Consider the following 121,896-nt stretch of genomic DNA (forward strand, 5'->3'; position numbering starts at 1 on the left):
GCGCCACTCTACATTCGCTATGAATTAATTGTAGATAATGCCAGTGTGGACTTTGTATGCTTAAATAATTTGTTTGATAATATCTTTAGCCATTTTGTTCCTTCTGATCTTGTTCAGAAAAGTGGGCTGCTGGATGATATCGCTGGGGTTTTCATGGTTAAGAAAGATGCTGTGTTCCCTTTGCTGATGTTACATACAGCTATGGGATAACCAACCTTCCTGTATCAGTGAGTCCAAACTTGTATGAGAGGTAGATAGGAAGGGAATGGTGTTTTATGAGCACAGTTCCCAGGTTTTAAGTGTGACATTCAGAACTTCATGTAATTCTAATCCCTCTGGACATAGTAAAAAAAAAAATAATTCTGTATATCTTCAGATGAAAATGCTTTCTGAACATGATCACAAAGTGACCACACTTAAATTGAGAACATTTCACTAATCTGTGGATGTGCTACCCTCTTACAAATCCTGTTTGATCTCCCAGAACTCAATAGGATTAACTGACTCTCATACTTTTCCAAACACTGAATCTGGAGTAGCTGCTGGCATATAGCAGGCACCACCACGTATGTGTGTGTCTGTCTTAGGATCTAGTCTTGCCATAGCATGACACTACTAGATGCTGGGGAAAACTCTATCTGTGAGTGCGGCACTGCCAGTTCAAAGACTTGAGCCGTTTTGTAATTTGACACTAATAGACTTCAGGCCCACCATTTTTCTTAGTTATTTACTACTTTTGTTCATGTATCTTTAAATTTTAGGACAACTTTCCCTTCAGTTACTGAAGTTTTTGAGTAAGCAGGATGCTTTGAGCTTCTTCAGGTCATTTAAAAATATGTCATGCATGTGACAGTGAAATTTGTTAAAGGTACTTCTGGATTTACTTCAAGTGAATTATATAAATGTGTGATGCATTGTGATTGTAATATGGTCGTTAAAAATACTTTCACTTTATAATTCACAAAGCGGTGGTTTTAAACCTGACTTCTGTCTCTGAACTTCTTTGCAAGTGGTCCACAAAACATAATTAAGAAGAACTGGCCTGTTGTGAATAGCCTTATGTCAGGTATGTAGAAGACCTAGCACTACTATTAAGAATTGAGTCTGCGAATTGGAAAAGGTTGAGAACTGCTGCCTTTGACACAAGGGGCATTTCATATTTCTGTATGTAGTACTATATATGAAAGTAGCGTGCATCTGAAATACACTGGACTGCCCTGAAAGAACAGTTCCCAAATGAGTTGGAAGGAAACTTTAACAACAAATAGTTTTGAGGCATGTTTCATAAACTTTTGAGCCTATCTTTATTTCCCCCTCCTTTTTTTTTTTTCTTCTCTTTTTTCTTTTGCATTCTTTTCACAATGTCCTATTAAACCTCTTCAGGCTTTCCTGTGGCAAACATGTTTTTGTTGTTAGGTAACGTCATTCAGGGTGTGCTGGCAGGTTGGCTAGTATTGCCAGGAACCCAGAAATGGGAGTTCAAAATTTTCGACACAGTTAAGAAACCAAGGTGTTGCATTTCTATTGGAGATCTTAGGGGTAGTTTAAGACACATGCGTTGCATGCTATGGGGCTGAACTTTGGAAATACTGAAATCTGAAATACTGACACAGCCAGGTTCAAAGAGGGAAAGAGTCACGATCCATTCCTGCCTGTCTGGGATTCCTGAATCTGAGAAGCAAACAGACGTTTTTTAAAATGTGTGATTGTAAAATTTTGAAAGAATATATAGCTTTCAAACATTATTAGAGATTTTAGGTAAATGGGTTCTTTGACAGCCTTTAATCTTGAAGGCGTCTGGCTTTTAGATGTTTCTTACATCAGGTTGCATAGGTGTTTCAAAAACTTGAAAAGCTTAAGGTTTCGAGATCTGAAAAACCTTGAAGCTAAGCAGTGTTTAGCTGAATTCTGTATGCATGTACGTTAGCTTTGGATATTTCTTCTGATATCTTCTCAGTAGTAGATACCATAATGTCTTGGCAGTAGGTAGTTCTAGTCCACATGTCCACCCTGTGGCGTGGACTTGGGTACTTTGAAAATTAGTTCCTGGCTGTATGGGAATAGATGGAAGAAAATGTTTTGTTTTGGAAGCTGAGAAATTAGCAGAACTCTTTGCAGGTGTTTAATCTAGCAGAGGGTCTTTATTGGATGAAGCTGCAGCTGTTTGAAATTGCAGTGCTTCTGACAGCTCTGCCCATCTGTGGGAAGCTACCTCCCTTGGGGCAGAGCCGTAGCAGAACCATGCAAAGGCACATGCACAGGGGTGTATGTGGGGGAACGCAGGTTCAAGTCACGGTTCCAGTCATCTGTAGCATATATTCTGTCTTGGTCTTGCACACAGGGGTTTGATGCAGCTGAGTTTGAGAGACACAGAATGTTATTTTTTACTCTTTGGAAAATGTGGTAATTAGTGGAAAGTGGGCTCACAAATTAAAAAAACAAGTGTGCCCCGTCTTTCTAAACACATGCTAATTACTCAGAAGTACACAATTTGGCTGCCAGAAGAATGTTTTTCAGGACATGATTCCAGATGGTTCTTTCAAAACCATATAAATATAACTATTTTGTAACTGGTAACAGAGACGACTGTAAAATAAACTGAAAATCTGAAACTTGTGTAATAAAATGTTTAGAACACACACCAGTGCAATTTAGGCTGAAAAACATTTGGATTCAACAAAGAAAGTATGCTTCTCGTGTATCTGTACACACAGATTCCGTACCTTTGCACCCCACCGATTGAGCCAAGCTGTGCTTCTCCACATGCGTGACAAACTGGGATGCAGAGCGGGTTAACCTGGAGGGAGCCCTCTGCTTGTGCTCTGGGGCTCCCTCGTGCAGGGCTGCTGTTGCCATCAGTCCAGCTCAGTGTGGTGTGTTTCTGATCTTGCAAGGCAGGACTCTACTTCTCTACACATACAATGTTTAGACATTACATAAGTTACAGTCCCTTAGGTGCTTTTCAGATGATGCGATTTTTTTCTGCTCCAAGAAGATTCCCGTGACTGACTGGAGTCTGTTGATAGCAGTGGGGCTTGGCCTGTGGGTGAAATCTCCCTGAGAGTCAGGATGTGAGATCTGTGATGTGACACAGGAGCACCAGCTGGAGGGCCTGTTGTTAGCCAGAACTGGACAGTACAGAATTCTGTGCTTTGGTTCTTGGGCGTTAAAACACAGCGACTTTAGGTTCGTAGAATAGGCTTGGTTGTGAACCCTTGAGAGGTCCACTGCCATCCTGCAAAGGCAGGATTATCTTCATGTGAACTCTGCTGACAGGATTTAATCTGTAATTTCCCAGAGACGATTGTGCTGACTTCAGTTTTCTATAGGTTTTCTGAATCTCAGCTTACCTTTTGCTACAGTTTCAGTTACTGGGTTTTCTGCTCTTAGCAGACAAGGCCAAGCTGAAGTTCTTAAAGCTACTTTCTGAGAGTTTTTCTAAATGTGATGGTATCTGTCTCGTTCAGCTCTGGACCACTGAGGCCTTGCCAGCTCCCATTTGCTTGGGCTGCTGGATTATTACTACTCCTGGAAAAAAATTAAAAAATAAAAAAAAATAATAATAAAAAAAACAGTCCTAAAGCCTTACAACTTAAATGGTCTGTTGTCTGTCTGTATGTGGAGAGTCCATTTTGCAAAGATGGAGCAATGGCTGTACATTTAACAAAGTCACTTGAAGGTGGCAGGGGAAACACCTTTGCGCTCTGGTGTGACTCCTGATAATATACTGGCACAGTTTTCATGTGAAAAGCTTAGGTAGCTGCTTTGCACCAGTTGTAACTAGTCCGTGTCGTCATGCATCAGTTTCAGGTTTTCAGAAAGGAGCAGGGCAGATTAGGAGAGGGTAGCACACAAAATTCTCGCCTTGGACAGCTTTATGATTCTTGTGACTGGTTTCCATAGCAGGAAAATACGCAGCTTTGGTTAAACCTGTTACATGTGACTTTGTTGTTGTGCTTTAAAATGGTTCCTGTATTTCACATCTGTGTTGTGCAGAGAAAAATCTGCCGTTGCCAGGTACCAAGTGGGTGTTGCGCTGGTTTGCCCGGATAGGAACTGCTCCTGGAGCCAAACTGCAGCTGGCAGCTCTCCTGCCTTGTCGTGTGTGCTGGCACCATCGCTGGCTGCCCGATGAGCTGATTCACCATGCCAAAGCGGGCTGCGCTGCTGTCAGCCCTGCTGGTATCTCAGCATGATCGAGGGTATAAAATGAGATTGCTGTCTGGGTGCAGCTGGTAGTTGGGAGTTTGTGTATTATTAGTCCTGAATCTGAAGGGAATTCGTGTTTGGAGCTGAAGATCCCAGCATGTGCTGGGATTCCTTTTGTCCAAAACCACATGCCATTGGGAAAACTAATTGAGCAGTGATTTTTCTGCCAGATCTAACAGTGATCCCACAGATGTTTTTCCATGGAGGGTTGTGCAAGTGTGGGGGCTTGTGGGCCATGGGTACTCATCCACTAGCAAAAGAAGCCTGATCATCACAGTGTTGATTAAATTATCACCTCTTGTCAGCAATTCCTGTTGGCAATTTTTCTTTCTATTTCTGAACTTCCACCAAGCCTTTAAAACAAGAACAGTGGTTCACAGTTGCCATTTGGAGTAAGGTGGTGACAAGGAAGGATGTAAGTTTTTATAGGAGTGATGTCTCTGGGGAATGTTTGTAGTAAAAACCTGAAAATATCCCCCCAGCAAATCTCAGGAACTGCTTTCTGAAGTGGAGGAATAGGCCACGTGAATTCCTTTTCTGTGCTGATTTGGACAACCTGTTGTGTTATATCTTCTCTTCGAATGGCCTCAGGAGGTTGCCATGCACCTCTGTAGGCCTTCCTCCTGCCAGGCTGCTTTATGTTCTTCACTGCTGCATTCTCCTACTTGGCTTTGTCTCTTCTGACTTCTCTAAGGAAGTCAATACTGTTGTCTCCTTATTTCTGCTTGCCATAAATTCTGAATATAAGTATGTATTCATCAATGGTTTAAATCTCTCTTTTTTTTTTTTCCTGTCACGCTTGTTTCTGCTTTCAAGAGCAGCTAAAAGCATTATTTCCCTCTAACCTTCCACTTAGCTCTCCGTTGTAGGCCACTAAGGCTCTGAATCTCTCTGTCTGCGTCTGTGCTTTTAACTGATAATAGCTAATCACAGCCGTTTTGCAAAACAGCCTACAATATATTTTCTTTCCCTTGCTCTTCTGCTGGCCTGCTCTGTTCCCTTTCATTTTGATTTATAGCTCTGCACGTGGGTATGTTAATGGAAAAACCTTGAAGGGACGGATTGTGTATGCACAGACAGCCACTTCAGAAAGGATATGCATTTAGCTGCTTGGATTTCCATGTATGTACTGCATTATGGCTTAGAGGAGCAAGCGGGGCGTGCATTTAATTTAGTAAATATCTCTCCTAACCTGTCACAGTGCTGCTTGTTTTCTCTAGAGCGTATGCTCTGATGGGAGCTGTTGATTCAGCAAAAATAATGATAGCCAGTAGAGCTGATCAAATGCTCCAGAAATAGTTTATCCCACAAATTATTCAGTGACTGTTGCAGATTCTTATCACGTAATATGTTTGACCACTTGGTGGTTGGTGTGCTCCCATGCCAGGGCTTGCAGCAGGGGACTTTGTGTCCTGCTTTGCTCACGGCAGGTGGGCTGGTGCACGGTACAAAGGTTCCTGAGCACCTGCAGGGTGCTATGGGTGGAGTGGTGAGGCAGGTAAGAGTCTGGAGGCTCTGTTAAAGGCTTGAAGTTCTCTTAAAACAATTCCAAGTTGGAACCTTTCAGTTAGTGAAGCCACAGAGACCTGTTGAGAGCCGCTAACGATTCACATTAAAGATGTTACCGCTGATTTTTTGCCCACGGGTTGGGCAGTACCGCAGTTGTGCCAGCAGAAGAGATCGTTGTGGGCATGCACTGGGAGGTGAGTTCAGCTAACCTGTCTGGCTTTGCCTGGAGCTGGACTTGCACAGTATGTGGCTGCAGGAGTGGTGACCTCCAGCAGAAGCCTGCAGGTCCCATGGGGGTGTGGGGAGTGGGAGTCTGGCTGTGCTGTGGTGTGTGCTTGCACAGAGCTTTGCCAGCAACATGGCAGTTTAAGAAGTTCATGTACACCCCAGTAATTCATTCCTGCCTCCCTGCCACCACAGCTGTAAAAGTCAGGAAATTTAGGTTCAAAAGAGTGTGATTTAGGGTTTTTTTGTTTTTAAGTGTGAGTATTCTCAGGCCTCTGGGTGAGGAAAAACCTGTCTCATGTTTTCTGTAGAATTGTTTGCTGTCTGAAGTGACACAAATATTACCTCAACCAAAACAAACTTATTTTGGTGAAACACACACTGGATTTTAAAAGGGTTCCCAGTTACATAGGCCGCTGGCAGCTTGATGCATTTTATACCCTTTGCAGGTGCCTCCATCTGAAAGAACTGGGTTCACAGTGAGGTCAGCACTGGAGCTGCTCTAGGCCTCATGTAACCCCATTACCATGATCAAATGCTTAACTTACTGGTGCTGTGGAAAAGCCAGCTGTCTGGAGCACCTGCGGTTTGGACAGACCTTTCCCCTTCCAGGGAATGATCCATAAGGAGCTGTGCTGGGAGGACATGGATGTTTTCTGTACTGCTGCAGGTCCTTCTCATACAGAGTATCAGGCTTGTGGGGTTTGCTTTTTTTTTTTTTCTCTTCCCCAGGGACAGGTACTTTATTCATAGAATGCTTCTGGTTAATTATATGAGTATAAATCTTATGTGATACTGATACAGGAATTATTTGTCAAATGCTGAGGGCACTGTGTAAAACTGGGCACTTAAGAGACCTTTTCTTCCACCTGTGGTTGTCACTGTCACCTGCCTGGTTTGAAATGGTCTCTTGGGAGCAGTGCTTTTCCTTTCCTGATGCTGAAGTCAGCTTGCTGGGGATACACATCACAATACCTCCTGATGCTGGTGGGTGGTTTGGGCATTGATCTGGGTAGAGGTAGGCAGTAACAGGGATGGGCATGTGGCAAGTGGCAGGGAACACCCAAGACACAGGGAAATCAGTTGAATTGCTAATGAAATACTTGGCTTATGCCTCGTCTAGTAGTTGTCTGCTCAGCAATGCTTCTACCACATGAACGTCTATCATGAAAATCCCCATTTCCCTTTTAGAAATGAAGGAAGATCAGGCCTGCAGGTCTGTCCAGGATAATGACTTGCTGGTGTGTGGTCAATTTGCATTGCAAATGTGGTTTCCTCAGAAGCTGTGGGCAGGCTGTGATCTCCACACCTGTTCCTGGCTGCTGTGCACCACCCTGTCCCTCAAGTGCCTCTGAGCAGCACAGCTCTCCCTAGCTGCGTCTTCATTCCTTAGCCAGGCCTCCCTAGTAGGGATGGAGAGTGGTCCCCTCAGACCGATGGAAAAGGGCTGTGGTAAGCAGAGTGAAGTTGTGGTCCTAGTAGTGCCCCAGAATGGTATCCTTGATGAGCAGAGCTTTAGGAGGTTCCATTGACATGATTGCCTCCCATAAAGCGGCTCTTTTACATAGTGACCTATTTTATGGGGAAGAAGAGGGGAGAGGAGCTTTCCTTGAAGGGATCCAGAACATGGCGGCAGTCTGAAGGCTCTGCTCTGCGGGCCAGCTTGGGAGGCCTCGCTGGGGACTTGTTCAGCTGGGAGCCTGTGGGGCAGCCTGGGCCTCAGCCCAGTCAGTGCTGCTGACACCTTCACGGTTCTTCTGTGGGAAGCTGTGGGGTGAAGGACAGGGCTGGTGTGGGTGTAGTTTTCGTGATGCAGGTGCTTTGGTGGCAGTGTTCGTTTACAGGTTCCTCACTCCACCCTTGGCTGCTTGCTGTGGTTTCTAGAATTGGGTGAACCTCTTCTTGTGGTGGCACAACTGCTTTGCACTGAACAGGTCTACATTTAAAGCAAAAACAAAACTCATCCTTATATTTCTTGCTTTATTACCTTTTAAATTATTATTTTTTTAAGACCTAGGTCTATTCTTCAGTTAGTGAAGCCAAATAGAAATTTCTGTCACTGACAGCCAAAGAGGCAGTGTGGTGTTGTGTAAGAAAGGAACCACTTCTGCTCAAGTGTGGATAGCTCCACCTTGTTGCAGAATCATTTTCTTGGTGACTGATCATCCCTAGGTTAGGTGGAAGTCACAGTGAGAGTTTATGTGGCAGTTTGTGCTACTCATGCCATCTTGTGCACTGAGAAGTGAGCAACTTGTTTGGAGAAAGAGGGATTTGAAAGTTGCAAGCCAAGAGCTAAATGTCTCCTAATAGTACCTCAGTGCCTGTAGCCATGGCCACGTGGCTGTTGGCAGTTGATGGGGTGGGATTCGGCCTGTTCTTCATACTTGGGCCTGTGTGCACAGAGCATGTGTGAATTGGAGTCTATGAGAATACTTCACTCTAATGAAATGTAACTTAAGGTGTAGCTCAGTGCCATGTTTTCTTTAGCAACAAAACCTTTTCACAAAAGCAAAGCCAATTGACAAAACTATTCTTGTTCTAATGGCCTGGTCTTTCCCTCACACCACTTTGCTGACAGACCCACCTGTGGGCCTACAGTGTAAATGGGATTATTGAAATAATCAGAGGCGTTTTTTGTTGTTGTTGTTTTTTAATGTCCTCTTAAAAGGAGGATAACTTGTTCTTGAACTATATCATCCCTCAGCATCTTAGTGTTGAAAAGCATTAGAGATCATTACTGGCCTTGCAAGTGTGTTTGAGGAATCTGTCTCCACCCTGAAACCAGGAAGAGGAGAGGACAGGAGGAGAGGCAGTATATTTTTGGCAAAGGTTCCATCATGTATTTACATATTCTGCTGAGACAAATTGCCTGCAATGGCCAAATCCAAGCAATACAGTTCTATTTTTTTTTCCTGCAGCCTTGTTATAGCTATGAAGTACTGAACAGGGAAGCAGATCTGAGACTGTTTAAATATTGCTTTATTTGGCAGCTTATCAAGATCCTTCTTGATCTTTCCTTCTTCCAGCAAAGCAATGCTTAAATATTTGTGGCAAGTGTTCAAGTTAATTGTTAGGGTTGATTTGTTGTTAATAGCTGAGGAGATCATGCTTTACCACCTCAGCATCCTCAGGGCAGTGGTACTAATGGTGTTGGTCCTACTATAGTTGGGAAAACTGCTGCACAGGCCGGCTGTGATAGCAGTCTTTCCTTGAAGCTGAGGAACGGCAGGTAACAACCTTAACGGAGCATCACAGTTTTTGATCAGGGCTGGAGCTGAAGCCTTGCCTCATCAGGTAGATGCATTGGAGCTGTTGTTGAACTTTTCGTATTTGCAATGCAGTATTATCCTGCTGTGCAGTGCTAGTTCTCCCTTTCTGAACACAGCACCATGCATGGAGCTAGGGCAGTAATCACAGAAGCAATTCTCATCCAGCTCTGTTGTTTTCCACAGCCTAAATGTGCAGAATGCTAGTGCGGCTCTGTCAGTCCCAAAGATCTGCCCGAAATCAAACGCTTGGAACAAAGCATCTGATGCATTAAATGGATCGGCATACTGCCAAGAATCGATGTGCAGTGGTCGGTTAAAATAGAGTCCCTCCCTGAGGCTGTTTGAGGAGGGACAGTTCCAGGAAAAGTGGTGCTAGAAACCTGGGCTGTGTTCCCACAAACCTCAGTGCTGCACAGGTGTTACAAGCAAGGTGGTGAGGATACTGGTAAGCAGGATCTGGCATCTGTTGGGAAACAGTGCCTGAGAAAAGACCTGTTTGCAAGCCACGGGTTTATCAGACAAGGTGTGAAGCACATAGGTACACCTCATTGTATATATCTAAACTCATAGCTCATGATCCAGAAGGTTATGTTCTTATCCTCAGTTGCAATTTACTTCCAAGATGTTACTTTGATCAGGATTTTATTTTTCTTTTTTAATAGCCAAACATCTTTCTCTCATGATAATGTACTATATCTGTACCGGGCAGAAAGGAATGATGTGAATTTGGGCAGTGCCAGGCATTTCATTGTCACAGCCGAGGGTCTTCATGGCATGAAAATAAGGTGAAATCTGGTACGTTCTCCACCATCAACTTCAGCAGAAAGTGCAGCACCTATCAAGAACTGTGAGTCCTGACATTCATTCTGCAAAAAGCAATGACACTAAAATGACATACCGAATAGGTTAGTCATTGGTAATTTAACTCAGCAATAGCAAGGGGAAACTAGCTTGAAAACGAGAAGGTCATGTTGAGTTGCTTCTCTAGTTTCCCAAGCTAAGATTCACTCTGTGTCCCTGAAAGACCTAGGTAAAGCTAAAATTAAGTCACTCAGATAAATATTTATAGTAGATATGTTCGAATATAATTCTCAAGGGGTCCACTTGCTCTCTCTGTGCTCTGAAATGTACTAAAGGGGAAATAATAGCACTATAAATACAGTCTTGTTTAGCTAGGTCATTACCTTAGAGCTGTTTATCATAGTTCTCTAGGAACTAGAGTTGCAACAATGAAAATACTATCAGGGAACTGAAAAACCCATACAGGGTGATCACTTTGGAAATGATACTTTGATACTTTGGTTGTGATACTTGAGTTACGTAATGGTCCATCATTACAGCAGCAATCAGGTTTAAAGCCCTTGTATGTGCAAGTCATGACAGTAACTAGTGCAGCATTCATACAGGCCGATCAGACTGTTTTGGTGCAGATTTCTTTGGACAAACCTTGGCAATAAGCTCTTTTTTTTGTTGTCATTTTGCTTGTATGTTTTCACTGTATTTATTTTTCCCTACATTGGAAAATAGAACAGTGCACAAGAATTTGAGGATTCAGACAAAAATAACATAATTTTGTTATTTTTCAACTCTTGGATTTCCATGACAATTTATTTACACATCTTCCAAAGTATTTAATATATTGGACACTGTACAAACAGACAAAAATGCCACTTTTTGTAGAAAATTATTTTATTTGGTTTTGCTCTTGCCCTTGTAGGAACAAAACTTAGTGACTTATGACTCTGTTTTCCCTGTAACTGGCTGTTCCAATTTCAATAATAAAGTACATGGAGTTTGCAAGAGTTGAAAATTGTTTATACAGAAAGTAAAAGGATCAAAGTCATAAATCTATGATCCCCAGTTTCTGTGGGAAAACTTGAAGGTTAATGTGCTGCTCCTTTGACCAAGCAGTTCTTGGGATGTGAAAGCCTTACCAGGAATTTTGAGTTTTGCATTTGGTGTGAACATTTCCCAAGGAAGTCAGGAATAGGGGATGCATCCTGCTCTGGGCTGTGCGAGCCTTTCTGTTTGCGTGTTGGGAAACTCTGTGTCCAAAGCAGTCAGGAGGGAGTTGTGCAAAAGGATTCTTGTATTATTTTCCGATAGCGAAGCCAGCATTCACGCAGGGACTCTTTATCCATCCTCTTCCCTGTCTGGTAATTTGAGCCCGTGTTATCTCATTAATGTCACTTACTCCATACTGGTTAGACCACAGCAACCTTGCCTGTTGAATTCTTCTTTTTAGGTAGCTCTGAAATTAAGTTTCTGTACCACAGCAGCCAGTGTAGCAGTTTTGAATGAGCAAGTCTTGTTTGTCCTTCCCATGACACCAATACAGACAAAAACCTAGCCAGCTAGTCCACGCATAGTGTTTTACTCTGCAGACAGTACATGGAGTGTATTTAGGGTTGTGACTATATTTAGCATGTTTTTCTGAAACACCTGACAGCCAAAAGGTCCAGACTATGGGGCCTTTGGCTTCTGAGCATCAACAGCAAGTTGAAGCTGTGCCACTGAAATTTTCTTCTGTGTAATCAGTCTTTGGTCTGCGTAAACAGCAAGGAATTGCTTCTGTTTGGATTTGTCATTGTCCTGCTGCTGCTTTTCAGCTGTTACTTTTCTGTGACAACAGGAGCTCGGAATAACAAAAGCTTTCCTTTGCTGCAAACAATGTAGTAACACTGATGTGGAAGACACAAGTGGACAAAGTATGCTGTGAATGGTGTCCTGGCCTGTGATTCCTGGGGTCTTCAACCAGGTGTTGCAGCGTATCTGAATATGCATAAACCAGTGACTCGCAGCCACATGGAGAAGTACCCTGTAGCAGTGACAAATCTACTTGCTTTGACCCAGCAAAAGAGATCTTGCACTACATTTTTTCTGAGTTTTTCTTCTTGTTTCTTTCCCAAGTGTCCAGTATCTTTTGTCTCTTGGGCTGTTACCTGGTTGCAATGGGTTGACTGGCCATAGTATGCAACTACAGACACCTACAGGATTTGTCCATGGCATGCTTACTGGCACAGGATCCAGGGCCTGACTCAACAAGGTTGTTGTTGTTGTTGTTGTTGTCCTCAGAGTCTTGAGTGCTTCTTTCTATGTTCTTCATTCGAGGAACTAGCCAGGACAAGGAAGAGCAGAAAGTGTTTCAGTACAGAGAGCACTGAACTGTGTGAACACAAACCCAGCCTCTATGAGAAATGTGCTTAGAGTAACTTCACAGTCCCAGCACACACAAAGTCATTTCTCTATGGTAAAACGTATTTGGCACAAGCATCATGCAGTTTCATCATTTGTCTTCACACCTGAGTTCCTACACTCTTTTTTTTTCCTTTCACCTTTGTTTCAGATCATTCTCTTGTGGTTACGTACTGCTGTGCTGAATGGGAGGCTGTGGTCACTGCCTCCCCAAACACCTGCCGAGCTCTGGAAATTTTATCACAGAACAGTCAGCGTCGTGTGGTGGGACTGGATTATACTCAAAGTTCTCTTAATTTCTCTATTTTTTCCAGGTGGATAGTTTGAAAATAACCTTGCTTAAACACACCTCCCACAGAAGTCTTTAAGAGTCTGGCAGATGCTAGAGATTAAATAAATTGTTTCCTAATAGTTTCTATCAGCATCTGAAACACAAGAACAAAAACAAACAAACAAAAAAAACCACCAAGCCCAACAACAAAAAGCACTACTGTTCTTCGCTGAGATTTCAGCTTTGTGCCTGAAGACTCCATTTATCTGATCATGTGCAATAAGACTGACTTTCATGCGATTTCCTTCTAATGTCAAGCCATAAAACAGCCTGGAGTCTGATACCAGCAGACCTTACCCAGCACTGTCTGCAGCAAATAGTGATTTCTTGCAAATAATTAAATCCCTGGGGAGCATCAATAGCTGGCTGCCTAACAGTGCATTTAGATAAGAAGGAGGAACTGTAGGTGATGCAGGAGAATTGCTTTGAAGAATATGCTGTCTCTCTAAAGCATTTTCTACTGAGGGCAGATGTCTATCAAATCTGCCTCTCACCAATTAAATCTAGGGCTGAAATTGCTGCTACTGTAGAGCTTCAAGAGGTCCAGCGGTCCAGCCCTTCGTGAGCACACCAGCTTGTTGCCCCAGTCTTCCTCTGGACTTGTGCAGGCCGAGGCTGTGATCAGGCACGTCCCAAAGTACCACAGACCTGGCATGCTCTTTGTGCTCCTGGCTGCCTTTGTTAACTGCGTGTGCAAGGGCAAGAGCTGGCGTCAAAGCTTTCTTAGCAGGTGCAACCCGTTCCCGTTCCCATCCCCACGTGCTGAAAGCCCCCTGGCACGGTGCTTAACAATCTCTTCTGAGACACACGCTCATGCTTGCCCCTCACACGGGGAGCAGAAGCTTACTGCATGGACCTTGAGACCGCAGTAGGAGCTGGGGGTGCTTCTCCCTTCTTTCTGTACACCAACCTGTTCCGTCTCAGAGGAGCTAAACACTTCCAGCTTCTGCCACAGTTAATGGGAGCTGTGATAAGAGCTTAGCAATCATGGAAATCAAGACTTCAATTGTACTCCTGAGAAAGAAGGGAGATGTCTTATCCTGTTACAAACCTTTAAAAGCCTTGGTAGTGCAGTGGAAGTGGTATGTAATAGCAGGAATTCATTTGTTAATAAATTTTCCCTTGCTTGTCCCATCACTAATTCAGCGCAATTCCAGTGCTGTAAGGTGGCCAGTGTTCAATGTTTCAGTTTTTGGGTCTTAAAAAGAGCTTCCTAGCTCATTTCAGTAAAGATGTGATAACAGATGTACCTGTTTATAAGCTTGACTTAGCAGCTTGTTTCCTTTTGGAGTATATGCGATACATAAAGAATAGCAGCTGAGATATTTTTAGGGTAGTGAGTTCAAAGAAAATATATAGGAAAGAGGGCTTGACTGTATAAAACACCAATAAGCAACAGTTTTGCACTGGCAGGGAGAAGAAGAATGTTTTAATGGATTTCCCAGGTTACTGAGGAAATCCCAAACAGCACCTTGCTGTTCTTTATATCTGGAAGGCAGAGGGCTCTGCTGTTCTTCAGCCTCACCTGGCTCCCGGTGGCAGGGCTGGTGCTGGCAGCTGCTGCAGTCTGCTGTGCCGTGGCAGTGTCCAGAACCTGTCCCGCTGACCACGGCCCTGTCCAGTGCTCAGCACCACTTCATCAGCCTCAGACTCTGATGCTGTCAAGAGCAAACAGCTGCACCAGGTAACCTCAGGCTCGCTGGGGCAGCAGGGGACATGTCCACATCTTGGACGCTTCAGTTCTTGGCCCAGCATCCTAGTACAAATCTCTCTTTGGTGGCAGTTGACTGCACACAACTGGGAATGGAGCTGAGGGAGATGCAGACCCAGGAATAGCGTTTTCTGTGGGAGGGACCAGAAGGATATTTAAAGAGTAATGCTGCTCTGCAGTGCTGCAGCCAGGTCTGCTAGAGCTCATCTATCAGAGCCCAGGTCAGGTTGCTCTCTCACAGCTTGCTGCTGCACTTTCTGTTCTTGAATTTTCCTGTAATGTGCTTCTCCTGCCTATTTTTGGTTTCTTCATAGCCTCTGCCACAATACTACTGCAGCCTGACTGTTCGCCACAGGGGGTCTCCTCACCTAAACAGCGCTGCCTTTGGAGGCGTTATGGAAGTTGTCTGCGGTGCTTTATCTGCAGTGTGAACAACGGCTGGCCTTTCTGCTCTGTTTCTCGGTGCATGATTGACCAGAAGTGGCTTATAATTAGGCTGTAAGACAAGACAAGGCATGTGTTCCTGGATAACTGAAACGTGATTCAGGTGCTGGTGGCTGAGGCAAAAGGACAAAGGGACTCACTCCAGTGTAACCATCACCTGCCCTGATGCTCATTGCCAGAGCAGGCACTGTTATAATAATATAGGCAGTAGTATAATAATAATGCTCAGAGCCGAGTACTTTGCACGTTCCATCTTCAAAGCAAACATTAACTAACTCATTGGCATGACCTCCCACTGGGGGAGGCAAGATCAGGGAGAGAGTTTTAAAAGCAGACTGGGTCCTCAGGGGAGAATTAAGAGGTAAGATAGGTAATGTTTTATTACACCCCCGTTTTAGCACAGTGTAAGTGCCCAAAATGAAGCATGTGAGTTGGATAAATTCATTCCTTGCACATGACCAAGGCAGGGACGATAGGGCCACCATTCCAGAAGGTCCAGCTGTCCCCTGGATGCCACGCTATTTCCCAGCTCTGCAATGCCGCTTTCATGGGCTGTTACTGCAGAGGTGTTTATATGCATCCAGGCGATGTTTTATGGTATGCATCTAGAAAAATCACAACATAAACATGCCTGTTCACAAAATGAGACTTCTACCTGGCAGTTTACAAGGATTTTGTAGCTTTTCTGACTTAGTAAATCTCACTACTTTCCCTAATGAGAAATACCTCAAGTCTCCTGAGGGTAGGACTAGTGTTCTTGGTAGAGAATATTCAGTTTTTTATGGTTAAGTCTTTTGGAAGAAAAGAGATGGTGCTGTACCTGAGTAACTCACTGCATCTCACCTGCTTTTTAGACTCTCCTGAAAATCAGAAGTTAAAAGTGTACTCAGAAATTTCAGAAGTGATGTTTCAGGGCTCTTTTTGTTAGCTTGTTCTAAGTCTTGCTCTTAGAAACTAGGGTGGGTTAGGAGGTTGGCTGTGTTTTCACTTGTTGGCCAGAGCTACGTGTGGAGGGATGTCTCCAAAAAGTCTCTCTATAGGGTAGTACCCTTATAGGGAGGAAATATGCTATTATCCTGATGCTAGGGAAGTTTTGCAGAAGTCACCTCTGGTTAGAGAAAAGGAAAGGTAGTGAGGAGAGGTGTACGAGGGAGCTGGTGTTGCGCAGCTCTCAGGGGGTTTTGGTGCTGCTAAGTTGCTGTTTCTGCACTATTATTACTGAGTATGTGTCGTTAAGCATCGAAGAGATGGCTCCTACAGACAAATCAAATTGAATTACATGAAGGCCCCTATCATGTCCGACACTTAGCTAGCCCTTTGTCCTAGGGTCTTTATGGAGGGGGATGGCAGCAGCCTCCCACGTCCCCTGTGGTCAGAACTGTGGTTAGAAGGAAATGCCAGGAAGATTTGTCCATGCTGTCATAGAAAGTCTGGAGCCTGTAATCCTGGAGTAGATCCAAAACCTCCTGTGTTTTGTGCACAAGTCCATCCTCGGAAAGGCTTGCTGTTTCCTGATGCTCCTGGAAAAATGTCCCCTGCATGATATAACCAGAAGTCATTAACTTTCGCTAGGCTTTATCCAGACGTCAATTTACTACCAGTACTCATGAGTGAGCACTGGGAACGGATGAGGCGGTTGATGTGCCAAATTCTTCCACGGGGCTTTTCAAGCCAGAGTTGGAATGGCATTCCCTGCTTAGGCAACATTATTGAGGGAAGAGCGGAAGAGCGGGAAGACAGAATGCAGCAGTCTGGCTCGGCTTTCTTTCATTTGCATGTATTTTCTGGACAAATTTTCCTACTCTGACTCAACATTAGTAAATGTTGAGTTTTGTCTCCCAGTATGTAATTGTTCTCTGCTGATAGAGGAGGAAGAAGGCTGTCGTCATATACAGTTGGTGAAATGGCCTCTGACATTTCTGTTAACTTGTTTAAACAAATAGTCTTGAAACCAGTTGAAGAGGGCAGTGCACAGAGGTTAACTCTGTGAGTGCTAGTAAGTAGTGTCTGGTGTTCTGCTTACTCAAGGAGGTGTAGATATACTTTCACAGAGCTTGAGCTCCAGGCAGCAGATGTTTTTTTTTATTGTTTAGTAAGATGTAACTCTGTCACAAGTAAGTTAATGTGGATGAATCGTCTGATAGTCTTGCTCTTTAGCTGAATGTAATGAAAATATTCTATTCGCCTATTCAGATTTTCCAGTATTTTTGTGAGTGTGGTATCACTTGTGAAATTGGTAAGGTTACCCCCCAATATTCTTTTCTGTTTAAGTGGGCTATGATACAGAGCTATTATGAGCAGACAAAAATTACCAAAGAAGCCTGTGGCAGTGTTCAATAGCAGTATGTTTGTGTCCTTTGTTACTGCAGGCATAGTCTGCTTATTCCCAACAAACTCATGGCATCCTCTGGTTAATCCCTTGGACTACATACATTTTAGTCTCATCTTAACGCATCTCAGAGGGTGAAAGAAGTGTCATCTGCAAAAAAAGCAGCTGAAAATCTGGAGGGATTTTATGAATTGTTTTCTGCCATGTTTGTTTCACGGACCCATTTCAGCTTATCTGAGAGATCTGCTGCTGCTTCTCCAGGACCACATACAGATGGGATATGAAATGTGCTCCATTTGAAGTCCTCTGTTTTCCAGGCTCCCAGAACAATGTGGTGAGTTTCCAAATGACTGGCAAAAGATTTCAAAGTGAAATAATGCCTAGGCTTGTTCTGTGCCTGACATCCAACCCACCGGTTCTCACTCCTGGCATCTCAGACGTTTTGTGAAATTCAGAGGCCTGTACTGTACCCTGTGTGTAACAGGTTTGCCGAGGGCTTTTGGAAAGTCCCTGACAAAGACCTTCCTTGGTGTACTGAGATACAGCAGTCTTTTAAGGATTGAGGTTAGCTAAATTGTGATAAGCTGCCGGAAAAGATTTTGGGGTTCTGTTGAGCTCAGGGGAAAACACTTTAATCCACAAATCATACCTCACTGAAGGAGTTTTTGTTCTGCCTAATTGGTCGAATGGCAGTTCATCTGTGTTTTCAGTTCTGTTCAGTGCTTAGGAAAAACACTGGCCTGTCTGAACCCCGGGAAAGATTGTGGAGAGGCTGACAATAGGAAAGACCTCCTTCCTTAGCAGGTGGAGCCACCAGAATCCTGTTTGTGAACCTTGGATGACAGTGGCTATGTGGCATGCTCACGAGGTCTTGGATGGGCTGTAGTCAGCCTGTGGGCCTTACAGAGCTCTCACATTTTTGCAAGCATTTAGTAATCCTCTGTGCCCACAGGATCAATTTACGTGAGGTGTTCAACAGTCAGTATGCTTTGCTCCTTTCGGAATCTGTCTCTTTGATTCCTTTCCAATGCCCATCTGCATAACTGGAGAATCTCTCCAAGAATCTCCTTGCTGTGTTACCATTATTTTTAGTGCTAAATTACACTTTCTTCTCTGCCAGTTTAGAAATCCTTCCCAGAATGCAGGCATCCTTGTTCTTGCGTTTTTTTTTTTTCCTTCATGCAAACATGACCAGCAAGCTTTTTAGCTGACAAGCTTAACTTGTGTGGCTTCAGATGACCTTGACATCAGAAGGAATTTCTTGTATTGCTGATGGTCTTGCATGGAAATGCTTTACGCAGTTAGTTATTCAGACATTTGAGATTAAAAGAAATCCTGATAGTGGAGCCTTCATAAACACGATTTGGATGAATTGACTTTTCTGTGGGACATTGCCGTGGTGGGAGCACAGAGCACACTGTATGCCTGGGCTGCTGTTTGTGATCCAGGCAAATGCAGCCAAGCAGCCACTAAGATGCCCCCCCCCCCATGCTCACACACCGCTTTTAATCTAACAGGAATACACAGCTTGCTTAAAGCCAGGTTAGCAATTAGTGTTGATTAGAGAAGATTTCCCACAAGTGCAAGAACTGTGGATCCTCGCGCTGGCCCTATGGCCAGGAGCAGCTCCTTGCAGTGCTCAGCAAAGCATGCCTGCAGGGACCTCCTCATCCTGCCCAGCGGTGCACCTGAGACAGCCCATCGATGAGCATGGGGCAGGAGCAGTGCTCGTGTGCCAGCCTCTGCCTGCAGCGTGTCGTGCAGACATGGAAGCTGATCGTGTTCAGCCACCTGAGCACACTTCTGAGGTCCAAACCTCAGCTGGTGTGAATAGGCTTCGGTTCCTCACACGTGGCTTTCTGTTCCTGGCGTGACCTCTGTGACGGGGAAGGCAGAGCCAGCCTCAGAAAGCTGGCTGACAGCTAACAATCCGCCCTGCGCACTGCTGGTGAATATCAACCTCTCTGAAGCAATGTGAGTCCCGTGGAGAATTAAATGCGGAAAAGCTGTCCGTCAGGAGCTGGTAAGGCTGCTCCTCACAGGTGACACGAGGAGATGCGCTCCTGTCAAGGCAGTTCTCGTGCCTGCTGGGGACAGGAGTTGTGGCGGTGTGCAGGAGCTCAAAAAGCCCCGGCTGCAGCTGGGACAGCTGGTGCGGCAGTGTAGCTGCAGGCTCCCTCGCAGCCCTCACAACAGGAGCAAGGCAGCAGAGCTTCGGGGACAGAGCGCCCGCTTCTAATTGAGAGGAACATGGTGTTGTAAATCCCAGTTTTGTGTCTCTTCAGGTGAAACTGCTCTGTAGAAAATTATTTTTTCTGAGGCTTGACCTGCAAACAGCTTTGCAGCAGTGTAGCTGAAACTTTTAAACAAATAGAGCACAAAATCCTCTCTGGACACTTATCTACTGGGAAGTGGTGTCCTGCTTGGCTGGGGCTGGGAGGGGCTCAGGCATGGGTCATGGACAAATGCCTCCTTCCAGCTCCTGCCGCCCCAACAGAGCCACCTGCTTTTACAGAGGCCTCCTCAGAGTCAGCCCTGGGGGTGCCCAGCCTCCTCTGGTAGGAATGGATTGGTTCGGGACCTGCTGCTTGTATGCTTAAACACACAGCCTCTGTACAGCTGGACTTGTAAAGTCTCCAGCAATTGGTTTCCTGTAAATATTGCTAGTCTAACTAACAAAGACCAATGCTTTACAAGCGTTTCACAGCCCCCTAATAATACCACAGCTCGAAGGGCAACAGCTTGGAGGCCTGTTCTGTGACAACAGGTTTTGAAATTTGTGCTTTAATATCTTGTTTCCGGTCACCGGAGTGAGGTTTCCCGCTTAGTGCTGTAGGAACAATCACGGCTTGTATTTGATCCGCGCTTCAAAGCGAGCATTGTGCTGCCACAATGAAAGGTCCTGTTTGTGCACAAGGGCCCGTCCAGGCCTGGCACCGGCGGGGACAATGCCGGCATTGACCTCCAGCCAGAGCGTGGTCACTGCTCGGCACAAGCCACATCTGCAGCATGGGGGTGAGGCTCTCCGACCAAACTGTGGAGGGTGGGTGACCCAGAAGGGGTAGGTGTTTGGTGAATGAGCTCAAATGTCACCCTTAATCTCAGAAAAGTTAGCAATTAACGTATGTGATCACTTCCTGATTTTTTCTGTTTTTTGTTGTTGTTTGTTTTCAAGGGAGTCAAATTCAGTTTGGTGCATGTCTTTTTTTCGTTGTCCTTGGGACTCAGCACATGTTTGGAGCTGCGCTCTTGCCACAGGAGTGGTCACTGGTTTCAGCAGAGGGCCTTGTGGAAGAGACCTCATGACTCTGTGTCTTGGTTTCCCTTTCTGTAGAAAATTAGCAATGCCTCCCTCACTGTTGCGCTGAATCGGTTTTGTAGATCATGACGTGCTTCGAGGTGGCAGTTTGTAAGGGCAGGCTGTCATTGTGGGATGCAGTCACGTGAAGCTCTTAAGAAAGGGAAGAAAAGGGAAATTAGTTAATCTCTGATTTCTCCATTGTGAAGGATCTTTTTGGATAGTATGTCAAATCAAGAAGTTTGCACTGAGATTAGAGCAGTCTTTGGTCCCAGACATTACTAAAGCTCCTTCTTTTACAGTTACAGCCCCATCTGAAGCTGTGCAAAATGCAGCAAGCTACTTCCAACGTGTCTGAGCAGGCACAAGATGAAAAAAAGACGAGTATTCTTGTAAGTCAGCAAATGTCAAGTCTGGCAGTTAGTATGCAGGCATACCTCTGCGCTGGTTAGTGCAGGTAGGCTACTACTCTATTTCATGTGGACAACATGGTGTTCATCACAGATGGCGAGAACTGGCCTCAGTAGCTACATGAATACATACACACTTCGTCCCTGGTAAAATCCCCTGTTGCTGCAGTAAATTTGTACTGTAACCCCAGCAGCTGTGCTTTATTGAGAGGTTTCTGCAGTGTAAGTGAGCTCTAGTGCATCGTGTCCTGTAAAAAATTGCTATTTTGAGATTGCTGCTCTCGTAGTTGTTGCCTTTGCATCCAGTTATGTTGGTGCTTGTGAATATTCTCTAGCCACCTGATTTGATCGCTCTGTTCTCTTCTGGTAGCTGTTTTTACTTTTTCTAATTTTAAGCATTTTTAAGCAGATACCTAAAATGAGTAGACATATTATTTGGAGGTAATTTTGAGAAGTAAGAGCACCAAATAAGGCAGTTTATGACTCTTGTCCTAGCCAGCCAAACGTTATTCTACTTAGTCTTCACAGCCATCGCTGGATCCAGCCCTGCACTCCCACCCGACTGCAGTTACTGTACAAACTCATTGTTCCCAGCTAATTGCTTTTGCCTGTAACAAAGTCGACTTTCTTTAAACTGCAACACAACGTGACACCTAGCATCACGTTGCCTTCTGCCTCATTCTTCTGTGGCATGTAGCAACCTGATACAGCTACGACCAAGATAAATGCACAAGGCTGCTAAGTCAGCGCAACTCCCCTGTGTTTTAACAGAGCATTGAACAGAAAAATGCTAATGTGATGTGATCTCGCCCCAACCTTCACTGTTTGGTTAACAAGACTGAGCTCAGTGCACCTGGTCTTCTTCCCTGCCTTCAGACAAGCTAAGCTGTATTGATCACTTTATAAAGAACTAGCACAGTGCCGTGTAGTAAGCTTTCTGTAGGGTTGGAAGCGCAGGAGAAAAAGCAGTCTAAATGGTTATCTCAGGAAGTCTTCGCCTTATTTTAAACTGGGCTGACCAAGTCCTTTTGCAGGCAGTTTGTTTTGGTTTTCTACCTTACTCCTTTAATTTGTCATTCCCAGGCTTTCTTGGTTTCTCCTCTGGTTCCCCATGGCAACAGCTGCTCAGTGGTGAGGCTGTCTTTGGACTTTCAAGTCTTAACATCTCCAAGTCATCCTTGAGCAACTTTTCCCTCTGGTTGCTTTCACTGCCCTCCTGGTCTCTTGCTTGACCGCAGCATGTCAGGATATAAATTAATGTCCCGTTGTCCGGCACTTTCCTTAGGCTCTGGCGATGGATATGCAATATGAAAGCAGCTGGAGGATTTAGAGAACCTCCCAGTGCAAGTCTTACCCCACCACAGCACTATGTCTCAACTCAGCAGTGCCCTGTCAGTGTTCAAGCCTGCTCTGGCATGTGCAGGTGAAATTAAAGCATTTTCATTGGAAGTCCTAGGTTGCTGTTTGTTGTTTTTTTTTGTGTGTGTGTGTTTTGTTTTGAAGGATTATAACACAGGATCATGACATGGTTGCAATATGATTTGTTCTTCTCCACAGCAGAATAACTGCTGCTGTAAGTCCCTGCAGGTTATTGTTTCCCTTGCAGGGAAAATAAATTGCAGGGAAAATAACTTGCAGATGGGCCCACAGTCTTTTGAGATCCATTTGCATCTCAGAGCTCATCAGCAGTTGGTATTTGTTCAAGTGAAAGAGGGAGTGCTTCTTCCTCACTCAGGTCCCTTTTGTGTGTCTGTATGCAAATTTCTCATAAAAGAAATTCTGGGGAGTCCCGGGCATGTGACTCATGGTGACTCACAACAAATTTTTCATTTTGGTAGTTTTCTTTTTAGGCTGGGGTTGTGGGTTTTTTCCTCTTTGTTTTTAAAAGCAGAAATAAATTTGTCCTATTTTCTGTGAAATGACAGCGTGTGTAGTAGTGCAAGTTTCTTCTTTTCGTAAGAAACTTGTTCCAGCTTCTTTGTAATAAGGATGAACTTGGATGTACAGAAGAATATTTCATCAGCTGGAATGAAATTGATTGGACAAGGTTCACAATATTCTCATAGTAAATATGAGTAACAAATAACCTTAACCTTGTGAACGAATTTGAAAGAGCAAGAAGAAACCTGTGTGTCTGCAGTGCTCCTGGCCACCCCGCAAACAGTCCTGGCTTGTCAGGTCTGGGCAGCACTTTTCTTTCCAGCCTCTCCAACATCACCTGAGTCCATGGCTTCAGCTCGCAAATGTACTGAGTCTGGTTTTACTGAGGTTTTCAGTCAACCACATACTACCTGCCCAGCTGGAAGTGTCTGATCTTAGGATGTGCTGAGCTGGGGTTTGGTGTTGCTGGTGCTCTCAAATACTGGGAGACTAATATTAGATTCCTCACTCTGTATTCTGGTATGTGCATATGCTACTACTAAGGATTTAATCTGTGTTGGATTCATTTTCAAGTGGTTCAAAATCTCCCATGAAAGTTGATTTGAAGACAAAAAAAAAAATTTTTAAAAAAAAGAGTTCTTTAGAGGGACAAGTAACTTGTTAATTTAAAGTATTTAGCAAGGAACCAAGATAGGAGGGTGCTAATCCTGTTTGATGTCAGTTTGTTGTGTCATTTTATGTAAATTGAATTTCTGAAATCTCTATTTCCTCCTGTTAAGACGGGAACATTACTACTGCTGTGGCTCCAGAGAAACATTGGCATTGTCCATTGTTGTGGTTTAACCCGGCCGGCAGCTAAACACCACACAGCCGTTCGCTCACCCTCCCCCCTCCCTCTCTGGGATGGGAGAGAGAAATGGGAAAGTGAAGCCTGTGGGTTGAGATAAAGACAGTTCATTAAGACAGGAGAATAATAATAATAATGATAATAGTACTATTAATAATAATGTGTATGAAACAAGTGATGCACAATGCAATTGCTCACCACCCGCTGACTGATGCCCAGCCTATCCCCGAGCAGCCAGCCCCCCACCCCGGCTAGCCACCCCTATATATTGTTCAGCATGACGTCAGATGGTATGGAATACCCCTTTGGCCAGTTTGGGTCAGCTGTCCTGGGTCTGTCCCCTCCCAGCTCCTGCTGCACCCCTAGCCTGCCCGCTGGCAGGACAGAGCGAGAAGCTGGAAAGTCCTTGGCTTAGTGTAAGCACTGTTCTGCAACAATTAAAACATCAGCATGTTATCAGCGCTCTTCTCATCCTAATCCAAAACATAGCACCCTACCAGCTACTAGGAGGGAAATTAACTCTATCCTAGCTGAAACCAGAACTGCCATTGAGAAGGTCATAGGAAAGTTTGTCCTGTATGACGCAGCAGTTGATCCCCTTACCTAACACACAACACCACACGAAAATCAGGGCAAGTCAGTGGAAAGGATTTGTTGGGTGTTGTTTATGCATGTATAGTGTATGCTTGAGGAAGAGAAAACCAGAAAAGTGGCAGAGAATGACCAAATCATTTAGGTTGGAAAAGACCTCTAAGATCATCTAGTCGAAGAGTTAACCTAGCACTGCCAAGTCTACCAAAATGAGCAGAAAAGTAATCACAGCTGTAGTAGAAGTTCAATGGGTTATTCTGGAGTGACCATCCCACTAAAGCTATTTCTGACTAACTAGTCATATTGATGTATTCCAGGTTGAGTGTTTTTTGTTTTTGTTTAGCTTCATGTGTTAGCAAATATATTTTTCCTCTAGAACAGCAGTCTCTTTACCATTAATCCAAAATAATGATTTGACTTTTATAGTATATAAAATTGTGTTATTCCATAATTTGAATCAAATTTCCCAAAGAAAAAGAATCTCTTGGGTTAATTGGTAACTCCCAGAAAAAAAATGTTGGAGCAAAGAAGCTGGCTGTTTCTATCAAGTTCCTTTTACACCTAAGGAAACAGGATTTTATATGTTCCTTACAAATAAATTTAAAAAGGGAATAAAGATGTAATTCTTTCTCACACGAATGAAACTGTGTGGGTTCCAACACGTGTTCAGCTCCAGGCAGAAAAGTGCTGTCCATCTAAGTGACATTGGTACAGAGCTAAACAGGCACGGAGGTTGAAGCACACGTATTTCTAAGTGTGACGGAAAGTCCTGGGAGGTCTTTGCTTCTTAACCTGTCCCTGATCTTCACTGGGCAGTGACTAGCAGGGGCTCCTGAGCTGTGGGATGGTGGCGGGAGGAGCCTGGGCTGGGTGCAGGGCTGCTGGGTGACCTGGAGCCCTCGTGGGAGGCAGCAAGAGGACTTAGAGGCTGGTGGCTTTGCCTTTGGGCCACGTTGGGCCTCAGCCCACGCTGTCCTGCAGGAGTGTGGAATTCTTATCAGTTTCACTCGTGCCCCATTTTAGTAGGCACTGTACTTAAACCTATTGTGCTTGGGAGTAAGCGTGGATGGAAGGGCTATCAAACAGAGGGAGACAGACACTTAGAGACAGTCCAAGGAAGAGGATGGTGGATTTCCATGTTTGTTCCGGCATAGCATGGTCAGGACCTGGAGTGATGCTTCATCATCTGCTGCTTATTAATGTAATTTCTAAACTTACTCTGCTCTCAGTTAATGGATCCCATTGGATTGATGAGCCCGGATTCCACAGAATAAAATTGTACATGTATTAATTGTATGAAAGACAACAAGCATGAAATAGGACAGTTCCATAAATAAGTTAATTGGAATAAGTCATTTGTAGTAATGTTCATCTCTGCTCAAATGCAAAAGACTTCTAAGAATTAGTAAGATCATTTTCAATAATAGTTGACAAATGGCGGAGTCTTCAGTCCCCAGCTTGAGCTATCACAGATTTTATAGATAATTATTCATGGATATGGTCTGCCAGAACAAAAAATGTTCCTATTGCACTCTGTTTGTTCTGGAAGTTATAATAATTCCAGATTGGTTATGTTATGGCTGTTGACAGCTGCAGAGGATCCTTTTTCTCTCTGTCCCTACAGGGATGATCTTTAGACAGCATTGAAAATCATCTACTGACAATGCTAATCTGTGTAACCTGAAACAAAGGAGAACACAAATACAAAGCAGGCAGGATCTCCTGCTTCTTGCGGAAATGCATTGTGAGGTTTGAAAATACCCTGAATCTTTTCTCTCCACTAAAATAAATAGATAAATAAATAATGGATGGCCAAATAACTGATTAAGAAGTTGTGTTCTCTAACAGTGGAAGTCTATGCCTTGGTGCGAAAACTCAAATCCTATCTAATTAGTTTGCTAGCTAGACCTGGTGGTGGCTTTTTTTTTTTATTCTGTTTATATGACATTTTTTAAATAGCCCTTGGGGAGCTGATCTACTTTGACTAGAGCTGTGTATTATCAACCAAACTGCCAACTCAACTTTGGTACTTGATCGTGGATGGTCAGGACTGAAGCTGGAATAAACTGGAGAGATTTTGTCTTCTCTCACTGCTGGTTCCCATGTGCTGAAGTGAATAACTCCTGTAAAGAGAATTATCTTGGGGCAAATACTACACTCAATAGCTACAGCTGGCATCATGTTCCCCTCAGCACAGCTTTGGCCACAGGACAAAGGGAGTTGCAGTGCATGATATCCTTGATCTCTGCAACACAAAGACTATGAATAATCTGAACTATGAATTCGTACCGCTTCCTCATTTGGAAGTGTGAGACATGAAATCAATTTGTAACTGCCTCTGCTGTGGAACTTATGTACGAAATGTGTCTCTTGCAGTATGCTTCATGAGCCTTACCTGGTGAAGAGTAGGGGAGCTGAAAGACAAGAGATGCAGCAACTGATGGCAAGCGCTGCAGTTGTATAAGGCTCTTGTTTCTTGCTGCTGCTTCTTCTGGAGGCATGTAGACTAAAATAGGAAGGACTATGACTTTTCTGTGGTTTGCACTGTAACTTTTCTATCTGATGCAAGAGGAGGCTATTTCAAGATGGGTATAAAAATGTTGGTGGGTGGGATCTGGGACAATGGCTAGCAGTGAAGGGGCTTCTTGTGCTTGGTGGGTGTGTGGGAGGACAGTGAAGTGGCATCAAATTTAAAGCTGCTTTTGATCCCTTATAATGATTTTTCATAATGTTAGACATTTAGTGGTTTTCTTTTTTTAAACTCTTTTTTTGGGCTTTGAAATATCATAGTGTTTTAGAGTCCAGCTGTGTAACTGGGTATATACAACAGTGATTTCTTCAGGAATTTCTTCAGATCTTTAGGGATGCCTCCTTGACAACATAATAATATATGAGAGTCCATCTTGGACGCAGACTGTGGTAATTAGCTTGTTTTGGTATAAAGTTGTTTTAAAAGTTCTTTGAAGCTATGCCAGCTGACAGGGCCCTTCAACTCCGCTAGGGCAATGCAAGATGTGGAGAACTGCAGGTTACTTTTATTGATGTTAGTCTTTAAAACTGTGTATGGCAAATGTTGCAGGCAGCAGAAATCCAGCTGGATTCTGTGGGTTTAAAGACTTTATCAAGAAGTGCTGTGTAAACACTGCCTTTTTGTCAAAATGTTCCAGATTAGTCCTCCTTCCAGACAGAAATATGGAGTGAATAAGCTAAGGAACAATGGTCTAAATAAAAGAAATGATAAAATTTACCTGTGTAGTCAATGTGATGTTGATTAAGTTTTACCTAAATCACAAATTGATAGGCTCTGTTTGTATTTTCTTTTGACTGTGCTACTGCTCCTGTGATGATCAAAAAAGCTGGATTATTTCCAAAAGCATACAGCTCTGAGAGGCTTGGAATGTTTACTTGAAGTTTATTTTTAAAGAATTCTAAAAGGGTGCTACTAAGAAGATACTTCACATAGGAAAAAATATACTTGGAAAAGGCAGTGAAGAGGCGATTGGGAGTCAAATACAGTAAAACAGTCCAGGAATAAGATTCTTGAATTATTGGATGCATTTGTCTATGTGCATGCTTCGGAGAATCTTTCAGACAGGACTTCAAGATGTAAGTTCCTTTCTTGTAGCAATGCAAGTCTTCTCTAACACTTCGGATATATTTCCTTTATTCATTATTTCTAACATATGGCTTTCATTACTATGCGTGCTTTCTCCTTGTAAGTAACACTTCATATGCATTCAAGATTATATCTTTAAATGAAAATACAACATCCCATGTTTGTTCTAAAGGACAAGCGGCTATAGCACAACATATTATTTACCTCTCTGGGACTGAGGCAACAAAGCTGTAGGAGAGCTTTGATGTTCAGAACTGACTACAGTTGAATGAAAGTAGTTTTTAAAACTGCTTCTTTCTTGTCTTTTATTATGTTTATCTTTATTTACATTATGTTTCCGTAGAAGAGTCTGACTTTTATAGTTGGTTTTAATCTCCTCAAAATGTTGTAGAAGCACCTACCATCTCTTTCTCACATTAGTGACTTTAAAAGCTGTGTTACTTTTTAGCATCTCTATCAGCCACTAGCTGAGCTGGTATGTAGATCTTCACCCAAATGCCACTAAGATTACGATGAGAGATTGCTGTAGCTGTTCTTCATTACATTTGACAACTTCACGAACCCAGGGAGCCTACAACTTGTATGGGATCAGCTCGTGGAGGAAAAAAACCTGCCAAGGCAGACAGTGTTCTCACAGACAGACAAAAGTGTTCTGAAGGGTCTTAAGACAATGCGTGGTTTTTGGTTGAAAGTAAAAAGCTGTAATTGTCCAATTCCATCTGTATTTAGCAGTACTGTTGGATTTCTGAGTGCTGCTAAACTTTCTCACAACTTTCACACTTGTCATTCTTCCCAGTATCTCATGATGGCTTGCAGTCTTGGCCCATTTCACTAATTTTGTCAAAACATTCCCACAAATGCAAAGAAAGCTATGAAATCATGTTATTCAATGTCTGCTGGGCATTTCTCAGTCAGACCCAATAACAGGAAACCACCCCAGCTCTAAAGGATGAGCTGTAGAAGGGTGGTGTTGTATAAAAAGAGGCTGAACCTAGCCAGAGCCCTGTGTCTGCCTCCCACCTTTGTTCTGGGGGAGTGCAAAGTGCCCAGTGGATGTCAAGGTGGATCACGCACATCCAAGCTGTTGAGATACTGGTTCCTCCCTACATCCCTTCTCTCCCCCTTCGGGAATGATACTTCAGTGCTCCACAAACAGCTTTACTGTAATTTATCTAACGCACACAGCCAGGAAGGGTGCCTGTTGCCTACGTGTTTCAGTAACTTGCAGGAACAGCAGCGTATAGCATTTGCTGGTCTCAGTGTTGCTGCTGCAGCTCCCTTAGTTGGATCCACATTCAGCATTACCAGAGGCGTCCTTTTATATGGAATATCACTGGCTAGGATGCAGCAATGAGGAGAAAGTGAGCTGTTTCTCTTGTGCTTGTTTATGGGAATACACTGTCAGTCCTTCCTGCCCACAGTGGTAGGGTGTGGAGTGGGGCCTGCCCGTGCCCCGCTGGTGAAGCAGTGCTGGCAGTGTACAGTCTTCTCTTGGCTTGAGACAATTTCAGAGCTAGTTATGGAGGGGAGTTTTAAGAGCAGGTCAGCAGTGTCTGGTATTGATATAAATCTATTTTTCTTGTGGTTCTAGCAAGTTGGGAAGTTGGACATTTTGGACATTTGTTTGGATTCCTGGATGTCTGGAAATGCAGGATATGCAAGTGCTTACCTGGGGTTCAGTGTTTCCTGGCAACTTTGGACTTCTTGTACCTTTCTTGTAGAGATAGGCTATGCATTGATGCTAAATCTGATGCATTTGGTATGTCAGGCATTGTGCACTGCTACAGTCTGTACAAGTGTATTCTCAAAAGGCGAGGTACATCCTAAACACACTGGGACTTTGAGGTAAACTATGCCTCAAGGAGACACTAAGAGTGAGCTGCAGGTGCCTTACTGTCTGTGCCAAAGAGTATTGGATACAGGCAGGGTGAAAATGGAGGCTTTGACTAGTTCCATGGATAGTGCTCTTCTGCTGTGTACCTTGGTGTGTAGCCCAATCCTGGCTTTGTGCACCATCTCCAAGGGAATGATGAAACCTGCTGCTGAATTTCTTGTAATTTCAGAAAGAGTATTACAGAGTCCTCATCCCATTCTCCTGATCTTTCCTTGGTGTCCTGTACCAGCAGCCATCAGAAAAAAGGTTAGGCTAGTTTGACAGTCTGATTCAGTCTGACCTGCTATGGCTGTGAGTGCTGTTAAGATCCTCGGCTTTCTTCCTGTGCTGGCAGTCCTCACTCGTTGGCATTGCCACACCTGACAGCTTGAAGGATTTGACTTTTTTCTTTAATGTGAACCTCATGCTGCAGAAGCTAAGGGGTGCAAGTGGCCCCACAAAGTAAATGGGGCTCATGAGGACTTCTGGGAGCAGCGAGCAGCAAGAGCAAGAGTTTGCCTTCATAGTAGCATAGCTCACCAGGGGAGAGATGATGCTTATTTTTGGTATTCAGGTCTCAACGTCTGCTGCTGTAGGAGGTATTCTGAAATTACAGTTTGGTGCCTTTGGGCTTTAGGGAAAAAAATGTGATGTTTTTCAATGCATTTCTCTTGACACCTTTTTGTTACGCTGCTGCTGCTGCTGCCTCCCATCAGGTAAAAGGCATCTGTTTGGTGCTGGGCATGTGCTGCAGTTCCTGCTCTCCCTGCCGTGCTGCTTCGGTGCAGGCTGTTCCTGCCCTGCTCCGCCACCTGGGTTCTGAACAGAGCTCCAGAGCTGTTTGCTGGCTCTTCACCCATTTCACAGTGGAAAATTCTTCCATGAGCGTTAGTTACAGGAAGCGAATTAACATCTCCTTTAAATGGTCTGGCCTTGTGGGGAGGAAGCAGGTCATTTTGTGAAGCACACTGTTTACTGGAAAGTGAATGGACTGTCTCCAAAATATATACTTAACCCAAAGGAAGAAAAATACCTGAGGTGTTTCAGTTTCTATGTCAATATTCAAATGTTATGTAGTTCATAGCTAGTAAAAATGTGCATTTTATCTGGGCTAAAAGTGTCCTACCCTGTACCAAGAAATTGGTAAAACCAAGTTTTAGATTTCTTTAAGTAAAAAAATAAAATAAAATCTGGGTGTGTATGGCTTGCCAAGTTTCATTTTACTGTAATGTTTTATAGCCTTGTTATAATCCCCTGTAAACAGTAGTTTATGCTTGGAGCGTGAAACAAATGTAGTGTCTCCCAGTGATACTGATAAATTTTATACTTGTTTTACTCAGTGATTATAATGCAGCAGCTACTTAAAGGCTGGAGCATGATCTTGTTCTTACGCAGGGCTGGTTTCATGATGTCTTCATTTATAATTACAGTTTCTGCCAGCGTCTCTTTGGTTTATCAGTCTTTTTGGTCAGACCTCAGACTGAAGGGAAAGTGCCTCATTCCTTAAGAAAGGAACAGTGAGTAAGAGTGTTTACATGGATTCAGTGCAAGATTAGCACTGTTTTGGCTTTAGATTATCTAGATCAGACGGTGTCCTGTAACATGACACTTTCATTCAAATTCAATACATTTTAATTTGGCAAAAACAAAATGCAGCCACACACAGTATTTAATGAGGAACTAAGGCCAATTTTTGCCATGGCATGGATACTACACAGTTGGTAGGGAAGGCAATGACGAGCAAACTTGCAGATGTGTGTGTTGTGTGGCTCTTGGCAGTTCTTTTAGGGAAGCTCTGCCTGGTCGTGGGTGCAGCAAGTAGTACAGAAAGGCTTAACATTCATTACATGGGTGCTTGTTGCTTCATACTGATTATGTATCTTCTTTTGATGTGTGAAATAAAACAGAAAAAAAGCAGCAAAAACCTCTAGGTACGGAGTCCAAACACCATGAAAGCAAGCGGGAATATTTGGACTTCTCTAAAGGTTAGTAGCTGGTGCAACACCCTAGGGATATCCATCCAACGTTTCATGGTCACCATTTCACGCTGTGTCAGAACACAGGATTCTGCATGTGTCTGTGCATCTGAATCAGCTCTGTACTCTCTGTCAGATTTGGCATAGTCAGTTATATGACTCTAATGTTTCCAACAAGTAGGTGTTTGCATAGCGGATACAAGCCTTCATTTTCAATCCAAAAACATTGATCAGTCTGCTCCAGAGGTCAAATCCTCAAACAGTTTGGTAATTCTAGCATCACCATCTTCATGTGATTCCAGTGCAACCTGGTTAGCAGTTTCAGGTCAGGACTTTTACTTGAAAGTACAGCCAGGGCTATGGCAAACTCCTCTGAACTGTTTTGTTAAGCAAACTCTCATATCTCTAGACTTTGCTTGACAATTGCAAAATGGTTAGCCAGTTAATATTTATCCTATTGTTACTAAAACTCACAATTCAGTATGTCTTACTTCAGAGAGCAGTAGATACGTCAGTAGTAATTACGAGCTGTTTCTTGAGTTACAGTCTCTGAAGCTAAATTAAAAGCAACTGTGGCTTGAGCTAAATGGCCAAAAGGCATATTTTCAAAGGCAGACAATCACTTAAAGATGCAGCTAAATTCAGTTCCTATCACCTATCTATTTGCATGGGAATTTCACTCCTAATTCACTATGGAACTTAGTGAGTCCCAGGGGATGTCTACCCACCTTAAACAAGTAAATAATGTCTGGGGAAAGTCCTACTTGAAATCTCCCAGCTGATAACTGTTTCAGTCTAGTATCACCTGTGGACGATGTGCATAGTGGCGCAAACCAGTTCCTGTGTGGAGACTGCAACACTCTCCCCATGAGCATGCAAACAGACAAACAAAATCCAAACAGTGGATTCCAGAGAAAAACAACTGTAGAGCTGTTCCACCAGCTGTAGGTTTTACTGTGTTTAGAGATTTTTTTTGGTGCTCTGAGTTAAGATGCCTCAAAGGGCAAGATTTGTGTCAAGCTGTCTGCAAAAAAAGTGAAAGGAAGCCCAGGCCACAATGCAAAGAAGGGAAAGATGGTTTTAATTTGTCTGCCCTGGCTCTGGATCATAATGCAAGAGAAGACCCGCAGCTGGTGTCTGCCTACTTTCAATTCACAGAATCACAGAATCATCTAGGTTGGAAGAGACCTCCAAGACCACTGAGTCCAACCTCTGACCTAACACTAACAAGTCCTCCACTAAACCATATCACTAAGCTCTAATTTCTTGCAAGCTGTGCTGCCCCTTGTAACTCATAAAGCATCATGGCCATCTCCACGGTCTTCTGGACCATGCATGGTGCCTGTGTGCTGCTGGGACGTGCTGGCTGGGGCTGGTAAGGCATTCCTTCCTCCGCTTTTTTTGTTAGGTAGGTCTACATCATCCAGCATCGCTCTCCTGAAGTGCAGTAGCATGCTCTTGAGGGGACTGCCAGGGGATGAAAAGCTCTGGATTGCCAGAGTGGCTTCAGTATAAAATCGTCTGGTATCCTTGTCACAAAGATTTCTTATTTCTTATTGCAAAAAAGGAGCAACTTTGGTCCGGTTTGGAGTAAGTTGCAGTGAGAAGCAAAACATCTCTGAATCCAGCAGATTAGGCTTTTTTCATCGTACTGTCTCAAAACATGTGTGACCTTGCTGTCAGTGGGAAGAAGGCTGGCCCTGGCATCCCAGGTGCAAAGTGACCCCATGCAGCTAAACATGGAGGAAAATACTTTTCCTCTTTGTGTTCCTCTTGCTTCACCAGCCATCTTCATCTCTACGTCTGTCAGCGTAATTGCTCAGAGCCTATCAAGCACTGCATTTGCCAGTAATGTAACCAAAGTCACAAATGGCCACCTCCTAAATGCTCCCAGCCTCTCGCTCCCCATCTTCCTGCTCAGACCTTCTTCAAGTCAGGAGGCACAAATGTACCTTTGCCCAGAAGCCCATTTGCAGTTCTCCCAGGTGTTTCCTCTCCTGCAGACACCCCTCTCGGTGGTACCCCTGGGAGGGAGAAAGCTTTTCTCCAGTACCACTGCCCACCCACACTCTGCACCCCAGTTGGGAGAGGTGATGCAGCACGGTCGGCTGTGTGGTTCCTGCACTGAACAACTGGAAAAAATGACTCGCTTAATGGGATGCAGACTCATGAGCTGAATCAGCCTCAGCAGGGTTTTTGTTGTTTCAGCTGCTTCTTGTATTGAAAACTCTGCTCTGTGGCCATCTGCAAAGGCTGGCCATGAATCAGCGGTGTGGAACCCGTGCTGGTGGTTGGTGCTAATGGGGAGCAAACCCTGCTGCCTCCTGCGAGGGGAGCTGGGGTTGGCTGAGCCTCGACCCTCGCTCCGGGGCAGCTGGGTGCAGTCTAGGGGAGATGTGCACCTCCGCTGCCCCTGCCAGCAAATGGTGTTTTTCTGTGGAGAAGAGAGAGACAGCAAGAGGGTGGCAGCTGTGTCAACCCACACTGTCTGCTTTGTCTGTTATGGCTTTGCCTATCGAATATGTGCAGGATCTGGTGCCTCAAGGTATCACTTCCAGCTACAGCCATCACTGCCCTTTATCTGGTGTGAGAACTGCACTGGGGCTGTGCTCTCCAGGGGCCTTCAGTAGTGGGCAGCTTTTAAAGGGAGATGGGTTTTCAACATTCTCTTCCCCTACCATGAGGAAACAGCACAGAGAAATGGTGCTATAATCACGGAGCACCCCATGCACTTGCCTGCCCGAGTCCCCTGCTGCTTTTGCCTTGCCTTGATGTAGTGAAACTGGGCGTTCACCCCGCACAGGCTGCACGGGGACTTGGGGTACAGGGACAGCTGACACAGGTTAGCAGCAGAGCAGCTGGTAAGACCCGGACAAGGCAATCTCCTGCCTTGTTCGGCAGAGATGCAGCTACAGCTGAAATTCTGGGTTTTGCACGTTGTAGTTCGAGAAAGAGGTGGGCCATACTAGAGAAGAGCAGCAAAAGTAATAGTGGCACAGAAACGGGCAGAGTCAGCAGCAGGAGGGACCGACACAAGGCAGGAGCAGCTGGGAGCTGGGACTCTTGGCTTTCTGCTGCCGCTCCCACTGCTGCAGGAAATGCGCTCTGCAGGGTTTGCACACCGCGCTGATTTCCTTAACACCTGCGCAATGGGAACAGCACTTCCCTCCATGCATGAATGTCTTTATAGTGCTTGGGGGCCCCGTGGGAAAGAACACTTCAAATGTCAGGTATTAAAGCTGTAGAAGGAGGTCTGCAGCAGAAGAAATAATGGCTGGTTGCTTTTATCCCGGCAATCTGCTTGTTTCTGAAATACTCAAGTGAAATAGAGGTGGAAGGGAGCTCAGCCAAGCATTGCACTCAAACAGCAGCTTGTGTTTATGGTAGAAGACTGTAGATGAGGAGTGCACACACATGAAGGGTGTGTGTGTGTGTGTGTGCCTGTGCACGCATGTGCCCGAGCTGATGGCACTCGGTGCACACACAGCAGATGCTCCCTGCATGTGCAGCCGCACAAGCCTTGTGGCTGAATCCTGAGAGCAAATGGAGAGCAGCCGGTGTTTTGTCTTGTGACTGTATCAGTGTGGCTGCTGGCATTTTCAGCGTGTTTAAAGCGTGGCAGAGGGGTAGTAATGTATACAGGAACAATTTGGTTTTGCTGTCTGCAGGCTCCTGCCCTGAGCTCCTTGGGGCCAGGAGATTTTATTTTTTTCTCTTGCGCGGGTCTCACGGATGGTAGAAATAAGGCCCAAAGTGGTGAGATGGCTTGCCTTTAATCTCCCCAGGCCTCCTCAGCCACAGGCACAGGCAGTTTTATCAGCTTGAGACTGCGTCATGAGTCTCAAGGTGCTTGGTAGCTTTGCAAAGAGACAGCATTTCAGAGAAACTTCAGTATTTTTTAAAGGGAGATGGGGTAGGGGGGATTTTCCTAGCCCTTGCACTTGCAGAAGGAAGTTGAAAATGTGAAAGAATATAACAAAGCTGGAAGCCAAAGAAAAATTCCTTGTTGTTCTTTAAAACTGTGACCACCTCTGGGATGGGGTGGCTACTAGTAGAAAGAGGACCCCATACAGAGCATGGTAATCCCTTTCTCAGGCTGAGCACTGGTTTTGAGTTCTGAGCAGTGCAAAGTTTGGTACTGGTACCGCTGTCTTTCAAAAATCACCTAAATCAGAGCATTCCACTCCCAGGCATTGTGCTTGTCTAATGAATAGCAGGGAGATGGCTGCTGGAACAGGAGCCTTCCTTAGGCTTGTCTGGCAAACCAGTAAGGTGCATCAGTCCCCTGGTAGGCTGCCCCAGGGCAGGGAGACATGCTGGGAGGAGAAGGATGGTGCTGGGAGAGGTCAGGAAGCACAGAATGGCCCCTCTTTGTCCCATGGTAGTCCCCAGCAGTTCAAATGAGCAGGAGCACGCTTGCAGGAAGGTTCGGGGGTCTCAGTGCAGTTGCCATGAGGTGAGACACAGCTTGCTGACGCCTTTGCTCTCTCTGCCTTTCCCTGGGCACTTGGGGTTGGCTCCAGCTCCCACCAAAGTCCCTGAAAGGTGGCCTCAAGGCGGCTGCGTTGAGTCCTTCCATTCTCTTCAGGAGAGGATGCGAACTCCTCAAGTCTGAGGGAACACTGGGGTTTAAGCATTGTGCCAGTGCCTCCGTTTTGTACATTTGCAGCGTTTTATAAATAGCAGAAAATATGGCAGTTTTCAGCATGTTTTTCTAAATCCCCAGTGACTCACCCTGCACCACAGCATCTTTTCCCATTAAGGCTGTCCATAATTTCTAGCCTTGCCCGTGACCTGGCTGGAGTCAGGCTTCTCTGAGTGCTGCGGGGCATCTTGGAAGGATGCTTCAGCACAGATCTGCTTCTGCTCAGATCTGATCTGTGGAGGAGCTGAGAGCTCTCTGTGCAGCTCACTCATTGAAATGCAAACCTCATCACAGTACAGCTTGTGTCTGCCAGCATCCCCTTTGACAAACTGATAATCCATGATAATAGAGAATTTTATCTCCATTCTTAAACATCACCAGGCATGATTATTAGTGTCTTCCTATTGCACAATAAACAACACGGAGCCCTCAGCTTTTCTGAAAGCAAGAGGCATGCAAGTTACATCTGCACTGTGGGTGAGCCGTGCATTTGCCGCTTCTGCAATTGGCCAACAAACCCCTCCAGATTTCTGAGGCCAGACTGTTGCTGCTGGCAGCTTATCTCTTTACTCAACGCTAGAGCAGACTCTTGGGGTGAAAAGCTGGGCCTGTTGAAATCAGTGACAAAGTCCTGCTCATTTCATTTGAGTTGGGATTTCATGTTTGATCTCTTCATTTCTGAGTGGGCAGGAGAGCCTTTTTATGGAGCACAGAACATGGAGACAGTCAGCTTCTGGTCACACAGAGGGCGTGCGAGTGGCTGGGTACCGCAGTGCTGCCCTGCCCTGAGCTGGGGCAGGCAGGAGCCGTAGGACTCAGCCTGTCCGTGCCCCTGCTCGAGCACAGAGCGTGCCAACCTGAACGCAGCACCCGGTTCTCACCGTCAGAACTCAAACACATCTCAACAACATATCCTGAAGAATTCTGGTTGGTGGGCAGGCCAGTAACTGCTTTTTATTTCAGTCTCTTGGTAACTTTCATGTGACCCCCACCATCTGATGAGGCAAAGAGTGCTGCTAGAATCAAATTCATAATTCTCTTTGCCAAGCATGAACTTTTCCAAATCAAGGCAGCTTTGATTTGTTCACTGGTATGTGGGTGGAATGCTGCTCTTGCATATTATAAAAATACAAGGGGCCATGTCACCTTCCCAATGGCTGCAGTGGGCTGTGATACAGCTGAGATCGTCCACAACAGTCTCTTAAAAATACAGTGGCTGTCGCACAGTCATATAAATGCTTATGGTCAATTTTGAATCAGGAAAAGCCCTAGAAGCAGCAGTTCAAAGAAGGTTTCTGACCAAATATAGAGAAAATAGCTGGTATGCTTGATCTAGTTGGGAGCAAAACCATATATAACCTTAAACACCGTTGTTCATCATGATGCAATAATGGCACGTGCGTTGCAAGGCATAGTGACAAGTACAGTCATGATTCCCAGGGAATATGCTGTACTGCCCACTGGCCTCTCCTGCTTCTGTGAACAGAGCAAACTCATAGGGCCAGCTGCTCCAGAGGGCAAAGACCCCGTGCCTCGCCTGTAACACTGCGGCAGAATTGGCTTTCCTTTCACAGTTCCTGAAACCTGCCCTGATTTGCTTTTACTGTCTAAAAAGCAGTTACACAATCCTTTATCTCATCTGCTATTTTCTGCTGAAGACCTCAACTGTACCCGTTTTTCATTTTTTGGGGGGAGGGAGGTGCGTTTTTTTTTGGTCTTTTTTTTTTTTTGGTGGTGGTGGTGGTGCTTTGTTTTTGTTTTTTTTCCTCTTAAGAATCCCTTTATTTCCTAGACACTTTGATGTGCCTGGCCCCTTGTTCTTAGGACAACACCTTGATCACAGAGCGCCTTGGAGATAAGTCTGGTTGTGTTGTTTCAAGTTATTTCCTCTTTCTCTTTTTATGGTAAACATTGGTAGAGCTCCACTGAAACACTGGCTGAACCTCTAGCCCAGTACGTGCTTTTGCTTTTGGAGAAATCCTAAAATGTCTCTTCCTGTGCTCCTGAAATGCCAACAGTAAAATCCCAAATAAGGTGGAGGTAACAGGAATTCAGCTGTGAGCGTGCTGGTAGCAATGTGGGGTTTTCTCGTTTTGCCCTGCCTGCTGCCCCAGTGCCTACATGCCTGTACTGAGCCTCGCTACAGCTGACGTGTGCTTGAGTCATTGCTCAGATCCGCTTCTGGCACAGCCTGTGTCAGCCTTAATCAAATAAAGAAAAAAGAGGAGTAGGGGACAGAGGCTGACTTCTCTGCAGCCAAGACATTACCAGTCTTTAGACGAGAGGCAGGCGTTTTGTGACAGCACCCTAACAGTTGTGGAGTGCGGGCAGGGGCTGTGCTCTGCTGTGGGGCTGGTGCTGCTCCAGGGGGGCTGCAGTGCGGGGAGGGGAAGGTGGGCTGTGTGTGTGTGTGTGTGTGTGTGTGTGTGTGTGTGTGCCAGCAGCCCAGGCTCTGCCAGTTACTGTTACCCTGCTCCCTTTGGTTTCCCCTCTGCTGTCACAAAGGTGACCCCTTCCTTCCTCTTTTGTACCAGGGTGGGTGTGCGAGGGGGTCTGCTCCACACAGCCCATGGCGCATGCAGATGTCTGTATGCAGGTGCTTCCCCTTAGTTTCCCATTCCAGCATGGCTTTGGGGTTGAACTCCAGCTCTGGCAAGGGGTCTGTCACTGCTGCCTTTGTTTTGGTAAATCAAACAGCACAGCTTGAGCCTTCCATTTTCTTCCCCCGCCTGTTTCCCCTCTCTTCCTTTCTGCTGTCATATGGTGCTCACAGGGCTCTGTTCACCCTGGTCAGACACTTGCTTCCCATTCAGTGTGTTCTCTTGTTTGCCTCCTGTTTTCACAGCAATAACAAAAAGCCAAGAATTGCCATCGTTCCCCCTCCTGCCCTCATCCCTTCTCCACACCCTGGGCACTGTGCAGATAAGGGGTAATATCCATAAGCCTCCCTGAACAGCCTTGGTGAGGTGCTCCTGCCTGAACATCTGCTGGGAGCCGCAGGAGATGTGTGCCCTCCTCCTCCCCACCTGCCTGGCCACATGCTGGGTCACCGTACCACATGGCAGCGGAGATGCATGGCTCAGGCCTCAAGTTCAAACCTTACTGTCACTTCTGCCTGAACGGCGCCAGCCCCGCTGCATGAGGGAGACGAGGCTGCAGTTGGTGTTGGGCAAGCAATGAAAGTACGGGCTGGGGAAGCAGGAAGAGGGAAATTACTCATAAAATCACAGGCACAATTACAGCAATTGTTCTGGAGATCAGGCTGATGCGGTGTGGGGGCATCCATGAAGCAGAGAGGGGGCACGGCAGGCTTTGCTCCTACTGCCCGCTTCCCGTCTGGAGAGAAAGAGGTCTGGAGAAAGATGCTGTGGGCATGGGGCTTCTCCCCGAGCTGAGAGGTCACCACAAGGGAGCTACAGTGTTGCTGCCCTACAGAATGTGGCACCCCTGGTTTATGTTTCCTACTTCTTATTTTTCTATCATTAACATAAACGATGCCCCTGCAGTCATGCTGCAGTTTGGGCAGGTAGCAGGAGGGTTCCCAGCCAGGCCAGGCTTCTGGGCCCCCTGCTCTCTTTGTCATAGGCCTTGTCCATTCACCCCCATTTAGCTATGGCCAGGGGAGTTGAACTTGAGTTGGCAGAAATCCGGATGAGCTCAGCCAGTGAAACCTGTGGCTTTTTCTGCCTCCAACTGGGAATTTGCCCAGGCGTTGTCTTGGCAGTCAGGGGCAGGCTCCTGATACAGATAAGACTTTGGCTATGAATCAAAATGCAGGAAAGAGTGAATTATATGCAAAATGGTCGATAGCTCCTCCATAGTACAGCGTGTTCAGCAAGGGGGTTGGCAGGCTTTGCTCTCGTGTCCCCAGCCCCTGCTCCGGGCAGAAAGCAGGCTGGTTCCTGCTGGGCCAGGCAGGCAGGGGGGCCTCTGCTGCGCTCCTCAGGCCCAGGAACTCCTGCCCTTGACCCTGGCCTCTCAGGGCGCTGGGGTGCAGGGGAAACACGGGAGCAGCTGCAGACCTCCGTAGGCCACAAGCAATGAAAATAGAGGATCAGGCTGCTCAGGCTCTGCTCTGGGGCCCAGGGCAGCAGCACACAAGCAGGCAGGCAGAAAGTGGCCCTCAGGTTGGGCCACGGCCTGGGCTGGAGCCCAGCGCTGTGCTCAGGGGCCATGTCAGGGTTCTGGTGACACGAGGATAAAACCCGAGATCCTGCTGCACTGCCAGGCACAGGCAGAGAAAGACCTGGGAACAAGCTCAGCAGAAGGCCTCGTTTTGAGGCCATGGATTTTTTTCTTGGCAAAACTGATGCTGGAAGCTGTGATACACCAGCCCTCATCCCCTTGTGGCCCGATGCTGTTCACACAAACTCATCTGGACTGTGGCTGAAAACGAAGTGTTTTTATGCTCTTAGCGGTGCTTACAAGGCCCTGGCGTCCATAGCAATATGTGTCTGCCAGGTGAGAAACCCAGGTAGCAAATTCCCCACGTTGGATCACAGGAAAATCTCGGGTTTCTTTTTTTGTGGGAACCATGGAGAAGTGCACTTGCTGCCCTTTCATCTTTCACAACGGCCTGTGCTGAACTGCTATCGTTCTGGAGGAGCAGGGCTGGACAGGACTCTCCAGAGATGGTTTCTGCTCTCCTGCTCAGCCAGAGGCATTGGTGTTGAGCAACCCTGGGTGCTCCCAGCCCCAGCACGCTGCCTGCACATGTGCTGGTGCCAAGCCGTGGCAGAGCCCTGCTGCCAGCCGCATCCTGGCCAGGCAATCCCTCTGAGTGGCAGCAGGGTGGAAATGTCAAACCCAGCCACTGCACCAGCACCAAAGCAACCAAATGCTTCATCTGGAGCTGGGGCTGATGCCAACATTTGCCAGAGTGGTGCTAGGCACAGCTTCAGCTGCAAGTGGGAGCTCCCTTTGCAGTGAAATATGTGCATTCATGCATGTCTGTGTGTGCACTTGCATGCCCAAGACATCAAATTGGATAATTTATATTTGGCTTACCACTTATTTTTATGCATTTAAACATTGCCAGCTGTGTTAATTATAACTGCATCACACTGAATGCTTCTGTTCTCTCTCTGACTTGTTATTTCTCCCAGTGGTTGTTCTGTCTACTTCATGAGTGACACAATGCAGTTTCTTTCACACAAGCAGTCTCAAGTAGGAAATTGTACCGTAGAATATACATTTTTTAGCATTTCTTAATTTGGACTGGCAGGATCCTGGGTTTGTTAAAGCAGAAAGAGAACTCATAGCTGGAATCGGCTAGCTACAGGGGCTGAGGTGAACAGAAGAGCAGGAAAGAAAAAGAAAAAAAAAGTATGTTATCATCTTTGGGAGATTTAAAAAACATATGCCTCCCCTCCAGTCCTCCAGACTATTGAGCTTTATCAGTTTTTACTGCAAACTACAAATGCTTTTTGTGTAATGACAGCTCTTTAATTAGAACTTGGAAGCAATAGCATCTGCTGATTATAGCATGGTCCAGCATGTTCATATTCCTCAGTTTTATTTCCAGCTCTGCAACTAAATTGCTGCATGCCTCAAGGCAAGTGACTTCACCTCTTAGTGTCATGACTTCCATGGATGGGATTAAAACCTCCGTTGGAGATCCCTGGACAGAATCTGCTATAATGGCATAGTCTTAGGTTACTTTTCCATGCTGTACATGTTTGGGAACCCATATATCAATGCAGCTGATGGGGGTCTGGGATTTGTCTTGTCCATGTATACCCCTGTGAGATATTCCATATTTGAACAATGGAAATTTTATAGGCTTTAATTAACTGTCTGGGCAAGAAACAACAGCTTCACAGTAATGAGTCCTCACTTGCTTGGAATGCCATTTAATACACAATCTCTCCTCACCAGAGAGATATTAAGATCTGTCAATCCAGAGTGTATTGCTAGAGTGACAAAAATAGGGGAAAAGCCCTCTCAGTCTGAAAGCAGTGCTGAGTTCTGCTTGTAAAAGGATTTGTTTCCCCAGGGGTATATTATATACTAATGATTATGGAAAAAATGAAGCAGTGCAGTTCAGAAAAAGACATCGCAACTCATTCTGCTGTCTGCAATCTCTCCCCTCACCTCAGTTGTAATATGCAGGAAGATGACAGTGGTTGCTGTGATACCACTGCTTAAATCCTTCCTTTTGAGATTGCCAGTTTGAACACGAGGAGTAGAATATTTATCCTTACAGCCAAAGACAGCAGAGTTTTGTGCAGTCTCTGAAAAAGTCGCTGCAGTCCTTGTCATTAGGGATTTCAAATGAAGGCACAGAAAGATTTTTTTCTTTTTAAGTAGTTCCAGTCATTAGATCAAACTGGGGCAAAGTCAGAAGGTAAGTACCCAAGGAAAGGGAGGTCAGAGCAGTACTGAGAAATGGCAGAAAGGAGAGTAAATTAGTGTTATGTATGCTTATGGACAAGTGGTAGAGTAAATTGTAACAAGCAAGTTTTCATTTTCGTTCTCTTCTTGCTTTAAAAATGTTCCCCAAATCTGTGAGTACAGCACAGCAGAATGCCTGCAGATATTTTGCAATGCCGCAAAAGCTGACCTTAAAAGACACCAGAAATCTCATTGGGAGCTTTATCCGTTTGCAGTGGAAACATTAGGTCTTTAATAGTACGAATGTTTCAATAACTTTCTGGGATTTTTTCCACTTTGGCACAGCTGTTCCCTGACAGATTGCAAAAGAGAGGAATTCAGTAGTAACAGCTTGATCCGGCAGGATGCTAAAGCCTCTCTGTCCAGGGCCGCCTGCCCTCAGCCTCTACCGACACAGAGGATGCTGAGGGCGCTCGGTGTCTCGCAGGATTACTCAGCTTTTTGCAGTCTGGAGCCTTTCTTACCCACTTGGCCTTGCAAGTGACTCTTCTATTTCTGTTTCTGTGGAAATGAGCCAAAAACCGTGCCATTCTCTGAGGGGACTCATTAGCCTTTCTGTCTAGGAAAGGGCTTATTGTTGTCATGTGAATGCCAAAGAGCGATGATGCTCCTTGAAAATTTATGCCTGGATTTTTCCCTCATAGACAAGCATCTAGATGCTAGATTTAGTAACAGCAGCACCATAACTGAATTGTTTATCACGGTGTATTAAGGTTATGTAGAGGAAATGCCAAGGGAAACAGCTTCCCCCCATCTAAAATTAAGTGTATGCTCCAAATGGGTGGCAAATTTATTCTAACAGAGTTTAACCGTTTGGGAAGGGGTGCTTTTTAAATCAATTAAACAGAAAGAAAAAAGTGGTATCTTTGCTGCAGCTGGCATGATCAGCACCAGTTAAACTCTGTGTTCAGACCTAAAATACCTACAGTTGCACAAACAGTCCCTGGGCTTTTCCCACTCAGTGCCAGTGGGGTCAGCGGCGAGGTTCTGGCCAGCTGCAGAGGGCCAGAGGGACAGCAGGCTGCTCTGGCCCTTACTGGTGCTCTCTGTCTTGTAGAGCAGTGTACTGCAGAATCCTCTCTTGTTCAAATAAAGGCAGAAAACATCTTCCCTCTTTTTACCCTTACCTTTCCTTCATTCCTTGGTGATTTCTCTCCTGCCGGCAATGACCAGATCCTTTTTAAAAGTAATACGGGCAAGTCCCCCAGACTGGGCTGCTGATTCATTGCCAGGTCAAAGTCAAAACAGCAGAGAAGCAAATCAAATGTGAGCCGGGCAGGACACTATTTAGTTAGTTTAGGGGCAAATCCTTGCTTTGGTAAACTGCTTGCTTTAATACAGCAGTGGTAGTTTGTGTAGAAGGATGTCCCTACTTCCCACCAAGCACCACCACATGTCTGCCATACACTGGGAAGCGCTCAGCCCCATCTCACCTGCTGCTGAGAGTTTCATCTGAGCAGGGTGGTACTTTTCAGCCACAGGACTGGTAATTTTTTTAATTGTTCCAACTTGACTGCATGCAATCATCTGCCCTCCAAGGAGAAAATGGAAGGAAGGATGGTCACGAAGGTCATCTTAGAATTCCTCCTCTAGGTCTATTTCGAAAACTTCCTATTTGACCTGTGCTGAAATGCAGATGAGCATTTACCCAAACAGAGGCTGCTTTTTCTGCTCTTCGTCAACCTCTTGTCATTAATGAAAGAAATTAACATTGGGTTTCAGCTCATAGTATATACAAATAAATATATAACAAAGCTGAATTACAGTCCGCTGTTGTATATGTGTATTTAAGCAGACAATAATTATTATTATTCCCTTGAAGATTTTTAAAGCATAAAGCCATGTACCAGTAACTTCAAATATAAGCCTTACTTTGTTTTGTTTATTTTTAATTAATAGAAAGTTTGTCCATGATGAACTGCAAAGCCTGGCATTAAGCTGCTGTTCTGGCTGAATCAGAAAATACAGCCTACCTGCCACCTGCTCCGGAGCCGTGGGGTCAGAGCAGGCTCTGAGCTGCCACCGTGCCCCTTACACCCCTTGGGAACTGCCGTCCTCATGGCTGGGGCTTCCTGCTGCCGAGCGGTGATTTCCTGCCTCTGTGAAGCAGAGCTGTTCTCCCCCTCCCCATACAAGTATGACCTCGTGTATTTATTTTGAAAGGCTGTATGCAAAAGTCTTCAGGGTTGCTCTGTATTGTAAGGAAAAATTAAAACCAAGTGAGCAGTTGCTTCTTTAAAAAAAAAAAAGAAACAAAAGCAAAGCAAGTGATTTTGTGTTGTGTAGTGGGGTGCACTGGCTTCTGCATCTGCTGAGGATAATGGTTACATATTTTTACAGCATACCATGACTTATGGCTTCAATTTGTCCCTCAGGTCCCTAAGGCCAGGCCTGCATTAGCAGCTTGTGATAACAAGGAAATGCTGGTTAAAGGAAAGATTTCTTTTATGCCGTTTCTGTATCATTAAAATCCCACTGCAGGTGTATAATTAAATCAACACATTTTTCCCCATTTAGGTTATTTGACTTGCTGGACTGAGAGATGCTCTGCCAGGAAAAATACTCTTTACTAGGAATGTTTGTCATTTCCACTGCATTGAGAAAACCTGGTTTTAGAGACAAAGCAGTTATGTCAAGGTTTTGTTTGTTTTGTTTTGTTTTAGCCTAGATTGTGTCTCCAGATCAGAGATTGGAAAGTATTTTGGTGAGCAGGTAGTTGCCAAACTGCCTGTAGCGGTCTGACTCTTGGGAACTAAAGTCCCATCGACTGCCAGTGTCATGCGTGACTGTGACCGCCTGTTCTCTGTCATCCAGGCAGCAGCCTCTGTCTTTCTGATGAAAAATGAATTCTGTTAGAGGCAGGTTATATATTCTTTCCTACAGAAAAACCAGCATCAAAACTGTGGGGAAGAAAGATATATTTCACTTACAGGTACTCTCTAAGTGAGTAGCATAACTGAGGTATAAAAGCAACTTTTTCAGTAGAGAAGGTAAGTGCTCTTTTGATTCTGGTTCAGCAAACTGTTTAAGCAAAACTTATCTCTGCTATAGATCTGACTGGTTAAAAAATAAAAGAGAGAACTGAAGTGTAGTAGCCAATTCTCCAGTGCTGATTTAAGGCTTTTCTTCCCTCTGTGGTTTTCTTCTGTCTGTGGTTTGTAGGAAAAAAAAAAAAGCCAGGAGAGCAGCTTCTGGCTGCTGTGGCAGCACTGAACTGCGGCCAAATGGTGCAAAGCACCCTTTTATCCAGGGAAGAGAGCAGCAGACCCAACACACAAGAGGGGAAAAGTTATTCCCAAATTTTCCAAGGCTTCCAATGGTGTTTGCCAAGCAAGGTTTAGAAACAGACCCTGCTGGCCACGTTCAGGCTGCTGTGTTTTTGCAGCTGACGTGACCAGCCTGGGGACAGCATTGCAAGGGGCTGGGAGAGCTATTCCTGACTCCCCACATTGGGTCCAAGTGCCATTGTGTCCTACGTTTTTAGCATTGCTGAGCTTACAGCAGATAAGGAGAACAGGCTGCTAAAAAGAGTAACACAATAGGTGCCCAGCTTGGATTACCGCATTTCCAGAACGAGGCACAAAGTGGTGGCCGAGCACAGGCAGACCACAAGGTGCTTGACCCAGAGCCCCCACCGAAGAGGGAGAAAGCAGGAGCCCATCAGGCACTGCATGGATGATGGAAACGTTGATGGTTCTTATTCCCACTGGGCAGCAAGCAGATGTGGTAATTTAGGCAAATAACCTTATTGTCACGTACGGGGATTTATGCCTACTGCTACCAGCAATTTTGACAGCTCAGAAATAGGCTGGGTTGTTAAGGCGATGGATGTTCAGGGATGCTGGGCTGTGCTAAGCAGGTTCTGCTGCTCTGAGAAGCAGGGTGAGACTTGTGACCTGCTCATTTTCTCCATGTTTCAGTTCTTCCTATGGAGCTGACAGGCTCTGGGTTGGGAGAGGCTCCGGGAGCCAGCTACTGTTTTCCTTCCCAGTCTGAACCTTGATTCTTTTCCCACAGAGATTTGAATTTTGAGCAAACCTGGGCTCAGGTAGTTATTTTGGGTGGAGATTCTGTAAAAGCCTGCGGTTTCAGCAGAGTTTTGCTTTGAGTATTGGGTGGAAGCCTACACTCCAAGCGAGGTTTGGGTGCTGCCAAGGAAGCTGCAAAGGCAGAAATGTTCACACAAACTTCTGAAAGTCAAAGTTTCAGATTTATTCAGCACTAGAATACAGTCTTCTCAGTTCCCAAGGCATTAAGAGCATAATGCTGCCTCAGTGACAGCAGCAGCATGACCGGCCTACTTTGGAGGCAGCATGCTTCCTTCTGCTCCTCACCATTCTTCCATCCAAGCACTACTTCATGACAGTTTTACCTGAGGTGTTTCTGCATGAAAGGGTAGGAGCCTTGTTAGGATCCTGGTATTTCAGTCCCAGACTTCCCTCTGACTGTGGAAGGAGTGGATGGCAAGCACGGACCTCTGCATTCCAGACCAGACAAACATGGGAACGGTGAGCCCTGTTCAGCAGGAATGATGGTTTAGCGGTAGCATGGCCTACTGCCATCCTGCTGCTTATCTGTAGAGCCCTGCAGACTTTGGGGTCCTTTCAGTTATACGTGTAAAATGTAGTGGTTGAGCCTTAGGCACTTGACCTGCTTCTCTGTCTGTGGGCTTGTTGCTGGTTCCCGGCTAGTTACTGGTCCTGCTGTGTGGGTGGTATCTGGTCTCCTACGAAGCCTAGAGTTTGACAGGGCTGCATGCCGCTGAGCTCGATCTTTATTTAAATGCTAATCTGTCAGCGGGCCACAGATGTAGTTTTCTGTCCCTTCCCTCACTGGTCAGATGTCTTGGCTGCATGCTGTGTTCCCAGAGGATTTTGCTGTGTCCTGTGAAGGATGGGGATGTGGCTGTGCCCTTTATTTCATTACAAGTTCAATGTCTTTTGGAAGTGTCCATGCTGAGGTTCATGTGTAAGGAAAGAAGGGACCCAAATACACACGGTGGGCTCCTTTCCCCAAGGGGAGGCACAGCATCAGTCTCAATACTCAGTGCTCTGTTATAACTCTGTCCTGTAACGGGTTAAATGAAGAACCAAATATTAATACTACAAAACGGTGGGGGATGCTGCTGATATGAGATCCAAATTTGTGGCATTTTTTTAGTTGTCACTGTGAGTATCCTCCATCCCTAAAGCCTCCCCCCAAGTACACAAATGGAGCATCTAGAAGAAAAGAGCTCTGTAACTTCCCAAGATGAGGACAGAGACACTGCTCCGTTTGTCCTCATCCAGCATGCTCTCCATGCTGGAGCTGGAAGTCATTAGCTGGCATGTGTCCATCTAGTTTGGACTATGATCTAAGCTTATTATGGCAGTTTCCTCTGTAGATCTGTACAGTGCTGATTTCACTGCTGCACTGATGAAAGAATAGCTGTTTGGCAGCTTAAACACTACCTCTTTGCTTCCCATACACCCTTGTGATCCGCTCAGAAGATATGGGCTAGTGAGGCAGGACTGTAGGTACTTACAGTTCCGCACCTGTGCTGTGGGAAGGAAGCGTGTGCCTGTTTCAATGGGAAGTCATCTGGGATGCAGGAAACCTGCTCCGGAACAGGCAGTGCTGGAAGGCCCTGGAAGCATATATGAGTTATATGTAACTCAGAGCATTATTAAGTATGTTTCTTGTCCCAAGGGACAAAATGAGGAAATGAGCCCCATTCATCTTTGCAATGAATGAGATTTTGTCTGAGCAAGTAGGGTAGGACTCAATATGTTGACTAACCTTTTGGCAAAAGCAGGGATTTAAATGAAAAAGTTTAATGCTATACCAACTCTGCTTGTAGTGAACTCAGTAGACTGAGACAATAGGTTTTAAAAGTAGAATATCAAAAGCAAATCTGCAACTAGGTGGTCCTGGACAGATTTAATTTAAGGATATCTAAACTGTTTATTCTTTTCCAGGGGTAAGGAGAGTCATGAATAAACCAATGTGTGTTTTGATTGACAGTTAATGGCTTCATTCAGCTCTGTCCCTTACCTCACCATGAGAAATCGTTATTGAACAAAGCTCTATCCAGACTGGGTGTATAAATGTATTAAACCATTTCCATTTGAACCTGATATCCTGATCTGAAGTATTCTGTAAATATACAGGTACATTCCAGTAATGATAGCATCTGCCCCAAAAAGAAAGAAATACCATGTCATTTTGGCTATTTGTAATGATCACTAAGGGTAGCCACAGTTTCCCTGAGAATAGCTCCTGTTTCATTTTACTGCAAGAGCATTTATATAAAGGATTTTATGGCACTTTAAGCTGCCTGATCGTCATATACAGTACAATCTCTGTTGAATTCTTTCCCTTCCTTCTTTCTCTTTCCTCTATTCCCACTCCCTGTAACAGTTGTTCAAGAGCTTGAGCTCCTGGGAGAGGTTTTGCTGCCTTCACCAGTCTTTAACACTGTTCAAGATTTAACACTGTTCATTTACAGGGTCAAGACTAGACAGCTAAGGTGAGGATGTCACAGAAACATTTCCATGTTTGGGGTGGCATATCTGTTGCTTTTAGACTCCGAATATAAATAAATGGTATAAATACTATCTCTTATGTGCAACCACTTATCTTCACAGAACATGTAGGACTGTTTAAAAATGGTTGCATCTGTGCTACGTGGTGACAGCTTCCTTCTAGCTGTAACCTTAAGGCTTAAATGTCTTCCTGTCCAAGTTGCTGAGATGACTTTTGCTGGGCCAAGGGAGGGCTGTGAGGGAGGCTGAGCAGGTAGAGCAGGTAGAGCGGGGAGACGGGTTTCACAAGCAATATCTAAGCCTGCTTTAGCATCTCTGTTGAAAGTATGAGAGCTGCCAGTGCTGAAGACCAAATAACAAGAGCCAGCCACAAGCTCTGGAAGCTCTGGGATACCAAAAGAGTATCCCGCCTGAGCTTCTCTCACAACTCCTTCGTGCTGAGCTGACAAAAGGCTGTGGACTTGCTGAGCGGCCTGCACCAGGCAGGCAGGGCAGTCCAGGCAGGAGGCAGTGTCGAGGCCTAGATGCCAAACTGACAGCATTATCAGCCATGGTGGTGGGAGATCCAGGCTGAGGCATTTGGCCTGCCAGTAGCACCTCTCTCAGAGGCGCTATTTGGACACCAAGACTACAGAGGCCATGTGGCTTCTCCTTTGAATTTCTTCTGCTGAGTCTTGCAGACTGACAGTGGCCACTTCTCACTGAGCATGCAAATGGACGGCCCCAAACCTGAGTCTTGATTCTAGAAGCATGGGGCAGATTAGGGCCTTCTGTTACCTTGTGCCCAGCAGAGCTTGGCCAGGACATGGGGTGTACTTTGTTCCCCGTATCCCTCAGGAGCTGCCCCGTGCTGCTGGGAGCCAAAGCACCCAAAAGAAACCAAGGCACAAAGGGGAGAAAGGGACCGGCCTGTGCCAGCCTGGCCAGCCCTGGTGACAGCTCAGGGCCTCCAGGGAGCTGTGGGCTCTGGGCTGTGAGAGCTTGTTCCTGTAAATTGACCTAATCTCTCCTTGACTGTTCTGGCTGTGCTGTGACTAATGTGTGCAGGTTGCAGTTAGAGGGCTGACGTCTGAGTAAGAGTGTTTTTTTGTTTGTTTGTTTGTTTTGGCTTTTTTTCTTTCTCCCAGTGAGGCACTGTCAAGTCTGGGCCAGCTACTAGGGATGTAACAGCCTTTCTGCAGGAGGCCACACAGTCTACTTGCACTGACAGAGGAGGGGAGGTTTTTGTTTTGTTTTGTTTTTAATGAAAACCATTATCTTCTCTCTCTCTCTTTTCTGGGTTAGTGCTCTTTGTCAGGACATTAAACTGGTTTATTTTTTCCTTACCCATCCCTTTCCACAAAACACTCTTCTATAGTTGTCTCTTTTAACAACTTCTCTTGCTTGAGTGAAGCATCCTGATTACAAAAAAGCTCTGGGATGCTGGTTGAGGCTTGGCAAAGTCATGAAGCCCCCTGACATTGGCAACTGTTCAGGACAATCCCACCATGCATAAACCTCCTCCAGAGAAGAGGCAGGAAGGGAGATCTGGTGCTCAACTTGGTTTGTACCCCAAGAGCAGGGTCCTGAGTAAGGCTGCCCTTTCTGGTCTTGCTAACAAGGGTGAGCAGTGTGGTGTGGGCCTGTCAGCACAGCCCCGCTGCATATTATGACACGCGGAGGGAGAGAGAATTGCGGGTGTGGAGAACTGTGGGTGTAGAGAAACTATTCAGTGGAAGGGTGAGGTTGAAAGAAGAGGATAGGGAAGAGCCAGAGGCATAGGTGTTAATTAGGATACCGGTGAGGACACTGCTGTGAGGACGCTGCTGTGGCATCGTGTATGACCTTCTTCTGGGTGAACCCTCTCTGTTGGGGCTTTTGGAGTGAGGAAGGGTCTTCCAGAGCATCTCATTCTCTGACTCGCTCAGGAACTTACCACAAGGTCCTGCAGCTCCATGGAATGACAGCCCTGGTGTCACCAGTGTCACAGTTCCTGCACACCATCAATGGGTATGAGTTTGTGCCATGTATAGCCGCTAGCACAACCGAATGTGTAATGGCATTCAGGTATGTGCTGTCCATGTCACTCAATGACCTACCCAAAAAAGAGAATTCAGAATTAAAACTGGGCTGTGTTGTTTCCTCTCCTGTTTCTCATCCGTTCCTTGCCTATAGCAACAGAGGACATAAGTAATTCATGCTTCCAGAGTGGAAATGCTGACAGAAGACCTGGTAGAGTAAGTATCCTCAGATGAGGAAGAGGTGGTCCTTATGTTATCTGTACCCTTTCTCTGTATATAAGGCCCGGTAGCAATGAGGAAAAAATGAAATTTGCGTTTTCCCATCTGCTTCTTTAGATGTAGGTGCCACATAACTCAATATAGAACATCAAGGAGTTGTGCTGAAAAGGAGCTGGTCCGCAGCAAGGTCACTCATGGGTGAGGAAGCAGCAAAACACAGTCTGTGCCACCCTGGGCAAGGAAGGAGGTTAATGTTTCATGGTATCATCAGCTGAGCAGAGTAGCTCTGTCAGTGTTTCGGTTGGTAGAAATTATTTATTGACAAAGTGGAGTTCCAGACCATCCAAAGGAAAATTCCTTAGGAAACTGTTGGGATTTCTTCCAAGTTAAGAAGAGCTATTTGGATCATGAATTGAAAACTGACTGAGGGATGCACACTGCCATCAATCAGTTGTATTTAGGGAAGGAAAGATTAAAAAACTCTGAGGCAGAGCCAAGCACTTAAAAGGCAGAAGTCTTTGCATTGATTCCAGTGGTAAAAATGACAAGCCTTGTGATTATATGGACCGATTGCAGAGAAATGGTAAATATGAATAGGCCAAATACCAAGATCCTCGTTACAGAAAAGAGCCACCTGAGAGTACCTAAGGTCTGGCCTTTCATCAGGGAGATACAATTATTGAAGAAGCTCTCATTTCAGTCCTCAGTCATAGCTTTGTGCTCAGCATCCTCAGCAGCCTTTTTTTTTTCTCATGTCAGCTTTCTTTTTGTTCCCGTGCCCAAAAAAAAAAAAAAAAAAAAAGACGAAACTACCTGCTCTATTTTTAATCCTATTTGTCTGTAGATAAGCTGCATGTTAGATGATTCATAGATCTTTATCACTTCGTAAAGTTTGGACTATAAAAAGCCTACCCCTCTTTTCTGACTGGTAAACAACTATGTAAGCCTTGCTGCTGTTAGTTAAAATCTAAGCACATACAGCACTTCTGAGATCATTTGTATGTTCCCTAATAATTAGGTTAATAATTAGGTTCCCATTGCAGACCCTGTGGCCTTTGCAGAGCTAGTGCAGAATATGTCCACTTGTGTGGCCTTCAGGAAGCATGACTGCCTGTTTTCGTCCAGAAAGACCAAGCCATGGAGCCCATCTGGTTAAGGAAAAGTTGGGCATGGGTGCACACTGCCAGTGGCTGGGCCCAGCAGTCTGCATCTGATGGTCATAACTTTAAAACCTAGTGCTGCTAATTAATATGGAATTTGCATATGATTAAGGTTGGTGCCAGCAGGGCTCTTCACACTGATCCATCTGTTCTTAGGACAAGTGTGGTGGCCAGCCTTGCAGTGAGCTCTTCTATGTCTGTGAGTTGCTCAGTGGTTGTGGTAGGGCCCTGTTGTTTGGTTGTAAGAGGAATCAATGAGTGGTACGATGTCTGTTCAGTTAGGAGTTAGGCTACTTCTCTTGAAATGAAACTCACCAATGGAGCTAGTTGCCACTGACTGCTGTTTGAATTACCTTCTTTAGTTGGCATGTCTTCTCCAAGGTGAGTGAAGTCTAGCCCAGATCCACAGGAGAGGAATTTCAGTGAAAAAGTGCATCAAGGGCATTTGAGAAATTAGTGCTAGCTTCTTTGGGCAGGATTTCCTTATTAACATACTGTTTTAAAAACAAAATAATTGTGTGAATTTGCCTTTTTTTTCTTTCTATGTAACTAAGAGCATATACTAGAATGGAGTGGAATTTTAGTAGACATTGGACAAAGCCTGAAAAAGCCTTGTCTTCAAAGGTACTTACTTGTCAACAGAAGCTGGAGCCTCTTTTGAACTAAAACTATGGAACTGGATTAAACTAGCAACTTCTTTGTGGGTGGAAGAACAGCAAATCCAAGCGTGGACTTCAGGGGCTCCTCAAACTTTGTACACAAATCTCGTTGCCACCTAGCCCAGCTGTAAGGTGGTGATTGCCATTAAAGACAGTGTACAAGCTGTTGCAATGTAGTATTTTATAGTACCTATTAAATCCATCAGCTGACCCAATCTGTACCTGAAAATTTTTATCTTCTATCACACATTCACCTCCAATTAACAATTCAGTGGTTGCAAAGACTGTTTAACCTTTGTCCACAATTTTTCTTCCAAATTAAAATCATACATTAGTCTTCTTTCCTTTTTAGCGTGTATTAATATGCTTTCTGCATTTACTTTTTTAAATGAAGGCTAAAAGGAAGGAGGAAATAGCAGTGAGACTGCTCTGGCTCGCTAACCTTTTCAGGCTACTGAATACCACTGGGAAAACTGGAAGCTGCTCTGTAGATTATTTTAGCAATTGTACACAAATACTTTTAAATCTGGACAACTGCTTGCACAAGGAAGGTTTTGGTTCTGAAATAGTATGTGTATGTATATAGTATAGAGGAGGTTGAGCAAGGAGCAAATCTGACTTATCTTAACTCATGTTTGGTACTACTAGCAGAAAGCAGCAAATATTTTGCATTCCAGTTTAATCTCAGTGTACCAGACCCAAACCCTTCACATAGAAAGAGAGGTTTGATGCTTCAGGGACTCTTCTGCTTCTGCCAGCATTTTTCCTCACCTCTTTTGTGGCCACTGACACAACTTAACATCCAAGCTGGTTGAAGACTGAGCCCTCCAATTGCTGAGAAACTAGTGAGGGTGCAGCCGCGGGAGTGCAAATGGTCTTCAACCTCATGGTTACCAGATTGTACTGGTTAGGGCTGAAGCTAGAGGGTGACACAGAAGCTCAAGGAATTGGAGGATGACTTCTGCCTCTCAATGTGATTGGGAACACGTGAGTCACAGCTGGGAGTACTAGTGGGGTAAGTGGCTAATTCTAGACTTGTGTATCTCTACCCTCCCTGCTCTGGAGCACCTATTCATGAGGCAGCAGTGCTGGTGGAGCTGGAAGGAGGGCTCTGCCAGGGAATAAGGCCAGTATGGCAGGTCTGTTCTCCCAGCACTCCCAAAATCTGAGGAGGAGGAGCCCAACATCTCCAGCGTTAGTGTAATTACTAATACACTGAAGAGGTTATCCTCCTGGGGACCCCTGTCATCTACTCTTGTGAGCAGTCTAGATCAATACTCCCTGTTTCTCCAATGTGCCTAGGGGTCTGATTCTGCTTTATGTACAAATCTTTGTGGCAATTTATGAAGACCAATTTTAAATGGTCACCCTACTGGGACACTGACAGCAGACCCAGAGAAGCTCTGAAGAGTGGTGTTTTCTGCAGTGTGTTAAATCACAAATCCTGCTGCACAGGATGCAGCAAATAAAACCTCTCTACCGGTCAGCTAAAATTAATATCAATATTAACTCAGGAGGTTTGCAAAGTTGATCTTGCAGGATTAGGCTAATTAAATGAAGGGAGGAAATGTGTCTGCCTGAATGGGTGAAAATAGAAAATTTCTGATGAAGAATTTATCTTGGTGTGCTGGTAACTGATGTTACTGCATGAGTTTGGCATCTCTTAATAGTTCTACGTTGTGTACCTTGTATTTTCATGCTGAGCACTGAACTGAATGTTTCTCTGTGGGTTTGTTCTGTTACAAGCTATTTGTTATTTAGCATCACAGTCATTTCTGGAGTCCGCGTCTGTATTTCTGGTTAAATGGTTGCTTATTACCTTTACACATTTATATAGCCAACAATACAATGCTCAGCCAGGGGTGTCATAGTAACACACTTTCTTCTAACAAGGAGGAGTTATACTGAATTTAAAAAGAAACCCAACCCCTAGAAAACTAGCATGTGAGAGGTGGTGTTTATATTGAATTGCTGGATGAAATTGTGCAACCCTATACGCAACCAAGCATGGCCAGGTTGCCTCTCCTGCCAGGGATGCCACCCACATCTGTCTGGGTTATGCCTGCATCAGCTGTTTCCTCCAGCCCTGCACCCTGTGCTGAGCCTGCTGTTGCTGGGTGTTGCTCTCTGCCTCCTGCAGCTCCCCTAGGCTCTCTGCAGCTCTCAACACCCTCTCCTGCAGGCAGTTGCTCCTGCTCGGCCCCAGGTGCCACTGATTTCCTGAGCCTCCTTGTGCAAGAGACCCTGATGGACCGAGATCATGGCAAAAGCCTGGAGGTAAGTGAGTGTAGATTAAAGAGATGGTTTTTATCAACACGTCTGTAGATAAATGGCAAAGCACAGTAGCGATTCTGCAGTTCCCTGTGTCAGGCAAGGCTCCCATGGGCAGCTCTTTGCAGGAAGTGAAGAAGCTTTCTGGAAATACACTGAAATCCAAGAAGCAACACGTACGGACCTAGAGCACAGGTTCCCTGATCAATTTTTTCATTAGGCAATGATTTGTTCTGAGAGCAGAAACAGAATTTAGCTTTCAGAAGTAAAAGCAGTGTAATTTCTAGACTTACTCTAGGACAAGTTTGCCCACTTTTATTCAAGAGGTAATGAAAACAAACCTTCCCTCTCTATAGCGCCTAATACTCTTTCTGTATTGATGGCCTATTTTTCTTAAGGACAGGGAGGGACCATTGAGTCACTCATAATCTCATGCCCTCCTCCTCCTCTCATTTAAATATTAATATGATGAATTATTACTAGAGTAACAGCTGTGCACTACTCATATCACAGAAACATAACCTTCTCCTCCTCATCAGATCACCGCTATTCCTGACTAGCATTTTCTGGTCGACCTTCTCACTTGTTCTGTACTACTTTTTAAAAATCAGTTTGTTAGTTCTGGTGTGGTGTCACTAGGATAATTGTTTTGTTCTGTTCTTTCTGCTTAAATATTAATGATACTGAGGAAGTCAAAAGATAGCTTCAGTAATGGTAAGTTAAATGTCTGTGTGTATTCTCTTATGAGACTTGTTTGTTCAGAGAGAAAAGCATACAAAGGATTAAGAGCAAGCTAACTAACATTTAAAAACCTCTCTCTCTCTCTGAGAACTGCCAAAATAATAATATATTGTCTTTTGTATAAATGAAAGCATTATATATTAGTCAGCTAATATCTCTAGATAATTAAGAGGAATAACTAACATTGTACTAAGAAGTACTAACACATTGCATTCTCTGTAAAGTATTGTAAGAGTGACTGCTGATAAATTGTGAGACAAATCTGTAAAGAATGATGAAAATAAATATTAAGCATTAAACAAAGAAAAGAGGGGCTATGAAAGAAAGAGAAAACACTATGAGTTAGCTCAGTAAGACTAGAAATACAGAGGTAAAGTATTCACAGACAGATTTGAAAATGTTACTAAGTGTTAAGTTCTGTGGATAAAGGTCCTCCCCTGCTAAAGACCTTTTGACTGTTTCTTGTGTTTGTGCATGTGTGTACGTGTGGTTTAATAAACCCACACATTCTTTCTCTTTTAAAATGTCACTCCTTGCTGTGCTTTCATGGTGGCTGGTTTTGTTGGTTTCTGGACCACTGCTCTGGAGAAATCAGTTTTCCCGGATTTTCCCATTTGCTTATACTTAGAACTGGATGAAATTTTTCCCAAATTTCCTTGAATTTTAATTCACTGCTCTTGTTACTTGGGAAGAAAAAATCTGAAATACTCTTACAAAGGTTTTAAAATGAAATGTCCATATTTTGATTTGAAAATTCTAATTTTAAAATGTTGATTAGCAACCAGTGTCCTCAAGTCAAACAAAATGCTTTCAATTTGAATAAAGTATTGTTTTATTGATTTTCTTAAGTACCTCATGAATTTAATAGGGAACCTGAAAAAAGAATTGAGTGTGGCCCAACTTATAAACTGTGCCCTTCTTTTCCCACTCCTTAGGAAATTTGTAGAAACCCTGCTCCCCAGACAGCCTTAACAGTGACCAGAGGAAGGGAGGAGGGAGATTTTCTGCTGCCTGTGAACTTTTCCCATTCAAAATCAATGCCTAACCACATTTCTGGCTAGGGGAGGTGGTGAGAAGGAAGACTGAAAACAGAGGGCTGAAAAATGTCTTTCTACAATCACTGAGCTCTCTGATGTAACGTTAGAAGTTATGCTGTTACTTCTTGAATAACTTTTCCACGCCATGCTTTTTTTTCTGAACAAGTACTTCATTGGATACAAAGCACCCTAGCCTGACTGCTTGCAATTCCCGTTGTAGCCAGCAAGGGTAAGCTAATGGACTGGGACATGCTCATACCAGGCAGGATTTCACTGGCAGGTAGCTAAGTATGCTCTCTCTCTCTCTGTATATATAGTTATACAGATACTTTTTCCCGTGTGCGTTCTGTTCCTCCTAAAGTTCATGGGAGTTGGAAATGATTTTTATTTTCTTTAACTTACAATTCACAGCATGGTGGTTTTTTTTTTCTTTTTTTTTTTTTTTTTAAATTCTTGTGACGTGAAGGTATTGCAAATTATTTGACAAATATGTTGCTTTAATAGGGGAAAAAAAAAACAAAACCTATATCTTATTAAACTTGGAGCGTATCTCTAGATAAGATCCCATTACAAAGAGTCCCTTCAGATGATTATCTGCCATGATTGCAAATGAACCTTGTAGCAATCTCGTAACAACCGTGCTCATGGACGGAAGAGAAACCTGCTGTCAGAACTACAGATAATTTATGTAACACAATTTAAAGCTCTAACAAAATGTTCCCTTGTTAAGAGGATTGCTATACTTAATGTGTGAGATGGAAATACTTTCTGAAGGTCAGGAATGCATCGAAGATAGATTAGATCTCTGCAAAAGAAAAAAAATAGATTTTTAGCAGAAGTTTTTCCTCTGTCAGACATTCAACTTGGCATTCTCTGAAGCTTATATAAGCATAGCTTCGTTACTGCAAATGCTGTGTTTTCTCTGCAGAGGGAGAGGAGTGTCAGTGCTTCATCTCTGCACGTGGGAAAAGATAACTGAAGGTAGTCTGGGGGCAGCGACTGCTCTTTGCCACGACCAGCAGCATAAATAAAGATTTGTTTTAAAGAAGGCACGGGTGGATTTGGGGACATATTTCCTAGGCTTCTGCCTGTGACAGCTCTCAGCGTTTTGCTGAAGGATCACAAGCAGCTTGTGTACCTCCTTCAGGTGAGATGCTGAAGCTGCAGTGGGTGCCCAGCTGCCAGCACCAGGTGAGCCCAGGCAAAGTCCTGCAGGGTGGCAGTGGTGTGGGATTGGGTGAGCTCATGGCTGTGCTGTGGCCCCAGCCTGTGTGAGCAGGAGCAGCAGGATGGAGCTGTCTCATTTCAGGATCTTTTGCTCATGCCCATAACTCGGTAAAGGTCCTAGGCCCAGGCCTGCCACTGAAGGACAGGGAGCTGGAACAGCCTCTGCTGGGCTCTGAGCTGTGCCTGTAATCCAGGCAAGGCATCAGGACACTGAGTTGTGCTCTTCAGCTCAGTGACCTGCTTGCTTATGCTCAGTCAGGAGTTAATGCTGTCTTCGTAAAACTGTCAAAGTGAGCCACAAAACCTGAATTTGACATGTTGGAAAACAGCTTTGTGAAATCTAGCTTTTCATAATAGGATTGAGGGGACGGGAGGGGAGTCTTGAAGTGCTTGTCATGTATGATAGCATGGAAATAATAAGGAAGTACAGCCTTTGTAACCATTACAAAGGCAGGCTAATGTTTCCTGCCACTTCTCTTCCCATCCCCTGAGCTCCGTCACATCTGGTTTCAGTCTGTTCCTGCTGCCAGCCAAAAGCTGAGATTATGGAGAAGCTGACACTGGAGATTATTTCATAGAATCATGGAATAATTGTATTGAACAGAACATGATAGGACACATGGAATAGGGCCCTCCACAGCCACAGTGGCGAACGCTCAATGCTCCTGTGCAGTCTTCCCTGTACCCCCAGCCACCTCTCACCAACCCATGGAGAGCACACCAACAGTGCTCCTTCGGTCTCAGAAACTCTCTCCAACCCACCTTTTTTTAGCCGTAATGCGTCCCTGTGTAGGAAGGCCCTCGTACCACCACCTTTCTCAACATGGGTAGTGGCTTTCCAGCCCCCGGGACATGTCAGGAAAAGGCCACCTGGAAGTGCAATGCAGCCTGTGTTGGGTGTCTGGGCAAGGTGGAGAAGAAGCTGTGTGTGCGTCTGTCCCTTTGCCCACAAAGAGAAGTGACGGGGAGCAGGTGCACGTGTGGGGAGCTGCTGTAGGGCAGCGGCATGACTAAGCAGAACATTGCATCTGCAGCCTCTTGCTGGTTCTGGTGAGGCTGGGGAGCTCCCGTGTTAGGACTGCCTTGGTGCCCCCAGTGCTTGCTCTTTTTTGATAGACATGACTTTGCTGACTGCTAACTCTTTCTATGGAAAGGTTTTGTGCCAGGTATGTTTCCAAATTTGAACTTTGCTGGAAAATTTAGCTCAAATGCTTTGTCATTTTACAAGAACTGGTTTGGAGGAGAGCACTGATTTTGTCTTACCTTTAAAGCAGGTGAACAAAAAGTCTTTAAAAGTCCCCTGCCTGTGCTACGACAGGAGCACACTCTTAAAATCTGGAATCAAAGATGCTTGTTTTATCTTTGTGGAAAATTGCCTGATGTCTTTGAACTGGAGACCTTAGGTTTTGTAGACTGGATAGATGTGGTAGCAGATAAATTCCCCAAGCAGTCTGTCAGTACTGGGCGTGCTCCAGCCGAGCTAACTTCTGAACAGGAATTTTCCTGTGACTGCAATCCATGGACTGCTGCAGGCTGTGTTGGGTTTGGGCTCCTTACTTGAACATAAGCGGACCGTTCCTCCCATGCACAGCTTTTAATGGCTTCTGTTGGCTCAAGGTGAGAAGTTGGAGGCAGCTGCCTGGCTCACAAGCAGAAGAAAAAAGGACTGAATGGGTATGGAATTTTTACAGAATAGGCTGGGGAAAAAAAACCTTGTAAAAATGAAATTTGAATTGGAAAGGATAAAAGCAAATAGAACCTGGGAATTGACTGGGAGATGGGAGGAGACTGGGAGACATTGGTTGAGTGTCTGAAAGGGAGTGAAGAGGCTGGCATGGAGGGTGTGCAAACTCAGCTTCTTGGGGATGTTCCAGTGGTGGGAAAATCCAACATCCTGGACAGAGTCTAGAATAATCTGCAAAAAGCTGAGAATTCAGAGCTTCTGGGATCTGCAAGTGGTAGAAGAAGTACCAATCACTTTGAAATGTTCTAGGAATCTCAAATTGTGCATCTGCTATTAAAGGCTACTGTGACCCTGATCTTTGTGACTCACTTCAGGGAAGCGGAAATGATAATATCCTGATAGCCGTGAAGATTGAAGAAACTAAATTAATGGGTATTTGCAGAGCCCTTAAATCCTGTAAAGTAAAAAATTCTTCTGTGGTTCTGTCCTCAGACCAGGACAATACGTGATGAATAAGACATAGGGCAGTACATGGATTTTATTTTTCTTGGTATCCAATTACTGCTAATCAGGTGAGCACTATCTGTCTTGTGCAACGAATGGAGCAGAGCACTGAGCACTTGCAAGAAGAAACAGGAGTATCTGCTTGTGCAGTCAACCTGTGCCAGAGCAGATAGAGCTTTTTCTGATTACTGTGATTGTCAGGGTTGATATAGCTCCCTTGAAAGGTCAGAGAACTTTACTAGCTGACATTAAGGCCCATATTCCCATGTTCTCCTGCTATCTGAAACATTACAGCAATCAGGAAGATAATTTTTCTTGCTCCTCTGTGTAAAAAGGTTCAAAAGTTTCTGTTACTGCCCTGCTGTTTCATTTGATTTCAGCAGTTACTGCAGGTTCTTGGTTGAAATTTTCCAACTTGACAATGGACTTGCCACTGATTTACCATTCCTCCTATCAATGATTACATCTGTGTTGTTTACTAACAAGTATCATTGGACCCAGGATGATAAACACTGGGTACATGGTAGTACTTTGATCGCAAATTGTACATATAGTCCTTGAATAATTTTTACTATGAGCAAATGAATTGCCTTAATTATTTAAATGGGGGTATTATCACAGACCATAATAATCTCATTTTTCTCAATTATTTAGATAGTCCATGCAGCTGTGGAAATACCAGCTTGGGTAATCTGTCATGAGAAAATAAATAGGCGACATCTTGAAACCTGTGCTGGGTTGAGGGGGAAAACAGCAAATGTGTATGTGTGCCAGAGGGGTTGAGATTCCTCAGTCCTCCTTGGGGTTGCTGTTGGAGCGGCATGGTTTGGGCAGCAGCAGTGAGACTCCTTGTCCAGCCCTGCCAGGATGGTTCAACTCTGATGGCAAGAGGTGAGACTTGTGTCCAACCTTGGCTTCTGGGATGACTTTTCCAGGAGTCTGTAGCTAGAGAGGCTGTCCATCTTGGAGAAGTAAGCAACAAAGAAAAGCTTAGAGGTTTGTAGGCTGCAGTCTGTCCCTGTGGGCTGCTATTTCAAGGCACAGACTGCCAGGAAGAGTTTTCCCACTGTTGTCTGGTGGCTGAAGCCTAATTGTTCATTGCTTTGGGTGACCAAGTGGAATCCCCCACTGTGTAGCCTGACCTTGTCACAAATATTCTCCCACTACTGAGCACAAGTGAATGGACTTGCACACCTATCCTCCATGATAGTGGATGCAAGGGAACAGAAACTGGTCTTCCAGCTGGTTTGTGGCACCATGAGCTGCTGGGGACATCAGACATACAGACTATAATACAGCTCTTGCTGTCACCTAGTACAGTGTCACAGGGCACATATGTGATGACACCAAGGTCTGTTGAATTGCAGCAATCATGAGAACGAAGTATTGCAATTACAGCTGGTCCAAAGGTTGAAACTCTGCTTCTTTGAATCATCTCTCATGCTTTTGTTTTGGGAGTGTCTAGATTAAACAATAAGAAGAAATGTGAGATAATGGCTAGCAACTTTTCTGTTTACTAAAATAGGCTTATCAGTAATTGATTTTAGCTAAGGATTAAATGCTTCTCCAGTGTTTGATAAAACGCAGAGAATGAGGGCAGAATATCTTTCCCTCGCCACTAAATACAGCTTTAGATGTACATGTTAAGTTTTGGTTTTAACAGCCTTGGACCAAATGTAATTGAAATCTGTTTAGAGTTTTCAATGCTGGAGATAAGAGAACGCTGATACACTAGAAAGTGGAGGGTTTCTCTACCTTTTTTAATTTTTCTTAATTCCAGCTCACATGCAAAGTCAATCTTGCTACTCAGATCATGAAAGGACCTGCAGGCATAATGATACAGCGAAATATTTACCTATACTAGATAACTTCCTCTATTCCGAGCTGGTTCTTGGTGACTTCTTAGCACTGGGTGTCCTGTGGAGGTATTTCTGAGAAGCAGTCTGTATTAGCTCTATACAAGAAAAGTGTGTCTTTGTGGAGCAGGCTCTTTAGCAGTTCAATGAATAGGCATGTGGACACGTTTTCTCAGAGGTCAAGAAACAAAAAAAGATATACATGTTTTCTTTTCCAAGCACAGAAAAGAACAAAGTCTGAGTTTAAAGTTACAGGTGTTCTTGTTTTGGTTTGTTTTGTTTTTATATGCTTGTGATCATTAAGGACAGTTGGATCTCCGGCACTGGCATTCGCACTGAGCTTTGCAAAGGCTGGCAGCCTTGGCCACCTTCTCTTTTACCCTCTCAATCTCTTTTTCTCTCGTGTACGCACACACAGTGTGTGAACACCCACTAACAAGTGGATTTGCTTTTACTTACTGGAATTTATACCCAGGCAGATGTATTCTGTTTCTGTTTGCACAGCCTTTAATGGAGAAGGTTTGGGATGGCCCAGTTTCAACACTGTTTGTCATACTTCTGATAGAGGTAATATTTCAGAAATAACAAAAAATCAGTCAAACTTAATGCCTCCAATGGAAAAAAAATCAAGTTCTTCTTTAGAGTTGTATAAATTTAGAGCATTGCTAAAATCAGCTGCTCAGTACAAAAGCTTAAAAAATGCATCATGTATTCTTTACTCCTTTCATAGATAGGGAGAACAGATAGGTAACAAACAATGAGTAGAGACTCTCCACCTCTGAAAGCAGGAGGCCTCTGAGGTATGGCCACGAGAAGGGTCAAATATGTAATTCTTTGTTGAAGAAAAATACCTGCAAAAGTCTCAGGCTAGCATGCCTGATGCCGGGTCTGCAGGAGGAGCAGCGGCAGGTGGTTGTGATGATGCCTCTGGGCAGAGCTGGGTTATATACACACTCCTGCACTTGTAGTGCCTGGTGCAGAACGGAGACTGGTTTGTGGCCTCTTTGAGGCCAGCTCTCCTGGCCCTGCACGGTGCTTAGCTTCGGTGTGGGAACGTGGGGGTCTCAGACACGGGAGATGCACTGTTTATCACTGCTGCTTGTAGTCTTCTGTGTACAGCACGCGGTTCAGTCATCGGTGGTGCGAAAGCGTGGTGAGGAGTGGGCTGTTTGCTGGTGCTAGGAAGAGGAGCACCTTGGCAGGGAGGCGCTGGGGGGAAGGCTGCAGTTGCTGAGCTGCCGTTAAATCTGCTGAGAGCTCTGCCATGGACTTAAGAGAGCTGAGAGTTTGCCTCTATTCCGAGTAAATGCTTTATTTGGGGATAAATCATTGGGCTTTACCTTCGTGGAGGCTGATAGGAACAGAATGAGACAGGGAATTGCTTCTCTGTTCTGTGCTGCTATCGCAAAGAGGAACAGATAGTACTTGGGGTCAAATGAATAGATGAAGATTAACCTCCGAGCAGCTATTATTGGAGCCCATTTAAAGCAGTTTGAGTTGGAAGAGACTTTGCTGAAGCTGCTGGGAAATGCCGGGGTAAGAAGATGATCCCACTGTTTGGCACCAGTCAGAGTCTGGAGGATCTCCAGTGCGTGTGCTGGCACTAATAGCACGTAAGGAGGGGAAAGCTCCTCCTCGACAGTAAAAGACAAAGCAAGTTTAGACAATTCTGCTCAGTTTTTCCTCTTCAAAGGAAAAATTATTTTTCCTGTTTTTCATTGTAGTGTTGTTGTAAGCAAGTCTATTTTTTGCTTGAGCTGTAATGAGCCTAGAGATCTTGTGTTTCATAAGCCTGATACCCTCTGCTGTAAATGATGCTTCTGGGCATTATTATTTATTTTTTTTCTGTGTAGTAGTCAATGATACAAATCCCTCTTTCCTGAGCACTACAAACAGTTGCCCTCTGTGGAGTGGACTGAGATCTTGCATCATTTCCTGTCATCTGTCCAAAGCTATTTATAAAACGTCTGCTGATTCTGGCACATGGCAAAACCCAGTTTTCATGAGAAAGCAAATAGTTCAGAAATGTGTTCCTTCATAGCAAGTGTCTGAAAACTGGTGAGAAAATCTGAAATATCCTAGAAAATCATAATGAAAGTTAAGGTATAATGGGGCTGGAGAATGTGGGGAAATAAATAGTCCCATATAGTTATAGTGAAAACCTTTAGAAATAGATAATGCAATGTGTACTGAAAAAAGTTATGGAATATTAAGGTACAGAAGCTGGTTCCAGAGCTCTCTGTTATTAAAATAAAACCTTTGGGTTTTGATGTCTGAAGATGTAACAAAAGCAACTTAGGTCAGCTTTTGCAATGCTGAATATTTGCCATCTAATTTGACGGTAGATTTTCTATAACAAGTTCCCACACTTCTGATATCCACTGAAGGGAAAAAAAAAGACAAGAAGGTAATTAGCACTGCTGATGACACTTGGGTTTTCTCTCTCTCTGGCTTCAGGAGAGTGGCTGGGGTAGGAGTCTAACAGCGGCAGTAGGAGGCACTCAGAGGAGCAGCGTGCTTCCAAGTGGATATGCTGCTGATGATAAGTGCTATTTTGGGAATGCTGAAAAAGAGTGTTGGCCACAGCCAACCCTGAGCAGCAGCACTCTCATCAGCTGCCCACCTGACTGCCTCGACCCTGCTGGCAGGCACAGTGCTTCTTGCCTGTTGATCTTTCGCCATCTAGTACGCTTTTACTTGTCAAACAGTTGCGCCCATGAGCTTTGGGCATGGGCACTGCTGTGTGCAGGGCAAAGTGAATGGAAGGTGTCTCTGCCTGAGAGGTCATGAATTAGTTGCAAAGATACTATTTCTTCATGTGCCTCAAAATCCAGCTTGTTTTATCCCATTTTCACTGAAGTACCACTATGACTCGGGTAGCCTAGGCTGGATTTGAGTCCACATCCCAGTCATGAAGGCCCCTGCAGGAGGTAAAGCTAAGCAGCAGTAGAGGTCTGAGACTCCTTCAATACGACCAATTAGTACTGCTTTTCCAGTCCCCAGAGGTCTCCTGGCAGCACCAGGTCTCTTCTTGATCGCTGACAAAGATTTGCTCCTGGCTGTGCACCAGTCCATGTGCAGTTTATTGCAAAGCAATCTTTGGAAGTGTTTGAAATGTCTCAACTCACTCCCTGCACCTTCTTTCTCCCCTTATGAGCTTGCAGATAGCTTTTGTTGCTATTTGATATGTAAAAGTTGCGTAGCCTCAGGCTGAAAGAAGCATATCAACTGCTGCGCGTGTATTTGTATTGAGCTTTGCCCCTTGTAAATGTATTTCAAGAAGATTCTGGTGTTGGTGAAAATGTTAGCAAATGTTAGTGTGATTTTTTTTCTCTGTAAATGACGAGCACTGCAGCACCAGCTGTATTTACAATTGCACAGCAGAGGCTTTATCTCTGTAATGCAAGAGCAATTAAAAAGCTGCAAAATGCTTCATGTAGGAAGGCTTACTGTTCTATAGGAATGAACAAGATTAGTTCAGCATGAACATATGTATAGTTCTACAGTTAAATGCAGTATTTCTAGAATGAGATATAATTCTTCTACATAAATCCATCTTCAGACCTTTATAACTTCTGCTCAAGAGCTGGAGTATTTTCTAGTAGCTATCCAAAAACAAATGCATTTTGTTTTTGCAGAGATCACCCCACCCTGCTTCCAGGGCATCTCTCCACTCTGGAGTACCCAAGGTATTACAGATATTTAAATAACATCTGTACAGTAGTATGCTTCCTTACCATGACAGCAGCACTGCATCCGGTGCAATAACTAGCACAGAGAAGCCCTAGACAACTGCTTTGGTGCCACTTCTGCAAGCAGGCATGTTCTCTAAACTGCTTCTAAACTTGGGATGTTGGATGTGGGGCTCAGAGCAGTGCCTTAGTGCAGTCAGAAGAGGCAGAACTGAATGGGGGAGGACTGTCACACACAATTCCCTTGTACCTGAAATGCTGAAAGAAGACACCAACATTTGATGTTTCTTGTTTCCGCTTCATCCTATGCTTTGCCTTGTCACAACAGTTCTGTTCTGCTTTCTGTAGAATATTTTTCATCTGTAGATTCACCAGCTGACAGGATCTACAGCATCACTACAACACAACTCCTGTGTCCTGCGCTGGGAAGTTAGAAGAAATGCAGATCACTTGGAGCACCCAAGCATGAAAATGTTGGTACTAGTCATCCTTTAAAATGTCATTAAACCTAACACATGCTTTGGTTTCCTACAGCCTTCATTGCCTACCTTGGTAAACTTTTCTATCTGTTTACTATTCTGTGCATACTGATAGCTACCTCTATGCAAGGTTAGATAACAAGGAATTAAAAAAAAATGCAGAGAAATCTGGGAGAGCTCCGGTGAATTTGCAAGTGAATTTCACACACTGAGGCTGCCACTTTCAGTGATGACCCAGCTACAAGGCAAATTTTCTAAGATTTCTTCATCTTCCAGTATTGACAGGGCTTTGCCAACTTCTGCTTTAGGCAGCTGCTCTATCCATGTGCTAAATATTGGTGAAGACACAGAAAAAGTAGGCAACAGAATTGCCTGTCTTAATAAAAATGTGAGCTGTTAAGAGGGGAGTCTGCATGCAGCTAAGCTGTACCATAATGTCCTAGATTGCTGACGTCCTACCAAGGGGGAAGAATGACTTGTTCTGTTTTAGTTTTTAATGACTTTTTTTTTCCTGCAGAATCACAGAATTTCCAAAGTATGTCACAGAACCCATTTATTTCCAACCTCAAAGTTAAATATTTTCTGTGAGTGACTTTCTTTCTCCACCTTCATTTGCCCTTTGTCCGTTGCTACCTTTGGTTTGGATTGGTCTCTTTGTTAATAGTGTGCTCTTTTCCATTTTTTCTATTGTTTCACACAGGGATGAAGATCTTAGGGTTTGCCTTTTTCCTTTCTTCTAAGTCCCCTAATGTTCTCATATCTTCTTTCCTGATCAAACTATAGATGGGTACAAAGCTTGCTCCAGCAAACTCAGTTCTACCAAGTGAGTACACGAGGTGATAGCACGCTGTCTGTGCAAGATAGTTTTGTCTATTGTCAAGCAGAGTTTAACTAAGAAAGAATTTTGACACAAAATTTTGGTAAAATATTTTAAGATGATGACTTTTGTGTGGTTAACTGCTAATAATGTTGGCATGAAGTTGACTTTAAAACCTATTGGGAAAGAATTAAAGTCAGCAAACCCAGAGTGTGTTCATTAGGAAAATGTGTTTGTGTAAAAAAAAAACAAAACAAAACAAAATAAACAAACAAACAAAAAAAAATAGAAAAAAAAAAAAAAAAAAAACACTGCATCCAGTATGGAAAGGTGCAGTCTGACCTATCCCAGGGAATGGAGGTGCCCAAGAAATGAAGCCACCTGAGCTGCTGGCTTGTCAGTGAAACCTGATGGTAACTGGACTTCTGTGCTGTATGCCAGCAGCATGAAACTAACCTGGCAGAGCAAGTGGTTTGTAAGGACTTTGCTTAGCACCTGCAGAGAACTAGGCTACTTGGAGAAGGCAGCAGTTAAAGAAGACTCAAACAAACCATTACAAAAATCCTGGGAGCTGTGCCAGGAAAACCAAACCACATTTAGGGGCCTGGTCACCCTTGCAGAGTGCAGGTATTCAGGAATAGGCCAAGGAGGCAGCAGTAACCACGTTTCTCAAAGCCCTCCCCATTTTCTTTTGCTAAATTGGATTTTCTCTCCAATCCCATCCCCATGCCCATGCAAAATGCATCCTAGGCTATGGTAAGAAACGTGGTCAGCCCTTAAAACCATCTGCTGGCAGAGGCAGCTGTCCCTGCCTCCAGCAGGACGTATGGGTTGCAGTGCCAGCAGTTCCTCCAGTATCATGTGCTTTTGGACTCTCCCCATCTGTCCTGACGAATTTGGCTGCCTGGGAGCTGACCCCGCAGGACCTGCGGTGCATCGATCAGGTGTCACCAGAGACACCTTCATTGAGAGAGGAGTCTGCTCGGTGTAAGCTACAGGCTTAAGTTCAGCCTCTTCTGAAAATACCTGGGATCATCACAGAGTGCTGTATAGGCCCAGAAAACAGTGATTTCCCACAGCAAAGCTCTGTGAAGCAGTGAAACCGAGACAAAAGCTTGGAGCAGCCAAGTCACCTTGGGCAACCTTTTTAAGTCTTGTCAAAATCTTTCTTCCCTTGCCAATCGTAATGGGTGTGGCTACTTAAAAAAATACTTCATTCCCTTTTATGCCACAAGTAATGATTCATACTTGGACTGAAATATTACACTGGAATTTGCTGTTTGATCTTTTTGAATTTGGATCTAATAAATGACTCATTGTTTCAGTTCTAATTATTTTTTAATTGCTGGGCTTTATGGCCTTCTAAGACCAGTTCTTTTCTTACTCTGCATTTTACTGACAGTTAATATCTGCAAATGTTTTTGAATGGGATGGTATCATATATCATCTACGAGCTACACAACTGTGTTCATATGGAGAAATGGGGAAACAATTTGACACAGTAATTTACAACCTAATCAATAGGCTATAAGAAATCTGGGTATGGATTAGCAGTTTTGCTGGATTAGATAGCTATAAACTGCAACATGACACACAATTAAATTCTGAGCAACTCTTAAATCATGTGCATGATGATTCTGTAAGTAGTGAGGCTGAGAACAAGCACCATTCCTGTGCCAGTCCCTTGCAGCATGATTTTCCTCTAGACTGAAAGACCTCATTCACAAGCTCCTTGCACAGACTATGCTCTTCAAATGGCACAGAATAATGTTGGGGGAAAAAAAGATCTTGGTTTATTAATTAGGATCCCAGAAAAACAGTGGTACATCTGGACTATGTGAGATTTATGAGTGAGCGTGTGTTACCTTTTTTTTCTTTTAGCTTTTTTTTTTTTAGCTTTTTTTTTCTTACTGCAGTACCGTAGGATCAGCTGAAATTTTTGTCTCATAAAGAAAATACTTTGTATGGGTGGAAGGATTCTTTAATTAAGTAAATAGCTCTGGCTTTTAGACATACAACCACTGCTGCTCCTGCCTTTTTTGAGTCCCAAATCTCTTCCTTTAATGCAAGTAAATTCTCCTTTGTGGCTTGGCTCTCATTGCTGTCCTAACATCACCTCTTCCAAATAAGCACTCTTGCAGTTTTTTTATAGACTGTATTTAAATACAGGCCTTCTGGAGCAGCCAGTGCTGCAATCTTCCAGCACTGTTCTGCTGGGCGGCCAGGAGCTGCAACTTCGTTTCTGACTTTTCTCCACTGTTGGCAGCATATTTGGGTGCCTATAAATTAGCAAATATTGCAATGTACAGTGACAGTTTGTCTGCTGACTCCTGTGTGTATGGTACTCGTACTGTACTGAATTATCAAATATCCCCTCTTCTCTTGCTCCCAGTAAGACTGGACGCAGCTGTTCAGGGAGCAAACGTCTTCATGCAGTTGAGCAGCAGTAGCAGTGCCAGCGGGGCTATGCCAGAGTTTTCCTTCCTGGTTTTCCCTGGGCAGATGAAGAGGGGTAACACTGTAGGTTGAGGCCACAGCAAAGTGGTAGCTGGTTGTAGCTCATGTTGCTCCATGTTCCTGCTTGGTGGACAACAAAGGTTGGGGCTGTCGATATTTTTTCTTTCTTTTCAACCCTTTCCCCCTACATTTCTGCCCTCATGCTCTTAAAAAAAATAATTCTGTAGAGCCCTTTATTTTAATTGACTTGAAAGAGCCAGAGAGCAGGGCTGTGACCTGCGTTGGAGGGCCGAGGTGCCCGGGGACTGCCGTTGCAGACACACGCGTTGTCCTACAAGAGCTGTGACAAGAAGCTGCATTGCACCCACAGCAGACTTGCAGGCCTCTGGCAGCCTCATCTGTAGATCGCTATTTTCTTTTCAGGTTCAAATGCCTTGGGATTGTGCCCCAAGCCACCTCTTTGTCAGGCATCAGGCTATTGAAGTGCTCAGGAACTGCGTTTTTCTTTTCTTCCCTTTCTAACTTACTCCACAGAACAATGTGGATTCTGCCTGCATCCGTTACCCCTGGGAGACTTTTCTTACTGAGTTGGAGCAATATGGCAGCACATCTATTAAAATCAAAAACAAAAAGAAAACAAGTTCTGTGATTTGAAACTGAAAGGGTCAATTGGATGCTGCTGTCTGGATGGCAGCAGAGGGAGGCACAAAGCTCCAGTTCGGCTCCTCTTCCTCGCCCAGACTGCCACAGAACCTGTGCCTGCTGCTGCAGACGAGGGTTACCAGCAGAAAGCTGGCATCCCTGCTCCCTTCTCTGTGCCTGGGGTTTCTTTCGCTGTGCCTCGTTTCCACCAGGGAGATGCTGAACCTACCAACCCGAGCCTTGCCCAGCGGTGCTTCCAGGGCTCGGGCCGAACACCTATCGCAAAAACCGAGGCGTGAGCCCAGGGCGGCTGCCGGCAGGGAGCAGAGCTCAACAGACGGAGGGAGAAGCGACCGTAATCGACGCCCGGAGCATTAACGAAGCGTTGGTGGGACGCTCCGGATGTCTGCAGGCCTCCGGTGCGAGCGGAGCTGCAGCGTTCGGCTGGGGCACGCAGCACGGGGGACCGAGATCTTCCTCCCGACGCGTTGGCCGAGCTCGGCGGGACCGAGCGGGCCGCACCCGGCTCGCCCCGCGGGCAGGGGGCAGGAAGCAGGAGGCCGGGCCCGGGCCTCGCCTCCCCCCGCGCCGGGACCTCTCGGGCCCGTCCCCGCCGCCCGGCAACGGTCACGCCCCGCCCGGCGAGGCGGAGCCGGCGGCGGCCCGGCCCCTCCCTGCCCTCCGCGCCGGGTTACATGGCGGCGGCTGCGGCGGCGGCGGCGACTGCGACGAGGCGGGCGGGCGCTGGGCGGGAGCCGGTGGCGGGGCCGCGGGGCCCGGCCGTGTGAGCAGCGCAGCCCCCGATGAGCCTGGGAAGGCCCGTGAGTGCGGCGGGGCGAGGCGAGGCGAGCGAGGGGGGCGGCGGGGCAGGGCAGGGAGCGGGGCTCGGGCCGGGCCCCGCCGCACAAAGGCGCTTTGTTCCCTCCCGCCGGCCCCGCTGCGCTCCGCTCCCGGCCCCTCCGCAGTGCGGCGGCGGGCAGCGGGCGGGAGCTGCCCCCGGCTGGCGGCCGCCTCCCGGGGCTGGGCCGGGCTCGGCCGGGCTCGGCTCTGGGGCCGGGGGCAGCGGGCGGCGCCGCGCCCTGAAGGGCGTTTGAAGGTAGGGCCGCCGCGGCTCGGCACCGCTCGGCACCGCGCGGCCGGACGGGGCCTCCCGTGCCCGAGCGCGGCTGCTGGAGGGGGGCGGCTCGGGGGGTCTGCCCCGGGCCCGGCCCGGCCCCGCCGGGCTCGTCCTGCGGCCGGCCGGCAGCCCGGGCACCTGGCGGAGCGCTGGGGACGGGTCGGAGGGGGGTGCTGCCGGGGGCCCTCAGGGCCGGCTTTGTGCCGCAAGTTAGTCGTGTCGGGGAGAAGGGACTGCGCTCGTCACGTCGTCGTGTGGCCGCTGCAAGTGCTGTCGTGAGCGCTGCTGCCAAGTTTTACATTTTTATGTGTGTACGCCAAACATTGTGATAGCGTGGTGCGGTTAGAAAGCGGTTACAGGTCCCAGAAAGCACTGGCATGAAGTGAAGGTGGGCTCCAGGTGGGTAATAAGGATCGGAAAGCGTGTGCTGTGCGTCTGGGATGCGAACTTTCATTCGGCCTTGCACTCAATCCTTGCTTTTAAGGTCACCGTCTCTGATTCGCCTGTGACCGGTTAAAAACCGTCCGGTGGCACGGCACATGACAGCAGCTTGCCGAGGACCAGAGGGCCGCACGGAGCTGGGGCTCAGTTTTCGGTATTCGTAACCAGCGGTGGTGGCTTCCATTGAACCGTCCTGAGGGAGGGCCGGACCGTTTCTGTTTATGTTGCAGGAGAAACTGAGCGGATTTTTCGTGCTTTTACAGATCCTTCGGAAGACTCATAAACTCATAGTAACATTTGCTGGCTGCCAGGATAGAGTTCCCTAAACAGCGTGGGGAGCAAGTAGGAGGCTGCAGCGAAGCGGCAGTGTCGTGGGTCGGGCGATGACTCACGCTGCCTACTGACTGCAACGTGGCTGGGCTGTAAAAAAAAAACTCCTGTGCCCCGTATTTTTGTAGTCAAAGGGATAGCACTTAGCAGGTTGTATAATATGTCATTAGTCACTCTTAGTCTTTCTCCTGTGAGTAATGATTCGATCATTGTATGGCCTGCATAATTGAATTAACTTGTATCTTTCCATCTTATTTGGATTTCGGAAAAAGTAAACGTTTCGTAGTTGACTGTGTTTTAGTGTACATCCTGTTTCCTGAAAACTGTGATAAATCCACATGCAGAAGTTTAGCACGAATTCAGGCGGCTGCTTGCATAATGCATGAAGCTAGTCATGTGTGTCGGTGTCTGCCAGCACTAGGTATAATTTCAAAGAGGACAGCCCTTCTGTGGGTCACTTCTGTTGCCCTCTGCCAGGAACTGATCCGTTTTAAAAGCATAGCTGTAAACCACTTAAGAAACTAATATCTTCTTGTTTCCCTCCTTAAACTTTGTGGGAGGAAGGAATAAAAGTACCATTAAAAAGAAAAGCGGTAGTTGTGGGAAGGTGACAGATAATCTAAGAAAAAACATCAGTGCCTGGGTGAATGGCCAATTCAGCACAAATCAGGGTGATTAAAAACCCCTTTTTTATAATATAGTCTATCATGTGTTTACAGGCCTTTAGAGCACGTTATGTAACTGAGGAAGGGTTTGTCAGGTTTTTTAATTTCTTGTTTATTTTCAGACAGGCAGTTGGACTGATAGCTATGACTGACGTTGAAGCTGAAAATGTATAAAGTTTATTTGTGTTGGTGTCATTCTTTGAAGTATGAGTGCGTTCGTTTTTTTAAAAAAAATCATTTTCCAAAGTTAAAAGTGACTATGAAATGCAAAGAAGAAAAGATTTTTACTTTGAGCTTATTTTGGCTTGAAAAATACCTTGATCCGTTCTAGTAAATTATCCTTTAAGTAATTATGGTTTTAATCTGAACGAAAGAAAGTTTAGGGTTAACTTTTTATTTTCCATCCCTCCTATCCACTTCTGGTCCACAGAGCAATTTGTCTGAAGTGTCTGTTTGCTATTAACTCTGGATGGGGAAACAAGTCCGGCCACTTCACCAGCCCCAAATCAAGCAGGGCTGCGAGAGCTGCTGAAGGAAAGATTTAGTCTGCAGGGTTTGAAGGGCTGTGGTAGGTGAGCTGCCTAACTTTCAGGTGAGAGGTATATCTTTAATGCTGTCTGTGCAAGATGAGATGATAGGAAGCGTAGTTAACGTGCTGGGTTAGTTCAGAAACGTATTTTTTTGGTTTAGACAAGGGTCTGCATGAACCTGCTGCACACCTCTTGTGTTTTCAGTCACAGTAAGTGAAAGATCGCTCCCAAATTACTGAATCTTAATTTCAGTTGTTCTAATAATGGGACATTTCCACTAGGACAATTTTGAATTGTCCTCACCCCTCTTGCCTGAGGTAGTGTATCTGTCTAGGACTCTCGTTTGGCACGCTTTTTGTGGCTTTGGGATTAAGCCACTTGCTCCTAGTTGCGTGGGAAGTTTGTAGCAGGGTAGGGTCAAACCGAAGGCTGCTATAGATTATGTTATCAGCAGTTATTTTTCCCAATCAGAATGATTTAGCTAAGAAATCATTACATTCCTTCTGAAAATGTCTTAACTTGTGGTTATCTAGTGGAAGGGCATAGTAGAAGGCGATGATGCATCGTTTCAGGGATTCGGAACAAGAAATCAGGACTCCCGCCTCAGGAAGTGGGACCTGACTCCCTTTCCCTTGAGGGAGGCAGTAATGGCATCGTTGCTCTCCTGCTGCTCCTACTGCTGCTGCCATCGCTTCGTCACAGCGTTTGGGGGAACGGCTGAGCTGCGGTGAGGAGATGAGCAGATCTCGCTCCTTGCTGCTGATGAGTCAGTGGGACGTATTTGAGCCTGTTCCCGCGTTGTTTAGCGGAGCTAGCTGATGTAGAGGTTCCAGATGTGTCACACAACTGGTGCGAAGCGATGTAGCACTGCCACACATTGAAGACATCAGCAGTGTGAAACAATAGGCTTAATTAGTGGGGAGAATAAAACTGGTAGTAGATGGTCCTAAGGTTATAAAACACAACTTAGTGCAGGATGTTTGGACAGAGGCCTTGGACCTCCAGTTAGCACGAAATTTAAAGCATGTGTAAGTTTCAAAAAGGAATTTCTGTAACAATTTGGGGGGGAGGATTAAACAGAAAATGGTTTGGAGTGAAATAAACTAGTTTATTTCAACAGCTTGATATGAGTGAGCCTGAAATTGGTGCATGTGAAGGAGAAAATGATTGTAGGTGTCTATGTAAAAAATAAAAATCAAGAGGCCAGACAGCAGAGGACAGCTTAACAGTTTGTGCAGAAGAACTGCATTTGGTGATTTTTATTTTTTTTTAATACAATCCAGCAGAGGATGGCATGTTTCCTATGTTTCCTTTCCTTCCTCGCATGCTTTGTCACGCGGAGGTGCATGCCCGGGCACCGGGTGGCTGGGGCAGGAAGATGCAAGCCAGGTGGTGGCCTGGAGTGTCTGGGTGGTTGGCAGACCTGAGCCCTAGGAGTGGTGGTGGTTGGTGTGTTAAAGCAGTCTTAGTTGCTTCCCTGTGTGCCTTTTTTGTTATTATTTCTGCGTGCGATTCTGATCAGTGAGTTAAGAGGACGTTATTTAGAAAATGTTAATAATTTATCGGTTGCTGTACTGCTAGGAGTGTGGCAGTGTGTAGCAACTTGTTTTGCTTGTTCCTGGCTGTTTCACTGAAATGTTAGCACAGTTTTAAGAGAATACATCCATGTAATTAATGGGATAGCTTGGAGAACCTTTATGTTTATTTAGAGGGCTGGTTGAAGAGCTAAAATGTGTTAATTTAAGATTGAAGATAGGACATCAAGTGATTCAGTGTCACTATAGTTCTTGCGGTCACATACAAGTGACTTGGACTGGAATTGGCCAAAACTTGCCATGCCGTGTAAGGTGCCCCTTTTGTTTCTTCTGCTTGTAGTGTCTTTGAGCTTTTGAAAGAAGTTATGAGGATATGCTGCAAAAATATAACATGGTCTCCTTGACCGCATTCTGCTGCTGCAGACAGGGAAACCTACTGAGAAAACTGCTGCTTTGGTTTTCATAAATAGTAATTGCATTCGTTAGGCTATTAAAAAAATTAATGATGTCTGAAAATGCCCGTAGTACATCAGAGGATGAAACAGTTATAGAACATACTGGTTATTATGCGAAATGTAGTCATTCATTTATTTTTCTGTAATCGAGATATTGTAACTGTGGAAATAATTGATAAATTAGTAACGTTCATCAAACGTGTAGGAAGTACCCCTGTGATTTCTGCAACAGTCAGTCTATAGAGGCAAAACTGTGCTTTGAGATATTAGTTAGCTATGATTTAAGCCTTATAAGTGGCACTGGATGCGTGCTATATATTCTTTAAATTCAGCAAATCTTGGGAGTGCACAAACCTTACCCTTTTTTGTGAACGGCACCCACTTACGGCTTATTACGCAAAATGGTTACAAAAAAAAAACACATTTTTTTTTCTTTGAGTAAAAATTGAGTGGAAAGAATTATTTCAAAATTTGACTGAGGCGCAGGATATTGTTGTTGCTGTTGTTAGCTAACAGCTGCATTGGAGAATTCCAAGTTTTCTATGATATTCCCTTTATTAGAAGTCAATAGGATTTTTGATTTGTGAGCCTTGCATTCTCAATAGGTTATATGTAAAACTTTCACAGTATATATTTAGAAACAGCCGTCTGGTGGTTATTGTCAGTTTCCCTCCACGAGAAGTATGAAAAGCATACATCATTTCTAGTGATTCAGCTTCTGCGGCAGTTTGTTATTTTGCAAATGGACACAAGTTGTGTATTTAGGACAGCTTGAGAAGGAGGAGGAGTACGTCCTTCTGTATGTACTGGAATACTGATCTGTTTTGTCTTCTTTTCAGGTTGTCGCGGAGTAAGATGGATGGTAGCTTTGATTGTGATTGTGGTGAGCTGGAGCCACCTGATCATTAACAGAAGGCATCTTTTGTAAATCAAGAGCTGCCAGTTTCCTGTTTAACTAGACTGTAAACAAAGGAGAGGAAGAAGGAGGAAGAAGAAACAAATAGTGCTTACCAGCACCATAGAATGACGCTGCTCAGGACCAGTCCAACACTGAATGTATCTGCACTGTGAGGAGGAGGATGTTAATAGAAGCCTATTATGTGCATATTTATTCACATTTTTGTTAAATGTTAACCAGTTTAGCACAGTAGAGCTGAGTGCATAGTATGTCATTTCATTCCGTTTGAGTTTCTTGTGAGTGTTTTCTTTAATGTCTGCAGAAATGCTGCACCTTTCTTGAACTATGAATGCTGCAATCTTTCTATCTTATGCTCGGTTTGAGTTCTAGAGCTTACGGGCTCTAAATTCAAGGGGACACAACAGGCCTGGCTGGCTCATGATGAAAGAAGAGTGTCAAGAAACCATCTTGCAGTCAAAGCCACGTGCTTCTTCTCCCTTTCTATAAGACCTTTCCTTCAGATACCAGTGGAAGTGTCTCCGCGTGTTTACAGAAGCTTAGTAGTTTGAGGAAAAAGAAACGTAAAGAAATATAAAATGGCAGAAAAATTTGAAAGTCTCATGAACATTCATGGTTTTGATCTGGGCTCTCGGTATATGGACTTAAAACCACTGGGCTGTGGTGGAAATGGCTTAGTTTTTTCTGCTGTCGACAATGACTGTGACAAAAGAGTGGCTGTCAAGAAAATTGTCCTTACAGATCCCCAGAGTGTTAAACATGCTCTACGTGAGATCAAAATTATTCGAAGACTTGACCATGATAACATTGTCAAAGTATTTGAAATTCTTGGTCCTAGTGGAAGCCAGTTAACAGATGACGTGGGCTCCCTTACAGAATTGAACTGTGTTTACATTGTCCAGGAATACATGGAGACAGATCTGGCTAATCTGCTAGAGCAAGGCCCTTTACTGGAAGATCATGCCAGACTTTTCATGTACCAGCTGCTACGTGGGCTCAAGTATATTCACTCTGCAAATGTTCTGCATAGAGATCTCAAACCAGCTAATCTTTTCATTAATACTGAAGACTTGGTGCTGAAGATTGGTGACTTTGGTCTTGCACGAATCATGGATCCTCATTATTCCCACAAGGTACGTGAAGAGTGGGAATATTTAAGTGATAAACTGACAACTGTACCTCCTTAAAATGGTATCTTTCTTCCTTCTTGCAGAATTAAATAAAATTGCCAGTCTTTGTCTAGGTACTTAGAGTAAAACGTAGTCCATGGAAGGCTTCTTTAGCAGGCGGGATATCATTAGGGATCATACACGCAGTAGAAATGAAATGTTTGCAAATCGAATAAAACAGATCTCTGGATGACATCTTTTATCTCAGATAGGAACAATTTAGGATAACTGCAGCAGAAAAGAAAACTTTATTAGATGTATTCAGAAAAGCAGATTTCTTTTTAACAGTGAATACAGGACTTGAGGTTTTTAAGAGTAACATGAAGAGGCATAACTGTAGTAGCCTTAGATAAGCTTACAAGTGGTGTACAAGTACACAAATTGTGTGGCTACTTCCTGGAATTTATTCAGAGATACTCTGTTCCTGGTTCAGATGCTGTTTCCTAAGAGAGTTCATTATTATCTCTGTGTTTATTTGGCATCTGGGAATAAGAAAATTATCTGACTAATAAATAGTATCATATTTGTCTGCTGCTGTTTATTCATAAAGACAGCACTGTTTTAAAGGGTAAGAAGTTTAGTAGGTAGTACGTGGTCTAGTGCTGACTCTGGGAGCATGAGACCAAAGTCTTGGAAGTATTGCATTGAAATATAAGGGGAGGAGGGGAAGGATCTAAAAACATACCTCTTAAAAATGTAAGTAAGCATTTTGTTCTGTTTGTTTATTTTTATTAGGGCCATCTTTCTGAAGGATTGGTTACTAAATGGTACAGATCACCCCGTCTTTTGCTTTCGCCTAACAACTACACTAAAGCCATTGACATGTGGGCTGCAGGTTGCATCTTTGCTGAAATGCTGACTGGGAAGACCCTCTTTGCAGGTGGGTACAATAAAAATGTGTGTGTATGTTTGTATCGCTAAAGGGAATGGTACTGCCTAATTCTGTTCCTAAAGAAAGGTAGATTCTCGTGGCTAGTATCAGTTCTCACTGACTGTCAGGATACGCTGTATTATTAGACAATTGTTGAAATAAACGACAAGTTGATGCATTTGTAAAACAGAAAATGTTTCAATATTTGTTACTCATACCAGTGTGTATTTAGATAAATACCAGAATTTGAGTACGCATTTATATGGTAAATTTGCCTGTAATTAAGCTAAATTTATTGAGTGCATAAGAAGTGTTCTAAATACATGTCGTAGTAAATTGCTAGACCAGGGAGTATTTGAGAGTTATGAGCAGTCCGAGTATCATATTCATAAAGATTTTTTGATGTAGTCAAATTAATCATGTCTTGCTTCTTTATATTTTAAATTATGAAAGAATAGGCCTTCCCCACCCCACCCCCCTTTTTTTTTAGTCATCTACGGACTGTTTTGACCTGAGAAAAGTGCCAGCTTAAATATCAGATTTTCTTGTATTTTAGTGGTATTAGCAGGACTTTAGGATTTTAAAATTCAGTGTGGCAAACCAGGGAAACATAATTTCCAAATTCTCGTAAAGCAGGTATTTCTGTTAAAATGGTGGTATTTCTAGTAAAATAGGAAGCAATACTCTGGTCTCGTTGGGCGTGTATATGTTAGTGCTTTAGTGGGGATCAGAAGCATGTTTTTGAAGCAAATCTCTGGATAGCCATCCTGTACCACACTATTGCTTTAACTCAGTACACGAACTAGAGCCTTCTCAGACAAACTGAACCTGCCATTTGCACTGTCGGAGATTGCACAACGTGCTCCACCTGCTGATGGGCATTCAGTCCACAGAGAGGATGAGCTAGTCTAGAGTAAACCCCTGTTTTGTGTGACCCCTGGGGGCTGTGCAGCAGCAGCTGTTTTATTACAGTTTGCTCTTGGATTTGCTCCTGTTGGCCCTAATTACTGAGGTAATATAGATAAAAACCATTAAGATCTGTGCTTGTAATTCAAAGTTCACATTTCTTTTAAATACATGTGGACTGAAACCACACCTCTGCAGTAATTCTTCGCTTTATACATCAAGATAAAGAAATGAGAGCATTTTCTCATTAAGTACTCTTAATGGAATACTGTCACGCTGTAAAATAATAATTTTATAGAAATCATTGATTAATACGCAAAGAGGATTTTCTTAACTTGCAGTGAGTTGCTAACTCTTTGAGCTAATAACTCCTGGAGCAATGTCCTCTGTGCATTAACGCTTGTCTTATCAGCCGAGCATTTAGATTCCATTGCATCAAGTGCTTCTGTTGGAAAAGAGTGAAACATGGGAGAAAGGCAGTGGGTTTCAGCATTTGGCATAGATGGATTGCAAATGCTACGTAATGACATGAGTAACGCTTTGGCTGTTTTGTTTTTCCTCGAGTTATATCAGTATTTGCCAAAGCGTACAGCAATTTAGATTTTTTTTAACTTAATCTTAGCCAAAATCCTCAGTGTGTAGACCCATTTATGTACCCTAGTTGAATTATGTAGATACATAGGAAATATTTTTAGATCTGGATGTGTCCCTCTGATTAATTTAGCACTACCTTTTGTTTTCTGGTCTGAAGAAGAATGGATTTCTTAATGTCATACATTTGGAAAGCGAAAATGGTTGGAGATTTCAGTTAACCTGTCCTGAGACTCTGAATAAAATTATTTTGCAAATTTGTTTGGAGGGCTTGGTTTGGTCAATCTGTAACTTCCTTACTTCGTCTGAGCCATCCCTTAGGAATCCTGCTTTCTGGAAAGCTGAAGGGAATGGGAAGAAAGAATGGAGATGAAAATCGCAGAATACCTGGGTGAGGGAGGGATGGAATATCAATGCAGAGGAATTCAGTAGCTATTTCAAATAACTCTGATTTTTTTTTTCTTTTAAATAAATACTTTTAAATGTTAATTTCATTTATAGTGGACTGAAAAAAGCTGATTAATTTTAGGATGAATAGGACATGAAATAATGATAGATTAGGATCCTATTTCGAACAAATTACAGACAGTGTAGCATCTGATAGATTATATTAGTAATTTGCAATAGCCTGAAGCAGGCGGACAAAACAGCTTTTTTCAATCCAGCAAATAAGTTAACATGAGGCAGTACTAATTCAGCTGGGGAATGTAGGTCTTCCTCATTTTCTCTTTAGTGATTTTGCCTGATTTTCTTTCTGTCATCTGACAGATACGTGGTAGGATTTCCAGTGCAGACTGTCATGCAAACTGCTGAAGTGAACTGATAGTGTGTAGATCTTGAGATGGTACAACCTGTTTCTGGCTCCATTTATTTGTGTTTGATGCCACATACAGTACTGCTGACTGCCTAGAGCTTCTTGCTAAAGGTGGGAAGCACTGGTGTGCAAACAGTCTTGCATAATTTCATCCACCACTTGACTATCTGGGGTGCTGTGTGCCTCTTGGAGCTGAACAATAAATGGAAGTAGACAATGTATTTCTTGGTACTCCAATTTGATTGACCGCTGCTGCTGAAACAATGATGTCATTCATTACTCCCAAATTTGCCATCGTTATAGGCCCTTATAGTTCTTCAGCTTTATCTGAAGTTTTACTGGGTAAAAGTGTAGTGTAATTTAAATTATAACGCAGTACTATTTCTTTTTAGTAAGGTTACACTGCTTAAATGGCAAATAGTTTTTTGTCTTGCATGTGACAGTAATACAGGATTTCAGAGTAGAATATTGACACAAATGAGCGTGGTCTGTGAGATCTCCTGCTGAGCTAGACTGCAACCCTTTTTATCAATAAGGGACCTATAATTCAAAGTTGGGTCAAATATTGAATGAATTAGGTGGATCACCTGAAAGGGGAGGGTTGCAGTGTATGGTATATAAGGAAAAAATAGGATATTGATAGGGCCACAAAGATGGTCTGAGGGCTGGAGCACCTCCAGGGAGACCTCATTGAGGCCTTTCAGTACTTAAAGGGGTCTTACAAAAAGAACGGAGGGGCTCTTTACTTGGGTAGATAATGATAGGGCAAGGGGGAGCGGTCTTAAACTAAAAGAGGATAGATTTAGATTAAACGTTAAGAAGAAATTCTTCACAGTAAGGATGGTGAGGCACTGGCACAGGTTGCCCAGAGAAGCTGTGGGTGCCCCATCCCTGGAGGTGTTCAAGGCCCCGCAGGATGGGGTCTTGGCCAACCTGATCTAGTGGGTGTCATCCCTGTCCATGGCAGGGGGTTGGAGTTAGATGATCTTTAACGTCCCTTCCAACCCAAGCCATTCTGTGATGTGATTGATGAGGAGTACCTCATACTTGGTAAAAACATTCTTACAGAAACCTTGCGGTTACATTGCTTTATCTGTGTGTAACAGTTCTGTAATTCTTCATGAACAGCATTTTTGAGAGCTTTTCATACTTACCACTCAAAGTTAGTACCACAGCTTTTCCTCTCTTGTAGAATCTTGTACAGAAAATATAGCTGCTCAGAGCGCAAAATTTTCCTGTGCCATTCATACACAGGGATGAAAATGTTTGAAGCTGAAATGACAGCTTGTATTTTCTCTTGATCTTTAGGTGCACATGAACTTGAACAGATGCAGTTGATTCTAGAATCAATTCCTGTTGTACATGAGGAGGACCGTCAGGAGCTTCTCAATGTAATTCCAGTTTACATTAGAAATGATATGACTGAGCCACACAAACCTTTAACTCAGTTGCTTCCAGGCATTAGTCCCGAAGGTAAGTTATTCTGAAAAAATATTTTCTATATTTCACAAATAATAAAATAGTGGTGAACAGCATAACAGTGTATGCCTATGACTGTTAAAAGCGAATTTAAATTAGAAGAATCCATACGTTCTCTGAAGATCTGAAGAAGAACTGTATTCTACTGTAATTAAAAAAAAAAAATTATATATATATGATTGTGATAGCTATATGATCATCTTTGGAGTAGAATTATGCCTCCGTGCTGGACCTGTCTGCACTGAAAGACTGATTAAAATTGCTATATTTTGAGACACTGGCCTTCTAAATATAAGAGAACATTGGAATGGTGTCAGTTTAAAACAACTCTTTGAATTTTTTATTTTTTTTTAAAGTCCCCAAAACAAACTGTTTTGAAACTTGGTTGCTGACAGCAGTGTTTCATGACACATGTTGGTGGATACTGTTTCAACTTGAAGCATTCCTCCTTGTAGTATTTTTTTTTTTTCCTGTTTTAGGATAAATTATTTTAGATCCTAGATTTGATCTCTACTCTTCTGCATTTCCTATGGCTGCCAGATTTTTATTTTTTGGGCCATTAAGTGTTAGTATGTGATATATCATGGGTGGCAAAATATACGTTTTAAGCAGGTGCACACTCCTAAAGCAAAGCATTGCGTTTTAATCTTTAATACTGGATGTCTGAAATGTTGTTTTTTCTCCTTTTAAATCATAACTTCTGTTGCACAGCACTGGACTTCCTGGAACAAATTTTGACATTTAGTCCCATGGATCGATTGACAGCAGAAGAAGCTTTGTCCCATCCTTACATGAGCATTTATTCCTTTCCAACGGATGAGCCTATTTCAAGTCATCCTTTTCACATTGAAGATGAGGTAGATGATATTCTGCTGATGGATGAAAGTCACAGCCATATTTATAATTGGGAAAGGTAAATTTATTGCTTACTGTAGCATGTAATGTGACTTAACTGTTGCGTGTTTGAAGTCATGTTGCTTCTTGAGCATTCTTTCCTTTTCTACGTGTTTCTCAAGTTGACTTGAGAATCATTGGGTTTATGGCTCATAAGACTGATTAGGGTGTGCTGACACATTCCTGAGATGCACTTGGAAATCTAAAATCTAAAGTTTAATCTCTGTTACTACTTTTCTCTGCCCAAAATACTTGTCTTTAAAAAAAAAAAATCAACATGAAGAGTGTTTTAAGTATGGATTGCTCTTTTTCAATGCTTAGTGAATATAGCAGTAAAGAGAATTACAGTAGTCGTATTTAAAGTCAGACTTTATGGAAGAGCTCTGTCAATGGGATGAGCTATTGTACGTAATTCTGGACTTACATCTTTAAGATATGCATATGAGGATTGCTTTATGCCACATTAAACTTAAAAAAAAAATAAATGGAAGAGGTACCTAATTTGAGGAAAAACTTAGGTTATTTTTATTGAATTACCATTATTCTGTAAGAGAATATCTGTAAGGACACTGTCTCTGTCTTGCGAGCTAGAAGACTGTTTTTAGTCGCTAACGCTTAGGAAATTGTTTTGCAGATACCATGAGAGTCAGTTTTCAGACCATGACTGGCCTATTCATAATAACTATGAAGCTGATGAAGTTCAGCGTGATCCAAGGGCTCTTTCTGATGTTACTGATGAGGAAGAAGTTCAAGTAGATCCTCGCAAATATTTGGATGGAGATCGTGAAAAGTATCTGGAGGATCCTGCTTTTGACACCCACTTCTCTACTGAGCCTTGCTGGCAGTATTCAGATCACCATGAAAACAAATACTGTGATCTAGAATGTAGTCACACTTGTAATTACAAAATGAGGTCATCTTCATACCTAGATAATTTAGTTTGGCGAGACAGTGAAGTTAACCATTACTATGAGCCCAAGCTTATTATAGATCTTTCAAACTGGAAGGAACAGAGCAAAGAAAAGTCTGATAAGAAAGGCAAGTCTAAATGTGAAAAGAATGGATTGGTGAAAGCTCAGATAGCGCTTGAGGAAGCATCACAGCAACTTGTTGAAAAAGAAAGGGAGAAGAATCAAGGATTTGACTTTGATTCATTCATAGCAGAAACTATTCAGCTTAGTTTACAACACGAGTCTACTGATGTTGATAAATTAAATGACTTGAATAGCTCAGTATCTCAAATGGAGTTGAAAGGATTAATATCAAAGTCAGTAAGCAGAGAGAAGCAGGAGAAAGGAATGGCTAATTTGGCACAGTTAGAAGCTCTGTACCAAACTTCTTGGGACAGTCAGTTTGTAAGTAGTGGGGAGGAGTGCTTCCTCATAGACCAGTTTTGTTGTGAAGTAAGGAAAGATGAACACGTTGAGAAACAAAATACTTACACCAGTTATTTGGACAAATTTTTTAGTAAGAAAGAAGATGCTGAAATGCTAGAACCTGAGCCAGTAGAAGAGGGGAAGCCTGGGGAGAAGGAAAGAGAAGAGAGCTTTCTTAGTAACAGTGGAGAACTCCTCTTCAACAAACATCTTGAGGCGATAGGTATTCCTCAGTTTCATAGCCCTGTTGGTTCGCCACTGAAATCAATACAGGCCACGTTAACGCCTTCTGCTATGAAATCATCTCCCCAAATTCCCCACAAAACATACAGCAGCATTCTGAAACATCTAAATTAAAACACTCAGCAGACATTTCTTTTATATTCATGAGATGTGTTTGTCTTTTTTTATTACTAGTATAAGTAATTTTTTTACTTGAATCAGATGGTGTAATTTTGGTATGGATTTCATTAGCTTTCTGTTTACCATTGTTTTTACAATCCAGAATTACTTTCTATACATAAGTTTTGTTTTTAAACTGGCATGTCGTTTGCACACAAGATTAAAGAATAGAGCAAAATAATGCAAAATGCAGGAGGTAACAAAAATGCACTAAACCAAGTAAAAAAAAAAAAAACATTCTCTCAGTAAAACAGTGTCCATGTTTTGCAGAAAAAGAATCTTGCCTTGAAATTTACACAGTGAGACTGTACATAATTGCATGAAAATATCTATTTTTCCCAAAACATTTTTTCATTCATGCGTATTTTAGAGTTTTTCATACTGTACACATTTCTTAGACACATGATACCAGCAGCAACTGAAATGAATGCAGAATTTGGTACGCATGTGTTATCTACCTCAAGGTAACAGCAGTATGTGGCAAAACATTAACCACCCATAGTGCTTCTCATTATGCACTTCTATTTAGCCAGCATTATTGTAGTAGCTATTCTTATTGAAAATCATTCAATATTTATAAATGTTTTGGTATGCATTCTTTATAGTGAAGTGTTAATATGCAGCACTTTTATTTATTTTAGCAAATAAGTATATTTCTGTAATTATAGAAAGTCAACTTAATTTTTGAGTTGCTTTTCAGATAAAAGTTTTTGTTTAGCACTATGGTTTTATTGCCTACATAGCTGGATATATATTAACATCGGCTTATTCTGAGGCTATCAATACATTTTTTCTAGTTTTCATTTCAAGTAAAGCACTCACTGTGTATAGGAATTTGTAATTGGAGGTGCTTGATCTCTACAAAAGAAATTAGGAATTGCTTTATTATAAAATGCTCCTAGAAGTCTTAATTGTGTTCATTTAAAAAAAAAATTTTGTAATGTTAGTTGTGTGCATGGAAACAATTAAGGTACAACATTACTGTAGGTTAAAGTTCTATATGGTGAGACATTTTGTTTTTACTGTATGTTTTTACTGAATGATTCCTGCCCCCTTCCCGCTGCCCCTCAAAAGCAAGCATGAATAAAATTAGGTTAAATATAGCATGTAGCATCTCAGTCTTCTGAAAATTTGTTTTACCTTCTGATTTTTTGAAATACTGGATGTATCATTGGCTCCCCTGTTTAAAATGAAAGACAAATAAAAACATGGCCAGCAAAAATGACTGTTGTCCTTTGATGCTTTGTACAGTGAAAAACAAACAGCTTCCACTGTAAAAACAGCTAGCTGTGCTACAAAGGCAGGCCTGCTTGCCTCATACAAGGTACAAGGAGATCAAGGAAGTCTGAGCTCGTATTCTATGTGAGAAGTGCTGCTGCTGGGGATGCAGAGCACAGCCTGGAGACTCTGCGAGTGTGCTTCTGTTCAGTGTGCACAGCCTGTACTTAAAATCCTGTGTAGTGGTATGTCTGTGAAAGTATGCATGTACCACAGTGCCAATAACCATATCTGTTCAAAAGACAATGGAATTCCAGACTATAAGTGAGCAGTAGTGTTTTATCAACTGCTCAGGCAGAATATTAAAGTGGAAAAACTGCTGCACAGGCATGCAAGCACCTTCATGTCACTGGCAAGCTAGAGTAAAGGTAATCCTACACGTCCCTCAGCCAAGAAACCCACTGGAGCGTTTTCATAGAGATCTCAGGAGTGGGATGCGAGGGGATGTTCAGAAATGTGCAGACTGAGTCTGTGTTGCAGCATGCTTTAGAACAGCAGTATTACTTTCTTTTCCAGTTCCTCCCATCAGAGCCATTCCTGAGGTAGCTAATGAGCCATGCAATAAAGCTGTGTCTTCTGGCAAACTCCTATAACTTTTTCCGCAACAGTGCCTTAATTCTTCCTTTTTTTTTCCATCTCTGCTTCTCTGGCAGGTAGTATGGCTACAACTGTTAAAACAGGGAGCATGGCAGAAAACAGTCACCTTGGGAGCTGGGGCGCAGTCTGCTTCAAGGGGCATGTTATGTGAGCGTTGGTGTAGTCACTTTGCTTTGTGTGCGTGGGGCTGGAGGGAGGAGGAAACACATCTGTTCTTTCTCCTAGGGGAGGGACTGTTTTGAATTGGTGTGGTAGTCAGCTTTTCTGAGATTGGATGAAAGGAGTGGGAGGAAAGTACTTAGAAACTGGAAATGAAATTCAGGCTAAAAACACATCCTGCGTAGAAGTGTATTTCAAAGAAAACAAACTCAACAGTACTTAAGAAGCTCATCATGGTGGAATGGAAGCATTTTACACAAGCAGCAGAGGGTCAGGTGTTGAGGCTAAGTCCAGTGTGGTACTTCACTGCCTCAGAGTTCTGGCTGTGCTGTGGGAGCAGCATGGGACAAATGGTGCTGGCCACTGTGGGTGAAAGCCCTGCTCTAGGAGGGTGCGTGCCCTGGTGATTGGAGGGTACAGCCAGGCCATCGTGCTTATTAAGCAGAAGTAATCCCTCATGTGGGGAAGATTAAAGAAAGTGGAAGTGCTTTGCAAGGATCATGTAGAGTTAAATCTACTGCCAGAAAACAAGGATAATCCAAGTGTGGAGTTGGGTTCTTCATAGGCAAGCTGCAGGAGTCCTGTGGTGGGAGAAGAGTCACAAAGTGCAGGGCTTCGGGGAGCCTCCCCGTGGGTGGAAGATGGTTACTGTCCTGCACTCATCGGCTGTGCCCATCCCTGGAAGAAAAATAGGACAGTTACATGCATAGTTCTTGGGCTGTGACCTAGCAACTGAATTGTCTTTAAAAACAAATTACGGAAAAGACTTAAATTATAAACCAGATAAGGGGATGACTGTTCAATGCCAAGGTGCTTGCCAAGTAAAATGGAACACCCTTATTTAACAAAAAAGCAAGTGAGAAATGAGGATGCTAGCCATCTTTTCAAAGTACCTTCTCTATGCAGTCTTTGATTAAAATCTAACTTCAGCTAGAAGAGATGTTGTTTACCATTATTTAAAGACCAGGGCAGAGCATATTAAATGTACTGTCATCACATGAGACCTAATAATTGGAAACCAGCACGACAATGCTGAACAGTTTGTTCTGATCAAGAGTTCTCAGTCATGGTCAGTTAACTCTCTCACAATTGTATTTAATTTTAATTAAATAAGATTTGCTATATATAATCTCATATGTTTATATAAGACAGCCCACGCTGCTGTTAGTGGTATGACTACAGCATGCATAGCACATCTTAGCTAGTCCTTGCAGTGAGCATAGTGGGGCTGGAGGCTACTCATCAGCTTCTTCAGACCAGCAGGGAGCTGGGGGCAGCCGGGCAGTCCGTAGTGCCACAGCTTCTCTGCCACTGGTCATCAAGGTAGCCAGCTGAAAATGAATTGGACATGCCTAAATAGGCAGCAATGAATCCACTCAGCACAGCTAAATTTGTATGCCTTGGTTTACTTTGTTTTCCTCTCACCTTGATGTTGTTTTTTTTCTTGTTTTCTGTGCTGTAGAAGTTCTTAGAACTGTGCCTGGTACATACATTTAAAGCCTTCCTAAATGCTCTCTTTGGCTTATTGCCTGGGGACATTAGTTTAAGGACATGTTTTTAATGCCTTTTTTTTTTTTTTTTTTTTTTTTTTTAATCCAGGTGGGTGGGAGCTTCCTGTTTGCAGGGAGTTTTTCTTCCATATGGGACTGCCACTGGTCTGGAGCTCCATGTGTTCTGTCTGTCCCCTTCTAAACCCTGTAATAGTCAGAGCTGGCATCTTCTGCTAAATGTGGACTTGTCACCCCCAATTCTCTACAGGCGTACGTCCTACAAAGTGCTGAAAGAATTTTAGTTGGGTTCCCGAGAAAGCCAGTGACATGCTGTTGCACAGGTTATTTCTGGGTATTGGTACAGGGAAAAAAATGTCCCTGAAATAAATCTGCTCGCACAAATCTTCCCTTTATTTGCAAGTTGCTTTCTGCTGGTGAGATTTGGAAGTGCCTGTCAAGCTTTCACATAACTAAAACAATCAAACCTCCTTGTTCTTCAAAAGATGCAATCCTGAGCAACAGCCGGCCTGAACCAAGTCATTCCCTATCCCTTGAATTATTTCTGTGCTTACATAATCTTGTAAATTCTTTTTTGGTGTTCTGCCATTGTTTGCATCAGACTGGAGCTGAATGATCTGTGAAATAATGCTGTGGTGTATTTAGTAAGAAGCAAACAATCAAGATCACCGCTGGTACCCTGCATTCTTACGCTTCCATTCAAGTGTCTCTATATTTATAATCGTTATCTGTTCACGCTGAGTGTTACTTGAGAACTCCTTAAACTATTGACTGGTGAAAAGTTCAGTGACTTCTTCTGACTGAGAATTAGCATTACTGATAACATAATTTTGCATGCACCAAACAATGTGTGGAGGGAGCGCTACCCTGATAGTGCGTCTGCATGTGGTGATAACCGGGTATGGTGGTGTTCTGCAAATAGTTTTGTCAATAGTTGGCAGCAGTCGTTGCATAATGATTGTCTTTTCTCTGGAATTTGTCTATCACATCCTGACTGCAAAGCAGACCTTCTATAGTGAACTCTGATAATAAAATTCCCCTTGTAGTCTATGTGCTGTTCTACTGCAGCCAAAATTACTTTTAACCTTTATGTCACGCAGCCAGAATGTTATGTATGGTATGAAATAAGAAAGGATGCTGTTTGCAGTTGGGTGCTGGACAGGGAACTTATGACTTGTCTGGCTTCAGAGCCAAGCGATATGATTGCTTCTATGCCCCACTTGCTCTTCCCAACTCTGTTTCCCCTTTTGACAAAATGAAGGTACTTGTCTGTAAGGTGACTACGGTCAGGCCTTGGTGGCAGTGTGGCTCAAGAACCTTTCAAGAGGCGTTTCTCATGCTGTCTCAGGTATGGCTGCTGCAACTTGGATCATGCTTTCCACTCAGCAGGCTGATGAAGGTGTCAGTACCCAGCTCATTTGTACCCCCAGGACGCGCTGTGATGTGGTGGTGCTCCCTCTCTGTTGATTGCATCCTGGGCTCCAGCAGGGATGTTGGTGGCTTTAGTTGGTATCAGCTGGAGTCAAGGGCTATTGAACAAGAGTGTGGTTATATGGAGGAGACGTGGAGAAGGACTTCCTGTCTGCATTCTTGCATTTGAGTTAATCCACCCTTACTGTTAATATGCTCTGTTGATGTTTCTAGAGTATGGAGTCATTACTAAATTGGTGGTTGGGTTTTTTTGTTTGTTTGTTTTGTTTTTGTTTTTGTTTTTTTTACCAGTTTTGGGGTTTGTTTCCTAACTGGTAGAAGACTGACATGTTTTTCCTACTCTAAGATACACTTCCAAACTACTTGACCTTCAGCTACACCTTTGATTTTTTCCATATTTCTTATAACTTCAGATTTGCTTAGTACATTCTTCCAGCAATCATTTGCAGCTGGGTACAGTCCAAGACATGTGGGTGATCTCCTGCCTGCTTGGCTGAAGATCACTGGCCACTCTCAGAGGTGAGGCCTAATGAAATACAGGCTTTCCTCCATACGTGAATTTAGCCGTGTTCCTCCAGCCATACCCCAGGGCTCTGGTGCTGTGCAGTGGGGAGGACTTGTTGCCACACTGATCCCACCACGGCTGGTGCAAGGTGAGGATAAATCTGTTTGCTTTTCTCTGTCATATCAACTCGACATCATCTTTCCAAAAAGGTGTCTCTACACCACAAGTACTGCCAGTTTCAAGTTCCTGCTTGACAAGAGGGCTGATCATAAAACCCCTTCCAGACACACTTTTAGGTTGCGGCCAAGGAAAGTCATCAGCATCGGTGGTCCAGACCCAGACTCTGGCAATAAAGGACATTTTCTCTTTCCTTTTCTTGGGAATGCCATTCAGAGTGGATTAAAAGCTAAATCCTTGGTGTTACAAGCTGTATAAAGACAACATTTCCATTTGATGTTGTTCCCGATTTTTTTTCATTTTTAACCATTTAAAGCTGCAGACCTGTATAACTGAATGACAGAATTATTGTGGCTTCTGTGTTTGTTTGGATATAGATTTAAACAGCACAGCTCTTGAAATAGCTGCATAATTAGCAAGGACATTTTTAAAGCCTATGATTAATAAAGCAGATGGGTTTGATTTTTATTTTGTATTATGGCTGCCTCTCAGATTTTTTTCTGCTAATACTACAGATTTTCTTAGCAAATATGGTGTTGACACTTACTGAGAGATTGTTACCTCTACACACAAAATTATATGGACACTTAACGCATGATATTGTGTTGATTTTTCACGCTTCGCCATTCGATCTTGTTTTATGCAGGCTGCACGCTTACAAACCTTGTTTTGCCCAGGCTGGAACTGCTCCTCTGTTGTGCGGCCTGTGCCTGCCGAGTGCCTCCTTCCCTCCCACCCCTCATCTGGGGGCTGTGGTCACAGCAGCAGAGCCCTGAGCTGCCCTGAGCTGCTCAGCCTCGCTCCACACTCAGCTGGGCGGGCTGAGGAGATAGCCAAGGGCCAAGGGGGTAGCCCTGTGCCAAGGAGGTAGCCCCGGGCTGAGGAATTAGGCCATGGGACAGGCCTGAAGCCCCTGCTGGGCTGGGGCTGTGGAGGCCAGCAGCCCGCAGGCCGGGGCGCTGCCACCAGCCCAGCTCATCGCTGGAGATGCTAGCGGGGAGCTTTCCAGCCTGCCTGCCAGAAATTGCAGTGTGCATTGGCGTGGGCAGAAGGAAAAATACGGAAAGAAACAGGGAAGTTAAAATAACCGCGATGAAAACAGGATGTTGGAAAGCTGGGCACAGGGAGGCGAGTCAGCGCTGCCGGCCTGCCTGGGGAGCAGGGAGGCTTTCGAACCCATGCTGGTCTGGGGGAAGTGCTGCTCCTCAGACCTTTCCAGGCCCATGCCAGACCCCTGCGGCTCTGCTGGCAGCAGCTGGTAGGCCCGAAAACACGACTTACTGTGGCCATTTACGCAAATGTGCTCCCTCACCTTCTCTCTTTTTCATCAGATGACAGTCATAAACTATTGTTTACCACACACCAACCTGACGTTGCATTTATTTAACTGATACAACCTCAAAGGCATGGCCCAGTAGCAAGATGACGCTTGGTTTCACGCTTGGGTGCCACCGGGGAGCTGTATTTCTTCTGAGCTGGTCTCAGGCTGCTTTCAGAGCTGTGATACACAGCTTCCTTTGAACGTAAGACAAAATAAAAACACAGCCACGTTTCTCTCTTGCTAACTGTCTCTGCCTTCAAATGGCTGCCAGCAGCGTGGATTTACTGCAGGGCCGTGGGGAAGCTCCTGCTGTTAGCAGCAGCTCGGCAGAGCCCTGGGCTGTGGTGGTGACGCTCCCGCAGCCCCACGCTGGCAGCCGGCTGAACCCCTGGCAGGCCCCTCGCCAGGGCAGGCCCCACAAGCGGCCCTCTGCTCTCTGTGGTAGCGTGTGGCGGCCTCACGAGAGGAAAGCAGGAGCTTTGTGTTGCTTGCAGCAGCAGGCCCGGTCTCCAGCATGCATAAACCATGCTCAGAAGCAACCATGAGATCAGCCTTAACCCCATAGCTTAAGAGTTCATTGAGCCATTACAAAGTGCATACTAAAACCTCTGAGGCTACACCAAACTGGTTTGTTCTTGAAGGTAAAAGAAATGCTATTTTCCATGAGTCAAAGGTGTTATCCACTTATTTACCTCCCATGGTGTAATTTAATCTGTGAATTGCTAGTGCTGGTGCAGAGTCAGATGGGCACAGAACCGTGCTTTGGTGAGACCCACACGGTCAGATTAACCCCCTCGGCCGTGGCTGACACGGAGCAGTTCCTCTGTAGCCACCGCCTCTCCTCCCAGAGCCCTGGTCCGCTGGGTGGACCAGCACCTATGGTGGCCAGGTGCTCTGTAGCCTTCAGCAGAGGAATAAACTCAGCACTTTTCTGGCTCTGTCCAGCACCATGCAGGTCCTGCAGCGAATATGCTGTGGGCTTGGTTTCCCATTAAATGGCTGTTGCTTTTCTCATCAGCTTTTTGGATAGTTAAAGTCCTTAGGATGCCAGTGTCCCTAGTATTTCCCATAGGCTCAATTCCTTACCTTCTGTGCTCAAACCATGAGACAGATTTGCCCTCCACATCCATAAAGTTGTGCAAATACTGACAATTTTGTGTTTCATCTGTTCCAGACACATCACTTTTATGACAGGTGAGAAGTAATGGAAGGTGACGGACTGCCTACGATGGAATAACTAGCTGGAGCTGGAGGCCTGACTGCTGGGCACACAGGCAGTTGGATGCACACCTCACCTGCAGCTCCCACTGCAAGTCAGCCCCAGGGCATTATTTTTTCCCTCCAGATCACTTTTGCAGGATCCGATGTGAATTTTTGCTCCTTGCAGCCCACTTTCCAATTGCAGAGGCTCTCCTGGGTGCCTCCTCCACAACATCCGAGCCCACGGGCACCAGCAGCAGCAGGTGGAGGAGCCCCTGCACTCATCGGCAGGGCAGAGACTGTCCAGTGGCAGCCCATAGACTGGTTCACATTAGTGCTAGTTTTAAATGTTTCACTATAGAAATCTTTCCTGGCACCACACTAATCCAATTTACAGCGTCTGGCTCAAGCGAAGTATGACAAGAATTTGCTTAAGACACTTGATCTGTGGTGGTGTGTGGGGGGGGGAGGAGTGTCACACGTCCCGTGGGAGATGGTGCCACACAGCTGGGGAGCCATGGCCACTGCCTGCTGCTCGCAGGACGCAGGGCTCTGACACCTGGGAGGGAGACGGAAAGGAGACAGCACAAAATACAGGATGGTCCCTCCCCTACTGGGTGATCCAGGGTCCCTGTGCCATTTACCCTTGCAGAACTCATGGCTTTGCCCAACAGAACAGTCTCAGGGATGGCCAGGTTCTGCAGCCACATGGGCGTAAAGCCAAAGCAGTGCAGCTGCCTGCTCTGCACTTACATGTGTATTTTATGACTACTGCCATCATCTTTCCTCTCTTCCCCATAAAGGGATGGCTTGGGGAATAGTTAATTCATTAGAAAATATTCTCATACCAACGGCAAGGTAAGTCGGCCCCTTCTTTTTGTATTGCTAAATGAAGGCTGCAGTCAGTGCCTTCTGAGCATGCTGCAGATCTGAGGACAGCACTGCTACTGCTGGGCAATGCCCATGACATTCCCAAAGGCAGCAGTGCCACATGCACCGGGACACTTGCCCAGCAGCACTGAACTGCCTTCTCGGCCGTGCTGGCAAAACGTCCAGAGAAAATCTCCAAATGAGAACAGTGCTGAGGGAGAGGGAAATTTCTATGCAGTGAAGTGTTCTGCTATTGTCAAGGTATTGTGGAGTGAGAGCAGAAAGGATTTCAAGACCAGCTGTAGACGGCACATTGAGGCTCTGATTACAAAATGTATCCTGAACACATCACGCGTTGAGCGCCCCCTCCCCCTGCTGAAACCTTGAGCCAAAGGATTTATCAGGCTCTTATGTAACATGCTTTTAGGGTTTCCAGTAGAAATAGGTGTTCTAAATATAAATGATTTGCAGATAAAATAGGCTTATATAAACCCCTTCTGCTTTATATAACCCTGCACTGGCGCCGCAGCCAATGCTTGCACCAGCTCAGAGCCCAGCAGCGCGAGCGGTGCTGGGAGCCCCCTGTGCTGGGCTGGTGCAGCTGCAGCCTCAGGCCCTCCGAGAGGAGGAATGAATAGAAATATGCAAAAAGAAGCTGGCTTGTGAAATGGCTCAGTTAATTAGTCCCTGAAGCTGCAGGGTGGCACTGAGGCTGACCTCACCACCAGCTCTTGCAGGGTGGCCGTGGCAGCTGCTGAGAAGGGAGGAAACCTCCGCAGATGGTGTCCTTCAGGTGCAAGTATGTTCGTCCTCCAGGCAAAAACAGCTCGAGGGCACGTCGAAAGTTAGCACTCTCCTTCATGCCCACGCACTCAAAGGGATGTGTGTGCATATCTGTGGCATATATTTGTATCATATCGGAGCAAACCCTGCTGACTTCCTTCAGCTCTTGGTTTGCGGCATCGCCTTTGGCCGCGGGCTGCTGCTGAGCAGCGGCTGTACCCCCTCACCCAGCCCCAGCCCCACCATGCCTGCCTCTCCGGCTTGGTGTCCCCTCCACCTCCCAGCACACTATTGAGCCCCTTATGCCACTCCTTTCTCTTCATGGCCAGCTTCTTCAGGAGGTTTATTGATAAAGCCTCTTTTCCTCTTGTCTGGCTCAGTAATGCACCAGAAGCCAAGACAGTGGCCATTAATAAGGCCAGCAACAATTAGCTTTGAAATATTGTCTTCTGACCATACAACAGTGGTTGCTAAGTTACAACCTGCACGTATGGGATGCAGTCAGCCCTTGCACAGGAGCCCTCAGTGCCTCGCACCAAACGTGTCCTGGGGAGGGGGACTGGTTGCTGAGTATTTTTAGCTACTGGCATGGGCACAACACATGCATATAATTATGTATAAATATAGGGAGATATGCATAGATATACATACCTATCGTGTTTATACATACACATATATTTTCATATATACGAGAAACAAGAATGCATTTTTAAGCCATAGTGTATTTTTACAACAGAGCAATGTGATTTCTGTCTCTTTGCCATTAACATTTTCACTCAAATAACTTATTCAAATAACTTGCTTATTTATTCTCATCCCAAAGAAACTCTTTTGACAACGTGGGAAGATGCTGTTTATTGGGAAGCGAGGACTGTCAGCAGCCTGTATTATTTCTGGTGGGACTGTCAGTTCTCCAAGCAACAGTACTTCATTTTTAATGCAGATCTGTTGGAAGACATTTGATCCATCCTGCTTTTGTCAGTCACGGAAGGCAAACTTGCCATAAAGAGATTGTATGTATGACCTTCGAAAGTGATTGCCGCCTGCTCCGGCTTGATCTGTGCTCCAAAGCCTGGTGTCAATAACAGCCTGTTTCTGTGGTGCACTGAAGGACAATGAGACGCAGTTTTGTCTGCGCTGCCCTGCCTTCTGCCAGGAGAGTCACCCTGCTAGTGTGCCAAGCCCTCCAGGCTGATGAGACTTGGGCACCTCCTGGATCCTGACCTGTAGCCATGCATCATTTGCTTCACCTTTGGAAATCAGTTGTCATCTTTAGTGCAAGTCCTTCTGGACCCCAAAAGCTATCAAATAAAGCCATGCAACAGATTAAAACAAAGAAAAAAAAAAAAAAAAGGAAAAAAAAATCTACAAAGTGGGGCCAGTGTTTTATGGGGCTTATACAATAGAGCATGTATCATACAGCTGCACCACTGCTCGCAAGGCCCCCTGCCGTGGCACAGTGGGGATGGGACTGGCACCAAGCACAGAGCTGCAGGGTGAAAGCAAAGAGGGCACAGACCAAACAGGATGGAATAGCCTGCTCCTAGGCACTTCAAAGCTGTTTTCAATGCAAGACTTCAACCTTGTAAAAATATCCCCCAAATTAGGATTTTTGATAAATACTGATTTGCTGCCTCTGCCCGGGGAGGTGGCACAGCACGTTCGCTGCCTCCCGCCGCCCAGCTCCTCGCGCAGCACAGCCCTGTGCTGTCAAGTGCCCAGACACAGCACATGTCAGCTCAGGTTTTACCTTACCCTTTGTCAATTTGTGTTCCTATGTTCTGCGTTTCACAACCAAAGGGCTTGGGGGCATTTCCCTCCTGGATGAACAGCTCTTCCTGATGCAATGCTGGGTCTGTTTGGAGCTGCTGGTACCTGGCACGCTGGGGCACTGGAGCAAAGAGCACCGCCCCAGTGACTCAGAAACAGACCTGGAGCCCTGCTAGCTTGCCTGTGGCCGCTGGGGTAGAGCCCACTGGCTTAAACTTGCCAGCCACATTCTAGTCCTCTGCAGCACAGCTTCGTGCATGTCCCGAGCTTAGCCAAAGAGGCTTAAGCACACCTTGCTCCTCTGCAGGAGGAGCACAGTGCTGGGGGGGGGTTGGGGTTGTCCTCTGCCAGGGGAGGGTCTGCCATCACCTCTGTGTGCCAGTGCCATCCTGGGGAATAGGGATGCATCTTGTGAGAATAATGGGACGGGAAACACACGCAAGTTACAAGTCCTACAACTGTAGTGGTACTAAACAATCCTATCACAACCAAGATGGATAGTTATAGGGGAAGAAACAGATGAAGTCCTGTGTACAATCATAGTGAAACCTTCTCTCCTCCCTAGTACGAGATAATTTGCCAAAAGCAAGCCAGGAGCAAAGGTGGTTTGCTCTTGTTATAGTGAAGTCTCTGAAGCAAGGCACCAAATGACATTTTTACTGCTCATGTTTTCCCTGTCGAATCAAGTGCATCATGCAATATATGTAGTCACTTTACATCCCTGACTGTTTCACATCCCAGTATGCAGTGGTACACCACTAGTCGCAGTTCCAGTGGTCTGCTCTCCCACAGAGTTCACCTTTCCAATTGCATACACATTTGCATTTGCTGTGCTGTGCTTGCAGCCAGCTAGGCAAACTGGTGATGGAAGTCTGCGTTTAATGTCTAAGACTGCAAGTGCAAAAGTCATTGTACTGGCAAAAGTACTGAGGTGAGTATTTTTGCCTGCACAAAATGAGCATCTGCCTGGGGGCCAGGTAGTGACTGGCTGCGAGAGGACAGTGGGCTTCTTTGGAGTGTGCTACTGAATTCATGCTCGTAATAGGCTGACAGCAACATTTCTGAAACAGATAGGAATTTCTGTGGAGAGCAAGGCAGCTGAAAACAAGATGATCCTTGTCAAAGGAGTGATCCTATCTGTTTTTGCAAGAACAATAACATGCATTTTTCTGTTAGCATAACAGCATAAAGCACCAAGAGCAACAATTGGAAATTTGGCAAAATCTGGTTTTCAATGCTGAGAACATGCCAGCCCTCTGAGGCAATATGGTACAATTTCTGCAACTGAAAAACAGAAGACGGAGCTGTGCTATGCTCAGGTGCAGTGCCAGCATGGCAGCAAGCTGGCACTGTGTCCTTGTGCCTGCTGTCAGGCCGAGGGCCAGCAGCCCGACTGAGGAGCAAGGAGCTCAGGAGACAGGGCCTCAGCCCACAGGGATAGCCTCCTGCCCACCATGTGGCACTGCCAGCAAACAGGAATGAAAATGGCAGGGAAAATCCCCAAGGAAAGAGCATTTTTCCAGCCAAGCCTGGCACAAACGAAAGGCTTGCAGGACTCCCTTTTCTCTCCAGCTAAGTCCCGGTTCCCCACAGACTGCATAGCCACGCTGGGTATTTGGTGACAGCAACAGGCTGAAGCAAACCCCTAAACCTTACTCTCCCTCCTGAACTTTGGGAAGATTGTCCCAGAATTTGGTCGCAGATTTGTGCCTGACCTTTGTGTGTCTCAGCCATCCCAAACACGCAGTTTAAACGCTTAAGTAACCTATGATCTTTCAGGGTTAATGATCAGATGCAACTTTGAAGCCGATGAACTTGTGAACCAGGATGTGTTGGGAAAGGCAGAGGCACGCAACAATTAGCTGTTTCTCAGGAGGGTGTTAGCTGGTGGTCTCTCCACACTTGTATGGTGCTATGAAATCAGCAGCGGGCTGTGTTATATGGGTTTGCTGAGTTTTTTTCAATTCGTTTCAGTTTGAAGGAGATCAGACTCAATTGTTTATTACAGTTTTTCTGCTCTTGACCCCTGCAGCTGCTCCCCAAAGCCGACTGGAGCCGTGTGTGGGTATGCCCTGCCTGTGGGACTGCATCATTGAGGGGCAGCACTGCCATGCCCACCACTCCCTGCTCGGGTATGTGGCACCCTGCTCTTCCATTCTGCTCCGTGCCCCCTCTGTCTTCTCAAGCACAGCAAGTATTTCCCAAATGCCTTCAATTTTACAAGCCGTTAGGGTATTCTGTGGTATGAAAACATGAGCAGAGCAACTCTAATGGGATGCAAACCGGTTTTGTGTGAAAAGGCATTTCTAATGGAGATAGAACCCACCCATTAAAGGTTGGATTACAACTGAATCTTTAAAATTTTCAAAAATTCTTTTTTGAACTTCATCACAGAGAACCCTGAACAGCGAGGGCAGTATCCTTAGGGTGGCATTGAGCCCCCGTGACTGCTTGCCACATGGCACTGTGCGCATGGCAGGCAGGGCCCTTGCTCGGCCAGCGCTGCGGCGGTTTGGGAGGCTTCTTCCAGAAATAACAGCCCGGCCTTCAAAACTAAACCGAGCGCTCCCACCGGGGCCTCGGGCAGCCCGCACCTGCAGGCCGCCGGGCGCGGGACCGTGCCCGGAAAGCTACCGCCACGTCCCGGCCGCCTGCGGCGCTCCCTCAGAGGTGGGCTGGCGGGACGGCGGCGGGCGGGCAGCGGCAGGCGGCAGCGACGCCCGCTGGTGGGGCCTGGCAGCGACACCGGGCTGCTCGCCTGTGGACGCGTGGGGACGCGTGTGAGCCGCGGCTCCGTGCGGTGCGTGTCGCCTCTGGAGGCGAACCGGGCCCTGCCCGCCCGCACTGCAGCACCCATCAGGCTGCTGCAGCTGACAGCAGGGCTCGGCCTCGTGCTTTCCCCCGCTACAGTTTTTAGAGTGGCCGACATGCTCTTAGAGGGCAATTTAGGCTTCTACAGCACGTCATGAAGCGCACGGCTTTCTCTTCCACAACCAGTTTTGACCCTGTATCCGGGGTTTGCCTCTACCCCCCAGCCACCTTTGCCAGGCAGGACGCTGCTGGGTCTGTGCTGTGGCCAGGGAGAGGGAGCCGCAGCCACCCCAGGAGGCCGAGGGCCAGATCTCGGCCACCAGCATGGTATCCAGGCCCCAGGGCTGGCCCTGCCTGCAGCCAGGTCAGCGGGGTACGCTGCTGTCCCTGAGCTGGTGTAGCTGGCAGGCAGCGGTAGAAACAAGTGAGACAAAGCAGAAGGATCAGGCCCACGCCGAGGCTGGTGTTGTGCAGACACCTACCTGCAGGCCTGTGGCCACTGCACACACACCCTGAGAGGTCAGCGTCCATTCACCGGCCCTGATAACATATGAACTTCCAAGTGCAAAGCACAGCAGAGCACCAGGACTGGATGGACATCAGCAGCTGCGCTTCCTACAGCTGCGGCCTCCAGCACAGTCAGGGTTCTCTCCCTGTGTCTTGTGTCTGTGAAGTCTAAAGACTCCCCTGTGAGTGGCTCATCGAGTTTAGAAACTGAGAAAGGGAAGATCCCACTACCTGGTTAAAATACATCTCACAGTCAGCACTTAAAAACATTCAAATCGTCTTCATGATCTCAAACTTTCTTCGAGGAAGGGGTCAGGGAATTCTTTCTTCTTCACATGGGCTTTTAGCATTGACAAAGCACTTTCATGTCCTGATTTTCAGAGTCACTTGACCCTTGGTGCAAGAAGCACCATCTGATACTGCTGTATGACAGCACTCGATGTTGGGCATGCTGTGGCCTGGTGTGTCATGCGGCTGGCCCCTGACAAAAAGTCCTCATGTGTTTCCCATCTGCTGACTTCTCACCGCTGGGGGAAACCCGCTCCCCCTGAAAAGGACGGGCTTTCCCCAGGTGCAAAGTCATGCTGGTTCCCATGGTAGCCACTGCCTGCCTCGCATAGCACTCAGCTCTGAAGTGCTTTGACTCACTTGTGGGTGCAGCACCTCATGCGAAACCCTGTCCCCCGCCTGCAGCTGCTGATGCTCACACAGTGCAAATGGTGCAATACCCGTGTCCGGTTCCCCCATGGCCGGCAGCACAGTGCTCCCCGAGGCTTTGCCGCAGCCTAAGTAGCCTCCTGTAGTCATTATTAAGCCCATTACACCAAACAGCAGCTTCACCCTGGGAAATGCCCAAAGCCTCACAGCTGGCTCCCCACTGCACCGCTGCTGCACGTACACCCACCTCCACCACACCACTGCTGTTGGGCCTGGCACAGGCACTGGCAGTGAGGACATAGCGGGTTCTCAGGGACACAGCGTGGGGATGGGGCTGTAGGGAGGTTGGGATGGGTTCTGGCGGAACCTTTGATGTGAAGGAGCGTGGTGGCACACACAGCAGCTGCTCGAGAATAGATAAACACAGGGCCACTGAAATGTTCAGGTTTATTGTAGTATATTTGCATAGGGAAAGGCCATGTCAGCCTTCGGCAAAAAGTCCTGTCATGGCCATCAGCTAACGAAGTGTGTGCGCCAGTTGCAATGGTTACAAAACACTTCTGCGGTCCAAGGCCAAGGACTCTGGAAAAAAAAATAAAAATCTGAAAGCAGCAAACTGAAGCATCTCTGAGCAATAACCATGTGTCACACAGCAGTGCTCAGCAAACCGGACACGCTGGAGACACTGCATAGCTGTGCTGGTTTCACTCTGATCAGATGAGGACGAGGCTGGTTTTTTGCAATTTGTGATAACAGCATTTTGCAAGCATGATGAAAATGTGTGGTAAACCCCAGGCAAACTGTAGCAGCCTGTGCACACAAACCATGCAAAATCGCTTTTTAGCAGAGTCAGACAGATCTTTAACTCCGCTGTGGCTGCTGCAGTGCAACACAGACCCCACTGCAAGGTCTCCAGCTGGACATCACAAAGCTGCTGCTTGCCCTGTCCTATCCCTGCCTCATGCTCCTGGTGTTTGTCTGCCAGGTTTACAGGCATTGTGGGGCCATCAGTCCTGTGGGATGATAGTGGGCTGGGGAAGGAACCCAAATCACACTGCCAAACCCTTCATAGCAGCAGAAAACCAATGCTCCAGATCCAAAACCCCACTGGTAGGACAAGAACCATCTATGTGCGCATTCAGTTCTTTTAACTCTCCCTTTGCAAGCACTGTGCTTGTTCCTAAAACACATGGCAGATCTGGAGGCAGGACGTCTGTGCTGCCACCAGGAGCCCGGGGCTCTAGCTGCGGAGGGGCTCAGCTGGGAGGAAGCAAATTTGTCAGTCTTTTGAAAGAGTAGTCAGGAGGATGCGGGTAGTGAGAGGCGAGGAACCGTGACCTGAGGCTGGACACACTGACTGTGCAGCTCCCTCAAAAGCTCCCTCGGCTGGTGTCTTTCTGCCAGCTGAGGAAGCTTTGCAGAAAGCAGATCTTGTCACAGTGACTCACCAGGATGCCGATGTAGCACTCAGACACTCCAGCACGTTTCACTTGGCATTTAATTTTGACTGAGAACCAGAATAAGATAAAAAGTAACACAACACGCAATAACTGTGGCAATAACTGGCCTACTTGCAGGTCTGACAACTAATTCTAAGCTACAAACCAGCATCAAGCCAACACTTTGTAGCTGCCATGGGGCTGGACTCACAGTGAATGTCTGGCTGCGGACATAACAAAAATCCCAGCTAAAACTAAGGCCGGCTCCAGGCTGGGAGGAGGCACGGAGAAGCCCCAGGAGATGTGCTGTGCCAGGGACACAGATGGGCTCAGCAGGACATGCTCCTGCTCTGCTGTGGGACCCTGGGGCTGTCAGGCACCAAGCATGGGAGTTGGTGGCAGGGAGAAATGTCCCCATGTGCTGCTCCGTTAAAGCCTCCCTCCTGAGTGGCATCGACCAACCCACACCAGAAACATCCTTTGGTGAGACAAGGGTAAAGCAAACTCGTCTAGGCAGCCTGAGGCATGGGCTGCTATAGCCTACTGCCCTCATGCAGCAGTTTTTTCTCTAGCTACAAGGTAAACCAACAGCTTTTTGAGTCCAGGTGCTGTTGACAGGTGGATGCCAAGCCCACCTGGAGGCTGCTCTCAAGGTTCAGAAATAAATGCTCTTGGACTTATTTTTGTGGTTGTTATCTCCTTGAGGAGTCGCTAGGACACGTTGGAGGCCTCAGATAAGATTAGGGCCAATTTGAAGGGAAGAAAGAGTTCACCTCACAGTATCTTTTTGGACAAACAGTCCAAGGCAAACAAGGTTTAGCAACCTCTCTGGGCTTGCACAGTTTAGGATCCCAATAACTCATCCTGATGCTGTAAAACTGACACGCAGGCAGGTCAGCTTTGTGGCCGGGCAGTGTCTTATCCACCCTGACCACTTGCTTCTGCTGGCCAAACCCATCCAGGGGCCTTTTTTTTGCAGTGGGCCCAGGGATGAATGGAGGATGGCTCCATGGCTCCAGCTCTCCGCACAAGAAATATCTCCTGCCAGAGAGCTGCTATTCTGGGCATCCCTCCTGCTGCGCATTACGGCCATCACCGCTTGCTGGCCATGCACCTGGCGCCACCGAGGCGGTGCCAGGCTGGCAAGAAAAATGAGAGGAAGGTAAAATTCCTGTGCCCACACAAAAAGGTCTTTTTATAGTCCAGGGATGAGGTTTTGTACTCTGTCCCTATTTTCCACTCAGACAGTAAACAAGAAAACCAACCTGACCTGGCCCAAACAGCTAATTTGGGAGCACAGTGCAGCTGGGCCACTCTGCCGAGTGCACACACTAGCGGCTGGAGGGGAAGGTATGTGAGCACTGCGCTGAAGTTACCTGCACGGGGACGTGCCCACTTTTGGTTTGTGGAGCCCACCCTTGTGCCTTGACCTTCAGGTGGTGCTGAGGTGCTGTCTTCTGGTGTCTGTTGGCTGCTCAGCACACTGGGCTGGCTTCCAAGCTCTCTCAAGGGGTGCAGTCAGCTGGGGATACGGGGGGCATGGCTCCTGCAATTGTTCTGGCAGCAAAGCTTTGTCCCCTCAATGGCACTGCCCAAGATAAACCATGTCTTTGCTCTTAGTGGGGGGGGGGCATTGGAAATACTCCACAGCACCTGCAAGACAGGATAAAAGCAGAAGCAAGTGAGCAGGCAATGAGTGGAGGTGGCAGTGCGGTGATTTTGGGGGTGCTGCAGCGGGCACCAGGCTTGGGGCAGGCGTGGGCAGCAGTGGCCGGGATGCTGGGGAGCACCGCGGGGGCCTTGGTGGCAGCGTGATGCCTTTTGTCAGTCACATGGCTCAGGCGGCCGGGGGGAAGTGTTCTCAAGTGTCAAATGGGAAAGTTACATAACCGCTGTCCAGATCCTCCCAGCAGGGCCTAATTTCCCCCTCCAGCATTAGGATGACTTCCCCATGTGCGGGTTGACAGCCGTGCCTGGGGCACACAGCGAGCCCTGTGGCTGGGGTCCCTACCGTTGGGGTGGGCTGGGGCAGCACGTCTGGAGCAGCCCCCGGGGCCTGCCACCAGCGAGTCACGGATGCTCAGTGGGGTGGAAACACTTTCCAAAATCCATAGCCTGCGAGGCTAATTGCAGCAAGCAGCTTTGAAGCTGCTTTATTGAGAGCTCACATGCTGGTACCCAAAAGGCTGGACTCTGCAGAGCCTTGGGCCTTGTCCAGCCCACAGTAGCAGCAGCGAGGGATTCATCCTGCTGGGACTGCCACAACATCGCCTAAAATCAGGCCAGGGAGGCTTTGTGTTATGGCCTTCTCAAGGACTCTCTTCTTGGCCCACCCAAGCTATCAGGAAAGGAAAGAGGCTTTGTCAACATGACTGAAGTAAGGTTTCAGGTTGGCTTGGTTTTGATCTATTTCCAAAATGGACAGAGAAAGTAAATGACAAACCGAAATAGATGCCAGTTTGCAAGTGTACTGCATACAAATTTCTATTTGCCCAGTGCAAGGACATCCGTGAGAACCGTGTCTGCAGGCCCTGAAGCAGCAGGAAGCAGCTCGGGTGCCCAGGCCCGCAGCTCGCACTCACAGGCACCTCACAAGGGGGCATGAATCACCAGCCTTCCCTCTAGGCTGTTAATCATGGCAGGATCAATAAAGGCCACATGCGTTTTTCATGTCTCAGCCATTAGCCTGACCTTGTGTGTATCTCTGTAGAGGGTAAAAAATAAAAGCATTGCAGATCAAAGCAATCAGCACTGAATTTACCCTAGCAATAGCACCCGATGGAGCTCGTTGATTTACAGCCGCTGAGATCACACAGAAGTTGTTTTGGCTGCTGAGAGCACTGCGAGGTTACAAAGCACTCATTGTCCCTGAGGAATTCAAGAAAGCGGGAGGTGGCCACTCTGAAAAGATATTCTTTAGCATTTGCTTACTTCCTTAAAAACATTGATGTCTTTCTCTTCCAGGAACGAGTGCATATGCCACTCTCAGAGGCAAATATATGAACCTTCTCCTGAGGCAAGCACACATGCCTGCACGCGGGGGGGCGGCACCCAGCGCTGCACCTCAGCATTGCCTCCTCCCGCAACACCTGCTCCCAGTGCATGAAGACAGTGCACAGTGAAGGCTGCTGGAGAACCAGCACTGCCAGCAGGAGCAGCCCCAGGCCCAGGAAGGCCCAAGGCCCTCGTCAGGGGCTGCCCAACAGCATGGCACAGCCAGCGCAGGCTGGAGACCCGAAGGCAGTGCTGCCGACCACTGGCTGTCACTATCAGGAGCCAGCTCTCTGGGTCAGCCTGCTCTGATTTTGCTTGGGATAGGCACGCCAGGAAACCGTAGGGCTGAGGAATGTCCCCGAGGAGCAGCCACAGGTCTGCTGGGGCCGCAGCCCTCAGGTGCTGCCAGACACGGGGAGCTGGAGTGGGCCCGCTGCTCTCCTGCCTGGGCCACTAGGGATGCTCACCAGAGCACCCTTCACCAGTGCCACTGTGGCACTTCTGTGTGCCACAGAAGTATTTGCTTGCTGGACAGAGCTCTTTATTAAGGGTTGTCTTATTTTTAATTTAAAATCGTCTCTTGTTTACGCCATGCCAGCTTTGAGCCTTAAGATCATATCAGCTCCCAGCCGTACACAAAGCCTCTTTCACCAACAGCCCTGGCAAAGCTGCTCGGCCCCCACTGGCAGGGTGCAGGCACCTCCTGCTGCAATACACAGCCCCGCCAGCCTCGCAGCCATCTCGGCCTGTCTGCCCACACCCCCCGGCCCTTCCCCACACAGGACAGACCCAGCAGATCTCTGGGCCGCCCCTGCCAGCAGCCTCGTTACACTGACCCCCAGAGCTGCCCCATGGCCGAGGGATGTCCCATCCCACCGCGGGGTGAAGCAGGAAGCCCCCCCAGCTCCTCTCTGGCTGTCATCGCACCACTCTTGACACCAGCGCACATTTTACTGGAAAACCTCCCCTCAGCACAGAAATAGCTGTGGCGGTGAGGCTGCGGTGAGGCTTGACAGAGAGGGCGCGTCACACCGCTTCCTCCGTGGCCACCGAGTTCTCCGAAGCAACCCACACTTGCAGCACGGCCGCCTTGTCCCCTCATGCCCCACCAGCCTGCCCGGCACAGGGAGCACAGCACATTTGGGCAAGGACAGAGGTTTGGAGAGCGTGTCCATGACCTGCTGTGTTTTCCAGCCCTGGGTAGCTGCTCCCAGCACTGAACAGACAGACAGACTGCTGATCTCAGAATAACAAATGTAGGTGCAGGGCAGGGCTCTGCACGCATGCAAACCATGGGCAGCAACCTCCTCATTCAAATGCGGCAGTCAATGGCACACAGCTCCTGGCCGGGAGGACAAACACGGCCTGTCCTGTCACGTCCTGGCAGCTCTGCAGCAAGAAGCCAGCTCCAGCCTGAAGCCCCACACAGCCACCTTTTCCCAACAGCCGCTGTGTCAGCACTGCAATGGGTCTGTGGGGATTTCTGGTGCTCCACAGCCATTGTCCCCCAGAAGTACAAATGCTCAAGATGCACTAGGAAAATTCCCCAATGATGATGTGGGGGATTTTATTCAAGGGTGATTTGGGTTTAATTGTGCAGCTGGGCTTACTATAAACCTTTGGACTAGAGTATGTACCAAGTAACTCCACCTGTGTAGCTGATTGCATCAGGATATTGTTATAAAAAATGTTAGTTGGACATTTATAGTCAAACACACACATTTAATGTTGAACTGCAGCATGGGGCCAGCTGTGGGTGCCATAGAGCAGGATGAGCTCTCCCCTCCACCTGGTGCCGTGTGGATGGTCCCAGGATGGGACGCCTTACATCTTGGGAACACGATACCAGTGATCTCTTCTTGCTTTCGGTAACCAGAGCCCAGCACAAGCAGCTACACATACAGTCAGACTGTTTGTAAGGCCCCAAGCAACTTAACATGACTGAGTCAGACTCCTCCATCCTTGCGTAGTTCCTTCTTACTCGCTGCATAAAGCAACAGAGTGCAGCTGCCCCATCGCCCTTTGCTTGTGGATGAGCTGCATCCATCTCCAAGCCCAGGAGCCAGCCCCTGGTCCCACCACCACCACGCTGCCCTGGGCACCAGACCCGTGCATGCTGCTTCTGGAGCCCACCATGCTGGAAACTGTCTCCTGCCCTGTCCAAGCAGCAAGCACAGTGCCTAGAGTGACACTAACCAAAACAGGCAAGGAAACTAAGTTGTTTTTTTTTCACACTGCTTTTTATTTTTTTCCTCTGCCTTTTAAAATTACAGATGAGAAAAATAAATATTGGAAGATTATCCTTTGTATCTCATGATCAGATCACAAGTTAGCATGTGACTACGTGATGGAAAAACAAGTCTTTCCAGCAGATGTCAAATGTAGCTAGCAGGCTGCACTGACTGCTGTACCTTGATGTTTGCTGCCAAAGTCAATTCCTTGTGCATCTTTGAGGTAAAGAAACCTCATGATTCATCAGGATCTTATTCTAATTAAAGCAAACCGCTCAGATGACTTTCATTTTGGCTTTGCTTGTTTAGCAACTCTGAATGCAGTATGTATGTAACAATAAATAGCAGCCCTCAGCCACTGTTTTGTAAACAGGCTCGAGCTCATGAATGGCAAGGGCAGGTTTTGGAGTCACCCTGTAAGTCATGTGCTCAGTGGATTGAGCAAAAAGCTTCCAGACGGCTTCGAGCAACAGGACCAAGCAAACCAGAGCCCAGGTGCCACCGCTGCCAGCCAACATCCTGCAAGAAGGCTCACGATGCACGCTGCAGCATGACTGAAGGCATGCAGGAGCACGGCTGGCACCACAGAGGGGAGCCACACCGCCATGGGGAGTGGGCAGGTGTCTCTCATAGAGAAAGGGGGGCCGATAACAAATGAGCTTCCTTCGTTCCTTCTTAAAGTCCTCCCTTGACACCAGGTCTCCCCCAGCCTGCAGGGACACTCCTGCCACTGTGCTCTCAGGAGAGCCACAGAGCTGTGCCTTTACGCTCGTGCTGAAGCTGAGCATTGCAAAGGCACAGCACGGAGCCAGAGAGAGGACGACAGTTTTAGGGGAAGGCGTGAGCAGCCAAGGGAAGATGCCCCAGTTTCCCTCAGAGCTCCAAAACCTGCAGGAGATATGGGAAGGGGAGCAGCTGCCCCCTCCCAGCAGCTCCTCTCACCTTCCTTTGCCCATATCACTCAGTGCTTGGAACGGGAAACTCAGCAACTGTGCCCTGCTGTGCAGTGGGGCTTTGCCTGAGCCCGGTGCGCTGTGATAAGCCGGTGACATTGCATCTCGCTCCAGCCGGCCTGCCGCAGCCTGCATCACATGATGGGTCAGCAGTTCATGGGAAGTCGCAGGCTGAAAGCTTGAAAAAAAAAAAAAAACAACTTACTTCAGCCAGCTCCCTCCCCACAGGAAATAAAAGCTGGAGCTGAGCTCTAGCAATTTGGGTTTGACCAGACTTATCTTGTCTGAGGCCTGCAGTGGGTTTGCCTGACCGAGTTCCCAGCGCTGAAACCCTGCAGAGAAGGGACTCGGCTGAGGGCTGAATGACAGGGGAGGGAGAAAAATCTAATATGTGCATCTGCCTGTGGCGGGGAGGAAAAGGGGGTCCTCGTGGAACAACCACCCTGCTGCAGGCTGGAGCAGCCCTGCTCTCCCCGTTCCTGGCTGGCGGCATGCAGGGCGAGCACGGTGCCCACCCTGGGCATCCTCTCCATGCGGGATGCAGGTGGGAGAGGCAGTGCAGCCTGTATTCCCATGCCACCGGGCTCAAGCCCATTAAGGCTGTCTCCCTGCATTTTGTGCATATTGCAGCATGGAGAGGGTTTTTTTTCTCCTTTTGTCTAGGCATCACAGACAATTGTGCAGCTATTTTTAAAGCAGCTTTTCTTTTCCCTTACAGAGCAGCCTGAATGGCTTTCCCACCCGTGCACGGAAGCACGCTCAGCTTGGACGTCTTGTTTCATTGTGATGGGAAAGGTTATCAAGTACAAAACAAAAGTGAAATCATCCACTGACATTCCTGCGCCTAAAATAGCCGCACGCTCTCCAGTGCTGACGTTACTGGAAGGGGAGCGGAAGTCTCTGGACACAGGCTGTCCCACTCCAGGGCCAGCATACTGACCCGGCGCCAGCTGACACCCAGGCTACCTCTGAGCTAATGTGAAATGAGGCATTCTTGCCACCAAAGATTAAAGGCCATACGGTGGGTAAGGTCTAAGGGCTGTCATAGCTTCCAAGCAGCAACACTCACAGGCAGCAGAGCCACCGCAGATGGAAACCCTAACCAGCGGACAGCTGAGCTGCCCCAGGTGAAACACAGCAGCAAGGCCTAGCTATCAGTTTGCTCGAGGCACCTCTGCCATTGGACCTACCTGTCTGGTGGCTTTCTCTCGCGTTCAGGCAGGCAGCAGCAACAAGCAGGGCAGGAGGCGCCCTGGCCTGGTGCTGTGGGCAGCATCGTCTCTGCGGGTTCACCTCTGTGAAGCAGCACTCTGCAGCGGTGCCATCACCATCAGCGAGGGAGAGGAGCGGAGGGGAGGACCTGTGGGGAAGCTCTGGCACCCAGCAGATGCTTCTCGCCATCCTGCTCACCGCCTGCAACCCAACACAGACCTGAGTGAGGCTGCAGGACCAGCCCTGGGTGCTCTGCAGATGGAGAGGGCAGGGATGTGCAAGAGATGCTGCCTCATGCCAAGCCCAGCTGGGGATGGCATGCCACAGCTTTGGCGGGGACACGGGGACAGTGCCATTCAGAGGATGCTTCAGTGCTGGGCAGCCTTGGGATTCCCAGTCTGAGAGAGGCAGTTCATGCTCAGGGCAAGCGGGCTGAAGAGGTAAACTTCCTTCAGAGCTCAAAGACCTCATTTCTTAAATATCTTCCTATGAGAGGAGTGAGCAGCAGAAGTGCTGAAGCAGAAACTGAGGAATGTAAAAAACAGGGATAAATTACTTGCTCGAACACACAGTAAAACATTTACCAAAATTGTCCAAGGCCTTTTCAAAGTAAGCAGAGTGCTCCACCGCCTGCCAAAACCCAGATTCCTTCCAGAGAAGATTTAAGACTCTTCTTCATTTGAATTTCAGTAATGAACTGATGATGCGAGTGCCTCCAGCTGCCAGCAGCTGTCTGGGCTGAGCCGCACCCTGGAGCCTCCCCGGGTGCGGAGCCGTCCCCGCACCCCGGCAGGGCTGCCGAGCGTCCCGCGGGCTGCTGCGGCGTGCGATGCACAAACAGACACGGCAGGAAATTAAAGGCAGCACTGTCTGTATGGATTCTGCTGGGGAAGGCCCAGCCATCAGTGGCAGGCTCCAATGAGACTTTCCTGGCTTTGTTGAGTGCTATGGCTTTATCGCTGTTAAAACATGGTTTGTTTCTGTGACTTTTTCCCCGCTTCTTAAATGTCAACTTGAAAAGAAAAATTCGGGAAAGGTCACTTACCAGAGAGACTGGAACAACTCCAGCCACTTGGATAAACACAGTTAGGGTCAGCTGCAATGAGAGGGGATTTAAAACAAGTTATTTACCTGGCTGAATAAGCGTTGTGTTTCTGAAGGAGGGTGAGACTTTAGGTACCTTGCACAAGGCAATTAATCTGCTTACCATCCCTCCATCTGCTACAGTGATCATTAACCCTTCGGGATACCCTGGGGGAGAAGACGCAGCACTCAGCATTCCGAATGCTGTGCTGTAAAGGGGCACAGACACCCGACGGAGACCCAGCCTTATGGCTGAGAGACTGCAGGCCACCCTGCACTGCTCACAGGCAGCTCTTTGCACCGCTTGCATTCAGCAAAAGGAATGTGCCAAAGACTCCCCCCCACTGAGGAGCTGCCCAGCACAAGTGATCCCAGGGGCAGACTGTGTGCTGTCCACCCACACACCTGGCAAACACCCTGCAAAGTAGCAAACAGCACCCGGAGCAGAGACCCCTTGCTCGCCGCCACTGATCTCACAGCTGTAGGTTGGCACAGCCCATGCCCGCGTGAGGTGATGCACGTGCCAAACCAAGCCGAGGTACGTGGGGTAAGCAGACTTTCCACACCAAGGTCAGTGTCCGGTATGAAGGTGAGCTGTGCTGACCAACACTGTGCTTGCTCCTATGCAAAAGCTGGACACTATGAATAACAGACTGGCCTGTGGGCAGAAAGAAACCTGACCGCCACCACTTCAGCAGGGATGCGACAGCTCCGTGTGCCTCAGCAGCCGGGAGGCCCTGCCCGGCCCAGCGCAGGCCCTGTGTGAGGGGGTGCTGGGCACAGCCCCGCGGAGCTGAGCAGCTCTCGGCTCTGCTCCCCCCAAGCCGCCTGGTGTCCACCCCACCAGCCCTCTCTTGGCTGGTCCCCACACAAGGCACGGCCGCTGTGTTCGCTCCTCAGTTGTTTTGCTAGGCCTCGCGCTACAAATGCGCTTGTGCGCGCTTGTGCAGCTCTTGGGCAGGAGCCGGGCCCCAGCTGCACACACACCACAGCTCCCTCAGTGCCACTGTGCCGCCCCACAGCTCTCCCCAGACTGATGGCAGGCCCCGTGAATAAAACAAGGTGCCTTCCTGGGCACGTGGAAAGGAGGGCCCTCGCACCCCTCTACATGCTTCCCAGACAGTGAAATGGCGTGAGGCAGCATGTTCCCAAACACTGCAGAGCATTCCCACCCGGCCCCACGTTCCCCTTGAAAGAATTCATGTTTTTGTGGAATTAATAAAAAAAAAAAAAAAAGCCCTCCGCATGCTTGCAGCAATATTTTGACTGTAAATAATCTAGGGAGCAAGGTCACATTCCCAGGCAGAAGCGCAGCAGGGGAAGGGTGGTGCGGGCGGTGCGGGAGGCCAGCAGCCCGTGCATACACCCAGTACAGGGCTCCAGAGAGCCTGGCTGGGGGACCAAGAGGGAAAAATAGAAAATTTGGGGCAGGGAGAACAAGCAGGGGTTGTGGAGGCAACATGTGAAATGATTGCACCTCTCCTTCACCAGCAGGCAGCTGTGTCCCCAGTGCTCACCCTCCTCCTGCCAAAGCTGTGCTCTGCTCTCAAGTGGCTTGCGGCTGCCACAGCTCCTCCGGGACAGGACGCGCCAGCCTCGGCCATCGCTGCTGCGCCAGCTTGGGGAGCACATGGTACGGGATGATAACGGGAGAGGGAGCGATGGGAAAGCACACACAGCGCTGGAACAAACTTAGAGCAGATGGCAGAACAAACAGCACTGGAATTTTTGTTTCACATAATCTTTTGCCCCATTTGCTCACACGCTTAACCTCTTCCTCCATAGAACAGACCTCCTCTTGGAAAAGGAGACCAGAAACACTGGAAGGCTTTCAGAGAGGCAGGTGTTTTTTTGCTCTGAGCGTCACCAAGGACAATACACAGATCCCAAAGGAGTTTGACTTTTTTTTCTTCCTTAAGACTCAGGCCAGTTTTGTGTTATTGCCCTTTTTAAAAAGATTTTACAAGAAACCAACTTTTCTTTTTATTTTTAAAGGCCAGGGAAGTGTAATGCTGCTACAGTAGTCAGCTGCCTACATGAAGAGCAGTAAGAGTATGTCAAAGACACCGCGCTCCTTCACGCCTCCAAACTACAGACGTGAGCATTTAGCCTTTACTTCCACTGAGCTGCTGCCACCCGTGGGAGAAGTGTCTATGCTGGGAATGCCAGCAGGATTATTGTGTATATATGTTCTTCAGGGCATGTAAGGGTTAGTAGGAGGGGAAAAATAAATAAATGAAACCCTGCACATATTTTACAGACTTTTCAAATGCCGGAAAGCTAAGGGGTTTCTGTGGAGTCTTGGGACGGAAACCACTTACTGACTCGCTGACTCTGCAGGGCCAAGTTTCACCCACAGAAGGCAGTGACTATGCACAGCAATGCGCTCCCACATCAGAACACACCATATGGGGCCCAGGGGTGCCACTTCATACTGGTCTGCACGAGGAGGCAGCTCTGTACAGCCTGGGGATCCCGCTGGGTGCAGCTGGACGCCTACGAGATCTCACTGTGCTTTGCTTGAAAATGCCACCAGCCAATTTTGGTATGAAATGCTCAAGCAATCGCATGACTTTCAAGCTCCAAGTATAATTAGGTTTAATACGTAAAACACTTGCCCGTATCAAAGTGTCCACCACGCACATACCAGGGAACAAGCACTTGCCCTGCGTGTCAAACGCCAGCAGCTCTTGCCAGCCACTGCTCTTGTCACTACCATTTTATGAGGTTATTTTACATGAGACTGGTGGAGTTCCTTCTTACTCATGCAATATAGAAAGCCATCTAACCCCCACCCATCTAGCACGGTTCCAGTACAACCACTCCTTCACGGTCTTGCTCCCAGCATGTGGGGCAGGGCTTGCTGCTCACATCCCCAGCACCACAAGTGCACTGGGCATCTCATTAGAAGCTGAAGCACAGATTAGCTATCTGGAAAACAGCAGCAGCGACCCTTGTAAGCTGCTTTACCATCTAAGGTGGCAGTTTTAAACTGCAGGAGCAGGGACGCAGAAGGGTGAAGGTGACAACAGCTTACCAGCCAGGCTGCTTGGGACACACTGATCGCGGGCAGGGAGACATGGGGCAGGTGTGGCCATGCAGAGGTGGCAGCAGCGATCTGGCCAATGATGTATCCAGAACAAGCTTTTGCTGGCAGCTCCCAGCCAGCTTCTGGAGAAACAGGAGTCAACAGTACCTGCCCTGCATCACAGAGACACAGCTTTGTCTGTATTTTAGGAGTGTTCATAAAGCTTCATAATTAACACTTAGAAAATAATTAAAACAGTCAGGGATTCTTTTAAAGATGCTAACAGCTCCAAGTAAGAAGCTGATCAGCTTGGCAGTTCAGTGCACTGAAGACAACGCTTTCCATCCAGCACTTTGAAGAAGCCAAGCACTTTTGCACTTTTAGCATGATGTATTGCAAATTAAAAGCACCAGCACGAGTTCACAACTTCGGTATCAGGCTGCAGTGCAGCAGCTCTGCAGACACCACGCCTGGTCCTCCCGGAGCAGCAATACAGCACTGTACTTCCATGAAGTTCAAGTGAACCAGGCCATCATTCCCCTGCTGACCCTGCTGGATACAAGCTGTATTTTAAAAAAGAGACAGTATCAAAAAGCTGTAAACAGGGCGTGGAGTTCCTGCTGTTACTCGCTATATGCTGATCTGTTCAGAAACAAACAAAAGAGCATGTTCAGTTAAACACAGGAACTCCCTAAAGTGAATTGTTGTCATAGGTCAGAACCATTAAACAGATTAAATCCAGAGGAGAGCAAAAACTTTCTGCAGCGTACACAGTGGCTCTCTGAAGACATGCTTTTCTAATTTCCTGTGTTGTGGTGCCTCTTCCTAGAGGAAATCATGGATTTTCATCTCCCTGATAGCATGATCCCTGGCTGAATTAAAGCTGCCATTTTAGTAGGTTTAATTCTAAACTACCAGCAATGTGCAATGCATGTCAGCTCTGACACAAAATGGGTGAATGTCCAGGAACTACAAGATTGCCAATTTGCTGGTATCAGTTACACGGTGATGTGCTAGAAACTTATCGCAGGCTGTGTAGGAACAAATGACCTATTTGAAAATGAGACCTATTGACAAAGGAAGTCAGAGCCTGTCTTCCTCACCTAATTTGAATAAAACAAATAGGCCAAGCCCAGGCAGAGAAAAATTTCAGTGAAACAACCTTGTGAGCTCAGTACAGAGCTGATTTTTCAGCTTCTCGTATTTGACTTCAGGTAAATCAGGATTTTTGTTTAAATCTGTTCTCACTTAAGAGCTTTAAAATAATTGTTAGAAGCCTGAGGTACCATTTTTAAGTTCTCTCAGTAGCAGCTGCATTTATGCAGGAACTGCACTATGACTCTTTTTAAACCCGAAAGCAAGTTGTTTCCCACTGTGCTTACTGTCCCCACGCTGCATCGCCTGGCTGCAAGGAATGCTGGGCTGGAGGCTTGTAAAGAGCGCTGCTGAAGAAACAGAAGTGAAACCCAGAAATTTGCTTTCATTATCCAAATTGAATGAGCATGAGAAGTGAAGAGAGATTATGTGAATAAATGCCACGTGCTCGACCTTTTTTCCTTCCACTGACTTTTTTTTGCTGCCCTACAAGAAAGGTGTTTGCTTGCTACAGGGCCTGCCTGGGCTGGGAGAGCGCCCGTGCAAGCAGAATTGTGCTGCGCCCCGCTGCAGCTTGTGTGGGCAGAGAAGGACACAGCACCAGCACTGACACCTTCAGCAAGACATGACAGACCAGATTTTTTGCATACCACAGCAAAGAAGCTTAAAAACTGACATATAACACCATTTTGGGACTCGCATTTTTTGAACTCCAACAAGCGTCTCATTTTTTCTGAGTCAAAAGGAAAACACTAGCTATTTAAATGTTCTCGAGAAGCCCGATGGATAGATTTCTCTTTCTGTTAATGGGGAGGCAGCTGGGCTCCTTCGGCAGCACTACAGCTCTTGCCAATGTTTACAGTGAATGCCCCTTCACAAGGAAATTGTGCTGCGAGCAGGTGCAGCGCCAGCAGATAACGCCAACAGCTCCAGTAAGGCCATTGTGAATGCCAGCCTAAGTTGGGAATGCTGCCTGCTAAGCCTCTTGGTCCTGCAGAAGTTTCTGAATGTAGCAGAGCATGAAATGCTCAAAACCAATATCGGCCACCAGGCAATGACCACATAGCCCCAGGCCCAAAGACAGAGGCAAAGCGAAGGGACAGGATGCAAAGACCAGAGGCAAGAATGGCTGGATGAGCACCCATGTGGGACTTCAGGGCTTGAGCTGGGCTCCCGACTTCCCAGGAAAGCAGCTCCGGGGCCCTTCCCTCTGCTCTCGCACGCTTTGCCAACCCGGGGAAGGGGACTGACACTCCCACCACACCAGACAGATGACCAGCCGAGCACAGCCCCTGCTTGTGTCCTGGTGCCCACCCAGCCCGGACGTCACATTCACCTGCCTCCCCTCCAGCACTCCGCAGCCACCCCCTGCTTGGTGCATCTGCAGGCCTGGCACAGCTGAGCCTCAACAGGACCACAGCGATTGCTGCGTGCTAATCGTTACATAGCACAAGGTCTGCTGGCAGCTGCCTGGAAAGTACACAAACACTGAAGGTCTGAAAGCTGCAGTTGGGATTATACACGGTGCTGGGCTTAACCACCACCTATTTTCCTTCTGTATTTAAAGACAGAAACAGTGGAGTCTTGCTTCCCTTTTCCGAGGCAAAAAAGAGGATGAGCAGCAGTTTTCAATTGAAATACAGTACTTCATTGAGACAAGCCATCAGACTGAAACTTTAAAAAAAAAAATAAAAAAATGAGAAGGGTCAGGCAGACATTAGTTAGCCCGAATTGCCCTGAGCTCAATGCTGCTCCCATGAACAGGCCATGCTGTTCAATCCTCCACCCCAGTGCCCACAGCAGCAGGAAGCAGCTCCAGGACTGCAGGCTCTGGCTGCCAGGGGCCAGTCCCCTCCGCTCCCGCAGCTCTCCCCGTGCTGGCACAGGAGCGCTGCTCCAGCTGCCTGCACTGGGTCCTGCGATGCTGCCGTGGCCGGGAGGAGCTCGGGCTGCCAGCAGGCAGAAGCCCAACTCAGGGCGCTGGGACCCCACGCAGCAGCACTATGCCCCCTGTCCCAGTCTGGCTTCTCAGCTCTCTGTGGGCTCTTCTAGCTCTTAGGAAACCCACCCCTTACATCCTTTGCCAAGGAAGAGCAACAAATGTTCTCTGAGCCGCACCTTTTACACCAGACTGATGTGACTTTATTCAAGGACACTTCCAGACTGTTTTCTTCTCTTTTCCAGAGAACACTGTAAAAGTGGAGCATAATATCCTCTCTGGCATCGCTTTTGTGTGGCCTGCCAGATTGGATTACATTGGAAATCAAGATACTGATATTTTCATCTTTGCTCTGCTTGATACTGGGGAGACACTGAGATCAGCAGCAGGACATTCCCTGCAATACTTGACCTCTGTTCAGAGCACTTCTTGCCCTGTTGCTCGCCTTGCTCTTCCGTGCATATCCCCCCAAGCACTCAGTGTTTTGGAAACTACCTTCATTTCCCAGCATTAGTCAGCTCACTCCCACTGTAGCCAGTTTCAAGCACTGCAACCCCCTCACTGCCAAAGAGGATCGGGGAAGACACCCGTGAGCATCGAGCTGCCTGTGTGTGACCTCGGAGAGGAACTGAGCACGCCGTGAGGTCTTAATCCTTTTGCTGAGGAGCCAAACCAGAGTTTAGAGAACTGGAAGTTAGAGAACAAGCAGACATTTGTTCAGAGTGAGCAGTGTGAGGGGGAGCACTGCGAGTTCCTTCCCGCCTCCATGGGACTTACCGTCTCTCAATGTTCCTTTTTGTTGTTCTCCCCTCACTTGTAACCGCTCAGCACAATGGGGCTCTATGTAACAGGGCTGCGGTGGCGGGCACAGGGTGGCTGCAGCAAGCAGCCCTCCTTCCCCCGGCCCTGGGACACCTCTGCCTGTCATGTCAGCCTGCGGGGAGAAGCAGGGTGCCCGCTGCAGGCTGCGGCCGTGCTGACTGGATGGCCAGGCAAGTTCTGCCAAGAGGAAGCCTGTCGCCCACCCAGCGCTCAGAAAGCAGCGCACCCGCTGGGTGAGCCCAGAGGGCAGGCCTTCAGAAGGGCAGGGAGGCAAGCTGAACATGCATCAGGCCCATCACAGCCACAGAAATAGGCAGCTTTGAGAACTGTCCTGCCAAAGGAGTGCAAGATGGATTTTAAGAAAAGTTAAACCCAACACCCTTCAAAAAAAAAAAAAAAGCTCACAGCTGCTCAGGTATTACTAATTTGAGAAGGGCTAAACTGAACCTGCTGTTGCTCAGTCAGCATCACATCAGGCAGAAGCTTCAGTTTCAGTAGGAAAAAAAAGTGCATATATGAAAGAGAAAGGCAGCAGCAACTCTCAGCTGAGAAGAAACAAGAGCTCTGTTACACTCTGCAAGTAGGAGCAGCTCCTGGATGAGCCTCCCCGCACCCTATGTTAGGAAACGTTGGAAAGGTTTGGCCTACAAAACCACAGGGTTATTTTGTTACAGTAATGAAGCTGCCTTTGGGACTAGATTTTCCTCCTAGGCAGCCTTACCCTAGTCTTGAGCTGCAGGACTCCTCTGCAACAGAGACTGGTATTCACGCTGCTCTAACACTGCCCAGCTCTTCTTGTTTCAAGTCCAAACACCAAGAAGGTGAATACAAACTGATGCATCCATGTGACACGTGCACATCCTGAGTACTGTCATCCATCCCACCAATTAAGAAGAAAGTTATTGTTCTTTAAAATAAAAATACTTAACATTTATTCACCATTTTAAGTCACCATAGTAAAATTGTACACGCTGTAAGTAACCCAGGAACGTTATTAAAAGCTACCAGAAACATAAGGCAATTTGTACAACCATTGAAAGAAATACACAGCATGTTGAAAATAGAGTGAAATATTACTCAAACAAGACAATGCTTGATACACAGAGTGAGAAGAACCAGCATTAAAAATGAAATTTTAAACAAAAATAAAGATGTCATGGCTACAAGTATTATACAGTGATAAATACTTCAAAAATATATTAAGATATATGGAAAATCTTGTTTTGTCAGGGAAATCCAGAGAAATTCCAGCCTCCACTGGATTTCACTATACCAATTAAGGTTTAATATTTAAATTCCTTTCAGTAAGAACGGGTACTGCAGCCATTATGGTCCTGTATCAATACGTATATTCTTGTAGTGTAATGAAATCAGCCTTATGTTATATTAAGCCATAATGCCTCTCACATCATGGGTACTAATTGCTCTAAATCAACCAATGAGTTGCCTTTCAGTAACAAGCGCTGGGCACCGCGTTTGAAGCCACAAACCATGTTATATCACAGTTGACATTAGCCCACGTTACAGTATTAATGGAAGGCAAGTTCTGAGACTTGCCTCCATTTAAATAAGACGTCTTGAACAGAGGGTTTAGTTGCAAGTCCACCATAACTTTTTCCTAGCATAACATTGAGTACTCAGAAGTTACAGTACATGAACCGTGGTAATGTTTAGGTTAAACCTTCAAAAAGAAAGTCCAAGGGATGTTTGGAGGCAACAGGTTTTGAACACGAACAAATGGTCGTTTAGTACACATTTGTTTGTGATGTTACTGGGTATCAAGTGAAGCAGTCTATAGCCAAGGATTTGGTGCACCAGTTTTCCAAGACAGTTTAAAAATATAAACTTCTTCTTTGAGGGTCTGTTCTATAGAAAATAGAATGAGATCTGGTAAAATGTCAGTTTGAGAGTACTTTCCCACCGCAAGATCCGTCCATCAGCCTATCGCACCACCAAGAGAAAAGCTAATCCTGCTATTCCAAACCCTGCTGCTGCCATTATAGCATTGCTTATGGTACTGTTCTGGTCAGCTGGTTGAGAGCCATGCCTGCCGAAGAAGCGACAGAAGCCATCCTAGAAAAGCAAGAGAAAGGACATTGAGTTGGTTGGCTTAATAATCAGTTTTCTGTTTTTTTTTTTTTTTTTTTTTTTTTAAAAAAAAAAACACGTCTTTGAATACAGTTTGGTTCACAATCCGAGCACACTGCCTGTCAACTGCAGAAATTTCTATTTTAATCATGAAAGTCTAAGCCCTATTGTCTTCAGCATATGAAAACGCTTTGTGTGAGCTTTTGCAAAAAAAAAAAAAAGAGCAATAGCTAGATGTGCTTGCATGCCTTGCTCAAAAGACAATTGCGAACTTCCTATCGAGATGTTCAGCATGTCACCATATTATTTTCACCCTTTTAAGCAAGTTTCTGATCACAGCTGCCAGTATTGTTCCCCCTCATTCAAGTTTCAGAAAGTATCTGAAACACAGGACATGGAAATTTCCACTTAAAGACAGGAGCCTGAAGCTTGTCCCATCTCGGTCAATGCATGACTCTGATTACATATTCTCTTGGAAGGGCCAAGTGGATGCTGCTCAGAGCTGACCTATGACAGAGCAAAGCTGGCAGCTGCTCTACCAGATCTTTATTTGTGATAATCAGAAGTGGCAGTAATACAACTCCAGATGGTCATGTTTGAACTCCGTTCAGCAGATGTCTATGTAAACAAGTTATACTCTCAATTTCTTCCGGAACTTTGTTCTTTACACTCTAATTTGTGCGAACAGGCAATGTGATTCTGCTAAATGACAGTTTGCATCACAACCAACCACCATATCGCTCCTAACGTTCAGATGGACGAGTGACCACTGGAAAACCAAGTTCATTTCGGTCTCTGGAAAAGTCAACGAGTCAATGGCTCATTCTCTCCCCTCCCTTTTATCTTTAGTGCTTATTTGTACTGGTATCAAATATTCCACTAGCACTGAAAGTAGGAAATCTAAAGTTCTCTGGGATAGCTGACAGCTTGCTTGAAAACGCAGGCGTAGCTGCTCAGATGCCTGAAGCACCATCCTTTCATAGATGTCTCAAGTGGTGGAAAAGCACTAGCTGCCGCGGCTTTACGTCGCAAGGCACGACGAGGCTACTGCCCACGCTTCCAGGAGACCCCAACCTCACCAGCTCTAGAACAAGCAGGGATGAGAGCCACGAGTCTTCATTCACAAGGATGTCCGGGGACACACACCGCTATTTGGCATTCATACTCGGAGACCTGCGCCAGCCTGTTCTCTAACGTCAGAGGCCGCAGCCCCGAGGAGGAGGCGCACCGTGCCCCCAGAGCTCAGCAGCACCACTCCGCTACCTGCGGCGGAGCTCAGAGGGGCCGCGCCGGCCGCCAGCAGCTCCAGAGCCCCCTGCGCACGCCGCCCACCTCAAGCCCCCAACCCCGCGCCCACCGCCTCCCGCCGGGGTTACCCACAGCCCGCAGGCGGCCGTGCGGCCCCCGAGCTGACGGCTCCGGCACCGCCCGGAGCCGAGCCCAGCGCTGCCCCCGGGGAGGCGACGGGCCCGAGCCCCCCCGGCCCCCCCGCGGCCGGGCACCCCCTCCGGCCGCAGCCCGCCCCGCCTCGCCGCCCGGCCCCGCTCACCCATCCGCCGTGCGCCCGCAGCCACTCGCCCCGCTCCTCGGCCAGGTAGGCGGCCAGCGCCTCGGCCAGGCGGCGCGGCCCGTCCCCGCAGCCGCGCTCGCCCAGCGCGGCCGCCAGCGTGCCGGCGAACACCACGAGCGCCAGCAGCCGGCCCCAGTTGAGGCCGCCGTCGGCCTCCAGCTGCGCCGCCACTCGCCGCAGCAGCGCCGCCGCCTCCCGCGGCTCGGCCCGGGCGAGCGGCGCGCAGGAGCGGAAGAAGGGCCGCTCGCAGCGCTCCAGCTCGGCCGCCGCCCGCCGCAGCGTGGCCGCCGTGGCGCTGGGCGGCAGCGCGGCGCCGCCGCCGCGGTGCTGGAAGTAGTCCTCCAGCAGCAGCGCCGTCTCCTCCTTCAGCGAGCCCGGCATGGCGGCGGCGGCCCCGGGCGGCTGCGGCCCCGCAGCAGCTGCCGCCGACTAAGAGGCGGGGCGGCCCCTCCGCCCCCGCCGCCGCCGCCGCCCGCACGGCCCGGCCCGGCCGCTCTGCCCCGCCCCGGCCCGCCCCGCCCCGGGGCACCGAGCCGCCGCGGGGCGCCCTGGCGGAGCGGCGGGAGCGTTTGCGGCCCGCGGAGGGCCGTCAGCTCCGCGCGTGGCCCCCCAGGGCGGACATCTCCACGCGCGGCCCCGCGGTGGTGGCCCCAGCC

At 46.1% G+C, this 121,896-nt stretch overlaps 2 protein-coding genes across 17 annotated transcripts; one reads left to right on the plus strand and one right to left on the minus strand.

Moving 5' to 3' along the window:
- Positions 1-17,267: 17,267 nt before the first annotated feature.
- On the plus strand, positions 17,268-86,434 carry MAPK6 (mitogen-activated protein kinase 6). 10 transcript variants are annotated; one of them, XM_040570112.1, is made up of 6 exons: positions 17,268-17,556; positions 76,634-77,843; positions 78,615-78,759; positions 82,370-82,534; positions 83,252-83,453; positions 84,069-86,434. In XM_040570112.1, exons 2-6 carry the CDS (start codon positions 77,289-77,291, stop codon positions 85,165-85,167), a joined length of 2,166 nt encoding a protein of 721 aa, XP_040426046.1. In that variant the 5' UTR covers positions 17,268-17,556; positions 76,634-77,288; the 3' UTR covers positions 85,168-86,434. The 10 variants fall into 10 exon arrangements, with proteins under 10 accessions (XP_040426046.1, XP_040426054.1, XP_040426048.1 ...); XM_040570120.1 differs by lacking the exon at positions 17,268-17,556 and adding an exon at positions 54,315-54,329; XM_040570114.1 differs by lacking the exon at positions 17,268-17,556 and adding an exon at positions 55,458-55,591.
- Positions 86,435-99,501: 13,067 nt separating this feature from the next.
- BCL2L10 (BCL2 like 10) lies at positions 99,502-121,692 on the minus strand. Of its 7 annotated transcripts, none has more exons than XR_005823319.1 (5): positions 121,220-121,692; positions 110,661-110,711; positions 109,594-109,816; positions 103,602-103,878; positions 99,502-101,368 (listed from the first exon to the last, which is right to left on the minus strand). XR_005823319.1 is itself a non-coding variant. In XM_040570123.1 (4 exons), the coding sequence occupies exons 1-4, from the start codon at positions 121,619-121,621 to the stop codon at positions 103,805-103,807; spliced, it is 750 nt and encodes a 249-aa protein (XP_040426057.1). In that variant the 5' UTR covers positions 121,622-121,692; the 3' UTR covers positions 102,270-103,804. The 7 variants fall into 7 exon arrangements, 5 of the variants coding, with proteins under 5 accessions (XP_040426057.1, XP_040426058.1, XP_040426060.1 ...); XR_005823320.1 differs by lacking the exon at positions 99,502-101,368 and adding an exon at positions 108,393-108,581 and having other exon boundaries at positions 102,270-103,878; XM_040570123.1 differs by lacking the exon at positions 99,502-101,368 and having other exon boundaries at positions 102,270-103,878.
- Positions 121,693-121,896: the final 204 nt, after the last annotated feature.

Source organism: Cygnus olor, chromosome 11 (assembly GCF_009769625.2).
Source record: "Cygnus olor isolate bCygOlo1 chromosome 11, bCygOlo1.pri.v2, whole genome shotgun sequence".
Classification (NCBI taxonomy): Eukaryota; Metazoa; Chordata; class Aves; order Anseriformes; family Anatidae; genus Cygnus; species Cygnus olor.

Bases quoted from the DNA above. Each gene is read 5' to 3' on its own strand.
- MAPK6 (XM_040570112.1), top strand. From the start codon at position 77,289: ATGGCAGAAAAATTTGAAAGTCTCATGAACATTCATGGTTTTGATCTG. The intron at 82,535-83,251 runs GTAAGTTATTCT...TCTGTTGCACAG, and splicing joins TCCAGGCATTAGTCCCGAAG to CACTGGACTTCCTGGAACAA. The intron at 83,454-84,068 runs GTAAATTTATTG...ATTGTTTTGCAG, and splicing joins CATATTTATAATTGGGAAAG to ATACCATGAGAGTCAGTTTT.
- BCL2L10 (XM_040570122.1), bottom strand. From the start codon at position 121,621: ATGCCGGGCTCGCTGAAGGAGGAGACGGCGCTGCTGCTGGAGGACTAC. The intron at 110,712-121,219 runs GTGAGCGGGGCC...CTCTCATTGCAG, and splicing joins TGCGGGCGCACGGCGGATGG to CTGACCCTAACTGTGTTTAT.